Here is a 119153-nt window from a genome sequence, read left to right as displayed (position 1 = left end):
TTTACTAGTTGAAGTCCCAGGGGAAGTACTTCAGATTTGTTGTTGGATATTTACTAGTTGAAGTCCCAGGGGAAGTAATTCAGATTTTGTTGTCAGATATTTACTAGTTGAAGTCCCAGGGGAAGTAATTCAGATTTTGTTGTTGGATATTTACTAGTTGAAGTCCCAGGGGAAGTACTTCAGATTTTGTTGTTGGATATTTACTAGTTGAAGTCCCAGGGAAGTATTCAGATTTGTTGTTGGATATTTACTAGTTGAAGTCCCAGGGGAAGTAATTCAGATTTTGTTGCCAGATATTTACTAGTTGAAGTCCCAGGGGAAGTAATTCAGATTTTGTTGTGGATATTTACTAGTTGAAGTCCCAGGGGAAGTAATTCAGATTTTGTTGTTGGATATTTACTAGTTGAAGTCCCAGGGGAAGTAATTCAGATTTTTGTTGCCAGATATTTACTAGTTGAAGTCCCAGGGGAAGTAATTCAGATTTTGTTGTTGGATATTTACTAGTTGAAGTCCCAGGGGAAGTAATTCAGATTTTGTTGTTGGATATTTACTAGTTGAAGTCCCAGGGGAAGTACTTCAGATTTTGTTGTTGGATATTTACTAGTTGAAGTCCCAGGGGAAGTAATTCAGTTTTGTTGCCAGATATTTACTAGTTGAAGTCCCAGGGGAAGTACTTCAGATTTTGTTGTTGGATATTTACTAGTTGAAGTCCCAGGGGAAGTAATTCAGATTTGTTGCCAGATATTTACTAGTTGAAGTCCCAGGGGAAGTAATTCAGATTTTGTTGCCAGATATTTACTAGTTGAAGTCCCAGGGGAAGTAATTCAGTTTTTGTTGTTGGATATTTACTAGTTGAAGTCCCAGGGGAAGTACTTCAGATTTTGTTGTTGGATATTTACTAGTTGAAGTTCCAGGGGAAGTACTTCAGATTTTGTTGTTGGATATTTACTAGTTGAAGTCCCAGGGGAAGTACTTCAGATTTTGTTGTTGGATATTTACTAGTTGAAGTCCCAGGGGAAGTAATTCAGATTTTGTTGCCAGATATTTACTAGTTGAAGTCCCAGGGAAAGTAATTCAGATTTTGTTGTTGGATATTTACTAGTTGAAGTCCCAGGGGAAGTAATTCAGATTTTGTTGCCAGATATTTACTAGTTGAAGTCCCAGGGAAAGTAATTCAGATTTTGTTGTTGGATATTTACTAGTTGAAGTCCCAGGGAAAGTAATTCAGATTTTGTTGTTGGATATTTACTAGTTGAAGTCCCAGGGGAAGTACTTCAGATTTTGTTGTTGGATATTTACTAGTTGAAGTCCCAGGGGAAGTAATTCAGTTTTTGTTGCCAGATATTTACTAGTTGAAGTCCCAGGGGAAGTAATTCAGATTTTGTTGTTGGATATTTACTAGTTGAAGTCCCAGGGGAAGTACTTCAGATTTTGTTGTTGGATATTTACTAGTTGAAGTCCCAGGGGAAGTAATTCAGATTTTGTTGCCAGATATTTACTAGTTGAAGTCCCAGGGGAAGTAATTCAGATTTTGTTGCCAGATATTTACTAGTTGAAGTCCCAGGGGAAGTACTTCAGATTTTGTTGTTGGATATTTACTAGTTGAAGTCCCAGGGGAAGTACTTCAGATTTTGTTGTTGGATATTTACTAGTTGAAGTCCCAGGGGAAGTACTTCAGATTTTGTTGTTGGATATTTACTAGTTGAAGTCCCAGGGGAAGTAATTCAGATTTTGTTGCCAGATATTTACTAGTTGAAGTCCCAGGGGAAGTAATTCAGTTTTTGTTGTTCGATATTTACTAGTTGAAGTCCCAGGGGAAGTAATTCAGATTTTGTTGTTGGATATTTACTATTTGAAGTCCCAGAGGAAGTAATTCAGATTTTGTTGCCAGATATTTACTAGTTTAAGTCCCAGGGGAAGTACTTCAGATTTTGTTGTTGGATATTTACTAGTTGAAGTCCCAGAGGAAGTACTTCAGATTTTGTTGTTGGATATTTACTAGTTGAAGTCCCAGAGGAAGTAATTCAGATTTTGTTGCCAGATATTTACTAGTTTAAGTCCCAGGGGAAGTAATTCAGTTTTTGTTGTTCGATATTTACTATTTGAAGTCCCAAAGGAGGTAATTCAGATTTTGTTGTTGGATATTTACTAGTTGAAGTCCCAGAGGAAGTAATTCAGATTTTGTTGCCAGATATTTACTAGTTTAAGTCCCAGGGGAAGTACTTCAGATTTTGTTGTTGGATATTTACTAGTTGAAGTACCAGGGGAAGTAATTCAGATTTTGTTGCCAGATATTTACTAGTTGAAGTCCCAGGGGAAGTACTTCAGATTTTGTTGTTGGATATTTACTAGTTGAAGTCCCAGAGGAAGTAATTCAGATTTTGTTGCCAGATATTTACTAGTTGAAGTCCCAGGGGAAGTACTTCAGATTTTGTTGTTGGATATTTACTAGTTGAAGTCCCAGAGGAAGTAATTCAGATTTTGTTGCCAGATATTTACTAGTTGAAGTCCCAGGGGAAGTAATTCAGATTTTGTTGCCAGATATTTACTAGTTGAAGTCCCAAAGGAGGTAATTCAGATTTTGTTGTTGGATATTTACTAGTTGAAGTCCCAGAGGAAGTAATTCAGATTTTGTTGCCAGATATTTACTAGTTGAAGTCCCAAAGGAGGTAATTCAGATTTTGTTGTTGGATATTTACTAGTTGAAGTCCCAGAGGAAGTAATTCAGATTTTGTTGCCAGATATTTACTAGTTTAAGTCCCAGGGGAAGTACTTCAGATTTTGTTGTTGGATATTTACTAGTTGAAGTCCCAGAGGAAGTAATTCAGATTTTGTTGCCAGATATTTACTAGTTGAAGTCCCAGGGGAAGTAATTCAGATTTTGTTGCCAGATATTTACTAGTTGAAGTCCCAAAGGAGGTAATTCAGATTTTGTTGTTGGATATTTACTAGTTGAAGTCCCAGAGGAAGTAATTCAGATTTTGTTGCCAGATATTTACTAGTTGAAGTCCCAAAGGAGGTAATTCAGATTTTGTTGTTGGATATTTACTAGTTGAAGTCCCAGAGGAAGTAATTCAGATTTTGTTGCCAGATATTTACTAGTTTAAGTCCCAGGGGAAGTACTTCAGATTTTGTTGTTGGATATTTACTAGTTGAAGTCCCAGAGGAAGTACTTCAGATTTTGTTGTTGGATATTTACTAGTTGAAGTCCCAGAGGAAGTAATTCAGATTTTGTTGCCAGATATTTACTAGTTTAAGTCCCAGGGGAAGTAATTCAGTTTTTGTTGTTCGATATTTACTATTTGAAGTCCCAAAGGAGGTAATTCAGATTTTGTTGTTGGATATTTACTAGTTGAAGTCCCAGAGGAAGTAATTCAGATTTTGTTGCCAGATATTTACTAGTTTAAGTCCCAGGGGAAGTACTTCAGATTTTGTTGTTGGATATTTACTAGTTGAAGTACCAGGGGAAGTAATTCAGATTTTGTTGCCAGATATTTACTAGTTGAAGTCCCAGGGGAAGTACTTCAGATTTTGTTGTTGGATATTTACTAGTTGAAGTCCCAGAGGAAGTAATTCAGATTTTGTTGCCAGATATTTACTAGTTGAAGTCCCAGGGGAAGTACTTCAGATTTTGTTGTTGGATATTTACTAGTTGAAGTCCCAGAGGAAGTAATTCAGATTTTGTTGCCAGATATTTACTAGTTGAAGTCCCAGGGGAAGTAATTCAGATTTTGTTGCCAGATATTTACTAGTTGAAGTCCCAGGGGAAGTAATTCAGATTTTGTTGCCAGATATTTACTAGTTGAAGTCCCAGGGGAAGTACTTCAGATTTTGTTGTTGGATATTTACTAGTTGAAGTCCCAGGGGAAGTACTTCAGATTTTGTTGTTGGATATTTACTAGTTGAAGTCCCAAAGGAGGTAATTCAGATTTTGTTGTTGGATATTTACTAGTTGAAGTCCCAAAGGAGGTAATTCAGATTTTGTTGTTGGATATTTACTAGTTGAAGTCCCAGAGGAAGTAATTCAGATTTTGTTGCCAGATATTTACTAGTTTAAGTCCCAGGGGAAGTACTTCAGATTTTGTTGTTGGATATTTACTAGTTGAAGTACCAGGGGAAGTAATTCAGATTTTGTTGCCAGATATTTACTAGTTGAAGTCCCAGGGGAAGTACTTCAGATTTTGTTGTTGGATATTTACTAGTTGAAGTCCCAGGGGAAGTAATTCAGATTTTGTTGCCAGATATTTACTAGTTGAAGTCCCAGGGGAAGTAATTCAGATTTTGTTGCCAGATATTTACTAGTTGAAGTCCCAGGGGAAGTACTTCAGATTTTGTTGTTGGATATTTACTAGTTGAAGTCCCAGTGGAAGTAATTCAGATTTTGTTGTTGGATATTTACTAGTTGAAGTTCCAGATGAAGTGATTCAGATTTTGTTGCTGCATATTTACTATTTGAAGTCCCAAAGGAGGTAATTCAGATTTTGTTGTTGGATATTTACTAGTTGAAGTTCCAGGGGAAGTAATTCAGATTTTGTTGCCAGATATTTACTAGTTGAAGTCCCAGGGGAAGTAATTCAGATTTTGTTGTTGGATATTTACTAGTTGAAGTTCCAGATGAAGTGATTCAGATTTTGTTGCTGCATATTTACTATTTGAAGTCCCACAGGAAGTAATTCAGATTTTGTTGCCAGATATGTACTATTTGAAGTCCCAGGGGAAGTAATTCAGATTTTGTTGTTGGATATTTACTAGTTGAAGTCCCAGGGGAAGTAATTCAGATTTTGTTGTTGGATATTTACTAGTTGAAGTCCACGGGGAAGTAATTCAGATTTTGTTGTTGGATATTTACTAGTTGAAGTTCCAGATGAAGTGATTCAGATTTTGTTGCTGCATATTTACTATTTGAAGTCCCAAAGGAGGTAATTCAGATTTTGTTGTTGGATATTTACTAGTTGAAGTTCCAGGGGAAGTAATTCAGATTTTGTTGCCAGATATTTACTAGTTGAAGTCCCAGGGGAAGTAATTCAGATTTTGTTGTTGGATATTTACTAGTTGAAGTTCCAGATGAAGTGATTCAGATTTTGTTGCTGCATATTTACTATTTGAAGTCCCACAGGAAGTAATTCAGATTTTGTTGCCAGATATGTACTATTTGAAGTCCCAGGGGAAGTAATTCAGATTTTGTTGTTGGATATTTACTAGTTGAAGTTCCAGAGGAAGTAATTCAGATTTTGTTGCCAGATATGTACTATTTGAAGTCCCAGGGGAAGTAATTCAGATTTTGTTGTTGGATATTTACTAGTTGAAGTCCCAGGGGAAGTAATTCAGATTTTGTTGTTGGATATTTACTAGTTGAAGTCCCAGGGGAAGTAATTCAGATTTTGTTGTTGGATATTTACTAGTTGAAGTTCCAGATGAAGTGATTCAGATTTTGTTGCTGCATATTTACTATTTGAAGTCCCACAGGAAGTAATTCAGATTTTGTTGCCAGATATGTACTATTTGAAGTCCCAGGGGAAGTAATTCAGATTTTGTTGTTGGATATTTACTAGTTGAAGTCCCAGGGGAAGTAATTCAGATTTTGTTGTTGGATATTTACTAGTTGAAGTCCACGGGGAAGTAATTCAGATTTTGTTGCCAGATATTTACTAGTTGAAGTCCCAGGGGAAGTAATTCAAATTTTGTTGCCAGATATTTACTAGTTGAAGTCCCAGGGGAAGTAATACAGATTTTTTTCCCCCGTCTGCATATATAGTAATGGTAAATGCCACACTGACAGAACCATTTATGTACATCAATACACATGATATATGTATTCTTGCAAGACAGAAGGTATGTAGTGCGTGAGTGAACGTGGTGTGCGTGTGTGACCCTCATCCACCCTTCCTGATCAGCCTACAACATCCTACTCAAAGCCAACCGACAACTTCTCTCAGGAAGGGCCGACCACCAAAACAACACAAAGACAGACAAGAAGGAAAGACAAGTGGTGAAGACAGTGACTGTGAAGTGAGACCCCAACCATACAAATTACCAGGACAAACAACTACACATGAACAAGTAGTGACAGCAACAGTCTGTTGTCTAATTAGTGAGCATCCATACCCTAATCTAGGACACCAGAGTCTTGATCCCCTTGAGAGCACCCAAAACCGATTTGTGGTGACGGCCACAAACACGTAACCATCCACACACAGAGACCCAGATCACAGCTAAATATCCGATCACTGCTGTGGGTGGTGTGTTGGGCCAAGACTAAAGTACAGAACCTTACCATATGGCATGGACCACTCCAGCACATCAGAAGCCATACGGCCAGGGGCACACAACGACGGAAATGGGTCCAGGACGCAGGGCCCCGGGGGAAACCAGGAGAAAAAGGGCAGCGGAAGGGCACAGGAGCCAGGAAGGGCAGCCAGCAGAGCCACCGGGGCAGCAAGACGAACCACCAGGGGAACGGCCTTACTAGTCAAAGTCTCAGGGGAAGTATTTCAGATTTTGTTGCCGGATATTTACTAGCTGAAGTCCCAGAGGAAGTCATTCAGATTTTGTTGCTAGACATTTACTAGTTGAAGTCCCAGGGGAAGTACCTTTGGAAAAACAGAAAAACAGTACCTTTGGAAAAACATTACATGTTTGTTTGTTTTTTTGTTTTTTTAATTGATTAAAAACTAATTTTATCACATGTACATAAGTATTCACAGCTTTTGCCATGAAGCTCAAAATTAAGCTCAGGTACAGCCTGTTTCCACTGATCATCCTTGAGATGCTTCTACAGCTTCCTACAGGTCCCACATTTGACAGTGCATGTCAGAGCACAAACCAAGCATGAAGTCAGCAGAATTATTTGTAGACCTCCGAGACAGGATTTTCCCGAGTCACAAATCTGAGGAAGGGTACAGAAACATTTCTGCTGCTTTGAAGGTCCCAATGAGCACAGTGGCCTCCATCAATGGAAGAAGTTCAAATCCACCAGGACTCTTGCTAGAGCTGGTTATACATCTAGACTGAGCAATCTGGGTAGAAGGGTCTTAGTCAGGGAGGTGACCAAGAACCTGATGGTCACTCTGTCAGAGCTCCAGCATTCCTCTGTGGAGAGAGGAGAACCTTTCAGAAAGACAACCATCTGTGCAGCAATCCACCAATCATACTTGTATGGTAGATGGAAGCCATCTAACAGATGGATGCCACTCCTTGGTAAAAGGCACATGGCAGCCCACCTGGTGTTTGCCAAAAGGCACCTGAAGGACTCTCAAACCATGAGAAACAAAATTCTCTGGTCTGATGAGGCAAAGATTGAACTCTATGGTGTGAATGTCAGACATCATGTTTGGAGGAAACCAGACACCATCCCTGTGGTATCTGGAAGGTTCTGAAGGTGCAGTAACTTGGGTGAACTGCAGGGGTGCAAAGTGCCAGTATAAAAGGCTGTGACTGCGCACAGCCAGACGCAGAAGTAGGTGGATAGCAAATGAAGGCCAGTTTGCCATTGTTCAAGTGAAAACTCATCAGCTTCTTTGGCAAATATGCAAACAACATCTGTGACACAACAATCCCTGCAGTGAAGCATGGTGGTAGCAGCATCATGCTGTGGGGATGATTTTCAGCAGCAGGAACTGGGAGACTAGTCAGGATTGAGGGAAAGGTGAATGCAGCAATGTACAGAGACATCCTGGATGAAAACCTGCTCCAGAGCGCTCTTGACCTCAGACAGTTCATCTTTCAGCAGGACAATGACCCTAAGCACACAATCAAGATATCAAAGGAGTGGCTTCAGGACAACTCTGTGAATGTCCTTGAGTGGCCCAGCCAGAGCCCAGATCTGAATCCGATTGAACATCTCTGGAGAGATCTGAAAATGTCTGTACGCCGACTCTTGCCATCCAACCTGATGGAGCTTAAGAGGTGCTGCAAAGAGGAATGGGCAAAACTGCCCAAAGATCGGTGCACCAAGCTTGTGGCATCATATTCAAGAAGACTGTAATTGCTGATTAAGGTGCATCAACAAAGTATTGAGCAAAGCATGTGAATACTTACATACATGTGATTTTAGTTTTTTCTTTTTAATAAATTTGCAAAAAAAAAAAACCTTTTTCATGTTGTCATTATGGGGTGTTGTGAGTAGAATTTTGAGGGGGGAAATGAATTTCATCCATTTTGGAATAAGGCTGTAACATAACAAAATGTGGAAAAAGTGAAGCACTGCATACTTTCCGGATGCACTGTACAGTGCAGCACAATGTGTTTTTTTTCCTCCTCCATCACCTCTTTGCCCATTTCGAGACTGATGCTTAATTCAGTTTCATTGTCACTGTATACAGGATACAACAAAGTCGCACATCCCTCTAGTCGTGCTACAAAAGCACTCCACATATACAGCACAAAACTACTCTCAATCAGCCACACTCCACATCACATATTAATCATAAACCAGGGGCAGGGAAAATGTAAAAAGTACTACATAAAAATATAAAAGGAAATCTCAGGACTACACAGCACAGAACGCAATATACAATGAAGTACATACTATTTTTAACTTCAGTCCTACACGATCATATTGAATATTGCACATAGAAGTCAAGTTTATGCAGCAGTTTATGCTGTTATTGCTTTGGGATAGAAACTTTTTTATTTTTATGTCTGCCAAGGATGTAATAAAATCAGCAGTGTTCATTTATTTGTCTGACTGTTAGCAGGAAGAAACCATTACATTTTGGAGGTGATCCGGATCCAGATTCTGGATCAAGTTTCAATTTATATAGACTTTTAAGGATTACTGTTAGCAAGATTACATCAAAACTACTGCACAGATTTTGACAAAATTTTTACCAGGGATATATATTAAGCCATGGAAGGCTCCATTTAATTTTTGGATTTGATCCGGATCTGAATTCGGATTCTGGATCAAGATTTCACTTTATGTACGCTTTAAAGGATTACATCAAAACCACTTCATGGATTCTCGCCAAATTTGCACCACAGATAGATATTAGGTCATGGAAGTCTCCACTGAATTTTGGAGGTGACCCGGCTCCAAATCCACATTCTGGATCAAAATTCACTTTATATAGGCTTTGAAGGATTATGTCACAACTACTTCATGGAATGTCACCAAATTTCCACCACATATAAATATCAGGGCATGAAAGACTCCATTAAATTTTAGAGGTGATCTGGATCTGGATTGGCGGACATCAGAAATTTATGACTGCTCTTGTTTTAATTATTATTTATTTATTTTTATTATTATCTATTCATTATTTATTTTTTAATCTGTTTGTCTGGATTTTAATTGTCCTGAACCGTTTGCTCAAGGGCAGCAGTTCAAACAGCGAGTGTCTTGGATGAGCTGGATCTGGTAAAATGCTGTGGGCTCTTCTGAGGCAGCAGGTCAGGATAAAAAAAGACTGAAAAGAATTGGGGATTCCTGTAGAAACAGGAAAAGTTGCACAAAATGCTATGAAGTGGGAAATGAACTCATTGGTTTTCATGTTGCATGAACACTAATGTCGCCTACATATTTAACATATTTAACAACAGGCATGTATGGACACAGTTTAAGAAAATCACAAGCACAGATTTGTTTTAGTGTGTCATTTCAACCTCAGAGATCCATTTTTGTACAGAACATCTGTGTTAAAATATGGGATTATATTTCATACAGTTAAAAGGGATCTGTTTGTGGGCGGTTGAAACAGCTGAAGCATCCTGGTTCTGTTATCAGAAATGTGGGTTTTGGTGAAAGAACATTTTCCTCATTTGTTTCGTCTTGTTTTTGAGTCCTGATTTTTGCAGTGTGTTTAGTACATTATACAACCCGTGGCAAAAATTATGGAATCACCGGCCTCGGAGGATGTTCATTCAGTTGTTTCATTTTGTAGAAAAAAAGCAGATCACAGACATGACACAAAACTAAAGTCATTTCAAATGGCAACTTTCTGGCTTTAAGAAACACTGTAAGAAATCAAGAAAAAAAGATTGTGGCAGTCAGTAACGGTTACTTTTTTAGACCAAGCAGAGGAAAAAAATATGGAATCACTCAATTCTGAGGAAAAAATTATGGAATCACCCTGTAAATTTTCATCCCCAAAACTAACACCTGCATCATATCAGATCTACTCGTTAGTCTGCATCTAAAAAGGAGTGAACACACCTTGGAGAGCTGTTGCACCAAGTGGACTGACATGAATCATGGCTCCAACACGAGAGATGTCAATTGAAACAAAGGAGAGGATTATCAAACTCTTAAAAGAGAGTAAATCATCACGCAATGTTGCAAAAGATGTTGGTTGTTCACAGTCAGCTGTGTCTAAACTCTGGACCAAATACAAACAACATGGGAAGGTTGTTAAAGGCAAACATACTGGTAGACCAAGGAAGACATCAAAGCATCAAGACAGAAAACTTAAAGCAATATGTCTCAAAAATCAAAAAATGTACAACAAAACAAATGAGGAATGAATGGGAGGAAACTGGAGGAAACTGGAGTCAACGTCTGTGACCGAACTGTAAGAAACCGCCTAAAGGAAATGGGATTTACATACAGAAAAGCTAAACAAAAGACATCATTAACACCTAAACAGAAAAAAACAAGGTTACAATGGGCTAAGGAAAAGCAATCGTGGATTGTGGATGACTGGATGAAAGTCATATTCAGTGATGAATCTCGAATCTGCATTGGGCAAGGTGATGATGCTGGAACTTTTGTTTGGTGCCTTTCCAATGAGATTTATAAAGATGACGGCCTGAAGAGAACATGTAAATTTCCACAGTCATTGATGATATGGGGCTGCATGTCAGGTAAAGACACTGGGGAGATGGCTGTCATTACATCATCAATAAATGCACAAGTTTATGTTGATATTTTGGACAATTGAAAGGATGTTTGGGGATGATGAAATCATTTTTCAAGATGATAATGCATCTTGCCATAGAGCAAAAACTGCAAAAACATTCCTTGCAAAAAGACACATAGGGTCAATGTCATGGCATAGGGTCAATATCAATGAGCAGATCTGATTTGATGCAGGGATGAAAATTTACAGGGTGATTCCATAATTTTTTCCTCAGAATTGAGTGATTCCATATTTTTTTCCTCTGCTTAGTCTAAAAAAGTAACCGTTACTGACTGCCACAATCTTTTTTTCTTGATTTCTTATAGTGTTTCTTAAAGCCAGAAAGTTGCCATTTGAAATGACTTTAGTTTTGTGTCATGTCTGTGATCTGCTTTTTTTCTACAAAATTAAACAACTGAATGAACATCCTCTGAGGCTGGTGATTCCATAATTTTTGCCAGGGGTTGTAGTATTTGTGAGGAAATCTGTCCTTTTACCTTCTACCAAAAGTCAAAATTAAAATGCAAAGTGCTCTTTTACAATGAGGAAGTAACTACATTTCTGTATATGTTTGTGGAGACGTGTGCATAAATTAACATTAACATGTGCACGTACAGACACATATATGCACATAACTGAATGCATGCACACACTTTTGCACATTTGTCCTTTCATGTATCTGTGTGGTGTGACCATACAGTTAACATGTCCTGCATGCAACGGCAACAATGCAAAAGAAGAAACAAGATCAAAAGTGCTCAGACACCACAGTGATGCCACATCCACATTAAGTATCAGTTATTTTACTGTCATGATTGGGTCTGTGTTGTTTATTGTATGTTGTTGTTTATTGTTTGTCTGTTACCTTTTGTGCTTGGGTTTTGGTGGAGGGACTTCTCTTGTCTGGTTTTGGTGCTTGGTGTTGGGCGTGTCTCTCTGCTCCTCCCTTCCTGCTTGCCACGCCCCATTCCTGAACCTTCGTCACACACCTGTCTTGTATGGTTTTCATTATCACTCCTCCTATATAAGTCACACCATTTTTTCTTTCAGTTGTGAGTTTGTTGTGCCTTGTGGCTCTTTCAAGTGTTTGTCCTGAGAGTATCCTCTTGTTTTGCTTAACCGTGTATCAACCTGTCTGCCTGATTTTTTGGATCAAGTCTCTGCCTAATGCTTTGGCTACTGTTGCTGTTTTTGGACTGCCTTTTTGTGTACCGAACCCCGCTTGGACTGACATTAAACTCTGTTAAGCTGAAGCCTGAATCCTGCATTTGTGTCAAACCACTTGGTGCTGTAGAAGGTGTCATTTACTATGCTAGAAATATGACCTTGACCTCTGACCTTAATCATTCACAGAAGCCAAACAAATTCAATCACTTCTTCCCATTCATAAACCCAATGTACCTGCCAAGTTTGATCAAAATCAGATTTGACATTCTTAAGCTATCTTGCTGCAGTCCATACAAACATACATAGTTACATGAAACCAAGGTGTTCACAAGATTGTTTATCTCTCATGGTGCCACTAAAATGCAACACCAATTGTGTGAGACCAACAGCCGTGGAAGAAATCCATCCTTGCTTGAAGAAAGGATGGTCCAGGTCGCACCCTCACGAGCTTACTCATGTATGATTGTAGACACCCCGTTGGCACCTCACCAGTTGGCACCCTTCAAACACAAGTCCCTTGGAGCTGTCCTGTTTTTCTTTTTCCAGAGGTGAAGCTCTAAATGTTTTTTTCCGACCCCTCTGATAGCAGATAGCTGCAGAGTTGCCCTAATGGAGTGCAGAAATGAGAGTTCTCTTAGTTGTGTCAAACTTTGCAAAATGTTTTATGGTGGCTGAAGTGCCAGAATAAACCATTGAAAATATTATATGTAGCATAGAACCAGCTATAGTTGCACAGATGCAGAGTAACGTCATGTCCAGGATGTGCACACATAAAGTACATAAAATGTAGTGCAACATTACAAAATGTAATAATCCCTTATAAACTAGACTATTTGCACAATTGTGTTTTGTGCAGACAAATCAAATAATTAACAACAATATTTCAGAAATAAAACTACATTTTTAAATGCATCCAAAGCAGCTAAGAGAGAGAGAGAGAGAGAGAGAGAAACACAACAGTAAAAACATTAAAACAGATAAATTCAAAGAAAAATAATATAACAGGAAAAACAAGGTCACTCTGTTTTTCGCAGTTTGAGGTGCACTGTTTTCCTGTGTTATGAGATCTTAAGTTTGGTGATTTTTGTGCATTGTGGGCGGTACTTTATTACTGGCATTTATTTTATTATTTTTGGAGTTTCATTTGTTTAGTGCTTTGATTCCTGAGAAAACCTATATAAAGAGTTAACATAATCATTATTAGTAAAACAAATGTGTGATTTTTTTTTTTCCAGTAAAAAAGTGCAGAGAAAAAAACCTTATTCAAATGTGTAAAGTTGCTGTACTCAAATATGACACCAAACAAAAGTTGGCAACTTCACAATTTCAAAACTGCCATGACCTTTGACTGCAATGTCACATCGGAGAGGTTTCTGTATTTTCAGCTTAGTGGCAATTAAAAAAAAAAAAAATTATTATAAATGAAGGTAAAATGGTGTCTGTTATCTGGATTGAAAGATGCTTGTGTTGGTAAACAAGCCTAATCTGCTGACCCGGCCTTTAAACGTTTGCCGTCCTCTGTTTTGACAGCCTCCTGTCGCCGTGCACAGTTTGCAGATTCCGACAGCTCGCACATACAGAGACACCAACTGTTCAGTCTGAAGCTTGATCAGTCAGGCTGTCAGGTTTTCTGTTACTAAGCAACATCTCATCCTTCGGTCGTCAGCCAGCTGTCAAAGAGTCTCTTCTTATTGACAGCTCCTCACAGAGGATAAAGGCGATCACATTACTGGCACCAGAACACAGGTGTGCATCCGCACTGGAGTCAGACACAAACCGCTCCAGGCCCAGATTAGGTGGACCCTTTGTTTATGTTTCACTGCACTCGTGTTTTATTGATTGACTTGCCAAATATTTGCAATGAATGCAGCCGTCTTTACCGAGACTCTGGGTAAAGTGAGACAGCGGGCATTCTCACCAGTGCATTCTGGGAGAGAACAGTGAGGTAGCAGAAAACAAAATGCGCAGCCTGAAGCAGTCGGTATAATGTTGGCACCACAAAACCAGTCATGAGTAACAGCAAAAATACAAGCGACACATATGCACATTTAATCTGTTATTTCTTTATTATATTTATGTTATTTCTTGTGTGATGTACAAAAATACTTAATTACTGGGTTCAAGCCCGTATGTCATCCTTGTCAGCCTCTTATTACTGCTTACAACAAAGGTTCCCAAAGTATGGGCCAGAAAGGAACTGGAGCCACCTGCTGGACAATGAAGAAAATGTCTTTGATTTTCAATTTTGTAATTACATTTTTTAAATGATCACAAAATATTTGATTATTTTTAAAACGTGGTAAAAACTCAGCCACGTGGGGTGTGCAGCCTGTATAGCTGGATAAATGAGTAGGTTTGCATCAGGAAGGGCATCCGATGTAAAACATGCAGGCCCAGTGTCACGGACTGAACGCACCCCCCCCAAAAAAAATCGGTCCGCCCTGCCTTCACTGCGCAAGCCTCATTTTGGAGTGTCAGCAGCATCATTTCTGAGCATTAGCTGCATTTCCCTGATTATCACCTCGTTTCTGCTTAAAACAACACTCCAGTCATCATCTATCTCAGCGACAGATACCTGAAGCTTCTGTACAACAATCATTTCAATTTTCATTTACAGTGAGGAAAATAAGTATTTGAACACCCTGCGATTTTGCAAGTTCTCCCACTTACAAATCATGGAGGGGTCTGAAATTTTCATGGTGCATGTCCACTGTGAGAGACAAAAAAAATAAAAAATAAAAAAATCCGGAAATCACAATGTATGATTTTTTTTAATAATTATTTGTATGTTACTGCTGCAAATAAGTATTTGAACACCTGTGAAAATCAATGTTAATATTTGGTACAGTAGCCTTTGTTTGCAATTACAGAGGTCAAACATTTCCTGTAGTTTTTCACCAGGTTTGCACACACTGCAACAGGGATTTTGGTCCACTCCTCCATACAGATCTTCTCTAGATCTTTCAGGTTTGGAGTTTCAGCTCCCTCCAAAGATTTTCTATTGAGTTCAGGTCTGGAGACTGGCCAGGCCACTCCAGGACCTTGAAATGCTTCTTACGGTGCCCCTCCTTAGTTGCCCTGGCTGTGTGTTTGGGGTCATTGTCATGCTGGAAGACCCAGCCACGACCCATCTTCAATGCTCTTACTGAGGGAAGGAGGTGTTTGCCAAAATCTCACAATACATGACCCCATCCATCCTCCCTTCAATACGGTGCAGTCATCCTGTCCCCTTTGCAGAAGAGCACCCCCAGAGTATGATGTTTCCACCCCCATGCTTCACGGTTGGGATGGTTTTCTTGGGGTTGTTCTCATCCTCTAAACATGGTAAGTGGAGTTGATTCCAAAAAGCTCTATTCTGGTCTCATCTGACCACATGACCTTCTCCCATGCCTCCTCTGGATGATCCAGATGGTCACTGGTGAACTTCAAACGGGCCTGGACATGTGCTGGCTTGAGCAGGGGGACCTTGCTGCCCTGCAGGATTTTAAACCATGACAGCATCATGTATTACTAATGTAATCTTTGTGACTGTGGTCCCAGCTCTCTTCAGGTCATTGACCAGGTCCTCCTGTGTAGTTCTGAGCTTTCTCAGAATCATCCTTACCCCACAAAGTGAGATCTTGCATGGAATCCCAGACCGAGGGACATTGACAGTCATCTTGTTTTTGTTCCACTTTCTAATAAATGATCATAACAGTTGTTGTTTTCTACCAAGCTGCTTGCCTGTTCTCCTCTGAGTGTGTGAACAGGTGTCTTTATACAGGTAACAAGTTCAAACAGGTGCAGTTAATACAGGTAAAGAGTGCAGAATAAGAGGGCTTCTTAAAGAAAAATTAACAGGTCTGTGTGAGCCAGAATTCTTCCTGGTTGGTAGGGGGTCAAATACTTATTTGCAGCACTAACATACAAATAAATGATTTAAAAAATCATACATTGTGATTTCCGGATTTTTTTTTTTATTATTTATTTTATTTTATTTTTTTGCAAAACCACAGGGTGTTCAAATACTTCTTTTCCTCACTGTATATATTTTATTTATATAAAATAATATTATTGTTATAATAATAATATTTATTTATATTTAGATATTTTTACACCATGCATTCAGAATGTTGAATATTTTGAATGCATGGTGTAAAAATGAAGACTGTCTCTGAATAAGGATAAAACACAGGTAATTCACTTCAGAAAGAAATGTGAACAGAGATGCTCATATAATTTTATGTATGGAGAGATATATCTTTAGCATTTACAAGTTCATATAAATACCTTGGACTGGTTTTTAATGAATTTATGTGTTTTAGTGAGGAAACTAAACACTTATCCGAATAGGCTGGGAGAGCTCTAGGATCAATACAGAGCAGAATGAAGATCTTACTGGATATAGGTTTCTCTGTGTTTACAAAGTTTATGATGCAGTGGTTGGTTCTGTTTTGTTTTATGCTGCTGGTGTGTGGGGCTTTGAGGAAGTCAAACATATTAGTCTTCAGAATAGAGTGATTAGATGCTTCTTAGGTGTCCACAAGTTCACTGCTAAACTGGCTGTAGAAGGTGACATGGGGTGGGAGCCCATTATATCTATTATCTCTGCATTATAAAGCAGAGAATAGAGATGCTTCGTTTATGGAACCACTTCATTCAGCTGCCAGATGACAGGCTGACCAAAAAAATTTTTTATGGGATTGTTCAAATAATTATCTGTGGGCCAAAGAAATAATTAACTTATTTACAATTTCAAATTTGAATTACATTTACATGAATAAATTGCAGTGTAATTTAAATTTCTTTAAAAAAAAATTCAATAATTATAAAATGCAATGGAAAATGATATTTGTAAGAAAACAAAACTAAGGAATTACATACAATTTAAGGAGAAATACCAGACTGAGACTTATGTGAAGTTAAATTTGTCCCAGAAGCAGCGGTCCCTTTGTGCTCAGATTAGATCTGGTAGTCTTCCTCTGGCAGTGGAAGTGGGCAGGTATAAGGTTCTCTGAACAGGAGAGAGTCTGTATTTTTTGTGACCTTGATGTTGTGGAAGATGAGTATCATTTTGTTCTTTACTTTACTTTGTATTCTGATTTAAAACTTTGTTTATTTCAGTGTGTGCAAAAAAATAATGTAGATGTGTTTTGGTTTTCTGAGGAGAAAATTTTGAGTTGGATGTTTGAAAAAGAAACATTTGCTTTGGCTGTTTTTGTTTGTAAAGCCTGGGAAAGGAGGCAACAGGTGTTGTACCTTGAAATTGTGCAACTTGTGACATGTATGTGGTTATTTTGTTTTGGATATGGAGTGTGTTATTATGTGGGCTGGACACCAGTGGTGCATGACACTTTAATAAAAATCAATCAGTCAGTCAGTCATATATAATGCCAAATCACAACAAAGTTGCCTCAAGGTGCTTCACACAAGTAAGGTCTAACCTTACCAACCCCCAGAGCGAGCACACAGGGGACAGTGGTAAGGAAAAACTTCCTCTGATGATTTGAGGAAAAAACCTCAAACAGACCAAACTCAAAGGGGTGACCCTCTGCTTGGGCCATGCTACAGACACAATTTACAAAATACAGGAAATTTTGCCAGTGCACAGGACAGGAGGATTGCAGAAGAAGACACCACTCCCAACTCTGGATGGAGCCGCACCTCAAACAGAGAGAAAAAACAGAATCAAGCATCAGAAAGACAACAAATACAGTATAATTGATCAGCATTAAGCAACAAGAAAAAACAGAAGAAATACTAAGGTGATCGCCAGCCACTAGCCCTAACCTTCACTAAAAGACCCAGAATTTAGATAAAGTTGAGGCTGCGGCCCACTCTGTTTCCTAATAAAATGAATTTAAAAGAGTAAAAAGCATAGTAACATACTATGCCAGTATGCTAGCCATACGAAAGGGAAAATAAGTGCGTCTTAAGTCTGGACTTGAAAGTCTCTACAGAATCTGACTGTTTTATTGACACAGGGAGATCATTCCACAGAACAGGGGCATGATAAGAGAAAGCTCTGTGACCCACAGACTTCTTATTCACCTTAGGGACACAAAGTAGTCCTGCACCCTGAGAACGCAAAGCTGGTACGTAAGATTTAATTAGGTCAGCTAAGTAGGGATGGGCCAGTCCGTGAACAGTTTTATAGGTTAGTAGCAGAACCTTAAAATCTGATCTCACTGGGACAGGAAGCCAGTGAAGAGATGCCAAAATGGGTGTAATGTGGTCAAACTTTCTGCTTCCTGTCAAAAGTCTGGCAGCAGCATTTTGAACCAGTTGGAGAGCTCTCTTGCTGGACTGCAGTAAAACAGAAAATAGAACATTGCAATAGTCAAATCTAGAAGAGACAAATGCATGAATGCAAGACAGGATGGGACGAATCTCCGCTATATTTCGCAGGTGGAAGAGGTAGTGTTATTGTACAAAACACAGTGAGAACAACTGGTCAGGTATGATGTCAAGTGTGCAAGGGTATTCCCAGTAATCCAAAAATAATTCTCCAGCCTGTCAAGTAGAATATGATGATCCACGGTATCAAACACAGCACTGAGATCTAACCGCACCAGAACTGTAGTGGTGTAGAATCCATTGCAAGCAGAACATCATTCAACACTTTAGTGAGAGCTGTCTCTGTGGAACATTTTCTTAAAGCAGACTGCAGTGGCTCAGAAAGATTATTCTCAGTAATGTGGTCCACAAGCTGCCATGAAACCACATTTTGCAAAATTTTAGAGCAAAATGATGAATTTGATATCGGCCAGTATCTTGAGGACTAAGCAAAGGTACTATGAATTGGGAGAGAAAGCACAAAGTTTTGTCTTGGCAGTTGAAAAAGGAAAGTTTAAGAACAATTAATGCAATTGAAACAAAAACGGGTTAAATTTCATAGAATCCCACAGAAATTAATGATACATTTAAATGGTTCTATACTAATTTGTATACCTCAGAGTCACCAGAAGATCTGACCAAGATAGATGAATTTTTGTCCACTGTTGACCAACCCAAACTTAAAGAATTACTTATCCCCCTGCTTATGGATGTTGTCAATTTAGCCTCAAATACTCAAACTCTCCCTGAAACCTTCTCCACCGCCATAATTACAGTGATTCATAAGAAAGATAAAAACCCACTAAAGTGCTCTTCATATAGACTCATATCTCTTCTGAACTCAGATTATAAAATTATTTCAAAGGCCCTGGCCAACCGACTTGGCCAATATTTGCTAAATTAATAAATCCTGATCAATCTGGTATTATATTAAAATGTTCTTCAGCCAATAACTTGTGTAGTTTTTTTTTAACATCATTCATCTCACTAAAACAAAAATAGAACCCTGTATAGCTGTAGCTTTAGACGCAGAAACGGCTTTTGATAGGTTCTTCTTCTTCTTCTTTTCCTAAGCCTGTATTCCCGCTTTTGCAGTGTCGGCTGCCTTGGTCTTTGTCCTCCAGGTTTTCCTGTCCTGGGCCTCCTCCGGTCTCACTCCGAAGTGGGTCATATCTTCCTTGATGCAATCCATCCATCTCTTACAAGGTCGTCCTCGGGGTCTCCTTCCCGGTATGCTTGCTTCCCATACCTTCTTAACTCGGTTCTCCTCTTCCATCCTGGCTACATGGCTATACCACCTTAACCGTATCTCTCTAACGTTCTCATTTATGGTGTTTATTTGTAGCTCTCTTCTGATGTCTTCACTCCTGTCTCAATCTCTCAATGTCACTCCCTTGATTCTCCTAAGCATTCTCATCTCAGTTGACTCTAGGATTCTCTCTTCCTTTTTTCCCATGGTCCAGACCTCCGCTCCATACAGTAGAACTGGTACTGGCATCCTTTTGTCCTTGATGACTCCGGACAACTCTCTCCACTTGGCCCAAGCTGCTGACACTCTTGCTCTGATTGTACATTCGGTTCCTCCATTCTCTGGTATTGTTACTCCCAGGTACTTAAACTCCCTGACCTGCTTCAGGGTTGTGTTGTTTCTGTCTCTGATGTTCACCTTCACATCTCTCCTGCTGCTGTGAAGGTGAACATCAGAGACAGAAACAACACAACCCTGAAGCAGGCTTTTGATAGGTTGGAATGGCCATATCTGTTTAAAGTCTTGGCAAAGTTCGGTTTTGGTCAATCATTTATCAATTGGATGAGGACTCTTTATCATGAGCCCAGAGCTAAAATTACTACCAATGGACAGACTTCAACACCGTTCTCATTGGGCAGATCGAGTCGACAGGGCTGCCCTTTGTCCCCAGGAGTCTTTGTTTTGGCTATTGAGCCCTTGACCGAGGTGATCAGACGGGATCCTGATATAAGAGGTTTTGAGGTGGATAGGACAAATCATAAAATTAATATTCTAGCAGACGATGTTATTCTTTATTTAACAGACCCTGTTAATTCGCTTTCAAAATTACAGATGATGGTGCTATTTCAGTTTATAAGGTGAACTGGGGGAAGAGCGAGATTCTTCCCCTTACAAGTTTTGATTATACCCATTATCAACAAATAAGTCCATTTAAGTGGCTTCCAAATAGTATAAAATATCTTGGAATAACTGTGGACAATGACCTTAAAAATCTGTATCTACTCAATTATCTCCCGTTGCTCAGTCGAATTAAAATGATTTATGTAGGTGGATGACTTTACCCATCACCATGACTGCCCATATTAACTGTATTAAAATTAATGAAATGCAGAGATTACAGTATCTTTTCCAGTCTTTGCCCATTCCATTGCCTAACATATTTTTCAAATCCCTAAACAGATATGTAAGAGAATTTATATGGAATTGTAAAGTATCAAGAGTATCTATGGAAAAATTGACCTGGGACTATAAATTGGGAGGCCTTCGTCTCCCCAGCTTTAAAAAATATTATTGGGCCGCTCAATTCTTTTTTTGAGGGTGAGGATGTCACCTCATGGATACAGATTGGTGTACACCCACTAAAGGAAAGGGTTTTTAGTGATTTCATTTAAGTGGGACTCCAGAAATATATCCAACAGAACAGATAACCCCATTTTAAAACATTTGGTTAAAATATGGTGTGCGATTCATAAAATTCATGGACTAAAAATGGGATTGTCTCCAAGGACAACCCTCAGACAAAATGAGCTCATACCCATGATTCTGAGCAACAGGATTTTGGAGACTTGGTATCAGAGAGGGATTCAACATCTAGAAGACTGTTTTGAAAATGGACACCTCATGTCTCTTGAACAATTGAAGAGGAAGTATGATTTACCCAACAACACTTTCTTTTGTTATCTACAGTTGAGATCTTTCCTCAGAACCAGATTGGGTACTGATATGACTCTCCCTGTTCTCAGTGATGTGGAAAAATTACTTCATGAAGGGAATGTGTGTAAATTTATTGCTAAAATGTATTCTATACAACTGAATGGATCCCCTAAGCCTGGTTTACATAGATCCAGAGAGAGGTGGGAGTCAGGCTTGAACAGAACCATAGATGAACATTTGTGGTCCGACCTCTGTCAAGAGTGTCTTTCAGGAACTGTTAATGCACGATATAGGTTACTTCACTATAATTTCTAGAGCCCGACCGATATATCGGCCGGCCGATATTATCGGCTGATATAAGCCCTTTTCAAAGTACTCACTATCGGCCAAAATTTTGCCAATAGAACGCCGATAATTTCTCATAAACAGAACAGTTACTGAAATAATGTTTGTGCCGGCAATGTAAAATGTCCTTGCACCATTTGTCCAGTAGATGGAACTCTGACTCCATTCAACTGAGAGCTGCTTACACCCCTGCTTAAATGTGTTCATCACCGGCCCCCATAGTTCACGTCATACTGCACTGATCGGCTGACAAAAGCATACAAGTAAGTTTATAAGGATGTTGTTTGTAATAACTTTGCGATTACATTCACCCCACACTTCTCCCGTTTCTCCCGTATTTCTAGCATGAAAAACTTTCATTTACTGCTAAAAGGTTGAAACATTCAGATTCACTGGTCGTCCAGAAGGGTTCTGGGAATTACTGCCGTTTGCCATTAATCCTCTGGGGCTGACGCCGTCGTATACGATGGCTGGGACCAAGCTTTACTAAATTGTAAATAGAAACTTACTTTTTTTTTTTTTTTTGCTGAAAAGTTAACTCCGGGGACTTTAGATCCACCGTCAGCCATCTTAGTACTCCTCATAGAAGATGTGTAATGATGTGCGCAATGTGAGTGTCCAATCAGAATTGATCCATCACATGGTTTTCCAAAATCCAAACGTAGGGCAGATTTACCTCACGTGATATGGCAAAGATTGTTTTCAGGAGTGATATCTTACTAGTTGGCCCGTTTGAATAGCCCCCTAACTGCTCCAATTGCATTTTTGCATTTTTTGAACTTGAAAATTATTCTCTGTTATAAATCAATATGAGGACGAAGCTTCAGCTTTTAGCTCATGCCTTTTTTTATTAAGGGTCCAAAAAAGAACATTATATTCATTAAAAAAAAATTGGCCGATCTATCGGCAAATCAGCCGATTTATCGATTATCTGCATTTTTTTCATCCAAATATTGGCATGGGCCTCAAAAAATCCATATCGGTCGGACTCTAATAGTTTCCTCCATCAATTGTACCTCACACCACAAAAATTGCATAACTCTAAGCCTGAGGTATCCGAATTGTGTTTTAGATGTGGTGTAGAGGTTGGCTCCTTTTTGCGCTGCACCTTGCTGTGCACAAAGGTGAATCCATTTTGGTATGATGTATGTGATACACTTACCAAGATCACTGGGGTCACCTTCCCTCAAGATCCTGAGCTTTGCCTGTTAGGTAATTTAACAGTTGTCCATGGATCCCCAACTAAATACCAATTTAAATTTATAGACATCACCTTGTGTGTGGCAAGGAAGTGCATTGCGGGCCACCTGGAAGTCTGATTCCCCCCTCCCCATTGAGAGGTAGTTTTCAGAATTAAACAGTTGTATCCCTCTCGAGAATATCACTTATAACCTTCGAAAACTTACAATACCTTTCTCAAGCACTGACCCCCCCCCCCAACCCCTCCCACTTTTTTCTCTCTCTCTTCTTTTTGGGGTGGGACGGGGAAGGGAGTTTTGAACTTTTGTGATTTGTTCCTTGTGTTTTGTGTTTGTACTTAACTTGTAAAATTGAAAATAAAATATAAAAAAAAAAAGATTTGATATTGGCTTATAGTTTTTCAATACACTAGGGTCAAGATTAGATTTCTTAAGTAATGGTTTAATCACTGCAGATTTGAAACATTTAGGAATGAATCCAGAGGTTAATGAGAGATTAATCATTCCGGCACAGTTGGCCCAAGAGTGGGCCACAGATCCTTAAACAGTTTTGTTGGTATAGGATCAAATAAGCAGGTTGTGCTTTTTGCTGTTCGTCAGCACGCCTAGTGAGATACTGTCAAATTCTGTAAATGGAGGAAATCCTCCAGTAATGCCACCCACCTCAATAGCAGGGTGTAGTGGCTGGGTTAAGGCATGCTGGGATATTGTGGAATTGTATGAGGAAGTCTGGAGTGGCAAGAAAGTATGTGAGGGTTGTGCAGGACATGTACAGGGATAGTGTGACAGAGGTAAGATGCGCAGTGGGAATGACAGACTCATTCAAGGTGGAGATGGGATTACACCAAGGATCAGCTCTGAATCCTTTCTTGTGTGCACTGGTGATGGACAGGCTGACAGATGAGATCAGACAGGAGTCACCCTGGACTATGATGTTTGCAGATGACATTGTGATCTGTAGTGAGAGTAGCAAGCAGGTTGAGTCTAGCCTGGAGAGGTGGAGATATGCTGTGCAGAGAAGGGGAATGAAAGTCAGTAGGAGCAAGACTGAGTTCATATGTGTTAATGAGAGGGAGCCCAGTGCAATAGTGCAGCTACAAGCATCGGTGGTCTCTGACCACTCACTTATTAGGTTTACAGTTTCGCTGCCGTGTTTAGTGAAACAACAACCTTGTTTATCACTGCAGCAACGTATTAACTCCTCAACTATGACTGAACTCGAAGCTAGACTGCCTGGTATCTTAGCTTCACGTTAGAGAATGCCCAATCAGTAGACAGGCTTGTGCAAAGTTTAACCTCAGCGCTCAAAACTACACTTGACAAGACTGTGCCACCTCTATTACAATCACACCTTCGCAAAACACAGTCGCCTTGGTTCAGTAGTTACTTGTGTGACCTCAGGCAGAAAGCTCGAGGTCTAGAACAGAAATGGTTGTAGTTCAAAATTAGAAGTATTCCATCTTGCATGACGTGATGCTATTTTAGACTATAAGCATGCACTACTGGCTACAAAGCCGGCCTATTATTCTGATTTGATCAACAAAAACAAGCATAACTCAAAGTTCTTGTTCGACACGGTGGCAGCACTTATTAATGGAGAACCACCTGTAAGTCACGCTCCCTTTTCAGCACAGGATTTCCTGGATTACTTTGAGAAGAAAATAGAAGACATCCCAGCATGCCTTAACCTAGCCACTACACCCTGCTATTGAGGTGGATGCTACCACTGAGGTAGTACCTAGATTAACAGAATTTGATAGTATCTCACGAGGCGTCCTGATGAAATTTGTAACGTCTACAAAAAGCACAACCTGCTTATTTGATTCTATACCAACAAAACTGTTTAAGGATCTGTGGCCCATTCTTGGGCCTACTGTGCTGGAAATTCTTAATCTCTCATTAACTTCTGGATCTGTTCCTAAATGTTTCAAATCTGCAATGATTAAACCATTACTTAAGAAATCTAATCTTGATCCTAGTGTATTGAAAAACTATAGGCTGATATCAAATCTATCATTTTGCTCTAAAATTCTGGAAAAAGTGGTTTCACTGCAGCTCGTGGACCACCTTACTGAGAATAATCTTTTAGAGCCACTGCAGTCTGCTTTTAGAAAATATCATTCCACAGAGACGGCTCTCACTAAAGTGATGAATGATCTTCTGCTTGCAACGAGCTCGGACACCACTACGGCTCTTTTGCTGTTAGATCTCATCTCAGTGCTGCATTTGATACCATGAATCATCATATTTTACTTGATAGGCTAGAGAATCATTTTGGGATTACTGAAAGTGCCCCTCCATGGTTGACGTCATACCTATCCAGTCGTTCTGACTGTGTTTTGTATAATAACACTACCTCTAACCTTAGTGACATAAAATTTGGGGGTCCATGGGGATCCATCTTTGGCCCACTGCTTTTCTCCCTTTATATAGCACCCCTTGGGCATATACTGCAGCATTTTGGGATTACTTTTCACTGCTATGCTGATGATGGACAATTGTACATGCTGATAACTGCTGGTAATCTCATCCACATAAAATCCTTAGAAGATTGCCTTGCATCATGGAGAAGCTGGATGTCTATCAATTTCCTACTTTTAAACTCTGATAAGACTGAAATGATGGTTCTTGGTCCAGTGAGACATCGGCATCAATTTGAACAGCTAATGCTTAACCTAGGCTCATGTGTCATGCATCATACTGACAAAGTGAGGAACATTGGGGTAATTTTTTATCCTACGTTGTCCTTTGGCCTCCACATTAGAGATATTATGAGGACTGCTTTCTTTCATCTGTGAAATACAGCAAAGATTTGTCCCATCCTGTCTAAGACTGATGCTGAGACCCTGATTCATGCATTTGTCTCTTCTGGATTTGACTATTGCAATGTTCTATTTTCTGGTTTACCGCAGTCCAGCATTAGGGGTCTCCAACTGGTTCAAAACGCTGCTGCTAGACTTTTCACATGAAGCAGAAGGTTTGACCACATTACACCCATTTTGGCATCTCTTCACTGGCTTCCTGTCTCTTTTAAGGTTCTGCTACTAGCCTATAAAATTGCTCACGGACAGGCACCTCCCTACCTAGCTGACCTAATTAAACCCTACGTACCGGCCCGGGCTTTACATTTGCAGGATGCAGGATTGATTTGTGTCCCTAGGATGAATAAAGGCCACAGAGCTTTCTCTTATCATGCCCATGTTTTGTGGAATGAGCTCCCTGCATTAATAAAACAATCAGATTCTGTCAAGACATTCAAGTCCAGACTTAAGACGCACTTATTTTCCCTTTTCATATGGCTAGCATACTGGCATAGTATGTTACTATGCTTTTTACTTTTTACAATGCTTTTTAGTCTTTTAATTCATTTTATTTTGTTTTCTGAATTGTTTTGTGTGATCAGCTTGAAGTGACTCTGTTGTGATTTGGCACTGTATAAAATGAATAAACTGAAACTGAATTGAATAGAAGTGGTGAAAGTAGATGAGTTTAAATACTTGGGGTCAACTGTTCAAAGTAATGGAGAGTGTGGTAGAGAGGTGAAGAAGAGAGCGGAAGCAGGGTGGAGTGGGTGGAGAAAGGTGGCAGGGGTGATCTGTGATTGAAGAATATAGCAGTGAGACCAGTTACAACCCCTGGCAAAAATTATGGAATCACCGGCCTCGGAGGATGTTCATTCAGTTGTTTAATTTTGTAGAAAAAAGCAGATCACAGACATGACACAAAACTAAAGTCATTTCAAATGGCAACTTTCTGGCTTTAAGAAACACTATAAGAAATCAGGAAAAAAATAGTGGCAGTCAGTAACGCTTACTTTTTTAGACCAAGCAGAGGGAAAAAAAATAGGGACTCACTCAACTGAGGAAAAAATTATGGAATCACCCTGTAAATTTTCATCCCCAAAACTAACACCTGCATCAAATCAGATCTGCTCGTTAGTCTGCATCTAAAAAGGAGTGATCACACCTTGGAGAGCTGTTGCACCAAGTGGACTGACATGAATCATGGCTCCAACACGAGAGATGTCAATTGAAACAAAGGAGAGGATTATCAAACTCTTTAAAGAGGGTAAATCATCACGTAATGTTGCAAAAAATGTTGGTTGTTCACAGTCAGCTGTGTCTAAACTCTGGACCAAATACAAACAACATGGGAAGGTTGTTAAAGGCAAACATACTGGTAGACCAAGGAAGACATCAAAGCGTCAAGACAGAAAACTTAAAGCAATATGTCTCAAAAATCGAAAATGCACAACAAAACAAATGAACGAATGGGAGGAAACTGGAGTCAACGTCTGTGACCGAACTGTAAGAAACCGCCTAAAGGAAATGGGATTTACATACAGAAAAGCTAAACGAAAGCCATCATTAACACCTAAACAGAAAAAAACAAGGTTACAATGGGCTAAGGAAAAGCAATTGTGGACTGTGGATGACTGGATGAAAGTCCTATTCAGTGATGAATCTCGAATCTGCATTGGGCAAGGTGATGATGCTGGAACTTTTGTTTGGTGCCGTTCCAATGAGATTTATAAAGATGACTGCCTGAAGAAAACATGTAAATTTCCACAGTCATTGATGATATGGGGCTGCATGTCAGGTAAAGGCACTGGGGAGATGGCTGTCATTACATCATCAATAAATGCACAAGTTTACGTTGATATTTTGGACACTTTTCTTATCCCATCAATTGAAAGGATGTTTGGGGATGATATCATTTTTCAAGATGATAATGCATCTTGCCATAGAGCAAAAACTGTGAAAACATTCCTTGCAAAAAGACACATAGGGTCAATGTCATGGCCTTCAAATAGTCCAGATCTTAATCCAATTGAAAATCTTTGGTGGAAGTTGAAGAAAATGGTCCATGACAAGGCTCCAACCTGTAAAGCTGATCTGGCAACAGCAATCAGAGAAAGTTGGAGCCAGATTGATGAAGAGTACTGTTTGTCACTCATTAAGTCCGTGCCTCAGAGACTGCAAGCTGTTATAAAAGCCAGAGGTGGTGCAACAAAATACTAGTGATGTGTTGGAGCGTTCTTTTGTTTTTCATGATTCCATAATTTTTTCCTCAGAATTGAGTGATTCCATATTTTTTTCCCTCTGCTTGGTCTAAAAAAGTAACCGTTACTGACTGCCACAATTTTTTTTCTTGATTTCTTATAGTGTTTCTTAAAGCCAGAAAGTTGCCATTTGAAATGACTTTAGTTTTGTGTCATGTCTGTGATCTGCTTTTTTTCTACAAAATGAAACAACTGAAAGAAACATCCTCCGAGGCCAGTGATTCCATAATTTTTGCCACGGGTTGTATGTTGTACAGCTTAGAGATGGTGTCAGTAACAAAAAGACAGGAGGCAGGGCTGAAGATGTTGGAATTCACTTTGGGAGTGACGACGAGGATGGGCAGGATTACAAATGAACATAACTGAGGGACTCAGGTGGGATGATTTGGAGACAAAGTCAGAGAGGTGAGATTGAGATGGTTTGGACATGTGCAGAGGAGAGATCCAGGTGTATATGAGGAGAATAATGCTGAGGATGGAGCCACCAGCAGGAGGAGAAGAGGGAGGCCAAAAAGGAGGTTTATGGATGTACTGAGGGAGGACATGCAGATATTTGGTATGACACAGGAAGATAGAGAGAACAGGGTGAGATGGAAATGTTTGATCTGCTGTGGCGGCCCCTAATGGGTGCAGCGGAAAGAAGAAGATATATATCATCAAAGTTTTATTTCGTAGTTCTTGGCCCCAGGGAAAGTGAGGGCCCATTTTTGCTTCCAGCCAGCTGGAGATTACAATACATGTCTTTTTAGTGATTCAGTGAAAACAGTCACAATGTTGTTTCAGTGCAGTTCTTTTCTATTTGGCATTGATGGAGAGGTGACCCAGCATAAATTAAACAAAAATATAACTGCTTTCTATCTACCATATATATATATATATATATATATATATTCAGACAGAATCTCTTTGTTAGGTGTTTGCTGGCTTTATCATATGTGTCATATTTGCTGTAATAACGCATTAATCATAATGGCGTGTTTACGGATGGTGTCGTGCACGCGGCGACACACACGGGCGGCGCGCGCCCCTCACTCTGCGCACATCACCAGCAGGTTGTTGCGTCAACGTTTATCCTCCTCTCTGTCGCGCGCGTCCCATCTCTGTCACGGGAGCGCGGACAGGTAACCCGCCGCTCCGATCGGGCTGCTCGTTAAAGGTTCATCTCATGCGACACAACGATCCGATCGGGGACACGATCTGTTTGTTGATCCCGACGTTCCGTTTAGGGTGCACGGAGTGAGAGGTGAGCTTGTTTTTTCTTTTTTGTGTGTGTGTGCATTGTTCCTCTTGGCGCGGTCATTAATCATATAATGTGCTGGTTACGGTGTGATTTGTTTGTTTCAGGCGGCGTTTGTCGGCGCTGATCGCTGTGCGCGCCGCTGTTTTTGGTTTGTCGTGAACGCCACAGCATGCCATGTGCCTCAAAAACCGATCCACACCTCAGATCGAATTGAATAACTGCAGCATGTGCGTTTGTCGTTGCAGAAAAAGACGTGTGTGTTCATGCGTTTAGCGTGCGCTGCGCATCAGAGCTGCGTTATGTGAGGCGTTCAGGGACTGAAGGCCCGCAAAGCTTTTTCTTCCTGTTTCCAAATTGTTAAACACATTAAAGGCGGAGTGTATATATATATATATATATATATATTACCCTTGCATTAATATGCAGCCAAGTGCTTTGTTCCATGGGTGTAGCTAGGAGGGTGGATTTAGGGTTTTACCCCCCCCCATATATTCCACACACATTGATAAAACAACCAGGTGTTACTGCATCTATGAATCAACTGAAGTAATAGTTTTGAAATCACTCTTTCAAAACACTGAACAAAAGTACCCAAATCAGTTGTGTATAAAAATGTTTCACTGGTTGAAACACAATTAATCGCTTAATAACATATTGTTACTTTTTTGTTGTTTTTCTATAATGCTCTAAAATCACTTATTAAAAAAATTATTCAGTGTTTACACTACATTGCATAAAATTCATTCATTCATTCATTCATTCATTCATTCATTCATCTCCGACCACTTAGTCCAATTAAGGGACGCGGGGGGCTGGAGCCTATCCCAGCAGTCATAGAGCGCAAGGCGGGGTATACCCAGGACAGGACGCCAGTCTGTCGCAGACATTGCATAAAATTATTCAGTAAATTGCTCTTTTCAAATATTAAAGCTGTAGTAGTGTGTTGCCTGTGGGGATTCACGGGCTCTAGATTGGGTCGTGTTTATAAAATAGGTAGCTGACATTTTTTCAAGGGTGGTAATAAATTATGCAAAGTTTCTATAATAATTTTCACAGAAAATGCAGGAAATTAAAATCAGAGAGTTTTGTGAATAATTGTATTTATTATTTGGCACATTTAGTTGATGTCATGTTTTACTGGCAAAGTGGACATATTTCCTTTGTTCAGAGCTTGTCTGGTTACCAGGAACTGTTTAATGGTGATATCAACGTCCATTGTTCACTGTTGTTACCTAATATACATAATTTGTCCAAAAATATTTGTCCTATCAATTTTCCATTTTCTCTGTGTTCATCCTTGACCCAAAATACATAAGCATACCAAATGGCAAATGTCAGCTCTCCCAAATTTCTCCATGATAGGTGCCATATGCACGCATACATGTCCACAGAGGCTAACCCCCTGCCACTTTAAGCATTTTTTTAATGTAGATGTAAATTTATATTCAGACATTTCATCTAGTTGACAGTAGGGCTACACATTATGGCCAAATTATCATATCTCAATATTGTCATATGACATGACTATGATTTCACACAAAGTACAGCAACAGTGAAAATTAAACATTCCTAATCAAAAGTGTAATAATACCACAGTCATTTTGTTCTCATTATAAAATTAGGATACAGTGCCCTCCAAAAGTATTGGAACACTTGGTATTTCACACATTGTACTTTGTTTATGCCATTTCAAATACAAGGAATACAAAAAATATGAAGAATAAAATTATCTTCCTCAAACTCTGAAAGTAAATCTCTAAAACTTGATAATACCTGTAAACTGTGGTGGGCACAGCTAACCAAAAGGTTAGCTTCGATAACCATTAATCAGATAACTGAAACGTTATCTTTTATGACGCTAAACCGATAAACCTAAAAAATGTATCTTTATTACAGATAACAGATAATTCTTAGTACTGATTTGGGCGCGGCCACATCAGATTACACTGTCGGCTTCTGATAAACCAGTTTCACTTTAAGCACCGCAGCGGCTGCTGGGTAAATTCAAGGATCACAAACACAAAGAACACACGAAATATGAATGAATAAAAAAATAAAACCCCAAACACTGTCATCATCTTTCAAAAGCAGTAAAACATAGTATTAGAAGTCACAGTTTATCTCTATATTAGATACACTGTCATTTACGAGCTAAAAGATGCCGCTTTTTTCACACGTTTTTAACCCTGCGGCTTAAACAACCGAAATACGCCCATTAATGCATTGACTGTCAGAGTAAAAGACACACGTAGTAAATATAAATTCTTACCTGTTAGTTTCAGTGGGATTCAGCTGAAGAAATAACCCATATAAAGCATCCTGCTTATCAAACGATGTCTAAATGGTGAAGAAAAGTCCCTATACACAGCTTATCTCATGCCACAAAGAAATAAAATAATGTTAAAATTAGTCTGTTTTGTTTTTGTTTCGAGCAGGCGATAACACTGTAATGTCCAAAGTGAAGCTGAACTACACTACCCACAATGCTCCCTGCGTTGACTGGCCAATCACGTTTTGTGCTTAATGATGACATCATCAACAAGCGACAGCCAGTCTGCCAAAAACCACCGATCTACACACGACAGGGATTAAAATGTTTGATTTTTCGGGTTGACAAATGTTTGACCATTAAACTTTGCTCACTTTACCAGATAAAATGTTATCGGACTGAAAGTTATCAGAATTAAATTTATCAGAAGATAATTGGTCCGACGATGGTTTTACAAGTTATCTGAAAAGCTAATCTGCTAGCAAAAACTTTGATAATTATCGGTTATCGGATTAGGTGAACATTGTCCACCACTGCCTGTAAATAATAATCAGTTTTATTGCCAGTTTTCTTTGACAAAGTCAGGGAATGGAAACATAAACATTTCCAAGTCACTGAATATGTGTTGGACTTTATTTACATTATTTGTGAAGAAATGCAAAAGTTTCTTTCACCAAAACATCAAAGATAGGCTTGCATCTCAGATGTACTTTCTGGCAAATTGTAGCTGAACTATTGGGTCTTCTTTTTAAGAAACTCCTCTACACCACTTCATCAGGAAGCTGGATTTTATATTTTTAATTAATTTATATCAAGTTGTAGAGATTTGCTTTCAGTTTGAGTTTAAGGAAGATAACTTTAGATTTATTTATCTAAAGTTGTGTCACTCAGACAGCAAAATTAAGAGGTTACACAGGTTTTATGCAGAACAGAGGAGGAGTAAATTACCTGTATTTGTCAGACTGAGTGTCTTCACTTTATATCTCATAAATCGACAGCTGCCTGCTTGTTTAAAATCACTGGAGAAACACGTGTATGTATATATAAGGCAACCCGAATTAAAGGAGAAATGCCACTTTTAACAACCTGGACGTCATTTCTGGAGTCTGTGGTTCAGATGATGTGTTCAGTTTCACATGAGTCAAACATTTTTCTTCTTCTACTAAGGTGTATTAAAACTTTTTGTGGTACACAGCACCAACTACTGTACAGGGTGGGCCTACCAGTCAATATGTGTCACTGATTTCTAAATGCAGGTTTTTTTTTTTTGTTTTTTTTTTTTGCATGTGCCATGACATGTCAATCATCTGTAGCCTCTGCTCTAGCTCCTCCCATGCCAGGAAGTGTTAAACATTTGACTATTTCTCTTTCACGGTGGACTTAAAATTTGGCACTTCCTATTTCCTTCCTAGGGTTTGTAAGAGTAGAATGGGAGGCAGAGCCTTCAGCTTTCAGGCTCCTCTCCTGTGGAACCAGCTCCCAATTCAGATCAGGGAGACAGACACCCTCTCTACTTTTAAGATTAGGCTTAAAACTTTCCTTTTTGCTAAAGCTTATAGTTAGGGCTGGATCAGGTGACCCTGAACCATCCCTTAGTTATGCTGTTATAGACTTAGACTGCTGGGGGGTTCCCATGATGCACTGTTTCTTTCTGTTTTTGCTCTGTATGCACCACTCTGCATTTAATCATTAGTGATTGATCTCTGCTCCCCTCCACAGCATGTCTTTTTCCTGGTTCTCTCCCTCAGCCCCAACCAGTCCCAGCAGAAGACTGCCCCTCTCTGAGCCTGGTTCTGCTGGAGGTTTCTTCCTGTTAAAAGGGAGTTTTTCCTTCCCACTGTCGCCAAGTGCTTGCTCACAGGGGGTCGTTTTGACCGTTGGGGTTTTTACGTAATTATTGTATGGCTTTGCCTTACAATATAAAGCACCTTGGGGCAACTGTTTGTTGTGATTTGGCGCTATATAAATAAAATTGATTGATTGATTGATTGATTGATTTGGGACTCCCTGTACCATGAGCAAGCTTTGCGCCGCTGCACGCCACTTCACTCATATTATGAATCCCTTATTTAAAGGCTAATAAATAATAATGGTGCCAAAGAACATTCTTTTTATGACCTAAATCTTAAAAAACCCAAGGCTGTACCCTTTTAAAAACTAAATGAACCAGTTGCTTTTGAAAATGTTTCACTCTTTTGAAACGCTTGAAAAATGAAATGAATCTATTGTTTATGAAAATTCACTGCTTCAAAATGCACCAAACACTTAAGATTCAGTTGTTTCAGAAAATCATTCAGAGAATTAAAATGCTTGAATCAGTAAATGAATCTTTGAAATACAATTGTTTCAAGATTCTCCCAACAATGAGTCAACCAGTTGCTTCAGAAAATGATTCACTGTTGCATGATTGAAATGATTGAAAACTTAAGTGACTCTGTTGGTGAAGAAAATATTTTTCTGTTTCAAAATACCTGAAGCAGTAAATAAACTAATTGCCTCAGAAAAAAATAATTTATTCTTTAAATGTTCCCTGTGCTGGGAACACTTTAGAGCTTGTGCAACAAAAATATTGATGTATGTTTGAGTGAGTTAGTCCTTCTCAGCCAGTTTGTGCAAGTCATAACTCAAACAATAAACACTGTCATCTTGTAACTCACAAAATTCAAAGAGCACATCATGAGGATAACTGTGGGTAACTTTAATGTGAAATGATCAATGGAAAATGTTATGTGTCGGACGCAGCCCAGAGAACCGACCAGCGTTTGAAGGACCCAGTATAAAATAAGCAGAGCACGGTACAAAGGATAACAGAGTTTAATAAACATAACAGTGATGTGAAAAAATACAAACAAATAAGTGCGCGGTCTGGCGTGGCGGATTTGCGGTGCGCTCCCAGCAGCGCCAACGGTCCGGAGCCAGAACCAATTCGGACCCAAGGACCCCGCCGACACCCCCCAGGTGGCCGCGACAAACCGAGTCTGTGAAAGAAGGAATCATTATGTGAGTCCACACTCAACACACAGAGAGAACGCTCAAAAGGTGCACAAACAGCAAACACTTCCTGGCTTAATTACTAATCAGCTTCCCACCCTGCAGGCATGGAACATCCAGTTCACAAAACTCCACTGCAGTGGAAGCTGATTACACGACCAACATACAGCTCAATATAATAAGGTGTGAGGGACACCACATTTACTGACTGTATAAATGTTAGTCACAAAATCTAACGTACCTCAGGAAGTGTGCTGACGAGCGTGAGACCTCACCCCCTCCTCTTTCACAGACCGTGCATCAAACCTGGACGTTCTCTGCATCCACTGATGATGAGATGGCTCTTGAGACGACGATCTCACCCGTCTGGTCACAAGGTCGAGTCTCTGGCAAATACACACTGTGTACTCCAGTCTTAAATGCCACCATGTTCCAATCCATTGTAGATGCACCACAGCTGTGAGTCCTGACGAGCCGCAGGTGATCAGCCTCAGGTGATCAGGGTGAGGTCCTGATAAACTCAGCTACACAGCCACTCAGTCCCAAATGCAAGCCACCTGGAAGGAAAAACAAAAGACAGGACAGAAAACAGAAACAAAAGGCAGCCAGGCCCCCCCAGCCACACAACAGAAAAATCAACTTTAGTTTGGTTGTGTAATATACCATAGACCTGTCTGCCACCTGCTGTTCAGTTCGAGGATGTGCACCATGATCAAATTCTGATTTTCATACTTAAAGGCTCAGTACATGGTATGTGCGCCCACTAGCATATATGCTGCTCATAAAACACAAAATTAACTCTTTTTTTTTTTTTTTACTGTTTCAAACTATTCAAAACTGCTGATGAAACAACTTCTCCATCAATTCTGCCACCAATCATCCAACAACATAAATCCTGGCCAGGCCCTGGCTTGTTCCATCTGATCTTTGTTTACTGTCCTTTCTCCATTGAGGACATCGAGGATTTATTCATATTTGGTCTTATGGTAGCAGGGCTGGTACTTTCTGGCTTATGCGCTGCCCTGACGGCGGCATCAAAAACCACGGCCCCTCGCTTGTCCGTCATGATTAACGAGGTGGGCAAGGCATTGCATTCTCAGACTGCGATGACTCTTGAATTCAGACGCAAATTGGATGACATCTTGGAGCAGATGCCTGCCTTGCAGATGAAGTTGAAGATTTCGGAGGCCGGGGAATATTCTTAATTTATAATTGGGAATATTCTTAATTCATAATTTGGATTTGGTTGTTCAAGTGGAACTGCAAAAAGTGTTTTTCACTGCTCAAACCACAACATGGCAGGCTTATCAGCCTGAAGGGCAAATTGCCCGACTGTTTTCCTCCAGAGGAATGTCTTCAGGCCTTGGTGATTATTTGGCTCCTTTCTTATCTCAACCCACAAAGACAATAAACTGTTTTTCATAGGACTGAAGCATGCTCCACTCCCTCTCCCCACCCCCCTCCTACCCCCCATCACACACCCACCACTCTGGCTTCTTTCTGGTCACGTCACCCCCCTTCCCTTCTGTGGGGACGGCGTGGTTTTAGCTGCTGCTGGTCCCCGTTCCCCCCCCCAAGATGACGGTGGTGCAACTCAGGGTTGCTGCGTGACCTTCACCCACTTGCCTCAGTTCAGATAACGGACTTCCTCAAATTTAGTGCACATAAACAATGTCAAATGTGTATGTGCTGTCCTTAATTCTGATGTGTGCCATTATTATGGTAAACAAGTAATAATTGTGGACTAATTGCTGTCTGAGGTAACTGGAGTGCAAACATAATTTCTCCACTGTGAGATCAATAAAGTATATCTCATCTCAGTCTTGAAGGTCCCTGCTGATGTTTGTTATAAATATGAATAATGCTGATATTTGAATTCTCTGAATTACTTTGAAGTTGGCTGACAGGAGCGCTGTTCTCTCCTCAGGATGAAGACATTTTTAGATGAGTGGCTGTGGCAGCAGGAGTACTGGCTTCCTCCTGGAATCAGCTGGCAGGATATGGAGATGATGGAGGATGAAGGCCGCTACCCGCTTCCCAAGGATTTGATCTACACCTTTCCACTAGCCATCGGTTTTATAGCTTTCAGATATGTCTTTGAGAGGTCAGATCATAACTTACCTACCTCTGCACCACTCTCAGTATGCTGAAAAGCTTCTGCTACTGTAGTTAGTACAACCCCAATTCCAATGAAGTTGGGACGTTGTGTAAAATGTAAATAAAAACAGAATACAATGATTTGCAAATCCTCTTCAACCTATATTCAATTGAATACACCACAAAGACAAGATATTTAATGTTCAAACTGATAAACCTTATTGTTTTGGATGCCTACAACACATTTCAAAGAAGCTGGGACAGTGGTATGTTTACTACTGTGTTACATCACCTTTCCTTCTAATAACACTCAATAAGCGTTTGGGAACTGGGGACACTAATTGTTGAAGCTTTGTAGGTGGAATTTTTTCCCATTCTTGCTTGATATACAACTTCAGTTGTTCAACAGTCCGGGGTCTCCCTTGTTGTATTTTGCACTTCATAATGCGCCACACATTTTCAGTGGGCGACAGGTTTGGATGGATGGCAGCATATGTTGCTCCAAAACCTGGATGTACCTTTCAGCAATGATGGTGCCATCACAGATGTGTACGTTTCCCATGCCATTGGCACTAACACACCCCCATACCATCACAGATGCTGTCTTTTGAACTTTGCGCTGGCAACAATCTGGATGGTCAATTTCCTCTTTTGTCCGGAGGACGTGGTAAGATCCTTTACACAATGATGTTGGTTTTTAATGCAGTGCTGCCTGAGGGATCGAAGGTTACGGGCATTCACTGTTGGTTTTCAGCCTTGCCGCTTACATGTAGAAAGTTCTCCAGATTCTCTGAATCTTCTGATTATATTATGGACTGTAGATGATGGAATCCCTAAATTTCTTGCAATTGAACATTGAGAAATATTGCTCTTAAACTGTTGGACTATTTTTTCATGTAGTTGTTCACAAAGTGGTGATCCTCGCTCTGCCTTTGCTTGTGAACGGCTGAGCCTTTTGAGGATGCTCCTTTTATACCCAATCATGACACTCGCCTGTTTCCAATTAGGTGTTCTTTGAGCATTCATCAACTTTCCCAGTCTTTTGTTGCCCCGTCCCAACTTTTTTGAAACATGCTGCAGGCATCCATTTCAAAATGAGAAAATATTTGCACAAAAACAAAAAAAAGTCTCAGTTTGAACATTAAATATCTCGTCTTTGTGGTGTATTCAGTTGAATATAGGTTGAAGATGATTTGCAAATCATTGTATTCTGTTTATTTACATTTTACATAACATCCCAACTTCATTGGAATTGGGGTTGTAGTTGCAGTTTCTGCCTTCTGGCTCAGGATGCCAGCTCCATGACATTAGTGCTGCCAGCAGAGAGAGGGAGGAGATCAGAGCCAGAGTCCTGAGGAGACACTTTCAGCTGCTGACACTGAAGGCTCTTTCTTCTCTCTCTCAGAGATGGGATTCAGCTTTATTTGAAAAAAAATGTACAGAGAAAAGACAATAAATCTATGGCGTAGCACTGATGGTGGTGTTTGCATTAAGCTGACGTAGGCTAAATTAGACTGCAGGGTCGAATTGCTTGTGGCACTCTGCTGATTTTGTGTGGTAATTATGTGAAAAACAGATTGCCTCTGCATGCTTTTGTTGCTAACCAACAGGTGTGCACCAGGAAAAAGAGCAGGAAATATTTATTGTGAATTCCCAGATGTGCTTATTATCACGAAACATCGAGAGACTTCTTAGAAAAGGTCAAAACACTTTTCTTCTAGCAACACAATGGAAAAGGATCTTATCTCGAGGATACAACAATGAATAGACATGAATAATGTGGGTTGTTTTTTTTAAAAATTGAGTGACAGGAGGTAGTTTGTGTGTCGTACTGTATGTCTGCTGTAGTTTCAGATTGAAATTCTTATAGTGCATCCAGAAAGTATTCACAGCTTTTCACTTTTCCACATTTTGTTATATTACAGCTTTATTTAAAAATGGATAAATTCTTTCTCAACATTCTACACACGACACCCCATAATGACAATGTGAAAACTGCCTCTTTTTTGGGGGGGGGGGGGGATTTTTGCAAATTTATTAAAAAAAAAGAAAAAACTAAGAAATCACATGTACATAAGTATTCACAGCCTTTTGCCATGAAGCTCAAAAGTGAGCTCAAGTGCATCCTGTTTTCCACTGATCTTCCTTGAGATGTTTCTACAGCTAAATTGGAGTCCACCTGAGGTAAATTCAGTTGATTGGACATGATTTGGAAAGGCACACATCTGTCTACATAAAAGGTCCCACCGTTGACAGTGCATGTCAGAGAACACACCAAGCATGAAGTCAAAGGACTTGTCTGCAGACCTCTGAAACAGGATTGGCTTGAGGCACAAATCAGGCCTGTATGGTAGAGTGATCAGACAGAAGCCACTCCTTAGTAAAAGGCACATGGTAACCCACCTGAAGGCACCTGAAGGACTCTCAGACCATGAGGAACAAAATTCTGTGGTCTATTGAGACAAATATTGAACTCTTTCCTGTGAATGCCAGGCATCATGTTTGGAGGAAACCAGGCACCATCCCTACAGTGAAGCATGGTGGTGGCAGCATCATGTTGTGGGGATGTTTGTCAGCAGCAGGAACTGGGAGACTCATCAGGATTGAGGGAAAGATGAATGCAGTAATGTACAGAGACATCCTGGATGAAAACCTGCTCCAGAGTGCTCTTGACCTCAGACTGGGGTGACAGTTCATCTTTCAGTAGGACAATGACCTTAAGCACACAGCCAAGATATCAAAGGTATGGCTTCAAGACAACTCTGTGAATGTCCTTGAGTGGCCCAGCGAGAGCCAAGACCTATATTGGAACACTCTTCCGGGGGAGAATCGTGACATTAAAAGTAAGGCTGGTTTTAAATTGAGACTAATAATATATTTGTGATCATCTTAATATCTCAAATAATAGGCTTTGTGTATTTCTTTGAGTGAGATTAACACATCAAATTATATATGATTTCTTTGATTTATTATTTGATTTATTGTTAAAAAAATGTAAATTTAATTAAAAAAATTGTTATTTAAAAATTTTTATTTTATCAAGTGATATTGTAAAGTTTGACTTTGTATTTTATTGTCTGGACCCCAGGAAGACTAGCTGACGTCTTGGCATCAGCTAATGGGGATCCTTTTGAATAAACAAATAAGGTGCATCAACAAAGTATTGGGCAAAGGGTGTGAATACTTATGTACGAGTGATTTCTTTGTTTTTTATTTTTTATTTTTAATAGTTAACAAAAATTAAAAAAAAAAATTAATGTTGTCATTATGGTGTGTTGAGTAGAACTTTGAGGGGGAAAAAAAATTATTTTCTCGATTTTAGAATAAGGCATAGCATATCAAAATGTGGAAAAAATTAAACACTGTGAATACTTTCTGGATGCACTGTAGATGGTGTATTTGAACTGTTTCATGCTCCCAGCTCAAGCATGTTTGGAAACTCGACAAACACAAAATAGACTCAAGGATGTACATCTATTATTTACAGACACTCTCTGGTGCACACATTAATGCATTGCAGACATAAGCTGAAGTGGCATTCAGGATTGGGGCGCGGGAGGTAATGGGGCTTCTTGATATAATCAGGTTTTCTTTCTTTTCAGTGTTAATCCCTTATTGTTTATCATAGTAAACATGAATACAACTTTGTGACAGCAACTGCACTACTAATGTGCCATCGGCTGATTTGTCATTGAAATTAGTGTTTACTTTGACAGTTACAGTTTGAGGTGTTAGAATTTATGCATCCAGAAGGGTTTTTTTTTTTTTTTTTGCATCACATGAACACATCAGTGCTTAGAAAATTCATCATTTTTATTTTAATGTTAAAAAGTGAAGGGTGGGGGGGGGATATCACCGTAATTCCTCCCGGTCCTTTTTGTAGTATACTGCCCCTTACAAAGAACGAAACTGATATATTCCTCAGTTTGAATTTATTGGAAGTCACGTTGAAAACCAGGCCTGGGTCCCCAGGAACGGAGCCCACACACGGACTCCATTTCCAGCCTAGTCTCACGTTTTTTTTTTTGTCTTTTTTTCATGTTCCCGTCACGAAATTAGTCAAATTTTCGTGACAGTTTTTTTTTAACCCACTATTACTAACCCTACTCCTACGCCCAACCCTAACCTTAACCATAACCTAATATCCTACTCCTTCCCCCCACCCTAACCATAACCACCCGACCCCACTTTTAATTTCGTGCAGCCATCACGGAATGAATTAGAATGAATTTGTGCTGCCGTGATGAAAATGAGGCGCTTCTCGTCACAATAACATGAACCAATAGATTAATGTATATTTCATGCTGCTGAATCACAACTTGCTGTGAGACCATCAGGGTCACCTGATGCAGCCCTAACTATAAGCTTTAGCAAAAAGGAAAGTTTTAAGCCTAATCTTAAAAGTAGAGAGGGTGTCTGTCTCCCTGATCTGAATTGGGAGCTGGTTCCACAGGAGAGGAGCCTGAAAGCTGAAGACTCTGCCTCCCATTCTACTCTTAAAAACCCTAGGAACTACAAGTAAGCCTGCAGTCTGAGAGCGAAGCACGCTATTGGGGTGATATGGTACTATGAGGTCCCTAAGATAAGATGGGACCTGATTATTCAAAACCTTATAAGTAAGAAGAAGAATTTTAAATTCTATTCTAGAGTTAACAGGAAGCCAATGAAGAGAGGCCAATATGGGTGAGATATGCTCTCTCCTTCTAGTCCCTGTCATTACTCTAGCTGCAGCATTTTGAATTAACTGAAGGCTTTTCAGGGAACTTTTAGGACAACCTGATAATAATGAATTACAATAGTCCAGCCTAGAGGAAATAAATGCATGAATTAGTTTTTCAGCATCACTCTGAGACAAGACCTTTCTAATTTTAGAGATATTGTGCACATGTAAAAAAGCAGTCCTACATATTTGCTTAATATGCGCATTGAAGGACAACATATCCTGATCAAAAATGACTCCAAGATTTCTCACAGTATTACTAGAGGTCAGGGTAATGCCATCCAGAGTAAGGATCTGGTTAGACACCATGTTTCTAAGATTTGTGGGGCCAAGTACAATAACTTCAGTTTTATCTGAATTTAAAAGCAGGAAATTAGAGGTCATCCATGTCTTTATGTCTGTAAGACAATCCTGCAGTTTAGCTAATTGGTGTGTGTCCTCTGGCTTCATGGATAGATAAAGCTGGGTAACAATGAAAATTTAAGCAAAGCTTTCTAATAATACTGCCTAAGGGAAGCATGTATAAAGTGAATAAAATTGGTCCTAGCACAGAACCTTGTGGAACTCCATAATTAACCTTAGTCTGTGAAGACGACTCCCCATTTACATGAACAAATTGTAATCTATTAGATAAATATGATTCAAACCACCGCAGTGCAGTGCCTTTAATACCTATGGCATGCTCTAATCTCTGTAATAAAATTTTATGGTCAGCAGTATCAAAAGCAGCAGTGAGGTCTAACAGGACAAGCGCAGAGATGAGTCCACTGTCTGAGGCCATAAGAAGATCATTTGTAACCTTCAATAATGCTGTTTCTGTACTATGATGAATTCTGAAACCTGACTGAAACTCTTCAAATAGACCATTCCTCTGCAGATGATCAGTTAGCTGTTTTACAACTACCCTTTCAAGAATTTTTGAAAGAAAAGGAAGGTTGGAGATTGGCCTATAATTAGCTAAGATAGCTGGATCAAGTGATGGCTTTTTAAGTAATGGTTTAATTACTGCCACCTTAAAAGCCTGTGGTACATAGCCAACTAATAAAGATAGATTGATCATATTTAAGATCGAAGCATTAATTAATGGTAGGGCTTCCTTGAGCAGCCTGGTAGGAATGGGGTCTAATAGACATGTTGATGGTGAACCAAGATTTTGCTCATTTACTAGTGTGCTTGGGGTCATTGTCTTGTTGAAACACCCATTTCAAGGGCATGTCCTCTTCAGCATAAGGCAACATGATCTCTTCAAGTATTTTGACATATCCAAACTGATCCATGATACCTAGTATGCGATATATAAGCCCAACACCATAGTAGGAGAAACATGCTCATATCATGATGCTTGCATCACCATGCTTCACTGTCTTCACTGTGAACTGTGGCTTGAATTCAGAGTTTGGGGGTCGTCTCACAAACTGTCTGTGGCCCTTGGACCCAAAAAGAACAATTTTACTCTTCATCAGTCCACAGAATATTCCTCCATTTCTCTTTAGGCCAGTTGATGTGTTCTTTGGCAAATTGTAACCTCTTCTGCACATGTCTTTTATTTATCAGGGGGACTTTGCGGGGATTCTTGCAAATAAATTAGCTTCACACAGGCGTCTTCTAACTGTCATAGCACTTACAGGTAACTCCAGACTGTCTTTGATCATCCTGGAGCTGATCAATGGGTGAGCCTTTGCGATTCTGGTTATTCTTCTTGTTGTGTGGGCCGCCCGAAGAGGAGGTACTGCTGGCCAACACCAGAGGGCGCTCTGCCTGTAGACGGGCTTCAGGCACCAGAGGGCGCAGTTCGCCGCCAGGGACCCTGACAGCTGTCCTTCATCATCTCCTTCACTGCTCGGTTGGACTTGGTAACCGAGCAGAACGTTATCCTCAATCGGAGGATGGAGGCTCTCACCGCCCAGGTGGAAGCGCACGCGCAGGGCGCTGCTGCGGCACCTCCTCCTGCTGCCCGAGTGCCAGATACAGATATTCCAGTGGCCGTTCCACGAACCCCCCCCCCCCCCCCCCATCCCCTGAAGCATAAATAAGTCCTCCTGAGCCGTATGGAGGCTGTGTCGAGACGTGCGCTGATTTTTTAATGCAGTGTTCGCTCGTCTTTTCACAGCGTCCGGTCATGTACGTGTCTGACGCTAGCAAGGTGGCTTATGTGGTGAATCTGCTTCGAGGAGAGGCACGCGCCTGGGCTACGGCACTTTGGGAGCAGAACTCACGGCTCCTTACTATATATACTGGGTTTGTGCGGGAGTTCAAACTAGTGTTTGATCATCCCAACAGAGGCGAGACTGCTTCGAACGTGCTGCTGTCGATCAGACAGCGGCGTCGGAGCGCAGCCGAATATGCAGTCGACTTCCGCATCGCGGCAGCGAGGTCCAGCTGGAATAACGTTGCGCTCCGCGCCGCCTTCGTAAGCGGACTGTCTCCGGTCCTGAAGGAGCATTTGCTGGCGAAGGATGAGCCGCGGGATTTAGATGGGCTTATTGATCTCGTTATACGGCTAGACAACCGACTAGAAGAACATCACCGGGAGCGATGCGAAGGTCGTGGCCGGGCACGAGCCGTCCCTCTTCCTTCCGGGTCCGAACGGATGTCGTCGTCCTCCTGCTCCACTGCCAGAACCCTCCGTGTGGCGACAGCTCCCCCTGCTGACGAAGCTATGGACACGAGCAGGGCTAAAGTAAAATCAGAAGACAGACACCGGAGGCTGGTCCGTGGGGAGTGTTTTTTCTGCGGCTCGAGTGAGCACATACAGAGAAATTGCCCCAAACGGTCAAACTACAACGCCCGCCCTTAGAGACTGGGCTAAGGCTGGGCCATAACACTCACAAGGGGAAATCCCGCAAATCTGCATGAATCCCAGTTACGATCCTAAGTGGGGATTTAACCCTTCATGCCCCAGCACTGGTGGACACGGGGTCGGAGGGGAATCTGCTGGATAGCAGATGGGCAAAGGAGGTTGGGCTCCCTCTAGTGGCCTTACCGTCACCATTGTCGGTGCGGGCACTAGATGGCACCCTCCTTCCACTAATCACACATCAGACACAGCCAGTGACAATGGTTGTGTCTGGAAATCACAGGGAGGAAATTGTGTTTTATGTAACACCTTCTACCTCCCGAGTGATTCTGGGTTTTCCATGGGTGTTAAAACACAATCCCCGGATTGATTGGCCGTCTGGGGTTGTGACGCAGTGGAGCGAAACCTGCCACCGGGAGTGTTTAGGATCCTCGGTTCCACCTGGTGTGACAGCTAAAGAGGAGGTTTTAGTCCCCCCCAATCTGGCGGCGGTGCCAGCTGAGTACCATGATCTTGCTGACGTCTTCAGCAAAGATCTGGCGCTCACGTTGCCCCCGCACCGTCCGTACGATTGTGCCATTGATTTGATACCGGGCGCTGAGTACCCGTCCAGCAGGCTGTACAACCTCTCACGTCCGGAACGCGAATCAGTGGAGACCTACATCCGGGACTCATTAGCTGCCGGGTTGATCCGGAACTCCACCTCCCCGATGGGTGCTGGTTTCTTTTTTGTGGGCAAGAAGGACGGGGGACTCCGTCCATGCATTGATTACAGATGGCTGAACGAGATCACGGTTCGCCACCGATACCCGTTACCCCTTCTGGATTCGGTGTTCACGCCCCTGCATGGAGCCCAAATATTCACAAAGTTGGATCTTAGAAATGCGTATCACCTGGTTCGGATCCGGAAGGGAGACGAGTGAAAGACGGCGTTTAACACCCCGTTAGGTCATTTTGAGTACCTGGTCATGCCGTTCGGTCTCACCAATGCGCCCGCGACGTTCCAAGCCTTGGTTAATGACGACTTGCGGGACTTCCTGCATCGGTTCGTCTTCGTGTATCTGGACGATATTCTCATCTTCTCCCCGGATCCTGAGACCCATGTCAAGCATGTACGTCAGGTCCTGCAGCGGTTGTTGGAGAACCGGCTGTTTGTGAAGGGCGAGAAGTGTGAGTTCCACTGCACTTCTTTGTCCTTCCTGGGATTTATAATCTCCTCCAACTCCGTCGCCCCTGATCCCGCCAAGGTTGTGGCGGTGAGAGATTGGCCCCAACCAACAAGCCGTAGGAAGCTGCAACAGTTCCTCGGTTTTGCAAACTTCTACCGGAGGTTCATTAAGGGCTACAGTCAGGTTGTTGGCCCCCTGACAGCCCTGACCTCCACTAAAGTCCCCTTCACCTGGTCGGATCGGTGCGAAGCCGCGTTCAAGGAGTTGAAACATCGGTTTTTGACTGCCCCAGTTCTGGTGCAGCCTAACCCTGATCGCCAGTTTATTGTCGAAGTGGATGCCTCTGACTCGGGGATAGGAGCCGTGCTGTCCCAGAGTGGGGAGTCCGATAAGGTACTCCATCCTTGTGCCTACTATTCCCGCAGGTTGACCCCGGCTGAAAGGAACTATGACGTCGGCAATTGGGAACTTCTGGTGGTGAAAGAGGCTCTTGAGGAGTGGAGACACCTTCTGGAGGGAGCCTCGGTTCCCTTCACAGTTTTCACGGACCATCGGAACCTGGAATACATCCGAACCGCCAAGCGTCTGAACTCCAGGCAAGCCCGTTGGTCATTGTTCTTTGGTCGGTTTGACTTCCAGATCACGTATCGCCCCGGGACTAAAAACCAACGGTCCGATGCGCTGTCCCGGGTGCATGAAGAGGAAGTCAGGCCAGAGCTGTCGGATCCACCGGACACCATCATCCCCGAGTCCACTGTCGTCGCAACCCTCACCTGGGACATGGAGAAGACCGTCCGGGAGGCCCTGACACGACACTCGGACCCCGGAGATGGACCTAAGAACCGGCTGTACGTCCCACCGGAGGCCAGGGCTGCGGTCTTGGACTTCTGTCACGGTTCGAAGCTCTCCTGTCACCCAGGGGTGCGTAGAACCGTGGCAGTGGTCCGGCAGCGCTTCTGGTGGGTGTCGATGGAGACCGACGTCCGGGAGTACGTCCAGGCCTGCACCACCTGTGCCAGGGGCAAGGCTGATCATAAGAAGGCCCAAGGACTCCTCCAGCCGCTGCCGGTGCCTCGTCGCCCCTGGTCCCACATAGGCCTGGACTTCGTCACGGGTCTCCCTGCGTCCCAGGGTATGACGACCATCCTGACGATAGTGGACCGGTTCTCCAAGGCAGCCCACTTCGTGGCCCTCCCGAAGCTCCCGACGGCCCAGGAGACTGCAGACCTCCTGGTCCACCATGTCGTGCGTCTGCATGGTATCCCCACAAACGTAGTCTCGTATCGTGGTCCCCAGTTCTCCTCTCAAGTCTGTAGGAGTTTCTGTAGAGAACTGGGGGCCACCGTGAGCCTCTCGTCCGGGTACCACCCTCAAACCAATGGACAGGCAGAGCGGACAAACCAAGACCTGGAGCAAACTCTGCGATGTGTCACCTCTGCACACCCGACGGACTGGAGTCAACACCTGGCCTGGATCGAGTACACCCATAACAGTCAGGTCTCGTCTGCCACCGGCCTCTCCCCCTTTGAGGCGTATTTGGGGTACCAGCCCCCATTGTTTCCAGCCGTGGGGGGAGGAGTTGAGGTCCCCTCGGTCCAGGCCCACCTCAGGAGATGCCGTCGGGTATGGCGCACTGTCCGCTCTGCCCTTCTGACAGCCCGGACGAGGGCTAAGGACCATGCAGACCGCCGGCGTTCCCGGCCCCTGCATACCAGCCCGGGCAGGAGGTTTGGCTGTCAACTAAGGACATCCCTCTGCAGGTGGACTCCCATAAACTGAAGGACAGATACATCGGACCTTTTCCTATCATCAAAGTCCTCAGTCCAGCCGCAGTGAAGCTGGCAACCGCAGCTTCACTGCGGATTCATCCAGTCTTTCACGTGTCCCGGATTAAGCCGTATCACACCTCCACCCTCTGCACTCCCGGACCAGCGCCGCCTCCTGCCCGGATCATCGATGGTGAGCCTGCGTGGACCGTCTGCAGGCTTCTGGACGTCCGTCGACGGGGCCGGGGGTTCCAGTATCTGGTGGACTGGGAGGGGTACGGACCCGAAGAACGCTCCTGGGTGAAACGGAGCTTCATTCTGGACCCGGCCCTCCTGACCGACTTCTACGCCCGACACCCCAACAAGCCTGGTCGGGCGCCAGGAGGCGCCCGTTGAGGGGGGATCCTGTTGTGTGGGCCGCCCGAAGAGGAGGTACTGCTGGCCAACACCAGAGGGCGCTCTGCCTGTAGACGGGCTTCAGGCACCAGAGGGCGCAGTTCGCCACCAGGGACCCTGACAGCTGTCCTTCATCATCTCATCTAGCCATCCATAAAAGCCTGGAGCAGACACCACACCCCTGCCGAGAAATCTTCTGAGGTGCTCAGGTAAACTCTCAGCCGTCTTTGTCTGTTTCAGCTAAGCTTATTGTTGCAACGTACTTTGCTGCTAAGCTCGAAAAGCTGTACTTTATATTCTGAGTTTGCAGACGTTTCAGTACACTTGCAGCTGGTCAGGAGGAGTTGGCGTTTCCACTCCTCAGCTGTTCAGTGAAATCAGGATCTGCACAACTGTGATATTGTGAGAAGTGGGAGGTGGTGTTTTTCTCCCTTCACTATCAGAACTCTGCTGACTGTTTGCTGGGTGCGTGCACACACCCACCCTTGACTGTTTCTGCTTCCTGCCAGCAGTACCCGATCTGACAGCTGGAGACGGTGGTCACCTGGTGACTCGGGACTTGGCGGCTCCGGTGTGTTCCAGATCCGTTGGCGGTGGAAATCGTGTGGGTCCCAACTCTTATCTGGACAGGCGTCTCCTATCCTCGAGCCTGCCCACACAACACCAACTATACTAATTGACTGTAGTATTGAATTGTATCTGTATCCGTTGTGCACATTTCACAACATTAAAAGTGTTATTCTTTATTTCCATTGACCGTTCATTTATGCCCCCTGTTGTGGGTCCGTGTCACTACACTTTCACACAACACTTCTATCCATATTGATGATTGTTTTCCATTTTCTTCCATGCGTCTGTTTTTTTTTTTTTTTTTGGTCCATTTTAAAGCATTGGCGATCATTGTAGATGAACAGCCTATAATTCTTTGCACCTGCGTATAAGTTTTCCCCTCTCAAATCAACTTTTTAATCAAACTACACTGTTCTTCTGAACAATGTCTTGAACGTCCCATTTTCCTCAGGCTTTCAAAGAGAAAAGCATGTTCAACAGGTGCTGGCTTCATCCTTAAATAGGGGATACCTGATTCACACCTGTTTGTTCCACAAAATTGACGAAGTCACTGACTGAATGCCACACTACTATTATTGTGAACACCCCCTTTTCTACTTTTTTTTACTAATAGCCCAATTTCATAGCCTTAAGAGTGTGCATATCATGAATGCTTGGTCTTGTTGGATTTGTGAGAATCTACTGAATCTACTGGTACCTTGTTTCCCATGTAACAATAAGAAATATACTCAAAACCTGGATTAATCTTTTTAGTCACATAGCACTACTATTATTCTGAACACTACTGTACATGTGGGCCAAAGGACGAAAGTCACCTCTTCCTGGATGTCAGTTGATGCTCCGGATACACAAACACACAGAGGCCCCTTGCCTTTTATTATATGGATATCCATCCATCCATTTCTATACCAGCTTACTCCAATTTAGGGTCATTGGGGGTGGAGTCTACGCCAGAAATCATTAGGTGTGAGGCTGGCTACACCCTGGACAGGGCACCAGTCTGTTACAGGGTCACCTGGGTGCACACCTACAGTCAATTTACAGTTTCCACCTAACCTGCATGTCTTTGGATGTGGGAAGAAGCTGGACGGAGCCCACGCAAACATGGGGAGAGCATGCAAACTGTACACAGAAAGGTCATAGAAAGGTCCTGAACCTTCATCCTGTGAGGCAACAGCGTTTGCAAGGTTCCTGTAAACAGAGGCTGTGTGTGTGTGTGTGTGTGTGTGTGTGTGTGTGTGTGTGTGTGTGTGTGTGTGTGTGTGTGTGTGTGTGTGTGTGTGTGTGTGTGTGTGTGTGTGTGTGTGTGTGTAATATATGTGCAGAATGTTCAACAGAATTATGATTAAGACAGTAAGACTGACTCATCTTACATCCGGTGAAAATTTCAGGTTCATAGCCACCTTTTAGACATATATTTACTGAGAAAATTGATGGTGTGTTAATATTTATTTTACCTGCTGTGTCTTGCTTAGAGCTATATATATATATATATATATATATATATATATATATATATATACGAGGTCTGTCAATAAAGTATAGGTCCTTTTTATTTTTTTCAAAAACTATATGTATTTCATTCATATGTTTTTACGTCAGACATGACCCCTTGAACCCTCGTGCGCATGCGTGAGTTTTTCCACGCCTGTCGGTGACGTCATTTGCCTGTCAGCACTCCTTGTGGGAGGAGTCGTCCAGCCCCTCGTCAGAATTCCTTTGTCTGAGAAGTTGCTGAGAGACTGGCGCTTTGTTTGATCAAAATTTTTTCTAAACCTGTGAGACACATCGGAGTAGACACGGTTTGAAAAATTAAGCTGGTTTTCGGTGAAAAGTTTAACGGCTGATGAGAGATTTTGAGGTGATACTGTCGCTTTAAGGACTTCCCACGGAGTGGGCGATTTTAACATCCACACAGATGCTGAGAATGACAGCCTCAACACTGCATTTAATCTATTATTAGACTCAATTGGCTTTGCTCAAAATGTAAATGAGTCCACCCACCACTTTAATCATATCTTAGATCTTGTTCTGACTTATGGTATGGAAATTGAAGACTTAACAGTATTCCCTGAAAACTCCCTTCTGTCTGATCATTTCTTAATAACATTTACATTTACACTGATGGACTACCCAGCAGTGGGGAATAAGTTTCATTACACTAGAAGTCTTTCAGAAAGCACTGTAACTAGGTTTAAGGATATGATTCCTTCTTTATGTTCTCTAATGCCATATACCAACACAGTGCAGAGTAGCTACCTAAACTCTGTAAGTGAGATAGAGTATCTCGTCAGTAGTTTTACATCCTCATTGAAGACAACTTTGGATGCTGTAGCTCCTCTGAAAAAGAGAGCTTTAAATCAGAAGTGCCTGACTCCATGGTATAACTCACAAACTCGCAGCTTAAAGCAGATAACCCGTACGTTGGAGAGGAAATGGCGTCTCACTAATTTAGATCTTCACTTAGCCTGGAAAAAGAGTCTGTTGCTCTATAAAAAAGCCCTCCGTAAAGCTAGGACATCTTACTACTCATCACTAATTGAAGAAAATAAGAACAACCCCAGGTTTCTTTTCAGCACTGTAGCCAGGCTGACAAAGAGTCAGAGCTCTATTGAGCCGAGTATTCCTTTAACTTTAACTAGTAATGACTTCATGACTTTCTTTGCTAATAAAATTTTAACTATTAGAGAAAAAATTACTCATAACCATCCCAAAGAGGTATCGTTATCTTTGGCTGCTTTCAGTGATGCCGGTATTTGGTTAGACTCTTTCTCTCCGATTGTTCTGTCTGAGTTATTTTCATTAGTTACTTCATCCAAACCATCAACATGTCTTTTAGACCCCATTCCTACCAGGCTGCTGAAGGAAGTCCTACCATTATTTAATGCTTCGATCTTAAATATGATCAATCTATCTTTATTAGTTGGCTATGTACCACAGGCTTTTAAGGTGGCAGTAATTAAACCATTACTTAAAAAGCCATCACTTGACCCAGCTATCTTAGCTAATTATAGGCCAATCTCCAACCTTCCTTTTCTCTCAAAAATTCTTGAAAGGGTAGTTGTAAAACAGCTAACTGATCATCTGCAGAGGAATGGTCTATTTGAAGAGTTTCAGTCAGGTTTTAGAATTCATCATAGTACAGAAACAGCATTAGTGAAGGTTACAAATGATCTTCTTATGGCCTCAGACAGTGGACTCATCTCTGTGCTTGTTCTGTTAGACCTCAGTGCTGCTTTTGATACTGTTGACCATAAAATTTTATTACAGAGATTAGAGCATGCCATAGGTATTAAAGGCACTGCGCTGCGTTGGTTTGAATCATATTTATCTAATAGATTACAATTTGTTCATGTAAATGGGGAATCTTCTTCACAGACTAAGCTTAATTATGGAGTTCCACAAGGTTCTGTGCTAGGACCAATTTTATTCACTTTATACATGCTTCCCTTAGGCAGTATTATTAGACGGCATTGCTTAAATTTTCATTGTTACGCAGATGATACCCAGCTTTATCTATCCATGAAGGAGGACAGAGGACACACACCAATTAGCTAAACTGCAGGACTGTCTTACAGACATAAAGACATGGATGACCTCTAATATCCTGCTTTTAAACTCAGATAAAACTGAAGTTATTGTACTTGGCCCCACAAATCTTAGAAACATGGTGTCTAACCAGATCCTTACTCTGGATGGCATTACCCTGACCTCTAGTAATACTGTGAGAAATCTTGGAGTCATTTTTGATCAGGATATGTCATTCAATGCGCATATTAAACAAATATGTAGGACTGCTTTTTTGCATTTACGCAATATCTCTAAAATTAGAAAGGTCTTGTCTCAGAGTGATGCTGAAAAACTAATTCATGCATTTATTTCCTCTAGGCTGGACTATTGTAATTCATTATTATCAGGTTGTCCTAAAAGTTCCCTGAAAAGCCTTCAGTTAATTCAAAATGCTGCAGCTAGAGTACTAACGGGGACTAGAAGGAGAGAGCATATCTCACCCATATTGGCCTCTCTTCATTGGCTTCCTGTTAATTCTAGAATAGAATTTAAAATTCTTCTTCTTACTTATAACGTTTTGAATAATCAGGTCCCATCTTATCTTAGGGACCTCATAGTACCATATCACCCCAATAGAGCGCTTCGCTCTCAGACTGCAGGCTTACTTGTAGTTCCTAGGGTTTGTAAGAGTAGAATGGGAGGCAGAGCCTTCAGCTTTCAGGCTCCTCTCCTGTGGAACCAGCTCCCAATTCAGATCAGGGAGACAGACATCCTCTCTACTTTTAAGATTAGGCTTAAAACTTTCCTTTTTGCTAAAGCTTATAGTTAGGGCTGGATCAGGTGACCCTGAACCATCCCTTAGTTATGCTGCTATAGACTTAGACTGCTGGGGGTGTTGTGTGTTGGGGGGTTTGGCTGGATGTTTTTGTGTTGTTTTCTTTGCTCTCCAGGTGGTATGCAAACTGTTTTTTGTCTGTGGAGAAGGTGCTGGCAGAAGAGTCCTTCACCCTCATCAGCATTATTAGCTGCACCTGTGGAAGATGTTCACGTGCAGGCCTACTGACTCGCAGCACCTGTGGATGATGCTCACGTGTAAACTTAAAGACTTTCAGCTGAAGCAGATAATGAGATGGCGTTCTGCATTTAAGCCATGAGTGGTTCAAGCAGAATTGCCGGGAACTCGACCTTGTGACGTTCGTTTGTGAGACGCTGAGGACCGCGCCAGGGTTTGACACATCATGCCTGTGAAGGAGGACGGGTGAGGGACACATGCTGTCAGCACACATTAGAGGTGATTATTGTCTGAATGATCGTTAATAGTAATTTGGCATTTTGTTACGCAGTATATTTGAACATTGATGAGAATTGTGCAGTTTGCTTCTCACTGCCGTGGCGTACGGACTGATGATCCTCCACCTGTTGTGAGAAGCTGCTCATTTACATAAAGCTTAAATTCAGACCTGAATGTGTTGCTGATAGTGTGTGCCTCTGAAAGATATTTGCTGTAGCTCTGTTGACTTACCTCACCTTTTCCATCCTTCACAGAGTCAGTTTGTCGTGTCCACCTGGGGGGTGTTTGGCGGTGAATCTGAGTCCAGAAGCGCCGAGGCTTCGATCCTTTTGGGCGCTGGAGAGCGCGCCGTCCTTTACTCCGACAGACAAACCAAATATTTATGTTGTACACTAATTATTGCACTGGAGGGGAAATAAAATCGTTTTGTTTGTGGAACTGCTTTCTTTTTATTTACCGCTGGGTTTGGTCAGACGTTGGTCCGCTCCTCAACCTGCGTCTGCACATAACAGTAGTTCCCGGCCATTCCAAAATGGACCCAGCGGCAGAAGCGGTTCCGTTTGCCGAAAGAGTTCAAGAACACTTGGAGAAAATATGGGAGCAATTACATCATCTCGCAAACCAAATTAAACAAACAGATGCCCGCGTTACGGAGCTTGCAGCGCAAGCCGTTCCGCTTCCTGCTGCTCCAGCTGCGGCACCATCGATACCGGTGCAGATAACTCTGTCACCCAGAGATTCGGCTTCCGAACCAATCATTTGTCATCCGGAGCCTTATGCGGGAAACGTTGAAGCCTGTGCTCCGTTTTTGATGCAATGTTCTCTGGTTTTTGCTCAGCGACCGGCTTCCTTCTCTTCTGATGGTAGTCGTGTCTCATATGTGACAAATTTGCTCCGAGGTGACGCTTTAGCTTGGGTCACTGCGTTGTGGAGTAATAACTCTCCATTGTTAGGATCCTTTAAGGATTTCTCTCGGGAGTTCCGCTTGGTTTTTGACCATCCGGTGAAAACAAATACCGTTGCCCAATGGTTGCTGAATCTCAGGCAGGGGAGGCGGAGTGCGGCGGATTACTCCGTGGATTTCCGAATTTTTTCTGCTCAGTCCGGTTGGAATGCCGCAGCTTTAAGAGGAGTGTTTGTAGATGGTTTGAACGATCCATTAAAAGACGAGCTAGCAGTCCGTGATGAACCAAAAGATTTAGATGAACTAATATCTTTGGTGATTCGTCTAGATGATCGGATAAAGGAGCGTGGACGCGAGAGAGGATGGACATCAGAGCGGGTTTTTTCGTCTCGGGGCTTTCCCCGACACAGATCTGGGCTGCCTCTTCTTCGCCCCACTGAGACTCCTCCGACGGGACCTCTGGCTCCTCTTGCGGATGAGCCCATGCAGCTCGGACGAGCTGAAGCCGCCATATTGCCCCGGTCACATAAGCGTCAAGAAAGATATTTGCTGTAGCTCTGTTGACTTACCTCACCTTTTCCATCCTTCACAGAGTCAGTTTGTCGTGTCCACCTGGGGGGTGTTTGGCGGTGAATCTGAGTCCAGAAGCGCCGAGGCTTCGATCCTTTTGGGCGCTGGAGAGCACGCCGTCCTTCACTCCGCCAGACAAACCAAATATTTATGTTGTACACTAATTATTGCACTGGAGGGGAAATAAAATCGTTTTGTTTGTGGAAACGCTTTCTGGTTATTTAGCGCTGGGTTTGGTCAGACGTTGGTCCGCTCCTCAACCTGCGTCTGCACATAACAGGGGGGTTCCCATGATGCACTGAGTGTTTCTTTCTCTTTTTGCTCTGTATGCACCACTCTGCATTTAATCATTAGTGATTGATCTCTGCTCCCCTCCACAGCATGTCTTTTTCCTGGTTGTCTCCCTCAGCCCCAACCAGTCCCAGCAGAAGACTGCCCCTCCCTGAGCCTGGTTCTGCTGGAGGTTTCTTCCTGTTAAAAGGGAGTTTTTTCTTCCCACTGTCGCCAAGTGCTTGCTCACAGGGGGTCGTTTTGACCGTTGGGGTTTTTCCGTAATTATTGTATGGCCTTGCCTTACAATATAAAGCGCCTTGGGGCAACTGTTTGTTGTGATTTGGTGCTATATAAATAAAATTGATTGATTGATTGATTGGTATATGTGGACAATCTTCAATGTTATTATGATGACGACAGTAAGACGGCCTACTAACAGCAGACATGGCTTCAGTGAGCCGTGACATATGGTCAGTACCAACATGCACCTGCACACATCATTGTAGTCACCTGTCCGTCCTGTGGTTTGGGTTACCTCAGCACGGCTGTCAGTCAGCTGAAAGATAAAGAGGCATGTTTTTCTCTGCAGCTTTGTCCCGTGTGGAGATAAGCGTGCATGTTTGCGTGTGTGAGGTTCCTGTAACCAGAGACTCTTTGTTTGTGTCTCAGTGTGAAGCCGCCCTAACCTTTTCATTGTCTCTGATCTCTGCCCGGGCTCCACCTTTAGGATTACTGTCTCAACGGTGGAGTTGCACGTTTTTGTGTGTTTGAATATTTATCGGGACCATCACTCTCTCCATCACATCTCTGTAACAAAATACAGATCGTGTGTCACTTACCGTTGTCAAAGGTTATCTGGGTAAATGTCACAATACACCCATGGGAGTGGCCCTCCGTGCCATCAGGAGTCCCACAACCAGCTATCTTCTGGCTGCTGTTGCAATCAGATGCTGAACAGTTGTTGATGTCTTCTCACGTTAAACCCTTTGGAAGAATCCTGCCTGTTGTACTAACAGAATGGAGATTTACGTGTAAAAACATGTATATTATCGTGTTCTCTACGCAGGCTCATCGCTGTCCCATTAAGCAAACGCTTAGGAGTGAAGGACCAGATTCGGATTCGAGCCGCACCTGTCCCAAAGCTTGAGGCCTTCTACAGACATAGCAACCGTCAACCCTCACAGGTTTCTATTTTTATTCTATCTTCCTTCAGTTTGTTCTAATGTGAAAAATCAATCAATCAATGTCCTTTATTTAACCAGGTAAAAAAACTCATTGAGATTTAAAACCCCTTTTTCAAGAGTGACCTGGCCAAGAGGGCAGCATAAAAGAAATTACAGCAAACACACACACAAAACAACAGCAATCAGAGATGTGTGACTTCCGCCAGTCCAGATCCCGATCACCTCCAAAATCCAATGGAGTCTTCCATGCCCTAATATCTATCCCTGGTGCAAATTTAGTGAGAATCCATGAAGTTGTTTTTGAAGTAATCCTTCAAAGTCTATATAAAGGTAAATCTTGATCCAGAATCCAGATCCGGATCACCTCCAAAATTCAGTGGAGTCTTTCACGCCCTAATATCTAGCTGTAGTGCAAATTTGGTGAGAATCAATGAAGTAGTTTGAACGTAATCTTTCAAAGCATATATAAAGTGAAATCTTGATCCAGAATCCGGATCTGGTTCACCTTCAAAATTTACTGGAGTCTTCCATGGCCTAATATCTATCTGTGTTGAAAATATTGTCAAAATCTGTGCAGTAGTTTTGATGTAATCCTGCTAATAGTAATCCTTCAAAGCCTGTTTAAAGTGAAACTTGATCCAGAATCCAGAACCGGATCTGGATCACCTCTAAAATTCAATGGAGTCTTCCATGGCCTAATATCTATCTGTGGTGAAATTTTTTTTCAAAATCCGTGCAGTAATTTTGATGTAATCCTGCTAACAGATAGACAAACAAATTAATAAATAAATGCATATGATTTTATTACATCCTTAGTGGATGTAAAAATACAGTCACCATTTCACACATTTCAGAAAAACAAGAGTGGAATTTGATTTGATAAACGAGTAGAAAAAGATATCACTTTGCTTTAAGATATTAATTAATTATTTCCAGCTCAATCATTTAGTCTTTTGAATATAAATAAATAAATGCCATTATAGATCTAAGAGTACAGACACATCGTCACATTGCTTATCCAAAATCCAAAGACGAGTGTTATTTTGTTTTTGTTATTTGTTTTTTTGTTTTGTTTTGTTTTTATCAAAGATGGATGACACGCCCCCATTCACTACCATTCTGGGAAAATGAAGCTAAAACTAAGGTAATTTCCAGAGGAATTTGTCTTGGAAAACTAGCATAATTTCTAATCACATACTTTCCAGGATTACATGAGGAGATGGATTCTAACCACTGACCATCATACCTGCTCCACTGGAATCTATCATGTTAGCTAGCCATGTCACTTAATCCACTTTCATTAAAACGCCACTCGGGACTTAACCAAAAACAAGACGCCGTAACACTGGAATGGATTATACCCATATAAGTACCGTATTTTCCGGACTATAAGTCGCACCGGAGTATAAGTCGCACCAGCCACTTTATCCATTATAAAGAAAAATAAACCATAAATAAGTCGCACCGGAGTATAAGTCGCACCAGCCACTTTATCCATTATAAAGAAAAATAAACCATAAATAAGGTCCACTGGACTATAAGTCCCATGGACATACAGGTATGTTAACATGAAAAGTTCAGATGATAATATTGTGTCGGCTACCGTTTTCGGATGCATATTTCACCAGTCGCAACTTGTAATCTGCAGAGTATGATTTTCTTTTTGGTGGCATTTTTTCGGGCCTTCTCCGTTGTCTTGTTATGTTATCAGTAACGTTAAAATTTTTATTTTTCTATGGTAGTCAGAAGTCGCAGGAACAGTCACACAAGCCTCGAGTGCCCTCTCGTGAGCTGCATTTTACCTACGGATATGTTTGTATTTTGCGGACCACATTGCGAGCCGAACCATGCAGCGCCTACCTGCGCAGCTCATGACCGCCCAGCGGTGTCGATCCAGCTCCTTCCAAGTGCAGACGCTAATCCTCCGCCGTCACTCAGTGCTCCCATGCAGCTCTCAGCGTCAACTCTGCTCACACTGATATCCAAGGGTTGAAGCTGTCTTGTTAGCCGTCCCAGAATAAACACCATGTTCGTCTGCTTCAAACGCTTTTCACAATCATCGACGCCAGCTCCTTCCAAGTGCACACGCTAATCCTCCACCGTCGCTCACCCGGTGCTCCCACGCAGCTCTCAGCGTCAACTTAAACACTCTGCTCACATTGATATCCAAGGGTTGAAGCTGTTCTGTTCGCCAAGCCGGAATAACAGCAAGCACCGTGTTCGTCAGCTTCACACGCTGTGGGTGAGGTGAGGAATACGCATCCAAAGTTCTGTTCTCTGATTGGTTATCGCGACCAGCGTGAACTATAGGATGGCCGTCATACTACAGTGCCCATGATGCATTGCATTTCCTTTTCCGGTGGCCATTTTAAAACATAGATCGACTCTGTCACGTAAAATTGTTTTGTTACAGTAAATTAATTGAGATCCTACCGGTATATTTTTCATTTATAAGTCGCACCGGAGTATAGGTCGCACCCCCGGCCAAAACATGTAAAAAAGTGCGACTTATAGTCCGGAAAATACGGTAGTAAGTCCCTTCGGCTGCTCCCTTGTTTGCACTCGGGGTCACCACAGCAAATCCAAGGTGGATCTGCATGTTGAATTGGCACAAGTTTTACACCTGATGCCCTTCCTGACCCAACTCCCCATTACATGGAGAAATGTGGCAGGGGTGGGATTTGAACCCAGAACCTTCTGAACTGAAACCAAGCACATAAACCACTTGGTCACCACCCCTGCTACTGGATTATACCCATATATTCCCTTTAATTAATTTGTGAGCTAACATATACATATTGTTATCTCAAAATTAGGTTAGGATGCCATCTTGGCTTAAATCTGAAGTTGATTGGTGGAGAATTCATGTGTCAACATCTCAACCAAGTTGTTGCACCGACAAAAACACAAAGAAGGAAAATAATACTGGTCATTGATGGAGTAAGATTCCATCACAAAGAACTATATTAGTAAATAAAGTACTTTTATTGATGGTTTTGCCGCAGGAAGCTCCTGCATCTCACAATGTGGGTGTCAGGGGGACAGCCTTGGACTGGTTCCATTCTTACCTTACAGGCCGTTCATTTACTGTCAGGCTGGGGAGTCCACCTCATCTTCTGTTCCTCTGAACTGTGGAGTCCCCCAGGGTTCTATTCTTGGGCCTATTCTCTTCACCCTATACCTTCGCCCGTTAGGTCAGGTGTTTAGAAAACATGGCATATCTTATCATCTTTATGCAGGTGATACTCAAATTTATTTGCCTATTAAGAAGAACTCTAGCAGCCCCCTGACACCCTTGCTTGTGTGCCTGGAAGACGTCAAGGCTTGATTGGCTCAAAATTTTCTTAGCTTAAATGAGAACAAAACCGAGGTGATGGTGTTTGGGCCCAGTGTTGGTTCCACAGTTCGATTAGACCTGGGCCCTCTCAGTCAACACATGAAGCCCACAGTCACCAACCTTGGCGTCATTATGGACTCTGATCTTAAACTGGAGAGGCAGGTCAAGGCGGTTGTTAAATCCAGCTTTTATCAGCTTCGTCTTTTAACCAAAATTTCTGACTTGGAGCGCATCATGCATGCTTTTATTTCTTCACGCCTGGACTACTGCAATTCACTTTTTTATGGAATTAATCAAAATACACTTCACAGATTGCAGTTAGTCCAGAACGCTGCTGCACGCCTCTTAACTGGGAGCAAAAAACATGAACATATTACACCTTATTCTTGCGTCTTTGCGCTGGCTCCCTGTTAATTTTAGAATTGATTTTAAAATTTTATTATTTGTTTTTAAAGTTTTAAATGGACTGGCCCCACAATATATTGTAGACCTCCTCCAAATTTACTCCCCAGCGCGTGCTCTGAGGTCTGAGGGCCAGCTCCAGCTTGTGGTGCCTAGGATGAGACTTAGGACCAGGGGGGACAGGGCCTTCTCTGTGGCTGGGCCCAGACTCTGGAACGCTCTGCCTCTCCACGTTCGAACAGCCCCCACAATGGAGTGTTTTAAGTCTCGTCTGAAGACTCACTTTTATTCTCTGGCTTTTAGCTCTGTATGAGTTGTATGGTCCTCTGTTGTCTTTGGCCTAGTGTTTTATTTATTGTTTTATTGTTTTTATGTTTATTTATTTATTAGTATCTGAGTGGGTTTATTGTTTTGTATAGTTGTATAATCATTTTTATGTGCAGCACTTTAGAAACTGTTCTGTTGTTTAAATGTGCTATATAAATAAAGTGGATTGGATTGGATTGGACAATGGAACAGGCGTGTGTGGCACCAGGCTGTTGTGTACAACTCATCCAAACCGGTGTCGCAGACCGAACGGTCCACCCCTAAAAACTGGTCCACCCTGCCTCCACTGTGCATGCGTCATTTTGGAGCTCAACAGCTTGTCTGAGACAGAGTCTCTTCACCCAAAGTGATCAAATGAATTAATGGGATTATTAAGCAAAACGTCCTCGCGTCAAGCAACCCAGTCCAGTCGAAGATTCAAGCTTCTCTACTACTGGGATTATTAACCTTCAGATGACAAGGTAACTGTTGTGTGGGCCGCTGAAGAGGAGGTACTGCTGGCCCACCACCACCAGAGGGCGCCCTGCCTGGAGTGCGGGCTCCAGGCACCAGAGGGCGCTGCCGCCTCACAGGAGCAGCCGGGATGACAGCTGTCACTTATCACCGACGACAGCTGTCATCAATCACCAGATCTACAGAGGTATATCAGCAAGACGGCATCTCCACCTGATTGCCGAGATATCGCTCTACTAAGGAGGTAATATTCTCAGCTGACTGTGTTTGTTGACAGGAATATCTGTTACTTGTGTGAGTTGGACAGTATTCATTCTGTTCCTTTTTTCGACGAGAGGTGGAGGTGGTTTCCCACCATACGTGTTGCTGGGTGCACACGCACCCATTTCTAACTGTGTTTGCTCCTCGCCAGCAGTACCAGGTCCGACACGCGAAGGCAGTGGCCACCTGGGAGTTCGGGACTTGGCGGCTCCAGTATTCCCGGGGTTCGGTGGAGGAGGAAATCGTGTGGTTCCGGTTCGACTTCGGACTGATGTCTCCTATCTTCGGGCCTGCCCACATGACATCTTGTATTTGACTTCATTCACTATTGTAATCTGTTGTTGTTGTGCATTTTCACAACAGTAAAGTGTTGTATTTGGCTTTATCCATTGTCCGTTCATTTGCGCCCCCTGTTGTGGGTCCGTGCTCCTACACTTTCCCAACAGTAACACCTCTTAAAGCTGGAATACCGGCAATCTTCAATAGATAAAATATAGTCTGAAGTTTAATATATATATAAAATACATCATATTTAGAACCCATTAAAATTTTTTGGGAATTTTTAATTCGTGGGAACATACATAATTTGGGGGAAATCCATAGCGTATTTCGCCCCAGCGGTCAAAACCTGCAGACGTATTCAAGCCGGAAGCACAGACGCACTTAATAACTCAGATAATCAGATAATAACAGACTCAGATAATAACCATAACTGTACACCGTCAGACACCAGTCACCAGCCATCTCACCTGTCCAAAAGCAGCGCTGCAAAATCCTCGTGAGTTTGATCGCCAGTCTTCTGTCACAGTTGCTCCCAACAATCTCTCACCGTTGTTGATATTCTCTTTTTCTCTCGCTCCAAATGACGTCTTTTCTTCGCACTTTCTGTGTATATCGCCGGTCTTCCTCGCTTTCTTCCACTTCTACTGTCTCTCTCCTCCATCTTGCCTTCTCCATGCATCGCAGCTAGCAGTGAAACACCCCCCGCCCCCCAACGTGACCTGTGACGTCACTCTGATGGCGTCCTGGCTTTCGGATTTTTGGCACGTGCCAATAATTCAGAATTTGCTTTGATACGGATGAATTTTAATCATGTTCAGACTAATATTTTGGGAATCCTTTATATTCATACTAACGAACAAAATTACTTTGGTCTCCATCAAAATTCTAACAATCATCTCAATTTCAATATGCTTCCTGGCACTCCAGCTTTAAATCATTCTAAAGTCAGTTTTAAGCTCTGTGACGCTTTAAAATGACCAACGCACACTGAACGCATCAACTAGCAGCTTGTGTAGCTTTGGCACTCTGATCGCTTCCTCCGTCTTTTGTGATGAAATAATGCTGAATATATGTGGAAATGGTTGTTGTACCAAAGCTTCAGATATCTGTTGCTGAGATAGATGATGACTGGAGTGCAGTTTGAAGCAGAAACGAGGTCATAATCGGTCAACCGCGGCTAATGATGCGTGCGCAGTGAAGGCAGGGCGGGCCGATTTTTAGGGGAGACCGATTTTTTTAGGGGGGACCGTTCAGTCGGCGACTCGGGAGTAAATCTAAAGGACTGTAAAAGTCACTTCCCGTCATCATCATGGGCAACAACATAGCCTGTGTCTGTTGGTTACAGTACTTTGCAGAAAGCCACCTGATATCATTTGCATACATTTAGTAACACAAAGGACATGATAAAAAGATGCATGTGGAAAACCGTGTTCAGTACTGACAGCTTCATTTTTGCTGTTTGCGTGTATTGGTTGTGGTTTTGTCAGGGGCAGTTCTAGCTTGTAACACTCCCTGGGTGACCCCCCCCCCTCCCTGGGTGACCCCCCCCCCCCCCCCCCCACACACACACACACACAAACATATACATTTGTCATTTACCCCCCCCCCCCCCCAAAAAAAAACAAACCATCCTTAACCTCTAATATTTGAGATCTAATGTGTGCTAATACAGTTGGATTGAAAACTGCTGTTCTGTACATAAACAATGCATAGACAGAGCAAACAAATAGCAAGTGGCTAACAAGCATGAGATTTGTACTAATTAATGACTCATAAAGTGATGACTTAGCTCCATATATTGCAAAAACAAAATTCACAGTGATCAACTTTATAGTGTTCTGGCATTACTGTTCTGTTACTCTGCAGTGTGAAATGGACTGCATTTATATAGCGCTTTTCCATCTGCATCAGACGCTCAAAGCGCTTTACAATCATGGCTCACATGGCTTTCTTTCTGAACAAGTGAATATTTGCTCTTACAATTTCAAACATGATTCTCCCCAATTTAAAAAAAAAAATGGCCTGTGAGCTTCTGCAACATGGAATTGCCCCAGACACTGACAGCCATGTTTGTACTGATGCATACATTTTACATAATTTCAGAACAAAGAAAAGTCAACAAACAAATACAGTCCATTACTTATCAATTACTTGTGGGCTTTGAATCGAGGCACTATGCATACAAATGCTGCAAATCCTCAATGATTACTCTAAATCTTTTTTTTAAACCCCTTGAATTAAAGCTAACAATGTACACTACACGCAAGCACATCTCGATTGTTTAATTTCAACTCCACCGTGGTGATGTACGGAGTCAGAATTACAAAAATTGTCGCTGTCCACTTTATTGTATCTGATCTGAAATATCATTTACAATACTTTTTCCATGTGATGCGAAGCTGCATACAAAACACTGTATAAATTGTATTATTTTTGTGAATGTTTGTGTTTGTGTGTGCATTCAGAGTGAGGTTGTGAGCCTGGTGAAACAATGTGGACTCCCCCAGAAAAAGATCCAGACCTGGTTCAGACACAGGCGGAACCAGGACCGACCGAGCAACACCAAAAAATTCTGCGAGGCCTCGTGAGTTTGTTGTTGTTGTTGTTGTTGTTGTTGTTTTAAACAGAAAAACTCAGTTTTGCTTTGCTTTCCAATGAACATGAAGTATACTAAATTCCAATATGGGTCAACGGTATAAACAAAACGTCTAACCACTGAATGCTAACATATTCTCGGATGCAAATAAAACATGATAATCCTGTTTAATATTTCTTTATTTTCATATATGTATGTATATATATATATATATATATATATATATATATATACGAGGTCTGTTAGAAAAGTATCCGACCTTACTATTTTTTTCAAAAACCATATGGATTTGAATCACGTGTGATTACATCAGACATGCTTGAACCCTCGTGGGCATGCAAGAGTTTTTTCACGCCTGTCGGTTACGTCATTCGCCTGTGGGCAGTCTTTGAGTGAGGAGTGCTGCTTTGTTTGATAAAAAGTTTTTCAAAAATTGTAAGGCACAACTGAGTGGACACCATTCGATAAATTCAGCTGGTTTTCGGTGAAAATTTTAACGGCTGATGAGAGATTTTGGTCTGTTAGTGTCGCTTTAAGGACGGCCCACGGCGCCTGACGGCGATCTGCGCTCCGAGGCGGCGTCGTCTCGCTGTTTCAAGCTGAAAACTTCCACATTTCAGGCTCTGTTCACCCAGGTCGTCGTCAGAGCACAGAGAAGTTTCAGAAGAGGTCGGCATGAGGAGTTTATGCGGACATTCCACTGTTAAAGGAGATTTTGTAATGAAAGAACGTGCAGGCAGATTCGCATGTCGGGCTGGACCCAACTGCGGGGCGTCACGACAGGAAAAACACCTCCATTGGAAACCTTAACGGACAAGTTGGAACATGCCCAGCTGTTAAACAATTTCTCAGATACTCACTTGTTGAAAGCCATCAAAAGCCGCCTGAATTTTACAAATGGTTTTCAACACGGAGGTGTTTTTCCTGTTGTGGCGGAGACGGCTTTGCGGCGTCGCCACGGAACCGACTCGGCGAATTTGCCCGCATGTTCTTTCATTACAAAATCTCCTTTAACAGTGGAATGTCCGCATAAACTCCTCATGCCAACTTCTTCTGAAACTTCTCTGTTCTCTGACGACGACCTGGGTGAACAGAGCCTTAAATTAGGATGTTTTCAGCTCGAAACAGCCAGACGGACGCCACCTCCGACCGCACCGCGCCGATCCGAGTTGTGAGCTGTCCTTAAAGCAAAAGAAACTCCACAATCTCTCATCAGCTGTTAAACTTTTCACTGAAAACCTGCTGAATTTCTCGAATAGTGTCCACTCGGATATCCCTCACAGGTCCTGAAAAATTTTGATAAAGCAACGCGCGCCATCTCCAGCAGCGTCTCAGACAAAGGATTTCAGCCGAGAGGGCTGGACCAGTGCTCACTCAAAGCCTGCCCACAGGCGAATGACGTCACCGACACGCGTGAAAAAACTCACGCATGCGCACGAGGGTTCAAGCATGTCTGGTGTAATCGCACGTGATTCAAATCCATATAGGTTTTTTTATAAAACTGCCAGTTAGTTTTCTAATAGACCTCGTATATATACAAGTAAACTTGCAGGCCCCTGAAACATCCTTTCTCTCAGACAGGATTACTGTCCTCCACGGTTGTTGAGGGAGCTAGGAAAGCTCCACACACGGTTCTCTCTGAGGTCCAAATACTTTTAAGTGGACAGAATTTTGAGGTTGGATAAACCTACTTTTATTCTGGTTGCTCTAGTGTTTGATGAACCTAAGTAGTTGGTGTGGCAGAGATGCTCCTTCTAATGGTATCAAGTATCGCCCAATAAGTGTGTTGTGAGGCTCAGATTTAGAAACTCTTTGGGTGTCTTGTCTGTTGACTCATTTACACTTTGACTGTGGTGAGTGATATGTATCTCTGTGAGGGAGATGTTTTACAAAGAGCTTCACTCTGTGATTGATGGCTGCCCCAGAGGTGGCTCCTTTGGTCATGGGTAATTTCATTGTAACCGCAGACACTGACGGGGTAAGCTATGAGGACTGTCTGTGTGGATCTGGTAACTTGGTGAAAATGGCTCAATGCTTCTTGACTGCAAAATGTGATACAACTTGCTGGATCCTGGTTTTAGCATCCAGAGTGGCACCAGTGGAGAAAGTGAATCAATACTTGTTTAACTAAGTAGATAAATTGTGTTTTTGTGGGAAAAGACTCCTGTAGAACTACAGGGTCCACAGAAGTGCCCAGTTTGTGAACAGTGACCACAGGCTTGTAGTAGCATCCCCAAGGATTCAGTTGAAGTCCCGCAGACTGCTGTCTGTTCAGTCTTACAGATCTGGCTGGACTTCAGGATCCGGTTCTGTCTGTTTTGAGTCATTGTGGAAGGCTGAGCCTCCTGCCAGGTTGTTAGATGTTGTCTATGCCAGGATTCTGGTGGCTGCTCTGCCATTCATCTGTGGATTACAGAATCTCAATGAGATTGCGAGGTTGTTGAAGAAGCTGAAGTTGGGTGAATTTCAGCAACTGCAGGGGCGTTGCAGTGTTCTCTGTGTTGGACAACGTACATGTACCTTCTCAGTAGGACTCAGTGCCAACTGCATACTGTTCAACAACCAGACCAATCTGGTTTCTTCTCCAACCTTATTGAATGCAAGCATTAATATCGGCAGGACTTTTGTGATCTGTGTTGATTTTTTTAAATTTTTTTTATCACTTTTGTGTTGGGAAAGTGTAGGTACACGGACCCACAACAGGGGGCGCAAATGAACGGACAATGGAGTAGGTCAAATAACAACACTTTACTGTTGTGAATGTGCACAACAAATACAACAGATTACAACAATAGACAAGAGTCAATTCACAAAGGTGTCGTGTGGGCAGGCTCGAAGATAGGAGACGCCTGTCCAAAGCAGAACCGGAACCACACGATTTCCTCCGCCACCAGACCCCTGGAATACTGGAGCCGCCAAGTCCCGAACTCCCAGGTGGCCACTGCCTCCACGTGTCGGACCTGGTACTGCTGGCGAGGAACAAAAAGCAATTAAATGAGGGCGCGTTTGCACCCAGGAATCCGTACGGCAGGAAAGCTACCTCCACCTCTCGTTGGAAAAGTAGTCCACAATACAACGCACAAAGTCACAAAAGAATACTGTCAAACAGTCAGCTGAGGTACGTTACCTTCCAGGTAGAACAATATCTCGGCAAAGAGGTGGAGATGACGTCTTGCTGATATACCGATGCTGATCAGATGAGTGGTGACAGCTGTCATAGGTGATGAGTGTCAGCTGTCACCCCGGCTGCTCCTGTGAGGCGGCAGCGCCCTCTGGTGCCTGGAGCCCGCACTCCAGGCAGGGTGCCCTCTGGTGGTGGTGGGCCAGCAGTACCTCCTCTTCAGCGGCCCACACAACAGGACCCCCCCCTCAACGGGCACCTCCTGGCGCCCGACCAGGCTTGTCCGGGTGGCGGCGGTAGAAATCGGCCAGGAGGGCCGGGTCCAGGATGAAGCTCCTCTTCACCCAGGAGCGTTCTTCAGGTCCGTACCCCTCCCAGTCCACCAAATACTGGAAGCCCCGGCCCATCCTACGGACATCTAAGAGCCGGCGCACAGTCCAAGCCGGCTCGCCATCGATGATCCGGGCAGGAGGTGGTGCCGGACCCGGAGTACAGAGGGGTGAGGTGTGATGGGGCTTGATCCGGGACACGTGGAAAACGGGATGGATCCGCAGTGAGGCCGGAAGCTGAAGCCTCACTGCGGCTGGACTGAGTACCTTGATGATCTTAAACGGACCGATATACCGGTCCTGCAGTTTAGGGGAGTCCACTTGAAGGGGAATGTCCTTAGTAGACAACCACACTGCCTGCCCTGGCCGGTACGTAGGGGCCGGGGTCCGCCGACGGTCTGCATGGGCCTTCGTCCTCATCCGGGCCCTCAGCAAGGCAGAACGGGCGGCACGCCACACCCGACAGCACTTCCGTAGGTGGGCCTGGACCGAGGGCATACCGACCTCTCCCTCAACCACCGGAAACAAAGGAGGTTGGTACCCCAGACACACCTCGAAAGGGGAGAGGCCGGTGGCTGACGACACCTGGCTGTTATGGGCATACTCGATCCAGGCCAGATGGGTACTCCAGGCCGCCGGGTGCACGGCTGTCACGCAACGCAGGGCCTGCTCCACCTCCTGATTGGCCCGTTCTGCTTGCCCGTTGGTCTGGGGATGATACCCGGATGAGAGACTCACCGTGGCCCCCAGTTCCCGGCAGAAGCTCCTCCAGACTTGCGAGGAGAACTGGGGACCGCGATCGGAGATGATGTCTGTTGGGATCCCATGCAGCCGGACGACGTGGTGGACCAGGAGGTCCGCTGTCTCCTGGGCCGTCGGGAGCTTCGGGAGGGCCACGAAGTGGGCCGCCTTGGAGAATCGGTCCACTATCGTGAGGATGGTGGTGTTGCCCTGGGACGGCGGGAGGCCCGTGACAAAATCCAGGCCGATGTGGGACCAGGGGCGATGGGGCACGGGCAGCGGCTGGAGCAGTCCCGAAGCCCTGCGATGGTCAGCCTTGCCCCTGGCGCAGGTGGTGCAGGCCTGGATATAATCCCGGACGTCGGCCTCTAGGGACACCCACCAGAAGCGCTGCCGGACAACTGCCACGGTTCTTCGCACCCCTGGATGACAGGAGAGCTTAGAGCCGTGACAGAAGTCCAGGACTGCAGCCCTAGCTTCTGGTGGGACGTAGAGTCTGTTCTTCGGCCCAGTTCCGGGGTCCGGGCTTCGTGCCAGGGCCTCCCGGATGGTTCTCTCTACGTCCCAGGTAAGGGTGGCCACGATAGTGGACTCCGGGAGGATGGGTTCCGGTGGATCCGACAACTCCGCTTTGACTTCATCTTCATGTACCCGGGACAAGGCATCCGATCTCTGGTTTTTGGTCCCGGGACGGTAGGTGATCCGGAAGTCAAAACGGCCGAAGAACAGTGACCAGCGGGCTTGCCTGGGGTTCAGCCGCTTGGCGGTCCTGATATACTCCAGGTTCCGGTGGTCAGTGAAAACCGTGAATGGCACGGACGTTCCCTCCAACAGATGTCTCCACTCTTCAAGAGCCTCTTTCACCGCAAGGAGTTCTCGATTGCCGACGTCATAGTTCCGTTCGGCCGGGGTCAACCTGCGGGAAAAATAGGCACACGGGTGAAGGACCTTATCGGTCTTCCCGCTCTGGGAAAGCACAGCTCCTATCCCTGAGTCCGAGGCGTCCACTTCAACCACTAACTGGCGACTAGGATCGGGCTGCACCAGAACGGGTGCAGACGAGAAGCGCCGTTTCAACTCCTTGAACGCGGCATCGCACCGATCCGACCAGGTGAAGGGGACTTTTGGTGAGGTCAGGGCTGTCAGGGGGCTAACTACCTGACTGTAGCCCTTAATGAACCTCCTGTAAAAATTAGCAAAGCCGAGGAACTGTTGCAGCTTCCTACGGCTGGTGGGTTGGGGCCAGTCTCTCACCGCCGCGACCTTGGCCGGATCAGGAGCGACGGAGTTAGGGGAGATGATAAACCCCAGGAAGGACAAAGAAGTGCGGTGAAACTCGCACTTCTCGCCCTTCACAAACAGCCGGTTCTCTAATAACCGCTGCAGGACCTGACGTACTTTTGATTCTGTTGTTCAGGTTGCTTTACAGGACAAATTTAGAATTTAAAGGCTCCTCATAATGTTGCTGGACATCATAACTGTACCCCGGCACAGTGATTGCATTGCAGAATTTCAGACTTCTTTGTGGTGAATTCTGGAGTTTGTAAGAGATACAGTGAGGAAAATAAGTATTTGAACACCCTGCAGTTTTGCAAGTTCTCCCACTTAGAAATCATGGAGGGGTCTGAAATTTTCATCTTAGGTGCATGTCCACTGTGAGAGACATAATCTAAAAAAAAAAAAAAAAAATCTGTAAATCACAATGTATGATTTTTTAAATAATTTATTTGTATGTTACTGATTGATTTTCACAGGTGTTCAAATACTTATTTGCAGCAGTAACATACAAATAAATTATTAAAAAATCATACATTGTGATTTCTGGATTTTTTATTTTTTTTTTAGATTATGTCTCTCACAGTGGACGTGCACCTAAGATGAAAATTTCAGACCCCTCAACTTGCAAAATTGCAGGGTGTTCAAATACTTATTTTCCTCACTGTACAGTGCCTTCCAAAAGTATTGGAACACTTTGTTGCTACTGTGACTCCACTGGGTGATTACACTGATGAACTCATCCCATCTGCTCAAAGTGATGTGAATCTGTGAAATCACATGGTGAAGTCAGTGGTTGCAAAGAAAACCCCTTTGTGGAATGTCATTGGGCACATTGTACTAGTACATCCTCAGATGGGTAATTTAGCAAGTTATTTGTCTTGGGTGGAATAATTTGACATAAGCAGTTTGAGATGGCCATCGGCGAGACTCAGTTTGAGGGATCTGTCTCAGTGTAGTTTGCCTGCCTAGATGATGCGTATACAGTCACAATGGCAGATGGAAGAAAGTTGGCAAGAAAGGATGAAGTGAGGAGGGTGGAATGGGAAAAATGTAGACAGAGAATGACATGGAGACATGGTCCTCACTCCTGAATATATGAGGGTTGATTGAGACGTTTTGAGCCCGACCCAGAAAAAGTAGGGTGTGGTTCTCCATTTTTGCATTCTGAGAAACCAACATTCCTCGAGAATGTGTGTCGTTTTGACTCACTGGGTGCAATGATGAGAAATATTGGTTTCTCAAAATGCAAAAGATGAAGAACCACACCCTACTTTTTCTGGGTTGGGCTCAAAGAAGACTGCCCCTCCCTGAGCCTGGTTCTGCTGGAGGTTTCTTCCTGTTAAAAGGGAGTTTTTCCTTCCCACTGTTGCCAAGTGCTTGCTCACAGGGGGTCGTGTTGACCGTTGGGGTTTTTCCGTAATTATTGTATGACCTTGCCTTACAATATAAAGCACCTTGGGGCAACTGTTTGTTGTGATTTGGCGCTATATAAATAAAATTGATTTGATTTGATTCTCCTTCTTGCACAGTCACTCAGTTTTTGAGAACTGTCTACACAGATTTACCATAGAGTGTCTTACTGTGTGTATTTCTTGTGACTTGGAAATGTTCATGTATCCATCCCCTGACTTATCTGAAGAAAACTGACAATTAAACTGATTATTTACAGGTATTATACCAAAGGGGCTGATTACTCATGCAACCCATCATCTTGGCTTTTATATTTTTAATTAATTTATATCAAGTTGTAGATATTTACTTTCAGTTTGTCTAAGGAAGGTCATTTTTTAAATTTTTATATTGAGAAGCCCGATTTACTTTTTGTATTTGAAATGCCATAAACAAATTAAAATGTGTGAAATACCAAGGGGCTGAATATTTTGCAAGGCACTGTAATAATATATTGTCACCTCAACGCATGCCCTGAGTGCAGCTGAGTGAGGAGTTCAATTCACTTCAGCAGGAACACTCATGTCTCTGGAACCTCACCATATAAGGTTAAGAGACATTTGGGAAGTGCTTATGGAGTTATGAAGTCACTGGACAGAGGTGTTTGGAGATGCCAATGCCTTTGCAGAACAAAGGTCCACATGTTTGAGGTCATGTGGAGCACCTTGGGGCGATGCTGTCATGAGTTGGCGCTTTATAAATTGAATAAATTGAAATTTACTGTATATTTGAAACTTGGACAGGTGATGATTGGTGATGACTGGATCATGTGACATGCTTCCCTGAGCATGATCCAGCATGCAGGTACCTCAATGTTGAAGACCCTGGCAAGTGTAGAAGATCAAGGAAACACCCACCTATCACCTGACAGAGGCAGATTGATGGCTGTTTTTGAGAGGTGGGCATGGACTGGTTGTCTGCTTGGATGGTTGCCAACCATGATCCAGGGACGTTCTATTGTGTAGTGGACATGTGGCACCAGTGCATGCTCCCAGACTTGACCTGATATTAAGATGGATATTTTTTTCCAACCCCACCTGTACCTCTGTGATTATGCAACACTCTCTTTATTGGTTTCCTAAATGAATGTGCCAGTGCCACAAACAAATATGATTTTTTTTTGTTTTTTTTTCTTCTGTGCAGCTGGAGATTTGTCTTCTACCTTATAGCATTTACAGCAGGACTCTGCAGTTTAATCAACGTGAGTGTGTTTGCTGACTTTCAACAGAAAATAATCCTACTTTTCCACATTATCTAAGAGTAGGAACATGAGGATGCTATGTTTTTCTTATTATTGGCTGTCAGTGTCATTTCAAAAGTATAATTTATGAACTTGTCATAGTATAATTGTCTTAAATTAACTGTTAATTTAAAATCATGCTTGGTTAATGATTATTTGCTTGAATTCTGCAGACAGCATGGTTCTGGGATCACAGAGAATGCTGGAGGGGTTACCCCAAACAGGTGAAACTTAAACACAATGTCACTGAATTCAAATTATCTGTCACTAATGTTGGAATTTTAGATACAGAAGACTAGATTTTTATCTAAATCGGGATCTCTGCCTGGATCTCTTTGCTGTGCTGCTGACAGGAATGTCGACATTCCTCTAGAGGTCATGGCCTCACCCGGAAAGCGCTAGAAAACAGGCGAACTCTCAGCAGTCTGTCTGTACTGTTACAGATTGCAGCCCCGTCAAGCAGCTGAGCTTTTCCTTGTGGTCTCCACCAGCGAGAGTGAGCGGCTGTGTTTTAGTGCTCCGATGCCTCGGTCAACTTCCTGCCATTGTGTTCGTGTGCTCGTGTGCTGTAGATGTTTTGATTTATACCATTGTGCCAACACATTATGTGAATGTAAAGACACTTCTGTTATGTGTCGGACGCGGTCGGAGCACCGACCCAGCATTTGACAGGACCCAGCACGAAATAAGCAGAGCACGGTTCAAAGGATAACAGAATTTAATAATCATAATGAGTGCAGTGATAAACAACCAAAAATGTCCGCGGTCTGGTAAGGTGAAAACACGACGCGCTCTCAGCAGCGCAAACGGTCCGGAGCCACAGCAGTTCGGACCCAGGGACCCCGCCGACACCCCCCAGGTGGCCGCGACAAACCGAGTCTGTGAAGAAAGAAAACATGAGGTGAGTCCAACACTCTCCACCCAGAGAGACACAGCTCAAAAGGTGTACACAATCAGCAAACACTTCCTGGCTTAAATATATCTCAGCTTCTCACCCTGCAGGCACGGAACAACTCAGTTCAAATCTCCACTGCAGCAGAAGCTGATTAGACAATTAGCATAACGTGACAGCTCAATAACACAAGGTGTGAGGGACACCAAATCAACTGTCATTACTTCATAAAAGTCACCAAAACCAAATTACCTCAGGAAGTGTGCTGAAGAGCATGAGACCTCACCCAATCCTCCTTCACAGACTGTGGCGTCAAACCTGGAGCGGTGTCTGCGTCCGTAATGGTGAGATTGTTCCCCTGACGTCGATCTCACACGTCTGCTCACAAGGTCGAGTCTCTGGCAATCACACACTGTGCATTCAAGGTTTAAGTGCAGCAATCTCTGATCAAGACAGAATACACCACAGCTGTGAGTCCTGATGACCTGCACATGAAAACAAGCCTCAGGTGTTCAGGGTGAGGTCCTAATGCTCAGCCACTCAGTCCTGAATACATACCACCTGGTGGGAAAAACAGAAAACCAAGCCAGCCAAACACCCCAGCACACAACAACTTCCTCTTTAAAAAGCAGGGTGCCAGTTGGTTTGAATTATTTGCTGTGGGAATGTAATATTTAGCAAGTCTCGCATGTACACCGGCTTTCCCAACATGTAACAGCACACACACAGAGCTGTGACTGCTCCACTGTGCAGGAATCCCTGTAGTTTTAAGACTAAAGCCTGGGTCCCACATAATAATAAAGGATGAATAATGAGCCACGCAGCATGTTTTCTTTGCTACGGGAGGGTTTCTTGACCTATTGTGGGAGTTTCATGGCTCTTAGTGGCTCTTCGAGGCATTATCTTCAGTTAACGAGGCTCCTCTCTGAGCGTGGTGCTAATTTCAAGAAGTTCAAAATTTAGCAACAACAGCGTAGTGCATTTTGTGTAGTTACTGCAATGGCTTAGAGGCATTTACGTGGTGCTTACGAGTCTACTAAAAGTACATTATCCGTGCGCCTGGCAGCTACGCAGGACCTGAGAGGCTATTTCTGGAGCGGCTGGCCTCTTGCGCACACAATTCCACGTGCTCTGTGCGCTGGATGCTGTATATAAAATAATTTTGTGGCAGATTAATCATTTTCTGCCAAACCTTGGATGCTGAAAACATCTGGAATCACAGAGGACTGTTTCATCTGGATGCTTTTTTCCTATCTTTCCTGCTCCATGTGGAATGTATTTTGAACAGCTTAAGGTAACTATTTTTAATGTTTTTATAGTTTGATAAAACACTTCCTAGCTGTTAAGGTATGTCTATGGTTGATTTAATATCTTGTTAATGGATCACATGAGCTCCGCTGTGTGTGTGCACTGACGCAGTGACTCATCACGCTCCAAAGGAGCATTTAGGCAGAACACCAGCTCACGAAAGAGTGATTTTTCAATCAATATTGGATGAACACAAAGTTAAAATTTGGATGACTGCGTGAAAGTGGATGTGTCATGTGCCATGGAAGAAATAACTCCAGTGAAGCCGCTAAAAGCAGAGCAGAGCTGTGCAGCCACACAGAAGGAGTGCGCGCAAAAGACAGATTTTGAAGACATAACACAAAGTTAAAAGTTGTTGTATTACAGTGACTTGTAAGCTGCGGAAGAAATAAAGAAATATATATACTGTATGTATATATTTGAAAGTGATCCACAGGTGTATATAATAAGCAGCCACCTCATTGTGTATTGAGAACGGCACCGCGCGCAAAAGAGCGATTTTGCAGAAATAAACGGACAAACACAAAGTTAAAAGTGGGATCATGGTGTGAAAATGACTGTGTTTAAAGCCAGGGAAAAAAATAAAACCAGCAAGCCACGGATGGAAAGGAAGCCAGTGAGAAGGAGCACAGAGGCGGCTGTTCATGAATGGAGAACAGCAGCGCGTGCGCGCAAAAGAGTGATTTTGCAGAAATAAACGGACAGACATAAAGTTAAACGTGGGATCTACGGTGTGTGCGTGTGTTTAAAGTCAACCAGAAGAAATAAAGCCAGCAAGCTGCGGAGCCAACGAGGAGCACAGAGGCGGCAGTCCAGGAACCCTTGGTTTGGTTCTCGCTGGTTTGGTGTATTACAGAGAGGCACATAGAGGCACCTTCATAGTGGATATGTGATAGATGAAAACGTGGGTCATTCTTTGAATAATCGTGACACACCCATGCGTGGCTAATTATTCATGGCTTATTATTCGGTGGGACCCAGGCTTATTTGGCACTTTTGTTAATTAATTTGAACTAATTTTAGTTATTCTTACTTATTATTTTCTATTGATTCTACTCAGAAATGCCTATGCAAGTTACTAGTACTGCTACTACTACTACTACTCGTATTAATAAGAAGGTGGAGTCTATTTTCATTAACTCTTGCAGGCCACATTTTTCTGATTTTTTTTTTTTTTTTTTATGAATTATTTGGTTGAAAAGCTTAGCATGTTTTCAAACCTTCTTACTCATCTGCAGCATATTTCCTCGGGGCTTTTCGGATCATAGCTATGATGCATGTTGCAACTACATACAGTACATACTGTATGAAAACAATGACATGTTTTTGTCTCTGTCCATTCTTCAGCCGATGTCTGAGACTCATTACTGGTATTATATCTTGGAACTGAGCTTCTATTTGTCGCTGCTTCTGTGTGTTTCTGTGGACGTTAAGCGAAAAGTGAGTGTAAGTTCGATTAACAACGTCACAACCACAGAGGTTAATAATGAGTCCGCACTCCCAATGCTGCCTACTAAACGTGAATGTCCCTTCATGAACAGCGACATGACGCCTCCTAACCCGGCAAAATATTAACAAAGTGCTCAGATGCTAATGCATTTTCAATGCGGATATGCGAGTGAACATACTCGGAAAAACGCTTACAAAATATGTGTTAAAATGCCATTTTGACCTGGATACCGAGCCAGTAAAATTAATTTACATTAAATTATGTAAGGAAAGTATTAAACTTATTCTGACACCGACACATTCCCAAATATTAGTGTTGAAAGTTACACGGATCTGATCTGTTCCAGCTGTGATAAATCAGCAGCTGAGCTGAAACGTCCTGCTGCAGCTGCTGTGTTCAGCGCTCCATGACTCATCGATCCATTACAATACATTTATACATATTAGATTTTTACACGATTATCCTTTATTGACCGAGTTTCATTCATGAAGTCAGTTGTGTGGGTACACATCTCTGTGTAAGGCTGTGACTGTAAGTGGCACAACGTGGGTCATTATAATCTGCGAGCAGCAGCTCGGTTATTTAAGGCGCAAAATAAAAAAATTGTTGGTCTTGTTGAACAATTTTAATCACTAACGACAAGTATTTTTACTAGACATCGGTCTAGCAGGAGAAAATATCAACTAGACATAAGTGAAGAGTTAGTGGTCCATGTCCTGGAAGGCAGCATACACCTGTTTATCAGCCAAATGTCACAGACAAAGTGACAAGAATAACCAAAACCACTTACTTGTGGAAGGAAATGTTGTCTCCCTTCTTCCTCCATTTGTGGCATTGCCAACATGTATGGGTTCTCGACGTAATCTCGTTGTTGTTGCACTTGTAATGACAATGACAATAAATCTCATCCATCCATCCATTTCTGGCATATTTCACCTGTTTCTTGACTAGACTAATTGAGCGTCTATACATGCTTCCCACTGATCCAAAATGGCGACCACGCCTCCTTGCCGGGACATGGCTCAGTGCGACTGCGGACTCTAGTTATTATATTAACCTCTGTGGTCACAACCCACATGCCTATTTATGCAGCTGTACTGTACTCCTGTATTTGCACATACACAGTACATTTAATGGTGAACACATCTAGTGGTGTTTCTTCATTATAATCAAATGGCAAAAACTAAAATGTAATTGTATTCACTCAACTATTTGGTTTTAGTTTTTAACAGCATACAGTTAAAATTCTGTTTGTTTTCCATATGCATGGCTAAACTACATCACAGTTTTGCATTTAAAGGGCCCCTTCACACATAACACGAAGTTGAGCGAATGTCATCGAAACCAGCTGCAAAAAGGCAGAAAAAAACTAATTGGCGACCCTCAGAAAAACTCTAGCCGCTGTCGGGAGGGATAGACGGTTGAACAGCCGTGTATGGATGCTGTACAATCCTGCTGTGATGGTTTTGTGCATGGTCATGTGCACGTGCACGAACACAGTGCAACCACATGAAAGGTGTGATACCACATCGCGCTCACACAACAATGGAAGCAATTAAATGTTGTACAAATGTACATAACTCGCCGAAAATGTGTAAGAACCAAATAATGAGAGCGCACAGAACATTATAAGAACAATGAATGTACTGTTTAAATATAATAAAACAATCATGTTACTGGTAATGATGTGTAATTGATGCCTGATGACTTGACGGTCCGTGTTAGAAATGACAAAATAAATGGATTTCATTTTGTCTATTTAAAATATTTCATTCCTGTTATAAAGAGCAGATAGTACAAGAATTATTGTCCTTCTGCCCCTTTATGTTCATGAACCATGCCCATGGACATAAACAAGGAATTAATGAACTGACTTTAATGAATTGATGCACGGCATGATTTGTCCGACCTGCGTTCGATATGCCGTGTGAATGTTGCGAGCATGATCAGATGCCAGTGCAACCTCATCTTGCCCGCCATTGGAATGTGTTTCTTACGCAAGTGACGCGAATGTAGAGTGCATGTGATGTGGCCGAATGGTTGTGGTGACTGCTGTACGAGGCGTTCGAGGTGGCTTTGAATTTTCAAGAGTGGCATTCAAATTTTCCTTCATGCACCATTCGGCCTTAATCATGTTATGTGTGAAGGGGCCATAACTGAACATAATTATAAATCAGCAGAAAAAATGTTTAGGTGAAAATGCAACATGCACGAAAATTGGAAGAGGGTACAGACTCAACAAACATAATTTAAATGTGCTTTAAATTTAAAAAGATGAATTTATTATATTGCCATTTATGTATGATACAAATGTTTAGAATACATAGTCACTTTAATAAGGTTGTTTGACTATTGTGTTTGATGGGTTTTAATTATGAAAATACCGTTGGCTGAGAAAGGTCACACCACTTCCACATGAAGACACTAGCAAATGCAGAAAACACTTATGAAAAACGCCTGCATTAATTTGGTAGCAGATAGTTGCTTCAAAGAAACACACATATAACATACAATACATGCACAATTGACAACAATATGATAATGTGTGTACTGCAGACACACTGAAAATAGCCACAACACAAAAAGAAATTTCTGCCAACAAACTTCTGACTGTTCACTACATTGCAAATAAAATAAGAGCAATCAGAGATTTCTTGCATCCGCCAATCCGGATCCGGATCACCTCCAAAATTCAGTGGAGCCTTCCGTGCCCTAATATCTATCTGTGGTGTAAATTTTGTGAGAATCCGTGAAGTAGTTTGGATGTAATCCTTCTAAGCCTATATAAAGGGAAATCTTGATAAAGAATCCGGATTGGGATCACCTCCAAAATGTAATGGATTCTTCCATGGCCTAATATCTATCTGTGGTGAAAATTTTGTCAAAATCCTTTCAGTAGTTTTGACATAATCCTGCTAACAGACAGACAGATAAATAAACGCTGATGATTTTATTATGTCCTTGGTGGACGTAATAATAAAACATGAAAATATAGGTATCATATGCATAAAATTTTCACAAAAGCAAATAAATAAATGTACTCAGCTCTGGCAACTAGGTAGAGATAATAGAGTGTCAAGATGTACTCAATGTCAGTGAACGTCCTCCGAGCAGAAACTTCCTTTTGTGCTGTCAATGCCCCTGTTGTGTTGTGGCTATTTGTAGTAGATTTGTTTTGCATGCGTTGTGTGAATTTGCATCAGACATGGTATTAAATTAAATTGCTGCATGTGTTGCAGGCTACATTTGTTTTTGTTCTGTTTGCAAGCCTTTTCTCAATTTACAGAGGCTTTTTCCTACAACTGATGCTATTGAATTGATAGATTTGCGAGTTTTTTTTATTTGAAAATGTTTTCTGCAATTGCTGCTGTTGTTGTATTTTGCAAATTTGTCCTCTCACAGCCACCATACCCCACTTTTTTTTTTTCTTTTTCCAATGTTTGCTGGTGTTGCAATTTTTAAGCAATTAAGATTTTTTTTTTCAGGTTTTGAAGCATGATTTGACGCAGTCAGAGAACAAAGCTAAACTAAATACACAAAAACAAAATGAATCTACAGAAATTGTACTGTAAAAAGACATGGACAGCACTAAGAGACACCACCACAGATGGAAATCTGCTGAAGTCACTGTGTGTGTGTGTGTGTGTGTGTGTGTGTGTGTGTGTGTGTGTGTGTGTGTGTGTGTGTGTGTGTGTGTGTGTGTGTGTGTGTGTGTGTGTGTGTGTGTGTGTGTGTGTGTGTGTGTTTTTCCAGGATTTCAAGGAGCAGGTAATCCATCACATTGCCACTATATTCCTCATCAGTTTTTCCTACTGTGGCAACTATGTGAGGGTTGGCACGCTGGTGATGCTGGTGCACGATTCCTCAGACTTTCTCCTCGAGGTAAAATGCCTGAATTTTAATCCAGAATTTGATTTAATTAACACTGCTGGATAATGCAGAACTGGGGCGGGTCCACAATCAGTAATATAATCACTTGAATGAGAGCAGGTTCAGGTCTGTGGCCCAGGCTTTCCATGACTTCCTGAACTCAACCATCAGATGTGTATCTGTATGCGTCTTTGAAATTAAGAGACACTCGGTAAGAGCTTATGGACAAAGGTGTTTGGGGATGATGATGCCTCCTGCTGCTTCCAGTCTCACTATATGATTCTCAAACCTGGATGTTAACCAGTGATCTAAGGTGGCAGCTGGATGTCTTTGGTACTTGGTGTCTTCAGAGGATCATTGGGTATCGCTGGAATGACTTTGTGTCAAACAAAAGGATATGTGCAAACGCTCAGATGAGGCATACCACTTGTATTGCGAGGAGCGATGACATCTTGGCCATATTTCACATTTCTCTCATGATCCAGTTCGCAGGTACCTCAGTGTTGAAGACCCCAGCAACTTGAAAAGTCCAAGGGGACACCCAGACATCGCCTGGCTGAGACAGATAGATGACTACTTTTAAGAAGTGGTGTTGGACCAGTTGTCTTCCTTTCCCAAACATCAGGCACATGCAGCAGGTGTAACACCTGCAGGAGCGTGCTGATGAGCATTGGAACGAAACTTTTAGCCGACTTGGTGTCACTGTCCTTCTTCAGCATACTGCAGCAATGAAACTGAATGCAGTGCAGCACGGTTTAATTAAGCGCACGTCAGAGAAGAACGCTATCAAGCTCTATTAAGGATCACCACTAATCAAGATGGATCAACACGCTCAGTTACGACCTCCACGACATGAGGAAAAATGAGGGTGGTGCGTGACATTTGTGTAAGATTTTTTGACAGCCAAAAACATGCTCCATGAAAATCACGAATATCATGCACCAACACGCACTATTAAGAAACCTATTCAGATGCATTAACTCATGTTGAAAAAGGGGCCAAGAATGATGCAAATTGTTGGGAAAGTGTAGTGACACGGACCCACAACAGGGAGCGTAAATGAACGGACAATGGAAGGAGTTAAATTAGAACACTTTACTGTTGTGAATGTCACAACCAAACACAGCAGATTACAGAATGTACACAAGTCAATTAATAAAGGTGTCGTGTGGGCAGGCTCGACGATAGGAGACGCCCGTCTGGAGACGAACTGGAACCACACGATTTCCACCGCCACCGAACCCGAGGGATACTGGAGCCGCCAAGTCCCAAAATCCCCAGGTGGCCACCGTCTCGGCGTGTCGGATCTGGTACTGCTGGCAGTAAACAAAAACAGTCAAGTGTGGGTGTGTGTACACCCAGAACAATTATGGTGGGAAGTCCACCTCCACCTCTCACTCAATACGTGTTGCAGCGATCCCCCAGAGGAAAAAAGTGCCGTCCTGCACAGCCTCCACAAACTAAGGACCGGTATTCCTGCAAACACTCACAATAGATAGATTTAGAAAGTTACCACAAAGGCTGAGGATATTACCTCTTGATGAAGATGATATCTCGGCAATGTGGTGGAGGTGTCTTCCTGCTTTTATTCCAGATGTGGAGTAGATGATCAGTGACATCTGTCATGGTGGATGGGTGACAGCTGTCACCACGGCTTGTTCCTGAGGCGGCAGCGCCCTCTCGTGCCTGAAGCCCGCACTTCAGGCAGGGCGCCCTCTGGTGGTGGGCCAGCAGTACCTCCTCTTCTGGCGGCCCACACAACAGCAGATATGACATTCGTAACGCGTCCTGCCTATGTGTGAATGCAACATTAGTGAACACGGCTCATGCAGATGGAGAATTTCAACTCTGCCTTTTAAACATATCTGCTTGTTTTTAGGGATGATCCGATCACGTGATCGGAAATCGGGCCCGATCACGTGGTTTCAGACTTGATCAAAATCGGACGTTGCATCCCGATTAGGAATCTGATATAGATTTTATCCTCATTGTTTTGATCAGCGCTATTTCAGGCTCATTATTGCAGATTAATGGGCCTTCCACGCGTCGGAAGCGTCAGAGGCGTCAGGAATCGGTCTAAAAAGCATTATTTTCAATGAGACGCGTTGCTTTTTAGAGGCATCAGAAGCGTTGCCTCAAAAGCCGAGCTAAAGCGACGCTTCTAACAGGAGCGCGCATTGCCGCTTGTCGGCAGGGTGACGCGGTCAAAATTCAACCCAATCCAACTTTTGACGCTCTGAGCTGTGACGTAGCTTTGTGCTGTCCAATAGGATATACACATCAATCAATCAATTCAATCAATTTTTTTTTATATAGCGCCAAATCACAACAAACAGTTGCCCCAAGGCGCTTTATACTGTAAGGCAAGGCCATACAATAATGATATAAAACCCCAACGGTCAAAACGACCCCCTGTGAGCAAGCACTTGGCTACAGTGGGAAGGAAAAACTCCCTTTTAACAGGAAGAAACCTCCAGCAGAACCAGGCTCAGGGAGGGGCAGTCTTCTGCTGGGACTGGTTGGGGCTGAGGGAGAGAACCAGGAAAAAGACATGCTGTGGAGGGGAGCAGAGATCGATCACTAATGATTAAATGCAGAGTGGTGCATACAGAGCAAAAAGAGAAAGAAACAGTGCATCATGGGAACCCCCCAGCAGTCTACGTCTATAGCAGCATAACTAAGGGATGGTTCAGGGTCACCTGATCCAGCCCTAACTATAAGCTTTAGCAAAAAGGAAAGTTTTAAGCCTAATCTTAAAAGTAGAGAGGGTGTCTGTCTCCCTGATCTGAATTGGGAGCTGGTTCCACAGGAGAGGAGCCTGAAAGCTGAAGGCTCTGCCTCCCATTCTACTCTTACAAACCCTAGGAACTACAAGTAAGCCTGCAGTCTGAGAGCGAAGCGCTCTATTGGGGTGATATGGTACTACGAGGTCCCTAAGATAAGATGGGACCTGATTATTCAAAACCTTATAAGTAAGAAGAAGAATTTTAAATTCTATTCTAGAATTAACAGGAAGCCAATGAAGAGAGGCCAATATGGGTGAGATATGCTCTCTCCTTCTAGTCCCCGTCAGCACTCTAGCTGCAGCATTTTGAATTAACTGAAGGCTTTTTAGGGAACTTTTAGGACAACCTGATAATAATGAATTACAATAGTCCAGCCTAGAGGAAATAAATGCATGAATTAGTTTTTCAGCATCACTCTGAGACAAGACCTTTCTGATTTTAGAGATATTGCGTAAATGCAAAAAAGCAGTCCTACATATTTGTTTAATATGCGCTTTGAATGACATATCCTGATCAAAAATGACTCCAAGATTTCTCACAGTATTACTAGAGGTCAGGGTAATGCCATCCAGAGTAAGGATCTGGTTAGACACCATGTTTCTAAGATTTGTGGGGCCAAGTACAATAACTTCAGTTTTATCTGAGTTTAAAAGCAGGAAATTAGAGGTCATCCATGTCTTTATGTCTGTAAGACAATCCTGCAGTTTAGCTAATTGGTGTGTGTGCTCTGGCTTCATGGATAGATAAAGCTGGGTATCATCTGCGTAACAATGAAAATTTAAGCAATACCGTCTAATAATACTGCCTAAGGGAAGCATATATAAAGTGAATAAAATTGGTCCTAGCACAGAACCTTGTGGAACTCCATAATTAACTTTAGTCTGTGAAGAAGATTCCCCATTTACATTAACAAATTGTAATCTATTAGACAAATATGATTCAAACCACCGCAGCGCAGTGCCTTTAATACCTATGGCATGCTCTAATCTCTGTAATAAAATTTTATGGTCAACAGTATCAAAAGCAGCACTGAGGTCTAACAGAACAAGCACAGAGATGAGTCCACTGTCCGAGGCCATAAGAAGATCATTTGTAACCTTCACTAATGCTGTTTCTGTACTATGATGAATTCTAAAACCTGACTGAAACTCTTCAAATAGACCATTCCTCTGCAGATGATCAGTTAGCTGTTTTACAACTACCCTTTCAAGAATTTTTGAGAGAAAAGGAAGGTTGGAGATTGGCCTATAATTAGTTAAGATAGCTGGGTCAAGTGATGGCTTTTTAAGTAATGGTTTAATTACTGCCACCTTAAAAGCCTGTGGTACATAGCCAACTAACAAAGATAGATTGATCATATTTAAGATCGAAGCATTAAATAATGGTAGGGCTTCCTTGAGCAGCCTGGTAGGAATGGGGTCTAATAAACATGTTGATGGTTTGGATGAAGTAACTAATGAAAATAACTCAGACAGAACAATCGGAGAGAAAGAGTCTAACCAAATACCGGCATCACTGAAAGCAGCCAAAGATAACGATACGTCTTTGGGATGGTTATGAGTAATTTTTTCTCTAATAGTTAAAATTTTGTTAGCAAAGAAAGTCATGAAGTCATTACTAGTTAAAGTTAATGGAATACTCAGCTCAATAGAGCTCTGACTCTTTGTCAGCCTGGCTACAGTGCTGAAAAGAAACCTGGGGTTCTTATTTTCTTCAATTAGTGATGAGTAGAAAGATGTCCTAGCTTTACGGAGGGCTTTTTTATAGAGCAACAGACTCTTTTTCCAGGCTAAGTGAAGATCTTCTAAATTAGTGAGACGCCATTTCCTCTCCAACTTACGGGTTATCTGCTTTAAGCTACGAGTTTGTGAGTTATACCACGGAGTCAGACACTTCTGATTTAAAGCTCTCTTTTTCAGAGGAGCTACAGCATCCAAAGTTGTCTTCAATGAGGATGTAAAACTATTGACGAGATACTCTATCTCCCTTACAGAGTTTAGGTAGCTACTCTGCACTGTGTTGTTATATGGCATTAGAGAACATAAAGAAGGAATCATATCCTTAAACCTAGTTACAGCGCTTTCTGAAAGACTTCTAGTGTAATGAAACTTATTCCCTACTGCTGGGTAGTCCATCAGAGTAAATGTAAATGTTATTAAGAAATGATCAGACAGAAGGGAGTTTTCAGGGAATACTGTTAAGTCTTCTATTTCCATACCATAAGTCAGAACAAGATCTAAGATATGATTAAAGTGGTGGGTGGACTCATTTACTTTTTGAGCAAAGCCAATAGAGTCTAATAATAGATTAAATGCAGTGTTGAGGCTGTCATTCTCAGCATCTGTGTGGATGTTAAAATCGCCCACTATAATTATCTTATCTGAGCTAAGCACTAAGTCAGACAAAAGGTCTGAAAATTCACAGAGAAACTCACAGTAACGACCAGGTGGACGATAGATAATAACAAATAAAACTGGTTTTTGGGACTTCCAATTTGGATGGACAAGACTAAGAGACAAGCTTTCAAATGAATTAAAGCTCTGTCTGGGTTTTTGATTAATTAATAAGCTGGAATGGAAGATTGCTGCTAATCCACCGCCCCGGCCCGTGCTACGAGCGTTCTGACAGTTAGTGTGACTCGGGGGTGTTGACTCATTTAAACTAACATATTCATCCTGCTGTAACCAGGTTTCTGTTAGGCAGAATAAATCAATATGTTGATCAATTATTATATCATTTACCAACAGGGACTTAGAAGAGAGAGACCTAATGTTTAATAGACCACATTTAACTGTTTTAGTCTGTGGTGCAGTTGAAGGTGCTATATTATTTTTCTTTTTGAATTTTTATGCTTAAATAGATTTTTGCTGGTTATTGGTAGTCTGGGAGCAGGCACCGTCTCTACGGGGATGGGGTAATGAGGGGATGGCAGGGGGAGAGAAGCTGCAGAGAGGTGTGTAAGACTACAACTCTGCTTCCTGGTCCCAACCCTGGATAGTCACGGTTTGGAGGATTTAAGAAAATTAGCCAGATTTCTAGAAATGAGAGCTGCTCCATCCAAAGTGGGATGGATGCCGTCTCTCCTAACAAGACCAGGTTTTCCCCAGAAGCTTTGCCAATTATCTATGAAGCCCACCTCATCACATCGGGCCAAAACACAGAAGACTAGTGGCAGAAACCACTGATCTCTACAAAACAGAAACGTGTCACTGGACTGCTCATTTATAGAGCAGTTTTCTGAAGAAAAATCCTTGGAAATGTTTTTTGTTGTTTGTTACCTCAAAATTTCTGATTACTGTTAAAAAAAAAGTTTAGAACACGTAATTAAAATAGCTAAATCAATAAATGGTTCTTTAGAAACCTTTCATCTGTAAATTCAAACCACCTGTTATTTCAGATTAGATAATTTCTTGTTTAACATAAGGAACCTTGGACATTTATTTTTAGACAAGTAAAATAACATGGAAAGTTGTACATTTTTAAAGTCTGGTAGATTATTACTTGAGTGTTCAAGCTACCTCAAGGAGAAGTGCACTGTTTAAGTGATAAATAATAAAATAAGGTGATTAATATGAAAATATTATATATTTAGCATTTGTTCATTGTTCATTCAGTTTTTTAAAGTATCGGATTGGGACTCGGTATCGGCAGATACTCAAAATCAGATGACTTGGAATCGGATCGGGGCCAAAAAAAACCTGATCGGGACATCCCTACTTGTTTTACAATGAGAACTTATAAATGATCCGTGTGAGTGCAGTGGGTACTTGTAAGAATTGTTCAGTTGATGATACAAGCAACAGCTTTGGTATAAATACTATTGAAAAGTCATTTTCTTCTTCAAAAAAAGCCGTTAACTACATGAAATTCTAAAATAGCCTATTTACACAAATAAAACACATTGTCAAGCAAATATAGGTAGTTATGGTACTAAATCATTAAATGCGATGCTATTAAACACAAATGTAACATTTTAAGATATGAGTCATCATTTTTAAAAAATACCAGTTTTTGTGCAGTGAACCTATTTTATACTGTTGCACATTGACAGAAACTCATAAATTTACTCTAAACATGGTTGCACTGGAGACAGACATTAGTCGATCTTTGTATTTTATTTCCGTTACACAGAATTGCAGATTATTATTACACTATTTACATTACAGTATGGTACATAAAGTCCATGTTTCACATTTGCAGCTACATAGTGCTGCGCAACTCAACCCAAACTTATAGTACTTGCTTTTTCCTCTGCAAAGCCTCTTGCGTTCAGATTTGGTCACCAGTTGGCAGTGAGGACTAGTGTCCATCCAAAGGACATGGGTGACTTTAAAAGCTAAAATACTACCTCTACTACCAAGCCCTTATACCCCAATCACTATCACGTTTTGCAGCATACACATTCTACAGCATACATGTAGACTTATTAAAAACATACAGTCTATCTAAAAAGCATGAGAATATTGCATCAAAATCATTTCAAATCCCTTCCAGTGCACAGTGCAATATTTAACAGGTACAACATGGAAATAAGCCAAGATTGAGCAAATATACTCAACAAAAATATAAACGCAACACTTTTGGTTTTGCTCCCATTTTGTATGAGATGAACTCAAAGATCTAAATCTTTTTCCACATACACAATATCACCATTTCTCTCAAATATTGTTCACAAACCAGTCTAAATCTGTGATAGTGAGCACTTCTCCTTTGCTGAGATAATCCATCCCACCTCACAGGTGTGCCATATCAAGATGCTGATTAGACACCATGATTAGTGCACAGGTGTGCCTTAGACTGCCCACAATAAAAGGCCACTCTGAAAGGTGCAGTTTTATCACACAGCACAATGCCACAGATGTCGCAAGATTTGAGGGAGCGTGCAGTTGGCATGCTGACAGCAGGAATGTCAACCAGAGCTGTTGCTCGTGTATTGAATGTTCATTTCTCTACCATAAGCCGTCTCCAAAGGCGTTTCAGAGGATTTGGCAGTACATCCAACCAGCCTCACAACCGCAGACCACGTGTAACCACACCAGCCCAGGACCTCCACATCCAGCATGTTCACCTCCAAGATCGTCTGAGACCAGCCACTCGGACAGCTGCTGAAACAATCGGTTTGCATAACCAAAGAATTTCTGCACAAACTGTCAGAAACCGTCTCAGGGAAGCTCATCTGCATGCTCGTCGTCCTCATCGGGGTCTCGACCCGACTCCAGTTCGTCGTCGTAACCGACTTGAGTGGGCAAATGCTCACATTCGCTGGCGTTTGGCACGTTGGAGAGGTGTTCTCTTCACGGATGATGCGAAGGAGATGTGTTGCACTGCATGAGGCAAATGGTGGTCACACCAGATACTGACTGGTATCCCCCCCCCAATAAAACAAAACTGCACCTTTCAGAGTGGCCTTTTATTGTGGGCAGTCTAAGGCACACCTGTGCACTAATCATGGTGTCTAATCAGCATCTTGATATGGCACACCTGTGAGGTGGGATGGATTATCTCAGCAAAGGAGAAGTGCTCACTATCACAGATTTAGACTGGTTTGTGAACAATATTTGAGGGAAATGGTGATATTGTGTATGTGGAAAAAGTTTTAGATCTTTGAGTTCATCTCATACAAAATGGGAGCAAAACCAAAAGTGTTGCGTTTATATTTTTGTTGAGTGTATATGATCAAACTACATATTTCTGTGCGCCATCTTGAAAACAGAAGTGGCTAACATCATTTTTTCGAAAAGTGGACCAAGAAGTATCATTGTGCCAAATTTGGACCTTGTATCACAAAATAAAACATTCTTATGATATATGCATTTATCTGATGCACTAGATGTATGTACTTGATAGTCTCCTTTGAACACTGAAATGGTGTGAATGTTAACAGCATTACCTATACCGTTCAGCACTTAGACCAGCAGTTCCAATGACTGGAAGGCTGCTGCACTTGAGGAGCAGCCATGAGTCTCCACCATGGTTTTTTGACTCCTTGCTTCGAGGTGCTTTGTCTGTAATAATTGTTTATTATTGATTGCATGCATAAATGTTGATGGATCTCAAGTTTTTAGCAATATGTGGGACGTAACTCTGACTTTCTTCTTTTTTTTTTTCCTAGTCAGCAAAGATGTTCCACTATGCTGGCTGGACGAGGACGTGTGACTCTCTCTTTGTTGTTTTTGCTCTGGTCTTTCTGGTCACCAGGCTGGTGGTCTATCCTTGCAGGTGAGACCTACTAGTGGAAAATGGTGCTTTATTTGGACCTCATACACACTGGTGTAGTGGTTAGCGGTGGGGTAGGAGCCAGCACTGGTGTCAAGGTTAGCACTGAAGTCAGGTTTAGAACTGGGTCAAGGTTAGCACTTAACTCGGGCTTAGTACTGGAATCAAGGTTAGCACTTAAGTCAGGTTTAGAACTGGGGTCAAGATTAGCATTTAAGCCTGATTTAGCACTGGGGTCACGGTTAGCACTTAATTTGGATTTAGTTCTGGGTCAAGGTTAGCACTTAACTCTGGCTTAGTACTGGAATCAAGGTTAGCACTTAAGTCAGGTTTAGAACTGGGGTCAAGATTAGCATTTAAGCCTGATTTAGCACTGGGGTCACCGTTAGCACTTAATTTGGATTTAGTTCTGGGTCAAGGTTAGCACTTAACTCTGGCTTAGTACTGGAGTCAAGTTTAGCACTTAAGTCAGGTTTAGAACTGGGGTCAAGATTAGCATTTAAGCCTGATTTAGCACTGGGGTCACGGTTAGCACTTAATTTGGATTTAGTTCTGGGTCAAGGTTAGCACTTAACTCTGGCTTAGTACTGGAATCAAGGTTAGCACTTAAGTCAGGTTTAGAACTGGGGTCAAGATTAGCATTTAAGCCTGATTTAGCACTGGGGTCACCGTTAGCACTTAATTTGGATTTAGTTCTGGGTCAAGGTTAGCACTTAACTCTGGCTTAGTACTGGAGTCAAGTTTAGCACTTAAGTCAGGTTTAGAACCGGGGTCAAGATTAGCATTTAAGCCTGATTTAGCACTGGGGTCATGGTTAGCATTTAATTGGGGTTTAGTTCTGGGTCAAGGTTAGCACTTAACTCGGGCTTAGTACTGGAATCAAGGTTAGCACTTCAGTCAGGTTTAGAACTGGGGTCACGGTTAGCACTTAAGTCAGGTTTAGAACTGGGGTCAAGATTAGCATTTAAGCCTGATTTAGCACTGGGGTCACGGTTAGCACTTAATTTGGATTTAGTTCTGGGTCAAGGTTAGCACTTAACTCTGGCTTAGTACAGGAATCAAGGTTAGCACTTAAGTCAGGTTTAGAACCGGGGTCAAGATTAGCATTTAAGCTTGATTTAGCACTGGGGTCACCGTTAGCACTTAATTTGGATTTAGTTCTGGGTCAAGGTTAGCACTTAACTCTGGCTTAGTACTGGAGTCAAGTTTAGCACTTAAGTCAGGTTTAGAACCGGGGTCAAGATTAGCATTTAAGCCTGATTTAGCACTGGGGTCATGGTTAGCATTTAATTGGGGTTTAGTTCTGGGTCAAGGTTAGCACTTAACTCGGGCTTAGTACTGGAATCAAGGTTAGCACTTCAGTCAGGTTTAGAACTGGGGTCACGGTTAGCACTTAAGTCAGGTTTAGAACCGGGGTCAAGATTAGCATTTAAGCCTGATTTAGCACTGGAGTCATGGTTAGCATTTAATTCGGGTTTAGTTCTGGGTCAAGGTTAGTACTTAACTCGGGCTTAGTACTGGAATCAAGGTTAGCACTTAGGTTTAGAACCGGGGTCAAGATTAGCATTTAAGCCTGATTTAGCACTGGGGTCATGGTTAGCATTTAATTCGGGTTTAGTTCTGGGTCAAGGTTAGCACTTAACTCGGGCTTAGTACTGGAATCAAGGTTAGCACTTAAGTCAGGTTTAGAACCGGGGTCAAGATTAGCATTTAAGCCTGATTTAGCACTGGGGTCATGGTTAGCATTTAATTCAGGTTTAGTTCTGGGTCAAGGTTAGCACTTAACTCAGGCTTAGTACTGGAATCAAGGTTAGCACTTAAGTCAGGTTTAGAACTGGGGTCAAGATTAGCATTTGGACTGTCCAACATATGGACTGTGTGTTTGGTACGGCAGCTGCACATCCTCAGAGAAAAGGTGCTACATAGGGTCGTTAGGGCAGCAGAGAAGATCATAGGTTGCCCCCTTCCCACACTGGAAGACATTTACACGTCCAGATGCCGCAAGAAGGAATTAGATATTTCAAAGGACGTCTCACACCCTGGATATTGTCAGTTTCAGCTCATGCCATCAGGCAGGAGATACAAAATATTACAAACCAGAACAAACCGTTTAAAAAATAGTTTTTATCCAAAGGCAATCATGGCACTTAACTCTTCAAGGTGAAATAGTAAGTTCAGTATGCAATACATCTGGTGGCTTTTTCACCCAGTGCAACCTGTGACCGTACCATTCCTGTCCATAAACAGTGCAATTTGTTTTATATATATATATATATATATATACGAGGTCTCTTAGATAATAAACCGACCCTTTTATTTTTTTTTTTAACTATATGGATTTGAATGACATGCGATTACACCAATCATGCTTGAACCCTCGTGCGCATGCGTGAGTTTTTTCACGCGTGTCGGTGACGTCATTTCCCTGTGGGCAGGCCTTGAGTGAGATGTGGTCCCGCCCTCTCGGCTGAATTCCTTTGTTTCACACGCTGCTCGAGACGGCGCGCGTTGCTTTATCAAAATTTTTTCTGGACCTGTGAGGAATATCCGAGTGGACACTATTCGAGAAATTAAGCTGGTTTTCTGTGAAAAGTTTAACGGCTGATGAGAGATTATGGGGTGTTTCTGTCGGTGTAAGGACTTCCCACGGAGCAGGACGTCCTGCAGCGCTTCCAGGCGCTGTCGTCGGCCTGTTTCGAGCTGAAAACATCCTAATTTAAGGCTTAATTCACCCAGGACATCGTGAGAGAACAGAGAAGATTCAGAAGAGGCCGGCATGAGGAATTTATGCGGACATTCCACTGTTTAAGGACATTTTTTTAATGAAAGATGTACGCGCAAATTCGCCGAGTCGTTTCCGTGACGAATCTGTGTGCGCCGCGACAGGAAAAACACCTCCGTGTTGAAAACCATTTGTAGAATTCAGGCGGCTTTTAATGGCTTTCAACAAGTGAGTAACTGAGAAATTGTTTAACAGCTTGGGCATGTTCCAACTTGCCCGTTAAGATTTCCAACGGAGGTGTTTTTCCTGCCGCGACCCCCCGCGGTCAGGTCCAGCCCGACATGCGACTCTGCCCGCACGTTCTTTCATTACAAAATGACCGTTAACAATGGAATGTCCGAATAAACTCCTCATGCCGACTTCTTCTGAAAGTTCTCTGTTCTCTGACGACTTACTGCGTCAACAGAGCCTGAAATGTGGAAGTTTTCAACTTGAAACGGCGAGACGCTGCCGCCTCGAAGCGCAGATCGCCGTCATGCGCCGTGGACCATCCTTAAAGCGACACTACCAGACCAAAATCTCTCATCAGCCGTTAAAATTTTTACCAAAAACCAGCTGAATTTATTGAATGGTGTCCACTCAGTTGTGCCTTACAGTTTTGAAAAAATTTTTATCAAACAAAGCAACAGTCTCTGAGCCATTCCTAAACAATGAAAAAAATCGATGAGCGGGTGGACGACTCCTCACTCAAAGACCGACAGGCGTGAAAAAACTCTTGCATGCCCACGAGGGTTCAAGCATGTCTGATGTAATCACACGTGATTCAAATCCATATGGTTTTTGAAAAAAATAATAAGGTCGGATACTTTTCTAATAGACCTTGTATATATATATATATATATATATATATATATATATATATATATATATATTTTTTATGTTTTATTCCTGTTCATAGTCAGTGCAACGTTTTTATGTTTTTAAATTATTTATTACTTTTAACTCACGAGCTGAAGCACTATCAATTTCGTTGTGACTTTGTAAAAAGTAACAATGACAATAAAGACTATCTATCTATCTATCTGTCTATCATTTAAGCCTGATTTAGCACTAAAGTCATGGTTAGCACTTAATTCGGGTTTAGTTCTGAGTCAAGGTTAGCACTCAAATCGGGCTTAGAACTGGGGTCAAGATTAGCATTTAAGTCAGGTTTAGAACTGGGGTCATGGTTAGCACTTAAGTCAGGTTTAGAACCGGGGTCAAGATTAGCATTTAAGCCTGATTTAGCACTGGGGTCATGGTTAGCATTTAATTCAGGTTTAGTTCTGGGTCAAGGTTAGCACTTAATTCGGGCTTAGTACTGGAATCAAGGTTAGCACTTAAGTCAGGTTTAGAACCGGGGTCAAGATTAGCATTTAAGCCTGGTTTAGCACTGGGGTCATGGTTAGCATTTAATTTGGGTTTAGTTCTGGGTCAAGGTTAGCACTTAACTCAGGCTTAGTACTGGAATCAAGGTTAGCAGTTAAGTCAGGTTTAGAACTGGGGTCAAGATTAGCATTTAAGCCTGATTTTTAAAGACCGCCAGAATCCGCTGACATACCCGGACGATATTCTCTATGAAAGATATAGATTCTCAGCCGAGGGAATTTGTCATCTTTGTCAGCTGATCAGGCCAGAAGTCTGTAACATCACCCATCGTAGCAATGCCCTCACGATCGAGAAGATAATGTGCCTTGCGCTTAGATATTTTGCCAGTGGACAATTTATGTATTCCATCGGTGATGCTGAACATCTGAGCAAGAATACTGTATGTCGTATGATTCACAGTATGATTGCTCTATCTAAACTGTTGAATACATTTGTCATTTTCCCTGGCCATTTATCCGCAATGCAAATCAAAGAAGGGTTTTATGCATTCGCGGGTAATTACTAATATCAAAATAGGTCTAATGCATGTCCATTAATTAGGCGAAGTGGGGCTTATCAATGACAATTTCTCCTAGGTTTCCCAAGAGTAATAGGAGCCATTGATTGCACGCAAATCCCAATCAGTGCACCCCTGGGAGAGCATGAGGGCGATTATGTCAATCGCAAATCTTTTCACAGTATCAATGTGCAGGTATAGCCATTCTATTCGGCCTATTTCATATACCCATTATCGTGTAGTCCACTCTAAGCTCACCTTTTCACTTATTTCAGCCACATAAGGGTTGCTTTGGTTGGATTGATTTTTCTAAATATTCCAATATGCAATTACTATAATTACATATTTCACATTCTTTTTCTCCCCACATGGGGCTGTCCTGTTGGATAACCTTCATGCCGGACAACTGCCACGGTCCTTCGCACCCCTGGATGACAGGAGAGCTTGGAACCGTGACAGAAGTCCAAGACTGCAGCTCTGGCCTCTGGTGGGACGTACAAACGGTTCTTCGGACCGGTTCCCGGGTCCGGGCTCCGTGCCAGGGCCTCCCGGACGGTCTTCTCCACGTCCCAGGTGAGGGTGGCCACGATAGTGGACTCCGGGATGATGGGCACCGGTGGATCCGACAGCACCGTTTTGACTTCGTCTTCGTGTACCCGGGACAAGGCATCCGATCTCTGGTTCTTGGTCCCGGGGCGATAGGTGATCCGGAAGTCAAAACGTCCGAAGAACAGTGACCAGCGGGCTTGCCTGGGGTTCAGCCGCTTGGCGGTCCTGATATACTCCAGGTTCCGATGGTCAGTGAAAACCGTGAATGGCACAGACGCTCCCTCCAACAGGTGTCTCCACTCCTCAAGAGCCTCTTTCACTGCAAGGAGTTCTCGATTGCCGACGTCATAGTTCCGTTCAGCTGGGGTCAACCTGCGAGAAAAGTAGGCACACGGGTGAAGAACCTTATCGGTCTCTCCGCTCTGGGATAGCACGGCTCCTATCCCTGAGTCAGAGGCGTCCACTTCAACCACGAACTGGCGGCTAGGGTCGGGCTGCACCAAAACTGGCGCAGTAGAGAACCGTTGTTTCAACTCCTTGAACGCGGCTTCGCACCGATCCGACCAGGTGAAGGGGACTTTTGGAGAGGTCAGGGCTGTCAGGGGGCTAACTACCTGACTGTAGCCCTTAATGAACCTCCTATAGAAATTAGCGAAGCCGAGGAACTGTTGCAGCTTCCTACGGCTTGTTGGTTGGGGCCAATCTCTCACCGCCGCAACCTTGGCCGGATCAGGGGCGACGGAGTTAGAGGAGATGATAAACCCCAGGAAGGACAAAGACGTGCGGTGAAACTCGCACTTCTCGCCCTTCACAAACAGTTGGTTCTCTAATAACCGCTGCAGGACCTGATGTACATGCTGGACATGGGTCTCAGGATCCGGAGAAAAGATGAGAATATCGTCCAGATATACGAAGACGAACCGGTGCAGGAAGTCCCGCAAGACGTCGTTAACCAAGGCTTGGAACGTCGCGGGGGCGTTGGTGAGGCCGAACGGCATGACCAGGTACTCAAAGTGACCTAACGGGGTGTTAAATGCCGTCTTCCATTCGTCTCCCTTCCGGATCCGAACCAGGTGATACGCATTTCTAAGATCCAGCTTAGTAAAGATTTTGGCTCCATGCAGGGGGGTGAACACGGAATCCAACAATGGCAACGGGTATCGGTTGCGAACCGTAATCTCATTCAGCCCCCTGTAATCAATGCATGGACGGAGTCCGCCATCTTTCTTGCCCACAAAAAAGAAACCTGCCCCCATCGGGGAGGTGGAGTTCCGGATCAGCCCGGCAGCTAATGAGTCCCGGATGTAGGTCTCCATTGATTCGCGCTCAGGTCGTGAGAGGTTGTACAGCCTGCTGGACGGAAACTCAGCGCCTGGAACCAAATCAATGGCACAATCGTACGGACGGTGCGGGGGAAGGGTGAGTGCCAGATCCTTGCTGAAGACGTCAGCAAGATCGTGGTACTCAACCGGCACTGCCGTCAGATTGGGAGGGACTTTGACCTCCTCCTTAGCCTGTAAACCGGGGGAACCGAGGATCCTAAACAGACGGCCAATCAATCCGGGGATTGTGCTTCAACATCCATGGGAAGCCCAAAATCACGCGGGAGGTAGAAGGAGTTACAAAAAACTCAATCTCCTCCCGATGGTTTCCAGACACCACCAGAGTTACTGGTTGTGTCTTGTGTGTGATTAAAGGGAGGAGGGTGCCATCTAGTGCCCGCACCTGCACTGGCGAAGGAAGCGCCACCAGAGGGAGCCCTACCTCCCTTGCCCATCTGCTGTCTAGCAGACTCCCTTCTGACCCCGTGTCCACCAGTGCTGGGGCTTGAAGGGTTAAATCCCCGCTCAGGATTGTAACTGGGAGTCGTGTGGCAATCTGTGTGTGTCTCACTTGAATGTTTTGACCCCCCCTTAGCCCAGTCTCTAAGAGCGAGTGTTGTTGTTTTGGCCGTTTGGGGCAGTTTTTCTGTGTGTGCTCAGTTGAGCTGCAGAGAAAACACTCCCCGCGGATCAGCCTCCTCATTTTGGCCCTGTGCGTTTCTCTAACAACGTCAGCAGGGGGAGCTGTTGCCCCACGGAGCGCTGTGGCTGTGGAGCGTGGGGAGGGCGGCGCCTTTTCGAACCCGGAAGGGAGAGGGGCGGCGCGTATCCGGTCACGTTCTTCGCCTCGCTCCCGACGGCGTTCCTCCAACCGATTGTCTAACCGTATAACGAGATCGATAAGCCCATCTAAATCCCGCGGTTCCTCCTTAGCTACCAGCTGCTCCTTCAGAACCAACGACAGTCCGTTTATGAAGGCGGCGCGGAGTGCAACATTATTCCAGCCGGACCTCGCAGCCGCGATGCGGAAGTTGACTGCATAAGCTGCTGCGCTCTCGCGTCCCTGTCTCATTGACAGCAGCACTGTTGAAGCGGTCTCTCCTCTGTTAGGGTGATCAAACACTGTTCTGAACTCCCCCACAAACCCAGTGTATGCTGATAACAACCGTGAGTTCTGTTCCCAGAGCGCCGTAGCCCAGGCGCGTGCTTTACCCCGAAGCAGAGCAATCACATAAGCTATTTTACTAGCATCTGACGCGTACATGACGGGACGTTGTGCGAAGACAAGCGAACACTGCATAAGAAAGTCTGCGCACTTCTCCACACAACCTCCGTACGGCTCAGGAGGGCTTATGTATGCTTCAGGGGATGGTGGGAGGGGTTGTTGAACCACCACTGGAACATTTATATCCTGCACAGGGTCGGCAGGAGGACGAGCTGCAGCAGCGCCCTGAGCGCTCGCCGCCATCTGTGCGGAGAGAGCCTCCACCCTGCGGTTCAGGAGGATGTTTTGCTCGGTCATTTGATCCAACCGAGCCGTAAAGGCGGTGAGAATGTGCTGCAGCTCACCAATCACGTCTCCTGCAGATGCCTGCGCTCCCTGCTCTCCCATTGGTCGTTCAACAACCGGGTGACGCCCCTCGGAGTCCATGACGCTGGCCGAGATATCCTGTTGTGAAAGTGTAGTGACACGGACCCACAACAGGGGGCGCAAATGAACGGCCAATAGATGAGCCAAAAAGTAACAATTTAATGTTGTGAAACATGCACAACGAATATACAGACAATCTCAGAATATAATTACAGTCAAATCACAAAGGTGACATGTGGGCAGGCTCAAGGATAGAAGACGTCTGTCCTGAGATGAACCGGAACCACACGATTTCCTCCGCCACCGAACCCAGAGAATACTGGAGCCGCCAAGTCCCGAATTCCCAGGTGATCACCGTCCCCGACTGTCAGATCTGGTACTGCTGGCGAGAACAAAGACAGTCAAGTGTGGGTGTGTGTACATCCAGTAACAACAACGGTGGGAATGCCACCTCCACCTCTCACTCAATATGCTGATGTGTTTGCAGTGATCCCTCAGAGAAAAAGAGTGCCGTCCTGCACTCACTCAGCTTCCACAAAACAAGGGACCGGTACGCCTGCAAACACTCACAATGTACAGATTACAGATAAACACAAAAAGGCTGAGGATATTACCTACAATGAAGTACGATATCTCGGCAACGAGGTGGAGATGATGTCTGGTCTTTATGGAGTGTGATGATGAAGAATGTGTGACAGCTGTCAGGAATTAATGAGTGACAGCTGTCACTCCCGGCTGTGTCCGTGGCGGCAGCGTCCTCTCGTGCCTGAAGCCCGCACTTCAGGCAGGGCGCCCTTTGGTGGTGGGCCAGCAGTACCTCTTCTGGCGGCCCACACAACAACGTTGCCAACAAGCCTGTCTTGCTTTATTGGCAGACGATGTGTTAATTTAAATTCCTCGTAGCTCCGCATAATAATCGTGCATTCTTCTTCGGTAAAGTAAGGTGACCGCACCATCATTGAAAAATGGTGACGTGCGCTGCAACCTGCCCCTTTTATGTGAATGCGCACAAACTCCAATTAGGTTAACACAGGTTCAACAAATCAACATCTTACTCAGCGTCGTAGTACAGATTAACACCACTTGAGTAAACCAGGTTTTGTCAACCCCGGTTTAAGAGGTTGACCCTGGGTTACATCTGAGTAAGTTAACCCCGCTTCGTAGTACAGGCCCCTGGGGTCAAGATTAGCCTTAATTTTTGATTTAAGCCTGATTTAGCATTGGGGTCACAGTTAGCACTTAATTCAGATTTAGTTCTGGGTCAAGGTTAGCACTTAACTCAGGCTTAGTACTGGAGTCAAGTTTAGCACTTAAGTCAGGTTTAGAACTGGGGTCACGGTTAGCACTTAAGTCAGGTTTAGAACCAGGGTCAAGATTAGCATTTAAGCCTGATGTAGCACTGGGGTCATGGTTAGCATTTAATTTGGGTTTAGTTCTGGGTCAAGGTTAGCACTTAACTCGGACTTAGTACTGGAATCTAGGTTAGCACTTAAGTCATGTTTAGAACTGGGGTCAAGATTAGAATTTAAGCCTGATTTATTACTGGGGTCATGGTTAGCACTTAATTCGGGTTTAGTTCTGGGTCAAGGTTAGCACTTAACTCGGGCTTAGTACTGGAATCAAGGCTAGCACTCAAATCTGGCATAGAACTGGGGTCAAGATTAGCATTTAAGCCGGATTTAGCACTAAAGTCATGGTTAGCACTTAATTCGGGTTTAGTTCTGAGTCAAGGTTAGCACTCAAATCGGGCTTAGAACTGGGGTCAAGATTAGCATTTAAGCCTGATTTAGCACTGGGGTCACGGTTAGCACTTAATTTGGATTTAGTTCTGGGTCAGTGTTAGCACTTAACTCGGGCTTAGTACTGGAGTCAAGTTTAGCACTTAAGTCAGGTTTAGAACTGGGGTCATGGTTAGCACTTAAGTCAGGTTTAGAACCGGGGTCAAGAGTAGCATTTAAGCCTGATTTAGCACTGGGGTCATGGTTAGCACTTAATTCAGGTTTAGCTCTGAGTCAAGGTTAGCACTCAAATCGGGCTTAGAACTGGGGTCAAAATTAGCATTTAAGCCTGATTTAGCACTGAGGTCATGGTTAGCACTTAATTCGGGTTTAGTTCTGAGTCAAGGTTAGCACTCAAATCGGGCTTAGAACTGGGGTCAAGATTAGCATTTAAGCCTGATTTAGCACTGAGGTCACGGTTAGCACTTAAGTTGGGTTTAGTACTGGGGCTGGACTCATGATTAGCACTGGGGTACCAGTGTGCATTTGTGATTAGCAAAAGTTAGCACCGGACCCCTGATTAGCAATAGCGTAGCATTTAGCATGGGGGCAGCAGTTAGCACTGGACACTTGATTAGCCTTGGTGTAGCAGTTAGTACTGGTGTAGCAGTTAGTACTGGACTTGTGTTTAGGATTGTGACTGGGGTTTACGTGGTCGGTCTGTGTGGGTTTCTCCCACAGTGACACTCAGCGGGATAAGCGGATAAAGAGGATGAATTGCTATTTTTATCCCTGTGCATTGTTGTGTTCATCACTACTCTGATTGGTACAGACGGTTGCTCAGTTCTGGATCACCTTTTTTAAAGTCCCGCTATACGGAGCCATAATGCAACTGAATGTCCTTTATTGGGTATTGTTGTATTGGGTATTTGGGTGTTATGTAGCTGAAAAAGTCAGGATGGGGTAGCCCTTCTACTTAAAGTGTGAAGCGACATTATGTGTGGTGCAAAAATTTGCCGGAAATGGATCACTTTGCCCGGTTCTGGATCACGACTCTCTGCGTCACTTTGGGGTCATTCCTGGCATCTGGCTGGAGCCCTTCTAATGCAGAATGATACACACTGTACCTGAGAATGTGTTTTGAACACAAAATGATAGAAATTATACTTATTAAATGAGAATTTACTTAGTTTCGAAAGGCGAAAGTGTGGAGGTGAGATTTCTCCCGAATTAAAAAGTAAAAGCCCCCACATTCATGCCCATTTGTGATGTTGAGATGACCCCCAAAGTACACATGACTCACAAGTACAGACACGAGGCTGCTGCTTCCGTGATCCACAACCGGCAAATTTTCGCATCTGAGATAAATGCGCGCAGCAATTAAACAGCAAGACATAACACACTGACATTTTCTACCCAAGTAAGTAAGTATTTTCCCACTCTAGAACCAATGACACCGAACAGCTAACCCACCTTTGCTACGTCTTAGAGATCGTTACTTTCAAACTTGCAGGAATGAGTGAGTGAGAAAAAGCGCGCACACCGCAGACACCGGGATGTTTTGATTCCTCTGCTGATCACAAGGACGGCTGGATCCGGTCGAGCTTGTGGTCGTTTGTAGACAAAACATTAGTCTTTCCATTGGTACCAAGTATTAGCTTATTCGTGCTGATTACGAGAAACGGTGGCTCAAATACTACAGCAGTGATCCGGAACTGGCAATGATCCGAACTGGGCAAGTGACTGTACAAAGACTTTTTTTTAAACATTGTCTCCTTGGTGCTAACATCAGATTTTATCATTGAGAGCAGCAGGTTTTCAGCGTCTGTTACAGATAAATATTTTCTCCTATCTGATTGTTTTGAACCTTTCAAAACTCTATGCTGAGACTGATACCAGACTGGATAGAAAGCAGCTCAGAGAAAATAGAGGTGTAACTCTTATTATGTTTTTGTTTTTTTCCAGAGTGGTCCACACCACCTTAGTGGTGTCCCGAGAATTCTTCCAACCTTTCTTTGGTTATTACTTCTTCAATATTCTCCTGTTAATACTGCAAGCACTGCACATCTTCTGGGCTTATCTCATCCTGCGCATGGTGTGCAAGTTTGTGTTCCTGGGCAAGGTGAGAGGAGCACACTGTAAAAAAAAAAAAAAAGCACGGAAACGGAACCAGTGAATCTAAAAATTGTGAGCACAACAACTTCTGCTGTACAAATACCTCCTTCTTACCACATTGGCATTATATGTTAATCATTCATCAGTCTAATGCCAACAGCTCAATTGATTTTAGACACAAGGGGTCAAAGGTCATGATTTTTTGCAACATTTTTGCCAAAATTTACATCTGAGCATAACATCTCTTCGGCATACCCGATCACAAACAAATTTAATGTGTATGTTATGTGGCCCAGCCCCAAGTATCCCTGTTGTTGTGGTCTAAAAAGGTCAAAGGTTAAACTCTTTTCACTGAAAAACTGCATTTTAAGCTTTCAGTATTTACCTCAAACGGTGAGATCATGTTTTCTCTCTGCTTGACCTATTTATATATTATCATGTACAGGTGGAGAAGGATGAACGCAGCGATGAAGAGAGTGAGGTGGATGACAATGATGAAGAAGAAGAGGATCCTGAAGAAGTAGGGGATGAGTGCAGCTGGAACCACAGAAATGGTTCGGTTAATTCTAAACTGCCATCGCTGGCTAATAACTGTGTCCTTAACAACCTGACCACCCAGAGGAATATGAACAGCAGGCTTCCCAAAGCCAGATAACCGAACAGTCGAGGACAAACATTTACCTTTACAAAGGTCGCTCATTTTTTACATGATACGTATGGCTTGTGTACATCCAACAGAGTCCATTCATAACTTCACATCATAGTAGGTCTGAATTCTGCAAACAGTATCTTCACAGAAACAGATCATAGAGCTAATTTTAAATCTGTAAACCCATTGTGTTCATCATAGGAAAATGTGCTGTCATCACCTAAATCCTTGTATACTGTTAAGAAAAATACATGTAATACAAAAAGAAAAAAAAATTCCTTCCTTCCATATTTTTTCACTGCTTTTTAATATCCTAGAATACAAATAGCTGTTAAACATATGGTATAAATCACTAGTCTTATCTCTGACTACAAGAAAACAAAACTAAAATGTTAGAAGAGCAAAGTGTTATCGAATACGTTATTTAAAACGAGCTGACTAAAGTTGGAATTAAAACTCACAAGTCATCTTTGTACTTGATTAATTGTGTATTTAAAAAACCTCACTATTTTATATTGTATTTTTTATGAACCGTTTAGTTGATGTAACTACAAAAGCATTTTTTTAATCTAAGAGAAAGCACACAGTAAAAAAAAATATATAGAATTGAATATTTTGCTGATAGTTTTTGTTTGGTTGGAACCCGTTAGAAGAGATGTGCTGCCCCGTTGTACTCAATGAACAACATAATCCTAAAAGAGGTCATGGGCCAGATACAGTCACACCGCCTGTAAAACAATGTGCTGCTCTTACAAATAGTGATGTGAAATGCTTTTACCGAGTTTTATTATTTCTCTGCAATTTGTGTGTTCTTTCTTTGATGTAGTCTGTCTGAATGAGTCACACAATCGCACGGCACCGTGTGTGTGTACATTTTTTATTTTGCTGCATAGAGACCGGCTTTTTAATTTTCTTGTTTTGATTGTTGTTGTCACATACAGATTTCGCCACACTTTGTTTGTTCTGCTGATTTTGTTTTGTAATTTGCCTGTCGTTTTTTACACCTTTTCTATGACATGAGCTCTCTGTGCCGGTGTCACAGACCGAACAGTCCCCCCCTAAAAATTGGTCTGCCCTGCCTTCACTGCGCATGCATCATTTGGGACCATAGCAGCTCGTCTGAAACTAACTCTACACCCAAAGCGATCAAAGGGAATAATGTGATTATTAACCATCAGATGAGAAGGTAAAACCTCTTAAATCATTAAGTCAGTTTTAAGCAGAAACGAGGCGATAATCGGTGAGTCGCTACCGACACTGTGAAATGACAGAGGCGCAGTGAACGCAGCAGCAGCTCGTCTGGCTGCTGCGCTCTGATCTCTTCCCCCATCTTTTATGATGAAATAATACTGAATTTATGTGGAAATGATTATTCTACAAAAGCTTCAGATATCTGTTGCAGAGACAGATGATGTCTGGAGTGCAGTTTGAAGCAGAAACAAGGTGATAATCTGTGAACCGCAGCTGACACACAGAAATGACACATGCGCAGTGAAGGCAGGGCGGACTTTTCAATCAATCAATCAATCAACTTTTTTCTTGTATAGCGCCAAATCACAACAAACAGTTGCCCCAAGGCGCTCCACATTGCAAGGCAAGGCCATACAATAATTATGAAACACAGTCTACGTCTAAAGCAACATAACCAAGGGATGGTCCAGGGTCACCCGATCCAGCCCTAACTATAAGCCTTAGCGAAAAGGAAAGTTTTAAGCCTAATCTTAAAAGTAGAGAGGGTATCTGTCTCCCTGATCTGAATTGGGAGCTGGTTCCACAGGAGAGGAGCCTGAAAGCTGAAGGCTCTGCCTCCCATTCTACTCTTACAAACCCTAGGAACTACAAGTAAGCCCGCAGTCTGAGAGCGAAGCGCTCTAATGGGGTAATATGGTACTATGAGGTCCCTAAGATAAGATGGGACCTGATTATTCAAAACCTTATAAGTAAGAAGAAGAATTTTAAATTCTATTCTAGCATTAACAGGAAGCCAATGAAGGGAGGCCAACACGGGAGAGATATGCTCTCTCCTGCTAGTCCCCGTCAGTACTCTAGCTGCAGCATTCTGAACCAACTGAAGGCTTTTTAGGGAACTTTTAGGACAACCTGATAATAATGAATTACAATAGTCCAGCCTAGAGGAAACAAATGCATGAATTAGTTTTTCAGCATCACTCTGAGACAAGACCTTTCTGATTTTAGAGATATTGCGTAAATGCAAAAAGGCAGTCCTACATATTTGTTTAATATGCGCTTTGAATGACATATCCTGATCAAAAATAACTCCAAGATTTCTCACAGTATTACCAGAGATCAGGGAAATGCCATCCAGAGTAACGATCTGGTTAGACACCATGCTTCTAAGATTTGTGGGGCCAAGTACAATAACTTCAGTTTTATCTGAGTTTAAAAGCAGGAAATTAGAGGTCATCCATGTCTTTATGTCTGTAAGACAATCCTGCAGTTTAGCTAATTGGTGAGTATCCTCTGGCTTCATGGATAGATAAAGCTGGGTATCATCTGCGTAACAATGAAAATTTAAGCAATACCGTCTAATAATACTGCCCAAGGGAAGCATGTATAAAGTGAATAAAATTGGTCCTAGCACAGAACCTTGTGGAACTCCATAATTAACTTTAGTCTGTGAAGAAGATTCCCCATTTACATGAACAAACTGTAATCTATTAGACAAATATGATTCAAACCACCGCAGCGCAATGCCTTTAATACCTATGACATGCTCTAATCTCTGTAATAAAATTTTATGGTCAACAGTATCAAAAGCAGCACTGAGGTCCAACAGAACAAGCACAGAGATAAGTCCACTGTCCGAAGCCATAAGAAGATCATTTGTAACCTTCACTAATGCTGTTTCTGTACTATGATGAATTCTAAAACCTGACTGAAACTCTTCAAATAGACCATTCCTCTGCAGGTGATCAGTTAGCTGTTTTACAACTACCCTCTCAAGAATCTTTGAGAGAAAAGGAAGGTTGGAGATTGGCCTATAATTAGCTAAGATAGCTGGGTCAAGTGATGGCTTTTTAAGTAATGGTTTAATTACTGCCACCTTAAAGGCCTGTGGTACATAACCAACTAACAAAGACAGATTGATCATATTTAAGATTGAAGCATTAAATAATGGTAGGACTTCCTTGAGCAGCCTGGCAGGAATGGGGTCTAATAAGCATGTTGATGGTTTGGATGAAGTAACTAATGAAAATAACTCAGACAGAACAATCGGAGAGAAAGAGTCTAACCAAATACCGGCATCACTGAAAGCAGCCAAAGATAACGATACATCTTTGGGATGGTTATGAGTAATTTTTTCTCTAATAGTCAAAATTTTGTTAGCAAAGAAAGTCATGAAGTCATTACTAGTTAAAGTTAATGGAATACTCAGCTCAATAGAGCTCTGACTCTTTGTCAGCCTGGCTACAGTGCTGAAAAGAAACCTGGGGTTGTTCTTATTTTCTTCAATTAGTGATGAGTAGAAAGATGTCCTAGCTTCACGAAGGGCTTTCTTATAGAGCAACAAACTCTTTTTCCAGGCTAAGTGAAGATCTTCTAAATTAGTGAGACGCCATTTCCTCTCCAACTTACGGGTTATCTGCTTTAAGCTACGAGTTTGTGAGTTATACCACGGAGTCAGACACTTCTGATTTAAAGCTCTCTTTTTCAGAGGAGCTACAGCATCCAAAGTTGTCTTCAATGAGGATGTAAAACTATTGACAAGATACTCTAACTCCCTTACAGAGTTTAGGTAGCTACTCTGCTCTGTGTTGGTATATGACATTAGAGAACATAAAGAAGGAATCATATCCTTAAACCTAGTTACAGCGCTTTCTGAAAGACTTCTAGTGTAATGAAACTTATTCCCCACTGCAGGGTAGTCCATCAGGGTAAATGTAAATGTTATTAAAAAATGATCAGACAAAAGGGAGTTTTCAGGGAATACTGTTAAGTCTTCTATTTCCATACCATAAGTCAGAACAAGATCTAAAATATGATTAAAGTGGTGGGTGGACTCATTTACTTTTTGAGCAAAGCCGATAGAGTCTAATAATAGATTAAATGCAGTGTTGAGGCTGTCATTCTCAGCATCTGTGTGGATGTTAAAGTCGCCCACTATAATTATCTTATCTGAGCTAAGCACTAAGTCAGACAAAAGGTCTGAAAATTCACAGAGAAACTCACAGTAACGACCAGGTGGACGATAGATAATAACAAATAAAACTGGTTTTTGGGACTTCCAATTTGGATGGACAAGACTAAGATACAAGCTTTCAAATGAATTAAAGCTCTGTCTAGGTTTTTGATTAATTAATAAGCTGGAATGGAAGATTGCTGCTAATCCTCCGCCCCGGCCCGTGCTACGAGCATTCTGACAGTTAGTGTGACTCGGGGGTGTTGACTCATTTAAACTAACATATTCATCCTGCTGTAACCAAGTTTCTGTTAGGCAGAATAAATCAATACGTTGATCAATTATTATATCATTTACCAACAGGGACTTAGAAGAAAGAGACCTAATGTTTAATAGACCACATTTAACTGTTTTAGTCTGTGGTGCAATTGAAGGTGCTATATTATTTTTTCTTTTTGAATTTTTATGCTTAAATAGATTTTTGCTAGTTATTGGTGGTCTGGGAGCAGGCACCGTCTCTATGGGGATGGGGCAACGAGGGGATGGCAGGGGGAGAGAAGCTGCAGAGAGGTGTATAAGACCACAGCTCTGCCTCCTGGTCCCAACGCTAGACAGTCACAGTTTGGAGGATCCCAAAAAATTGGCCAGATTTCTAGAAATGAGAGCTGCTCCCTCTAAAGTGGGATGGATGCCGTCTCTCCTAACAAGACCAGGTTTTCCCCAGAAGCTTTGCCAATTATCAATGAAGCCCACCTCATTTTTTGGACACCACTCAGACAGCCAGCAATTCAAGGAGAACATGCGGCTAAACATGTCACTCCCGGTCTGATTGGGGAGGGGCCCAGAGAAAACAACAGAGTCCGACATTGTTTTTGCAAAGTTACACACCGATTTAATGTTAATTTTAGTGACCTCCGATTGGCGTAACCGAGTGTCATTACTGCCGACGTGAATTACAATTTTACCAAATTTACGCTTAGCCTTAGCCAGCAATTTCAAATGTCCTTCGATGTCGCCTGCTCTGGCCCCCGGAAGACAATTGACAATGGTTGCTGGTGTCGCTAACTTCACATTTCTCAAAACAGAGTCGCCAATAACCAGAGTTTGATCCTCGGCGAGTGTATCGTCGAGTGGGGAAAAACGGTTAGAGATGTGAACGGGTTGACGGTGTACACGGGGCTTCTGTTTAGGGCTACGCTTCCTCCTCACAGTCACCCAGTCAGCCTGCCTTCCCGACTGCACGGGGTCTGCCAGGGGGGAACTAACGGCGGCTAAGCTACCTTGGTCCGCACCGACTACAGGGGCCTGGTTAGCTGTAGAATTTTCCACGGTGCGGAGCCGAGCTTTTAGGGGGAACCGTTCGGTCGGTGACACCAGCCGGGGTACATTTACTCGACAAACTGAGCCAGGCATTGCAGTGACGTCTACCAGTATTTTTTGCTTGCTGAGCCAGATTGTGCCTGACAGTAAGGATGCACACAGACGTTTGTTAATGAAATGACATGGAAGAAAAATAGTTCCTACAAATGTTAAACACTTTATGGCTGAGAAGTGAAACTTTATGGAAGCGTAAACATTTATTGATAATTTTGATATAAATAAAGTAGATTTCACTGCATTGTGAACGACAGGATGTAATTTGTGAAATACTTATTTTAGACTGATATGTATTTATGCGGACTTGAATTTAATGCAACACATGCCTCTTGTAGTTTTTGCTTGGATCAATGTGTTTTTATTGTTTTATTATTTTAAACACAGTTCATAGATGTTAAAAAATTTCATGACAATACTGCAAAAACTTTTTTAAGGGAAACATTAGAAGATAAGTGATCACTGTGCAATCAATCATGCATCTAATATTTATCAGAGGACTTGAATAGAGTTAAATTTGAGTCTGACGAGGACTCTGCACTGAGGTCAACACTCCAATATGCAATCTAAAATCGGCAACTCTGACCCAAACGTTGTTGCCATAAAACCCTGATAATTCCAACAGTGATACACTAATGTATTAGAAGTATAATGTTTCTCAAAAAGCTCAAAAAAGGGGTAATATTCGTACATAAACATGTCTCCTCAATGACAAAACTACATTATAGTTTAGGGCATAATCTGCATTTTTTTTTTTTTTAAATCACATTATGTTTTTACAATCATATTATTTAATTTGCGATCTACATCCACAGAGAAGTTTCTTTTTTCTCTTGACAATGAAGTAACGCACCAGTATAATAAAACTAATAATATAGTAATATTAATATAAATTAGACATTTTATTTTTTTATTTTTTAAATTGCTTGCTATATTTAAGTAATGTTTATACTAAAGATTTTAATATACATACATATAATTAATGATACCTACATTGACTAGTTTTGTTAACGAACTGGGAAAAATTACATTTTTAATGAAATAATTTGCTGTTGACACACTAGTAAAGAAAAAACAATAAGTTTTTTTCCACCTTAACAAAATTACCCATGCTTAAAAGCTTTTCACAACATGTAAAGGTTGATAATGTCTTAGCTTTAATGGCAAATGATTGCTATGTGACTGTTTTCCATGTATAAACCATTGTTTTGTGTGTGTGTGTGTGCGCACACATGCGTGTATGTGGAGCACTTGAAAAGTTTTAATAATAAATTACTTCTGAATAACTATTCCTTCCTTTATGCAGTCAATTGTGTGTTTTTTTTCCAGAAAGTATTCACAACGCTTCACTTTTTCCACATTTTTATGTTACAGCCTTATTCCAGAATGGATGAAATTGATTGTTTTTTTGTTTTTTGTTTTTCTCAAAATTCCCCACAAAACACCCCATAATGACAATGTGGAAAAAAAGTTTTTTTGTTGTTTTTGTTTTTTTTTTTAAGAAATAAGAAATCACATAGTAGAGAAGCTTGAATCTTCGACTGGACTGGGTTGCTTGACACAAGGACATTTTGCTTCTAATCGCAGAAGCTTCCTCAGCTAAATTTCTTGCTCTGGTAGTCTGACTTCTGTCTTGACTCTTGTAGAGAAGAATTCTTCTCTACAAGAGAAGAATTCAGACTACCAGAGCAAGAGGTTTAGCTGAGGAAGCTTCTGCAATTAGAAGCGAAATGTCCTCGCATCAAGCAACCCAGTCCAGTCGAAGATTCAAGCTTCTTTCCTTTGTAAACCACCTGGACAACTGAGAGCCTTCACGGAAACATTAAGAAATCACATGTACATATTTGTCATAAAGCTCAAAATTGACCTCAGGTACATCTTGTTTCCACTGATCATCCTTGAGATGTTTCTACAGCTTAATTGGAATCCACCTGGGGTAAATTCAGTTGATTGGACATAATTTATAAAGACACACACCTGTCTGCATATAAGGTCCCACAGTTGAAGGTGCATGTTAGAGCACAAACCGAGCATGAAGTCAAAGGAATTGTATGTAGACCTCCGAGACCGGATTGTCTCAAGGCACAAAACTGGGGAAGGGTATAGAAACATTTCTGCTGCTTTACAGGTCGCAATGAGCACAGTGGCCTCCATCAACAAGAACTTCGGATCCACCAGGACTCTTAATAGAGCTGGCCGCCCGTCTAAACTTAGCGATGGGGGAGAAAAACCTTAGTCAGGGTGGGGACCAAGAATGCCATGGTCGCTGTATCAGAGCTCCAGCATTCCTCTGTGGAGAGAGGAGAACCTTCCAGAAGGACAACCATCTCTGTAGCAATCCACCAGTCAGGCCTGTATGGTAGAGTGACCAGAAAGAAACTACTCCTTAGTAAAAGGCACACAGGAGACCATCTGGAGTTTGCCAAAACGCACCTGAAGAACTCAGACCATGAGAAACAAAATTCTCTGGTCTGATGAGACAAAGATTGAACTCTGTCATGAAAGTCAGGTCTCATGTTTGGAGGAAACCAGACACCATCCCTACAGTGAAGCGTGGTGGCAGCATCATGATGTTTGGATGTTTTTCAGCAGCATGAACTGGGAGACTAATCAGGATTGAGGGAAAGATGAATGCAGAAATGTACAGAAACATCTTGGATGAAAATCTGCTCCAGAGTACTCTTGACCTCAGACTGGGGCGACAGTTCATCCTTCAGCAGGACAGTGACCCTAAACACACAGCCAAGATATCAAAGGAGTGGCTTCAGGACAACTCTGTGAATGTCCTTGAGTGGCCCAGCCAGAGTCCAGACGTGAATCTGATTGAACATCTCTGGAGAGATCTGAAAATGGCTCCCCATCCAACCTGATGGAGATAGGTTGGATGGGAGGTGAGAGGTGCTGCAAAGAGGAATGGGCAAAACTGTGCAAAGACTGGTGCACCAAGCTTGTGGCATGATATTCAAGAAGACGTGAGGCTGTAATTGCTGCTAAAGATGCATCAACAAATTGTTGAGCAAAGGGTGTGAATACTTATGGTGCATTTACACATAAGCAAGACGCGTTACGAATGTCATATGTGGGTTATTCTTGGCACATCATCATATTCTTGGCACGGTCACATTCCTCCCCTCTCCTCTCCTGTTTTCTCTATCTCTGCTCCGACCTTCAAAGTCCCAGCTTCACCAGACTGTGAATTCTTCAAATTAAGATTTGGATTAACCATGGATTTGGTCAACTGGTCTCTCAACGCTGTTGACACCATTTTTTCAACAAGGAAATCAGGGCTGGGGGACCCTGCATACCTGATGGAACCTACCCAGCAGGCTATGCTCTCGACGCCTGAGAGAAATGGAGCGTGGCATGCTTGGCTCCACTCTCTGTGGAAGACGTTGAGGATTTATTTCTATTCGCTTTTATGATGGGAGGTTTGGCACTGATTGTGTGCTGCCCTGACCCACAGGAACATTAGTAAGACGGCTGCTACCAGAATCTCGTCCCCTCATCTGTCTGTCATGATAAATGAGTTGGGCAATGCCGTGTAATCTCAGACTGCGTTAACTCTTGAACTCAAACACAAAATGGATACCATCTTGGAGCATATCGCTGCATTGCAAAGGAATGCACTGCTGAGGACTGGAGAATATTCTTCATAAATTTGGACTCTAGACGGTCAGAGGTGCAGTAAATGGAATTCTGTATCTCTCCGCCTAACAACATGGCAGCCTTATCGGCTCCTCAAGGTCAAATGCCCTGCTCTTCCCCCAGAAGGATCTAAGGCCTTGGTGAAGGAATTCGGCTCCCCCTTCTTATCTATCTACCTCCCCCCAAGCCCACTGTTGCCTAGCAATGTCAGACTTTACACACACAGAAACTGACATAAACTTAACTCATCTGCACACGACACGTCTCCCTCCCTCCATCCCTATTACACCCCCCCCCCCCCTTTGACTCTCCACTCCCTTCACCCTGGAGTCTTCCCTGCCACCTCAAAGGCAGCGCGGTTTTTACTGCTGCAGCCTTCAACTCTCCAAGCTGGGCGGCATGGGCCCTTCCTGCTGCAGCCTTCACCTACATTGCCTCAATTCGGATGATGGACTGCTTCAAGTTTAGTGCACATAAACAATGTCAAATGTATATGTGTTGTCTTTAATTTTGATGTGTGCCATTATTACAGTAAACAAGAGGTCTCAAACCGGTTCCAGAAAGGGCCAAGAGGGTGCAGGCTTTCTGTGCAACCACCCACTGCATCAGGTGATTTCACTGATTAACATCACTTTGAGCAGGTGGAATCAGATAATCAGTGAAATAACCTGCTACAGTGGGTGGTTGCACAGAAAGCCTGCACCCTCTTGGCCCTTTCTGGAACCGTTTTGAGACCTCTGCAGTAAACTATTAATTGTGGATTAATTGTTGTGTTTTGTCTGAGGTAATTGGAGTGTAAACATAATTTTGTTGTTGTTGCACTCGTGTAATGACAATGACAATAAATCTCATCTCACATCTCATATCTCACATTCCTGACATTCTTAACGTGACTTAACGCATCTGAATAGGTTTCTTAATAGTGCATGTTGGTGTGTGATATTCGTGATTTTCGTGGAGCAAGTTTTTGGCTGTCAAAAAATCTTCCACAAATGTCACGCACCACCCTCATTTTGCATCATGTCATGGAGGTCGCAACTGAGTGTGTTGATCCATCTTGCTTAGTGGTGATCCTTAATAAAGCGTGACAACATTCTTCTCTAACGTGCACACAATTAAACGCTCCTGTACTGCATTCAGTTTCATTGCTGCAGTATGCTGAAGAAGGACAGTGATGCCAAGTTGGCTAAAAGTTTCGTTCCAATGCTCCTCAGTGCACTCCTGCAGGTGTTCCACCTGCTGCTGCTGCATGTTTAGGAAAACAAGCTAGACAAGAGCCACGTGAAGCCACACATCTGGCTCTCTCCGTGTCGTCCTCTCTGCGCCACTCCATGGCACAGAGCACAACTAAGCATGCAATCACAAAGTTCTTCTGCTGTGGATATAAAGGAGCAAACTGGAGCGATCTGAATTGTTCAGCAACTGATGGATGAATATGGGTGTGTGTGGAGACAATTCGCCTCATTCACAACATGACAGAACTTAACAATGCGCTGTTACGCGCGATAGCGCACAACAACGCAGAACATTATTCTTGACCGTGCGTAATGCTTCCTGATAATCTCCAGCAACACGTGCCATTAATTATAATGCATGGTAACAGGTTGCAGCAGTCCCTGAGGACACCTGACACCTCTACATCAAATCATCACATTTGTGATCAGCAGCCAAGAATGTATGAGGTCTGTTAGAAAAGTATCCGACCTTTTTATTTTGTTCAAAAACTATATGGATTTGAATCACGTGTGATTGCATCAGCCAAGCTTGAACCTTCGTGCACATGCGTGAGTTTTTTCACGCCTGTCGGTTGCGTCATTCGCCTGTGAGTAGGCTTTGTGTGAGCACTGGTCCACCTCTCTCGTCGTTTTTTTATTGCGAATAAATGTCTGAACGATTTGGAGCTTTGCTGCATCAATTTTTTTCCAGAAACTGTGAGAGACCTCCAGGTGGACACCGTTCGGAAAATTAATATGGCTTTCAGGGATGATTTTATGGGGATCACACAGATTAAGGAGTGATCCAGATGGTTTAAAGACTGCCCACAACCGCTGAGAGCGCCGATCGACAGGCTCAAACCCCGCTGAAACAACCAGATCATTTCCAACGTGAAGGCTTTGTTGATCCGGGATGTCTGACTTTCACAAAGAGGCAGAAGGCGTGGACATCAGCACTTTTTCGGCACATTCCACTGTTACAGGAGTTTTTTTCATGGAAAGAAAAGCGAAAGGACGCGAGACGGAGCCGTTCATTACACGGCACAAAACCATCTCCGTGTTGGTCTCACAGGAGGGCTTTCAGGTGGATTTCAGACGGCTGTCGGTTGCTTTTCAGTCGTGTGATTATCCGAGAAATTGAGCATGAGCTGGTCATGCCCCAACATGTCCTGTGAGGCTTCATCACGACGTTGCTTTGCGTGATGCGGCTCCACCGCGACGCGCGGAACTCCTCCGCACGTCTGTCTCAATGTGCCGAAAAAGTGCTGATGTCCACGTCTTTTCACAATTCCTGTGGTAGTCAGACTACATACCGGATCAAGACAGCGTCCAGTTTGGAAATGAACGGCACTGTTATGTGTAGGATGTGGGTGGAAGACCGACCCAGCGTTTGACAGGACCCAGCCGACAGAAGCAGAGAACGGTTGGAATATAAACAGATTTTAATAAACAAAGAGTAGATAATGGTGCACAAATAAATAAGGATGTTGGCGGTCTGGTGAAGTGGAGGACACGGCTCGGGTCTGAGCCTAACGATCGGCGCTCGGAGCAGCTGTGGGCAGTCTTTAAACCGTCTGGATCACTCCTTAATCTGTGTAATCCCCATAAAATCGTCCCTGAAAGCCATATTAATTTTCTGAACGGTGTCCACCTGGAGGTCTCTCACAGTTTCTGGAAAAAAAATTGATGCAGCAAAGCTCCAAATCGTTCAGACATTTATTCGCAATAAAAAAACGACGAGAGGGGTGGACCAGTGCTCACACAAAGCCTGCTCACAGGCGAATGACGCAACTGACAGGCGTGAAAAAACTCACGCATGCGCACGAAGGTTCAAGCTTGGCTGATGCAATCACACGTGATTCAAATCCATATGGTTTTTGAAAAAAATAAAAAGGTCGGATACTTTTCTAACAGACCTCGTATCCTTCATGGCATTCATGACTTGATGTTGTTATGTGTAAATGCAGCATTAAGTACCTGTGATTTCTTAGTTTATTTTAAATAAATTTACAAAAATTCAAAAATAAACTTTTTATGTTGTCATTATGGGGTGTTGTGAGTAGAATTTTGAGGGGGAAAATGAATTTTGTAATAAGGCTGTAAAATGTGGAAAAAGTGAAGTGCTGTGAATACTTTCCAGATGCACCGTATGACTCCCTTCTCATTTCGTGTCACTGATAAATTCTAAGTATTTAAATTAAAGTCTATTTGTAAGTGACTGATTGATTAATGCAAATACCATCTATGAAGGTTCTGTACTTAAACTGACACACAGGTTCTTAAATGACCCATCACACATTGTGTTTTCTGAGTATGACTTGGAGACATTATAGTGCAAGCAAGAGCAAAATTAATCACCTTAAGCTCTCATTTATCCCATCACGCATTACACTACTTAGTTAGGTAAAATGATTTATTGCTCTCCAACTTATTTTGGCACTTTAATCTTTTTTATTTATTTACTTTTTTTGTAATGTTTTATTTGATACTGCTTTTGATTCATGGGATATAGTATGGAGTTAATTAATTTAAATTTTTATCAATCTTTTAAAGCTGCAGGCAAGTATTTTTACTTTTAATTATTTGTAGTTTGTGTTGTCTTTTTCCCTGTCTATTGTTTTGCAGCTGCTGTAGCACTTTTTGTCCAAGAAATATTTCCCTATGGTGACAATATATTTATTTTATTTTTCCACTCTTTAAGCAAAGAACACCACATGAAGTATGCATGACCAGGAGTACTTGATGAAAGATTCATGCATTCACTCAGTTACATCCCACACCATCATGTGATCATCTGCACTGTAACACACCCTCTGATGGGGACGGGACAGGGTATGGCGTTGTCGACTTCAATACAAGTGTCTATGTAAGGGTCCAGCAGCACCATGTTTGGGAATGCTTTGTTCACCTTCTTCTCACTGACTAAATATATCTGACCAGTGACTGTGGTGCAACCACAGAAGAATTTTCTGTCCAGACATTCCTCATTTAGGACAGTCCATTCATCTGTCTCAACATCCAGACGGAGCATCTGCCCTCCAAACAGGTAGAGAGCGCTGTTAAGCTCTGTGGCAACAAGGTCATATCTAGGAAAAGATAAAAAAAAATTAAAAAAAAAAAAGCTTAATTTTTTTTGCACAATTCCCCACTAGCTGTAGCTAGATAGATATTTGTGAGTGTTAGGTTCTTTTATCACAGTGAGACCTCCAAAAAGAACTGGACAGGATTCGGACTTCAAAGTTTAGATGTTGTATTGAAAAGAGCTGTTACACCGATAGAGTTATCTCAGCGCTGGGATCTTGAACTGCCCGCATGCAAACACTAGGAACAAAGTACCCTGACTTCCTTTGTACTCTTAACTTTTATTCCTATGCCTTGGCAGGTTCCATGTGGGTGGGCGGTCCTTAGCCTGTTGTGAATCAGTGGCTATGTCATTGGCTGCAAAAGTGAAGTAGGCGGGCGTCTGTTCACGGTGCGTTCATGGTTGTAAAAATCTTATAGTGTGTGTTTATGCATGTAGTGTCACACAATAAAAACAGTGTTCCATCATGCTGATTCTTTTTCCAAATAGACATAAATACTATGGTTTTATCAATTAAACATATATAAAAAGATCAGATGGTTTTATCAATTAGACAGCTGTAAAATGATCTGATAGTTTCACCAAATACAAGGACATTTTGAGCGTCAGCCATTTTGAAAGGCAGCTAGGTTAAGATCAGTTACAAGGATATTTTGGATGGTGTCAGCTATTTTGTGTTATGCATCATGGAACACTCTTACATGAGCAATGATGTTTTACTCACCGTGGAAATGGTGAATATGAGACTACGTCCCACTGATCCTCCTTTGTGGAATACCGCTGAATTCCACCGTACACATCCCCATTTTCATCCAGGCCACACGCAACGTAGATAGATGACCCCAGAACTGCAGTAGCTGCCCTCTCCACAGCTCTGATCATTGGGCTCGCCCCCTCCCAACTCTCCAACGATCCCAGAACAAGTCTTTCTACATCAGCCACCAGCCCTTCATCCATACTGCCCCCCAGGACATAAAGTACTGAATCCAACCCCACGGAGCAGTGGCTATGCCTGGACTTCTGCAGGGCAGGTCCGTCCAGCCAGCGCTGGTTCCCACATTCATATATCCTGACCCAATCCACGCTGAACCACAAGACATCCCGGAAGTAGCCACCTGTCACAATCACACTGTCTCCTAAATAATGACAAAATAGAGATATTGCTGAAAAGTAGATAGTTACATCTGAAATTCCTCATAATCTAATACACTTATTCAAGTCTTACTCTTCATCTTCATCACCATGAGTCATTACCTACTGCAGCTACAGAGTACTGCGTGAGGTTCCTCCTCTGCAGAGGTGCACAGTTCTGCCACCTGCCACTGATCGGGTGGAACTGATACAGCGCTTGTTCCTCCTGATCATGAGGCCCGCCCAAAACAAAGACTGTCTCTCTGGCCTTGGTCCTGCGTATTGACTTGCCCAATGACCAAGATGCTGGAAAATGTTCATTCAGCATACAGATGAGCTTAGCTCGTGGGTCAGAAGCTTTCATTCTGCTCAAAAGTTCAGTAATAAAAGGTAAAGAGAGAGACTCTGGCCTCACCAACTCAATTAGCTCCAGAAAATGGTCTTCTCGTTTTGGGTCTGCAGACACCCAGCGTAGGATGGCCTCCAAGGCCAGATCATCTCTGTGGATAGTCAGGTCATCACTGGCAAGGAGGTTTGCCACAGCTTGTTTGGACAGCGACAAGAATTCGTCTTCAGAAATGATGGCAGGGAAATGTGTGAGTGCTACGTGTCGGGCTGCGGTGTAGAGCGACATGCAGCCCAGCTGCCAGGCGTAGGACATCATTCCCAGACAGTTGCTGAGATGCAGTTCACGCTCCAGGAACTTGCAGCACAGCAGCCTGGCCTGATATATCTGGAGGTAGTCTGCCGTTTCTAGAATGCCTAGAACGTTTTCTCGACTCAGAGGAAGGAGAGATGTTATGCTGTAGTCCATCAACACTCGGAAATAATCCAGGCTCACACCTTTCAGCGCCACTTGTCTTTTTTTGTTCTCTATGCCACAACCAAAAAACAGAGCCCTGAAGTATGGACTCTGGTGAGCCAGACGCTGACGGCTAACATAGAAACACTCCCCTTCAACCTGTAGCATGGCATCAGGGGCAACATCAGGCTCAGGGTTGAGATGTTTCACAATTGAAGCAGCTTCGTCCACCTCTGAATTGTTTATTTGCCCAGAAAGAACTGAAACGCTTTTCCGATCTTTTTCTAGTCTGCAGGCCATGTCACAACAAACGGCCACACCAGCTGTTCTGCATACAGCACGCCGTGCCCTCCTGTCTTAAATCAGAGTTATTAATAGATAACCCCTCTGGCACCGGATAAAGAGGTTAGTATGAAAACACATTCTAATTCTAACTGAGGGAGCCCCTGCAGGCCGGATGCTTATATTACAACAATGATTTTTGTTGTTGTTGTTATTATTATTATTTTGCCTCCTGGGATAGGCTCCAAGTCCCCCTCCCCCATGACCCTTAATTATAGTAAGTGGCCATAGAAAATGGATGGATATTATCATTTTACTCTCAACATTATAGCAGCATTTGTACAGCAAAACTATAGAATCAAATCAATTCAAATCAAATCAATTTTATTTATATAGCGCCAAATCACAACAAACAGTTGCCCCAACGGTCAAAAAGACCCCCTGTGAGCAAGCACTTGGCGACAGTGGGAAGGAAAAACTCCCTTTTAACAGGAAGAAACCTCCAGCAGAACCAGGCTCAGGGAGGGGCAGTCTTCTGCTGGGACTGGTTGGGGCTGAGGGAGACAACCAGGAAAAAGACATGCTGTGGAGGGGAGCAGAGATCAATCACTAATGATTAAATGCAGAGTGGTGCATACAGAGCAAAAACAGAAAGAAACACTCAGTACATCATGGGAACCCCCCAGCAGTCTACGTCTATAGCAGCATAACTAAGGGATGGTTCAGGGTCACCTGATCCAGCCCTAACTATAAGCTTTAGCAAAAAGGAAAGTTTTAAGCCTAATCTTAAAAGTAGAGAGGGTGTCTGTCTCCCTGATCTGAATTGGGAGCTGGTTCCAGAGGAGAGGAACCTGAAAGCTGAAGGCTCTGCCTCCCATTCTACTCTTACAAACCCTAGGAACTACAAGTAAGCCTGCAGTCTGAGAGCGAAGCGCTCTATTGGGGTGATATGGTACTATCAATCAATCAATTCAATCAATTTTATTTATATAGCGCCAAATCACAGCAAACAGTTGCCCCAAGGCGCTTTATATTGTAAGGCAAGGCCATACAATAATTACGTAAAACCCCCAACGGTCAAAACGACCCCCTGTGAGCAAGCACTTGGCGACAGTGGGAAGGAAAAACTCCCTTTTAACAGGAAGAAACCTCCAGCAGAACCAGGCTCAGGGAGGGGCAGTCTTCTGCTGGGACTGGTTGGGGCTGAGGGAGAGAACCAGGAAAAAGACATGCTGTGGAGGGGAGCAGAGATCAATCACTAATGATTAAATGCAGAGTGGTGCATACAGAGCAAAAAGAGAAAGAAACACTCAGTGCATCATGGGAACCCCCCAGCAGTCTAAGTCTATAGCAGCATAACTAAGGGATGGTTCAAGGTCACCTGATCCAGCCCTAACTATAAGCTTTAGCAAAAAGGAAAGTTTTAAGCCTAATCTTAAAAGTAGAGAGGGTGTTTGTCTCCCTGATCCGAATTGGGAGCTGGTTCCACAGGAGAGGAGCCTGAAAGCTGAAGGCTCTGCCTCCCATTCTACTCTTAAAAACCCTAGGAACTACAAGTAAGCCTGCAGTCTGAGAGCGAAGCACTCTACTTGAGGTCCCTAAGATAAGATGGGACCTGATTATTCAAAATCTTATAAGTAAGAAGAAGAATTTTAAATTCTATTCTAGAATTAACAGGAAGTCAATGAAAAGAAGCCAATATGGGTGAGATATGCTCTCTCCTTCTAGTCCCCAGCTGCAGCATTTTGAATTAACTGAAGGCTTTTCAGGGAACTTTTAGGACAACCTGATAATAATGAATTACAATAGTCCAGCCTAGAGGAAATAAATGCATGAATTAGTTTTTCAGCATCACTCTGAGACAAGACCTTTCTAATTTTAGAGATATTGCGCAAATGCAAAAAAGCAGTCCTACATATTTGTTTAATATGCGCATTGAATGACATATCCTGATCAAAAATGACTCCAAGATTTCTCAAAGTATTACTAGAGGTCAGGGTAATGCCATCCAGAGTAAGGATCTGGTTAGACACCATGTTTCTAAGATTTGTGGGGCCAAGTACAATAACTTCAGTTTTATCTGAGTTTAAAAGCAGGAAATTAGAGGTCATCCATGTCTTTATGTCTGTAAGACAATCCTGCAGTTTAGCTAATTGGTGTGTGTCCTCTGGCTTCATGGATAGATAAAGCTGGGTATCATCTGCGTAACAATGAAAATTTAAGCAACGCCGTCTAATAATACTGCCTAAGGGAAACATGTATAAAGCGAATAAAATTGGTCCTAGCACAGAACCTTGTGGAACTCCATAATTAACCTTAGTCTGTGAAGAAGATTCCCCATTTACATAAACAAATTGTAATCTATTAGATAAATATGATTCAAACCACCGCAGCACAGTGGCTTTAATACCTATGGCATGCTCTAATCTCTGTAATAAAATTTTATGGTCAACAGTATCAAAAGCAGCACTGAGGTCTAACAGAACAAGCACAGAGATGAGTCCACTGTCTGAGGCCATAAGAAGATCATTTGTAACTTTCACTAATGCTGTTTCTGTACTATGATGAATTCTAAAACTTGACTGAAACTCTTCAAATAGACCATTCCTCTGCAGATGATCAGTTAGCTGTTTTACAACTACCCTTTCAAGAATTTTTGAGAGAAAAGGAAGGTTGGAGATTGGCCTATAATTAGCTAAGATAGCTGGGTCAAGTGATGGCTTTTTAAGTAATGGTTTAATTACTGCCACCTTAAAAGCCTGTGGTACATAGCCAACTAATAAAGATAGATTGATCATATTTAAGATCGAAGCATTAATTAATGGTAGGGCTTCCTTGAGCAGCCTGGTAGGAATGGGGTCTAATAGACATGTTGATGGTTTGGAGGACGTAACTAATAAAAATAACTCAGACAGAACAATCGGAGAGAAAGAGTCTAACCAAATACCGGCATCACTGAAAGCAGCCAAAGATAACAATATG

At 42.6% G+C, this 119153-nt stretch overlaps 2 protein-coding genes across 3 annotated transcripts; one reads left to right on the top strand and one right to left on the bottom strand.

Moving 5' to 3' along the window:
• The first annotated feature begins 28930 nt into the window (after positions 1–28930).
• On the top strand, positions 28931–100988 carry LOC117518651 (ceramide synthase 2-like). Of its 2 annotated transcripts, XM_034179852.1 has the most exons (11): positions 28996–29066; positions 36253–36429; positions 55455–55572; positions 63100–63218; positions 71292–71349; positions 71562–71612; positions 74936–75028; positions 78792–78920; positions 87807–87913; positions 99702–99858; positions 100297–100988. In XM_034179852.1, the coding sequence occupies exons 2-11, from the start codon at positions 36254–36256 to the stop codon at positions 100504–100506; spliced, it is 1218 nt and encodes a 405-aa protein (XP_034035743.1). In that variant the 5' UTR covers positions 28996–29066; position 36253; the 3' UTR covers positions 100507–100988. The 2 variants fall into 2 exon arrangements, with proteins under 2 accessions (XP_034035744.1, XP_034035743.1); XM_034179853.1 differs by lacking the exon at positions 78792–78920 and having other exon boundaries at positions 28931–29068.
• Positions 100989–113550: 12562 nt separating this feature from the next.
• On the bottom strand, positions 113551–116204 carry LOC117519498 (kelch-like protein 23). The gene is made up of 3 exons (XM_034180826.1): positions 115211–116204; positions 114681–115092; positions 113551–113960 (listed from the first exon to the last, which is right to left on the bottom strand). Exons 1-3 carry the CDS (start codon positions 116187–116189, stop codon positions 113657–113659), a joined length of 1695 nt encoding a protein of 564 aa, XP_034036717.1. The 5' UTR covers positions 116190–116204; the 3' UTR covers positions 113551–113656.
• Between the last annotated feature and the right edge of the window lie 2949 nt (positions 116205–119153).

The sequence above is a fragment of the Thalassophryne amazonica genome, chromosome 10 (genome assembly GCF_902500255.1).
Source record: "Thalassophryne amazonica chromosome 10, fThaAma1.1, whole genome shotgun sequence".
Classification (NCBI taxonomy): Eukaryota; Metazoa; Chordata; class Actinopteri; order Batrachoidiformes; family Batrachoididae; genus Thalassophryne; species Thalassophryne amazonica.
This window is presented reverse-complemented; position numbering and strand designations above follow the sequence as displayed.

Excerpts from the sequence above, each read along its gene's own strand:
- LOC117518651 (XM_034179852.1), top strand. The coding sequence starts at position 36,254 with ATGAAGACATTTTTAGATGAGTGGCTGTGGCAGCAGGAGTACTGGCTT. Across the intron at positions 63,219-71,291 it reads AAAAAATTCTGCGAGGCCTC|CTGGAGATTTGTCTTCTACC; the intron begins GTGAGTTTGTTG and ends TCTTCTGTGCAG. Across the intron at positions 78,921-87,806 it reads CCTCAGACTTTCTCCTCGAG|TCAGCAAAGATGTTCCACTA; the intron begins GTAAAATGCCTG and ends TTTTTTTCCTAG.
- LOC117519498 (XM_034180826.1), bottom strand. The coding sequence starts at position 116,189 with ATGGCCTGCAGACTAGAAAAAGATCGGAAAAGCGTTTCAGTTCTTTCT. Across the intron at positions 115,093-115,210 it reads GTACTCTGTAGCTGCAGTAG|GAGACAGTGTGATTGTGACA; the intron begins GTAATGACTCAT and ends GTCATTATTTAG. Across the intron at positions 113,961-114,680 it reads TCATATTCACCATTTCCACG|ATATGACCTTGTTGCCACAG; the intron begins GTGAGTAAAACA and ends ATCTTTTCCTAG.